Genomic DNA, 144,179 nt, shown 5'->3' with positions numbered 1-144,179 from the left:
AGATGGGGAAGGCTCATTTGTACATGGTTTTACTGAAATCTTTTGCATGCTCGTCTTTTGAAACCTTGCCATTCATTGAGGCAAATTCATTGCTATTCTTGGCTTTGCCGTGCACGGTAAATTGAAGTAATAAATCCATTTTCGACATTATTCAACACTATTTCAATAGATTATTAAATCAAAGCATGATTGGACCACAATGGGGGTTCAAATCAAATCGTCGTAAAACCAATGAACCGTCAGTATGTGGATTTGTTCAAGAATATCGTCGTTCCATTAACATTTATATTGGGATGAATTTCTTTACATAATGTCGAGACTGAAAATATTAAATTATTTAAAATTTAAATCAAGCTAAAAAAAATATTTTTCTAATAAATATATATGAAAAGGCATCTTACTATGTTTATAGAGAAAAGAGATAGACTGAGATCAGAATTAAGACGGAATTTAAGAAATTATGGAAATATTGAACATGGGTGTCACCAAAATCTGCCGCCGTCATGTTTAGCGTATTAAATTAGCATGTACGTTCCAATGACGCAGCGAGAGCTTTTAACGTCAAACAACCTTTCAAGTTGTCAGGTTTGCAGTCGCTGTATTTTAATTGATCGGATTTTGAATGTAAAACAAGACAGCTCGGGTAAAAATAGGCGGGTTTTTAAATCTGGACTCCTATGGTTATGAATTTATTCGATCAAAATGGGTAATAAATCATTACGAACTGCTACCAAATTTGGACTGGAGATAAAATTACATGGCTCATTTTCATGGCACGTCTGGCAACGCTCATGTATTGTACGAGATTGCCAAACTATTGCAAGTACTCGAACAATTCTGACTATTTGCTATTTATCACTTCCTCACGGGTTTATAAAATATAGAAATTTAAATAAAGATGTTAATGACTTTTAACTAAAGTGAAAGATTCTGTTGTATCAAAGTCTCAGAACAAAGCAGTGAACAAGCAGAATCGGAGGCGTACATAGTGAATAAAATATGAAAACTGGGTAAATACTTCATTCTGCGTGGATATTATTCGACTAGCATGAACCACCGCGATCAGTCAAAATGTAACTCGTTATTTTAACAGTGCCACGATTGAACATTGCCTTCGTTTTTCTGTTGTAATTACTTTTTGTTATCATTGACTTTATTTTCATTTTTTTAATGATTTTTCCTGGTTTACGATGTCGCACGAAGAGATTACACGTAAAGGTTAATCCCATTTCATCGTACCGACGTCAGAAAGACGTAATGAATTACGCCAAAGCAAGATCTCAATCATTGTTTTATACATTCGAATCAATATGTATGGCCATTTTAGGGCGTTTATGTGCTGCCTTCATACTCCATATCTGGACTTTTTATTAAATTTAGTGACATGTACAGTATAATTATGATATTAATAAAAGCATCGCAACAATGGTGGTCTATTTTACGAAAAGTTTATTTTTCAATTCAAAATAAAACCGGTTCCATCAGGGCCTGATCAGGGCGAACTTACCGGTACTTTCTTCTGAATTTAAGTGAATCTTACGCGTTGCTTATTAGTGTTATGTTGTTCATAAGTTGTAACCGGATGCGCTTAACACAAAACTTTATGTTTTGTTCAATACACGATAAACGCTCGTACATCATTGTACAAAACTTTTATAATTAAGTAAAAAAAATCCGTCATATTCAACAAAAATTTGCAAGTTGTCGCGAGTATTTCGAGAAATGTCTGACCTATCTGAATTAAAACCGATAAAAAGACCGATTAGCAAAGAGTATGAATGACTCGGCGAAGGCAATAAATACTATATTATGAAATCTTCACCTCCGCACGAGGCCCTGAACAAACTGACGCTGATAAAGTATTTACTTATGTGATATTTGTAATTTCCTATCCTGCATTAATTAAACAGTTTAGTGGGTACTCCCGTAGTGTGTTTACCAGGTTAGGGTTAGGCCATACTTTTATTCCGATTTTCTTTTTAATTTAGTTCTATTACGAGTTCGGGGACTGCCTGCGTTAGCCAAGTGAATATACCCCCAATAGGTGACAACTGGAAGCAGGCGAACAAAATTAAGTTACTTCCATATTGGTACATACCTTTCCGGAGCGCCGTTTATTGCGAAATTGAGAGGTTTCAAAATGGGTAGTAACTTGGTAGTGCAAATTAACACAAACACAAATTATTATCAAATCACATTTAGCAAATCGATATTTCATACAATTCAAGCAATTCGCCTTAGCGACCTTTCCCACGGATGTTTGCCCTGAACGCGAATCTTTACATCGATAGAAAAGCTTTTACATTCTCGGGTCAGACTGTGTTTTGATATGTCATCGATCATATTACAAATTGTTTTATGTTTCTACGGTTGAATAATCCTATTATTTCATCACTATCTAGTCTATCAAAAGGTTGTTTTGATTAGTTATTGAGGGATGGACATCCTTCCGCAATACAATTAGGAAATGAGACGAAAGAGATATATTGGACGAGAAAGATAAAATTTGTCAATGTTACAATTTGTTTAAAACAGTTTTGTAAGGTAGTATAGCTTATTTGAAGAAATTGATGGGCTAGGCTTTATTTAAGATGAAAAGCGGGTATTCCCGTAGTATATGTACCAGGTTAGGGTTAGGCCATAATTTTATTCCGATTTTCCTTATTTTAGTTCTAGTCTGTGTTAGCCAAGTGAAAATACACTCTGCCCAAATTGATTTAAAGTAGGCGGACAACATTAGTTACCTCCATATCGGTACATACACTTCTGGAGCGCCGAGAAGCGTATATATAAAACTATATTAAGTAGAAGATCGTGCACATGTACATTTAGAGAAGAAGTTTTTTACCGGATTTCCGGCAGTATAGAAAGTCTAGGGCTGACATGGACAAACTACGGCCCGCGGGACAAATTCGGCGTGTTGGGTAATTCAATCTGGCCCGCCTGATGCTGCCACCACAATTAAAACCAAATTTTGATGTTTCAGCTTTTGCTTTTGTAACACTGTGAATATTGTTCATAGAATGTAACTTTTTACGTCACACTCACATGGCCCCGCCAGTCTATGTGGGCAAAATTATTGGCCAGTGATCCAAAAACCTTGCCCACTCTTGGCTAGGGGTTCCACAAATTCCCAATCATATCCGAGAATCTATATTAGTACATGTATATTTTATTTTTAAATATTTATTAAGTACCTATTAGCTATTAGGCTTGCCACTATTATCAAATTTGCTTTAAAAGTCATTTTGTTTTGCCAGTATTAGGTTTGCTTTTATTATTTGTTTATAGTTACCGCGGTGTGGTCAGTCTCGTCACCGGTAATTGTCAACCATTCCAAGTTTCTCTGAATGCCTTTACGTTTGACGAACCGATAATCCTAAGAGGATACAGTCAGTCATTTTATTATCTAGAATACTTTCAATTTGTCAAAGCTCATTATCTTCATAGTGTTGCGTGGACGAATGCAATCTGGCATAGACTTTCTATTAACTGAATTATAGGGTTGGACGATGCAGCTATAGGTCAGAGAATAGGCAGGAGTTGGCAAGGTTTTTGAACCAGGGGCCAAAAATTGTGCCTACCTAGACAGGCGGGCCATGTAAGTGTGACGCAAAAACAATATTTACAGTGTTACCAAAGCAGCAGTGGAAAACAACAAACTTCGTGCCAAAACTAAATTTAACCGCAATCCCAACAAATTCCTTGTTTGGAATAGAGCCAATTGTCGCATGCTTAGAGAAGCAAATTGTTTACTAATTGGCAGTATTAAGTTGCAGAAATTACGTATATATAGCAGGACTAGTGTTTGCCTGATCGGTTTGCCATCGAAGTCATTTCCAGTTTTAACTCATCGAATGTCAGTATGTAACAGAAAAGTTAGAAATATATACACCAGGAAATTATACATCGCTGCCAGGTCCAATTCTGTTATTTGCATATAGCAAGATTTAAAAAATTCGAATTAGTCAGTTCTCTGTGTAGATTAGACTGTGCTGAATTATTAATTTAGTTATTGACTACGATTATTCAATTAGAATTACTGACTGAAATTTACTGTCGCAATAATATTCATGGCACAGAAATGGAATGGATAAAACACTTTTATTTTATCCAATTATCCTAAGAGTGTAACTAGAGTTTTGCATGATGACAATGACCCTAACCGCAAAATAACTTAATAAAAAGAGCAAATATTTTTTCGTGTGGATATTGAATTTTATTTGGTGAATAACAACGCTCTACATTGATTATTCAGTAAATATTGAAAAAAATTTGGAAATCCAGTCTCATTTATGGTTTAGGCCAAAACTTTCAAAGCATTTAATACCTTCAAGATATGACCAACAGCCAGAAATCTTTTTTTATCAACATCTTTGTTCACCTTAGTCACAGTGGTGCAAAATAGTCTTTCTTGAGTAAACATTCATAAGCTTTAAAGACACCCCGTTGATCCCTTCTATACATTAGTACAATGGACACAGCCTACGGCACATTTTTGTCATATTTTACGCCTAATTTGTTATCGCGTTGGCTTTATCCGAAATGTCAAAATATGATATCTCAGCCTAATGGAACATGAGACGAGCTTATTCCATAATGCAATACTCTTATGTAAAGAAACTCATCGTAAGGTCAATCTCATACATCGATGTCATTTCAAGTTTGTGGCCGAAAACTTGAAGAATATTTTACAATTTAATCGATTTTACTTCAAAATTCTGTGCTTTGAGTTGAATTTTACACCGAATATAGTAAAACTATTGACATTTTTTTAAGTTCTAGTGGAAAGAGTTTGATCCGCGCAATAATATAGATAGACACGGCGTCCAGTGAATGGAGGTGCATTTGAAAAAAACGCATTTATTTTCACCCAATTTATTATAAGTTTGTACAAAAATACTATGAATATAAAGTGATGTAAAATTATACGAATATGGCCAATATCTGAATACTACATTCAACAATTTTTCAAAATCTTTTCAGCAGAACTTGAGCTAGCGTACTTCCCATTTCAGCGTTTGTTTGATCTTTCTTTTAAAAAAAAAATGGTACTCCCGTAGTATGTGTACCAAGTCTGTGTTAGCCAAGTGAATATGTGCCCAGAGGTTTCCATTCCTTTACATAACTTGATGGAATGTAGGCAAACAAAATTAGTTACCTCCATATTGGTACACACGTTTCTGAAGCGTATTAATAGTAAAATAGTAATTTAAAATTGTCATTAGGCCAAACCCTTGAAAATTTTGACTGGATTCCAAGACGCCACAATGGCGAAATCGGCCAATTTTTCAACACCACACTCATTGAAGGTCATACTTAAATTGATACTCTCAGGGGACAGAGACTGAATCCAGATCTTACATTGATGTCAGCCAAATTACCGTCTGTCCGCATTGTATAATGTAAAGATGCGTTCCAAATATTTGTTACAATCAATGTCCTGCTAGGAATATATGGTATATATATAGGGCTGACATGTGCAAACTACGGCCCGCGGGCCAAATCAGGCCAAATCAGGCCCGTTGCATAAATCCCTCTGGCCCGCCTGATGCTACCACAACCAAACCTTGCTCACCTCTGATATAGGGTGTCCACAAAGTCATACAATTTTTAAAATTGCAAAAGGAATTTATCGATACTATATATCGTCACGCTAATAACCGAATTGCGTAAGTCATTTTCAGCAGTTTTGAGAAAAACGTAAAAAACTTCCTAATGATATTGTTATGCCATTGAGAATCAATAATTTGCCATGGCTCAATTTTTTGATCGTAGCCGGATTTAAATTAATTTGTATGACGCAGTTAAGTGACGTCATAATGGCGCACTGTGACTTAGGCAGAAATGCGTCTATGACTTGGGGACATACGCAATTTTGCAACTTTACTATATGCACCAGTCCTGAAAACTAAACATTCCAAAAACGAATGTAATTCTCAGTATCTACAATGTTTAATCCCCAAAATAACTAATCAGTTTCAATTACATTATTTTTTTATGTTTAAAAATATATATTTCATCAATATAACACGTTCTGCACACCCACCGAAATAAGACTAAGATTAAATATAAAGAATAAAACAGCAATGCACCCAATATAAAAGCCAACCAAGGTGAACTGGACTCGGACAGTGAATATCCCAAGTGCACGCCTTTCTATACTGTAGAATAAATTCAAATTAATACGCGCTAAGCTAGAATCCGAGATGCAAAAACTCGAAAATACTTCGCCGAGGTTATTTTGCATTTGTGACGTCACAATAGTCCTGCGGTAACAATGATAATTCATTATGACGAAACGATTGCACAAATGTGCATGTCATTCTAAATCTTCATTTTTATGGGTTTCGGAATTCTTAAAATAAAATCTGAGTTAACAGACAGGTGCGCAGCATTACATAAATACCTATTTCATAAAAATCTCAAACTCGCCAAAAATGACTTACGCAATTCGGTTATTAGCGTGACGATATTGTTTTGGACCTCACAGATGTTTTAAATGAAGTGAAAATATTTAAACAATTACTGATTAAAAAACAACAAACCTGTATAAGATATATCGAGAACTGACTTTATAACAAAACTGAAATTGTAAAGAGACTTTATAGACACCCTGTATACTTCATGTTTAGCGGGAAATAAAAATTTTTTTTGTGGAATTTTACATATAAAAATTGCGGTTACGACTTTGTTCATATTTAACATGCACGCCTCCCAACATCAGATAACTTCCTGCCCAAGAAGAAAATCAGTTGTTCTTGGATAGGAGATATAGAAATAAATTAAAGAAAATCGGAATAAAATTATGGCCTAACACTAAACTGGTACACATAACACACACTACGAAAGTACCACATTGTAAACAAGTAGAAAATAGGATTTATATGCAACGAACTGCGAATCGTAATTACTCCATTTGTTTGTTTGCATCTGCAGATTTTAAATCGATATAAAGTTAATTATTTCTCGAAGCTTCTGATTTGTACGGAGTATGACGTCATTATGGGTTATTTCAAGTCATCTCGTTCCAATTTGTTTATTTATCTTTCTCACAACGGCAGTTATCGGAAAAAGTAAGTAGCAATTTTATTTATTTTTTGGTACTCCCGTAGTATGTGAACCAAGATGGCGGACACCGAAACGTAGTATGTGTACCAGGTTAGAATTAAGATATAATTTCATTCCAATTTACCCTATTTTAGTTCTATTACGAGTTCGGGGACTAGCCAAGTGACTCCCGTAGTGTTTGTACCTGAAATTATGACCTAACCCTAACCTGGTACACATACTACGATCCGGTGTCCGCCATCTTGATTCACATACTTCGGGAGTACCCATTTTTTTAATTATTTATAAGCTTAATAATAATGATTTTCTTGCGCTCATGGTAACCATTATGTTCAATTCAATTATCTATTAAGAGGTAAATGATATCTATCATAAGTAATGAAATTACGATTTGAGTTTTGAATGTGAATGTGGAATTCACCAAAAAAAATATTTTAAAACATATCTTAAACTTTCGGAACATAATAATCAAATGGCCATAAAGTATCATAAAATTTAAGTGTTCTGGTACGTGTCTATTTCTAAAAATAACGAGAACTCAAAATTACTTACTATTTTTCATGACTAAATTCAATAAACACTATTTGTTTGAAAAGGGCCAACAAGAGACGAAGTTCCACCAACTGAAATAGACGGAAACGGTTGTGAATGTAAGAATTCTTTTACATAATTTGCACTAAACTTCGTGTTTCATAATTTTCATCTTTTCCTGTCTGGTCATATCGCAGGTTTCAAGTATCATGTTAACTGATATCTACCGGTATGTCCCATCATGGAACTGTTGTAGCTAATAATTGGACACGTTTAGTGGCCATAACGATCGTTTCAAAATGTTGTTATTGTTATTTTCTTTCGTCATTATCATTAAAAAATCGCTTTTCTCCTCGAATACTGAACCAATTGCTTTGAAATTTACAGTGGTTAAAGATAAAATTTTTCTCCAGAAGGCTATTACTCTTTTTTTCGCTATGACGTCATCAAAATTATTGCCAATGGGTGGCGCTACGTGTCCATATATTTGAGCATAGCTCTCTTGTTCTTTTAATATTGATTCTGTCAGTTTAAATGATTTTAGCGCTGGGGTGTGCAATCTTTAAATACAGGAGGACAAGATACAAATAACTAGATGAAACCGCGGGCGCACCTTTATTTAACACATTACTAACTTTTTAGTAGTTGCACGCACAAAACTTTTGGTTGGAAATCTTATTACATGTGTTGTTTGCTTTGCACAAGCTAGCTGTTAGGCCATTGTAACGTCAGGTATAGAAGAAAAAAATTGGACTCGGGTATAGGCTTTGTAACGCAAAAGGATTGGAAGTACCGGCACATACCAGATTAAACTATATTAAAAACTCGTTTCGCGGGTAGCACAATTTCTCCCTGTGGGCTGTATTTGGCCCGCGGTTCGCACACCCCTGTGTTAGCATACGAGACGTATGCTTGCAATTGAATTTTAAAATAATGATTGGTAAACTTTATGTCAAATTTCCTCTATTATAATAACAATGCACTTGTACAGGTGTTTGGACGCCATGGATGAATAACGACGATTATGACGCAAATGTTGGAGACAATACAACTTATGATAAATTACGTGGTTCATATGACTTCTGTGAAAAACCAAGGGACATAAAATGCAGGTAAAAAGGTGATTTTTTAAGTAAATTGGTAAAAATGTTTCAAAATAAACTTAATAAGAAATTTAACTCGTCAGTGTGATTGGGGCAAAACCTGTATTTGAAACTATTAGATGGCAACCTCTAAGGTAAAAAGTGCTATTGGGTTAGAAAGAGCATAGCATTTTCATAGAATCTTGTATTGGGATAGGACGGATCTCAATAAAAGCCTTGAATGTGCGAACATGCTTACGTGACACCAACTAGCGAACAAGCAAGGAATGAAGTACTGCAGTTGCATACCCTTATTGAGAACTATTATCTGTCCATCACAGTCGCCAAATATTATAAACTGTCTATATAAGTATTCGATTAGACAAATGTGTAATATTCACCATGCCGAGATAATATGATCAGATCAAGACATCATAACTCACCCATCTTAAGTATCTTAAGATGATATGGGTGGCCCAAAAGTAGGTATACAGTTATTAAACTATTTTATATGCTTTGAAGCTACTTGCAGTTCACTTTATGTTACTTGTTGAGTACCACCAAAATTGATTATTTTTTTAGATAATAAATCTAGTGTGAATTTTACATTAGTTTTCTAGCTGCTTGGAAGGTAATAAAAAAGAAATAAAATAACTGTATACCTACTTTTGGGCCACCCTGCCTCGATATTACCTTCTTGGTTTGTAATCCCGTCTAGGTTCAAAACACTTCTTCTTAAATGAATACCATATAGGTTATGACTTTAAACACACTATTATCTACGAAATACATTACTTTTTTGCAGAGCCTTGGTTAGAGTGCACATATTACATTTCATTGCCAGATTTTATTTACTAACAAAATCCATTTTCCAGCAATTTTATATTTGGTAAATATCACTGCGATATTTCAGCACTCTATTCTAATGCATCCCATTTTTAGGTGAAATCAATCACTGAAAAGCCTTTCAAGATATTTAATTTCAACTTAAAAGCCCATTTGAGTACACCTGATATATGTGATGCATTATTCAGGAATTCAATTGGAAATAGTAAATTTGATAAATTAGAGTAAATATGGCCGCAAAGCATATGGTATTATGGAAAGCCTTTTTTGGTCATATGATACTGTATAATAGGATAGATAAAAAAATAGATCACCGTCACCCCTTTATTCTGTTATGTTAATGTCGCTATTTGTGGTATGGTACAATGCAGAATAGATTCGCGGCCTTCTCCAAACCCCCAATCCAGCTGTTCTGAACCGGGGGCAACAGAGCAGTTGGGGGGAAGGGCACAATGCACAAAACTTACGGAAGGGGGTCACGAGTCATAAAGGTTGGGAACCACTGCCCCAATGTATCGTACTGTATATCTATCTACAACTAAACTATTTCCAATCTCAGTGTATGGGATTGTTGACAATATAGTTTGGTCATATATTTATGGTAATGCATTACAGTCGTGTTAGCTAACGTCACGTGTGGTTAAATGTGGGACTCGGAACACATTTGTGGTTTTGTTTTGGTCTACCCAATCTATTATACACAGCTCCAAGGCCGGATCATGTGCCCCATACCGGGTGTATAGAAAGTAATAATAATAATGAAACTTGTGTTTCACGTTATCTGAAATTGAGCAAATAAGGTTGTGATACAAAATCTGATTTTAGTTCTCACATTACCAAAATATTTTCCGTTCCTCCTGGTTTTATTGCTTTTATGCCTTGTTTATTTCAAGGGGCGTTTCACTTTTTTGTGCATGAATTCAAACATAATGGGATTCGGAATCTACCAATCAAAATGCCACTATAAATACCACTGTAATGGTGAAAAAGGGGGCAATGCGTAAAGCTAATTAAAAATAAAAATATTTGGCAGATTTGATCTTGTCCGTCTTATTTTGGACATTTATATTGCTCTATTTTGGATATAGTTACGTTCCATCCACGTATTTTCAACGTGTTTTTCGTCTTACCATATGTTATCTGTAGCTTATTGTTAGCTAGGTATTTTTAAGGTGGGGCGCGAAACGTGACAAATTTTAAATAGGGGCGCGGCATTAAAAAGTTCGAAAACCACTGTATTATACTATGCATCTCTCAATTTCTTCGAAGTTTGCCCGACTTGTAAAATATTCAATATCAGTGTGTGGTATAATTTGACCTCGAAACCACTAATCCAAGTTAATGGACCGGATTACAATTTTTATTGCTTTCGGAAAGACGTTGATCTCTGAAAAATAATTGACTAATGTGGTATGTCTCTGTGACATGATTGATAGTAAATCGAGTGAGAACCATTTCCCATTTGCGATAACTAATAATCAGATTTGATCAAAGCCTGCCAGTTAATATAGTACACTTTCCACAAGATGGTGCCACCAATCCCTACACAACCTGTAGTAAACTTAAGATATACAAAATCACGATTGTGTTTCCTCTGGATATTTGCAGATTTGAGTCGATGATATGGATCTTCATACCAACTGATCACTGTTCATGACAGTTCTGAGTGCATTCTCAAAAACAATACGTTTCTTATAAACTCAGATTTTTTGAAAATTTCCCCGGTTAATGCGCAGTTCCGCTTTAGTTGAATACGGTAGCGCCAGTGTTCTTTTATTCAATGGAATCGTTTTTTTTTATCTTATTTTATACACTTTTACGTTCTGTTTGCTATGGAATTACTTCATTGGAAACTTTTTAACCTCCAAGCCCAAAGGTGTGTTCGGAGTCTCAACTCGGAATTAGAATTGGGTATCTTGCGTTAGTGTTGGAGCAGGGATTCTATTTTCAAATTTCCCAAAAGCGGAGTCAGTTTTTGATTGTCCGCAATAGTAATCTACCAGAGCTATACCGCCACCACTATAGTGCATTACAATAAAGTTTAATTTAAATCTTGTTTCAGCGTTCTTGCGGAGGTGAAACACGTTTGCACACCTTCAAAAGTTTAAAAAACCTGTCCACGTATTTTATATAAAAATACAAATCCTCAACTTATAAACAAATACTAAATTAACAAAATAAAAATCATGTGTTTTCCTAATTTCAGAGACAGTTTACGATGGGAAGTACCGTATCACTTACTTCGATTGAAACACACAATATGTGACGTTGAGATCGGTTTAAGATGTGTTTCAATACCTCGCTATAAAGCTCGTGGAAGAAGAACGCACTTTTGCAGCGATTATGAAATCACAGTTCAATGCTGTCATTGCACTACGGTATGGATTTTGTATGTCCGTCCAGGGGCGGGCAAGATTTTGGACCAGGGGCATTATGATTTAGAATGAATTATGAACTAATTAGGATCATTCAGTTTGACAAAACTATCACAAAATTCTATCAAATTCACGCTAACATTTACCATTATATTAGTTCAATCAAACAAGTTTTGACTACATGAAGTTTGACAAAACTGAGTGATCATTGGAGAGCTAAAATCGGGCTAATTTTAATTCAAAGACAGAAGAGTGTACGTATTCGATAATTTTTTCAAATAAAGAATTAATAAAACAAACTTTTGCATTTTGTAGACAACTAAAGAACCGAAAACGACTGTTGCTATAACAACTGCATCGATGGAAAAACCAGAAAAAATAATTCTGGGGATTCACGATACCGGTCATGGGATTTTCGAAGGAGATACCAATTGGGCTGACTCAGAGTCAAATAAAACGATGCCGGAAAGTAAATGTGAGTGACAACAAGTTTTTGATGTAGGTAGCCTATGTCTTTCTGTAGAAGTGCATTTTTGTTTCTGATTTAAGAACAACCAACTGTTATGAATACATTTATTTTTAGTGTTATTCCTGGTAATTTTACCTGATACTTAAGTACAATAAAGTTCACGTTACTGATTGATCGATATTTAGCGTTATTAGGACGACACTTTGTGTAACTCCTTTTCGATTTTTGCTATTAGTCTGGTCTTAAATGCTTGCTAAAAGTCTAAAACCTATCCAAACCCAAAAATTATTTAATAAAATATAATTCCTCAGTACTCAGAGTACAATGAAGAAGACAAATGATATACCAAAACATGACATCCAGAATAACTTTATAGCAGTATCTTGATTATTAATTTCCAGATAGAATTATCCTATTTTTTATTACAGCAAGCTCGAATGAAAACGACGAAGTCGTTCCTCTGGCAGTGATATTGGTGATTGTATTCGGATGTATTGCTGTTATTGCTTTCAGTTTGATCATTTGGATGATAATGACAAAAGGTTTCTTCATGACAAACAGAAAAAGATTTTCACACGACGAGTATTATCAAGAGGTTAGTTGAGTATAAAAATAAATGAATAGTGAAATATTTATAAAAATACTCAAAGCCGCACGCATTAAACTGCATTTATCAGTACTGCTGGTTTTGAGCATATGAGGACGACTCGTGAGGATTATATCGAACATCGTCTCAAGACTGCGGTTAAACATGCCTAAACCACCGACACCCCTAAATATCGATTATTTTATTATTTGCTCAGTTTTGCTATTTTTCGGCCGACTTTTTAATCAACTTACTCGTTAAGATGTCTTCAATGGGACTCGAACCGATTTTTGTTTAACCACCCTCAATATCTCGAACCCAAATCGCCATTTGTTGATTGTTGCGAGACATGCATTTCAATTACATTAGTTGTTTTTGTATATCATCCAAGTGGGTATGAAATTATTGAATAAGGTAATATCCAATCCGACGTGTCTATTTTATATGCGATACCAGCGTAATAACCACCGGTGCGCCAACAAGGCTACAGAGCAGGGATGGGCAAGGCTTTTGAACCGAAGGCCGTAGTACGCACCTGTCAGCTTCAAATTTTCCTATGAAAACCAGAATTATAGCGCGTTCAGATTAAAATTTGAAAATATGTTTTCAAGATCGTAATTATTTCAGGCACCAATGGAAATAATTCGAACGCCGATCAAATTACCTGACACTCACCCAGAAAAACACAAAGTCGCCTTCGCTCGAACAAATTCAAGTTCGTACAGTGACTACATGACGTCATCATCTGATGACGAAGGTTATCGCAGTCGGCCTTCGAAAAATCGGAAACGAAAAAAGACCAAAAGACAAAGAGATCGAAATTTAAACAATGCTAATAATCGTTCGGATTACACAAGCGATAGTTTTGAATTTCCAACTTTGGACTCGAGGTCACCGCCAGAAGAGAATAGCGATGAAGGGAGACTAAGAAAATGGTTTCCAGACGAATATGAAAGATCTCAGCAACAAAAACGTCAACAACAACGAAGTACAAAAAGCAAACTAATGTTTAACACGAGTAATAAAAAAAGTATTCCATACATGGACAACGATTCATGATATTTTCTTAAAGAACATTATGGTGATATCTCTAGCACAGAAACTGATCAATTGAATGCCTGATGTTCACATCATATAAATAATACAACTCAGTTGATTGCGATGATACCTCGAAAATTTATCTTTATATATAAGTTCCACGATGCTCTTAATTAAAAGAGTCGTAAACATACTAACATCGTCATAAAAAAAAATAATTGAATACTCATGGGAGTAATGCAAAAGCAGTTAAAGCCCAAGGTACATTTCCACTGGCCATATCCAATGATGGTTATTCTCGTAGTATGTGTACCAGGTTAGGGTTAGGGCAAAATTTTATTCCGATTTTCCTTATTGTAGTTCAGTACGAGTCCTGGGACCGTCTGTCTTAGCCAATCAAATATACCCACTATCCATAGCCTTCCGTCGTTTTACACAACTTGATGTAAAGTAGGCAGAATTAGTTACCTCCGTATTGGTACACATACTTCTGGAGCGCCCAATGCAAACCCCAAATGTAAGGCCGGTTGCCAGGTGCGGTTCAAGTTATTCATTTGCTGTGGTCTTCTAACGTCACAGACACAAAACAATAACTGATACGATGATATTACAATTCTCCAAGAACTGGTTCGAGCGAACGCGTGGGAGGTAACCTGCTAAATCTCATTACTGGCTCATTTTTCTCGTTTTTACCGTATTGCCTCGAATTTTTATTTTTAACCTAAACACAAATGAACGTAGAAATTTGATATAATTTTGACCTAAATTCGTAGTTTAATTTTTCGTGAAAATACATTTTTTTTATTACTGCATGTAATATAATAAATGTTTTATCTGACAAACTTCTTATATCATTATTGCGTTGGCAAACTACATATTAATACACTCATTCACTGGCATAAAACTATGGTGTTATATTAATGAAAGAAGAAGACAAAATAACAACAAAAACAACAACATAATAGCAATAGGTCCTTTTCGTGTCCAATAACTTCATAATGTATTGATAGCGCTGTGGCTCTTTATACCAGTACCGCTTCGGGGTAGCGCCTTTCTGCTTTTCCTCCAGTTTGCATGAATTCTATATTTAACTACGATATCATGCTGGTGTATATAAGCAACCCCGTGTAACTCCCGATATTTGGTCCCGATGTTGGATTCGCCGTCACGCCCGACCAGGCGCAGACAGATTATTGCTTCCAAAATCATCGTGCGTTTTCCTGTGTTCTGACGGCGTTGTCTCACGACAAGATTAGGTGAGTGGCTTTATAAATATTCAAATTAGTTGTGCATCAACATTAATAAAGATTTTATTATAAAATGCAGATTACAAAACAAAATAGAAGAGCAATCATTTGAGAGGGAAGGCCCTAGAACCGGTCCTAGCACTTGGAAGCATGTTGACAAATGACAGTAAGATCTGTAGATTTTAAATTCACTTCAAGGCTCCAATGAGCTACAGGGGTGGATGTAGTAGAGAATCACTTTGTGCTACGATTGTTCAGCATAAAAAGAGTAATTTGTGTATGTCCTAGGCAGCCAATACAGTAATTTTTGTCAAGAAACGTAAATTTTGATAAGAGATCAAGATATTATGTAACCTAATATGTATATTTTCAAGAAGAAAAGGATCGTAAAAAAGTTGCAGTGTGAGAATTTATGCTGTGTAGCAGTAAGCAAGGATATAAATTGACTAATAGGTGATGATTTATCTCAAAAATCAGAATCAACTTACACCATACAGCCATATCAATGAAAATTTTTGATTGAGGAACTAAAACTTTTGGCAAAAAAGATATGTGGTGAACGATACCACCCTAAAATTGTAAGGTCGGTATGAAAACATAAATTGAACACACATATTTTACCTTCAAATAATGAGTGTTTTATGATGGATTTTTTTCCATTCATTTTGTCATTGTATACGAAGTCACCAGCTGCATATGACAACACAAGAGGGGCTTTACGTTTGCCATGTGAATTCATTTTGCTTGATTTCAGGCTGGTACTAATACCCTTATTCACATAAATTGGATACCTATCATTGCTATTATCTAAACATGGCATATATTCATAATTTTAGATATGCCAAAAAAAATTTGCATTGTTTTGCCGAGTGTTTTTAAATTATTGATTTGTAATAAATAGCAAGAACTCTTTTGCTACTTCAAAATCCACCACATTCATTAAATGCATGAATATTTCTCCTGGAACCGTTACATTTTATTAATTCCAATTTGTTATATGAGGTATTCACATTTTTGTTTCAAATAACACTTTGTTCAAATGGCTGTTATACTTATATATATATAACACACATGCTTAGATGGTAGACAAAGCCCAAGCTCCAATTGTTGTAGGCAACTTATTTCAAAATATCGTAACTAAAATATAAATTTTTGCAGACTGCTTGAAACTCACTTTTAAAAAATGATTTGCTGTCACCAGATGTGGTTTTGGTATGAAAACACATCTAGATGGAACTTATAAAGATATGTCTAAAAAAACATTTAAAACAGCCATGTGAACTAACAGACCAACATTTTTAACTCAATAGCTTGACAAAAATGTCTGCTAAATATTCAGCACAGGTATAGCACAAAGTATTGCTTTGGATATTAATTTATCTATCTCCTATTGAACATTTAAATACTTGGAGCATGATTATTATTTCTGAAATTACCAACATTATTCAGGTCATTAATAACAGATGAGCCATGGAAATATTTCTTTATAGGTTTTTCCTGCATCTGTTGCTGAGATTTTGGAAATGTCTGAATTTGAAGCAACTGCCAAGTATTGCAAACTGCAGAATACCTTTCTTGGTATATGCAGCAGAACTACAAAAGATAAAAGGCTGCAGTGGATCAGCCAAAATTTCATAAATTATTTTACAAACTGGAAGTCTACAACAAGTGATTAGCCCGAGGATTTTTTTAACAAAATAAATGCTATACAGCTACATGCAACTCATTTTGTACTCCAACATTTCATTGCTTCTCCAACGTATGAAGGGCTCCAAACATACCATATTAGACCAAACATCTGTCAGACCCCACCCAGATCATCTGAACTATTGAAAACCCACATTTGCTTCTAGAGGTTTTGGTCTAACTTTTCAACTACCCTCTTAGTTTGATTCAATTTCTTGAGCAGAGTCCTTGTGCTTCTGCCATCTGGGTTGCATTGTGAGCAGAAATTGCTGCTTTACCTATGGATTCCAGATTCCAGATTTCACGAAAGCTGCAGTGCGCAAAACACTGGCTATTTGTTTCGTTAATGTTGTTACGTTTACTCATTTTATATCTTACGAAGTTCCAGATCTAAACCAAATTCCAAGTTTAATTTACCGGTATATTCATTTATAAGGATACATGTCAAAATACTGACGTTTGTTAAAAATAAAGACTAAAATAATTTTTAAGACAAAGGTCTTCAAAATAAGCACAAATCTTAGAAATATCAGGTGCAAAGTATTCATTTTCGTCACCACTTTACCTACATCTGACTGACGTTTTTTGCAATTCATCGCATTTTTGATGCATTGCGTTCTTTCGACAAGAAAGTTGTCACATCATCCTGGCAATTTGCAAGATAGACTGTGTCTTTATTTTCACAATTATTTGTTCATTTTTATCAAATTCTCCACGTCCTTCAGCAAATATTTTGTTCAGTCATCAACGAACAGGGGAGTTTGCGAGCTCTGATGCAGAAGCTAGGAGCGTCGTCGTCGTTAAGCATCATGTCTGAACCTACCGACCGTGACGCCCTCCACTTGGAGGTGCAACGCCTTCGTTTGTTTATTATACGGAGAGCGGAGTTGGACATCTAGTAGTAGTATATATTTACGATATAAGGCTACAATACATATGCTGAAGAAAAATCTAACACAACAAGCTAAAAGCAGAAAAGCATGACGATTAATATATTCAGAATCTATTAAAGGACAAATGTAATCCAAACTATTAAAATATAGCATTAACAAATTTAACAGTTACTGATCACCAAGCTATCGTTTATCAAGATTTCAAAAAAGATGTAATATTTAGATATTCGATAATAGATAAGAGGAAAACTGACAGCTTCGAATGAATATGTTTTTAATGTATTGGCTGTGCATTTCATTATTTCAGTTTATAAAAATAACATGATATAGCGAGCAGTGTATTCAGAGTTATTTTAAATCCGCTTTTCTAACTTAAACGCAAAAAATACATTGCGCGACGGCCATTAATGGCAATAAGAGCAATACAGTATCCTAGAATCTAGCACCCGACATTCACCAACTGAGGGCGCTTGTCCTACAATTTAGATTTCAGAACATTGATCGTACGGTCGGACAGAGATCATTGGAAAAGATCGCCTAAACCGGAAGAACTTTATTGGTAGTCCCAGAAACATCTGCACATTATTTCTATTTAAAAAAAAGTATATTTCGTATTTATCCTATATCCCCTGGAGCGAGACAAAGTTTTTCCGTCATATGTCGTCAAGAGTATTCAGGCTTGCTATCCCCACCTGCAGGATATATGACATTACTCTAGAATTCACAAGATGGCATACCGCACCACTAGAGAGTGCACAAGAGCAGGTTTCTCTCGTTGCCATGCCTACGACTTTGCTACTGCTGCGGACCCTTCTGCAGAGAAACAATTGGGTTTGGCTAATGTTACATTTTGACGTATTTTGAGACCTCCCGCGTAAATTCTTTTTGTCAACAGGTGGCCTTGCAGTATTCCATCTTGTTCTAACAGGTATTTAATCGAAAGAGATCCCGACAAAGGAGGAACATTGCGGTAAAGAAAGATTTATAAAAGAAAAATGGTTTCTCATTTTAGTGCAAACCAGGTGAGCAAATCAGAAAATAATGGCGTATATCTATATTAGAATAGTCAGTACCGAGTGTCGCATTTTTATTAGACTAGCTACATATCGTGGAATGTGAGTTATGATAGGCTATTGCAACATTAAAATAAACTTGAGATTTCCTATAATTCTGTAACAAACAAACATACAACATACTGTAGGTAACAGGGTAACGATACCATACTAATTTAGTAAGGGTGTAATTCTACGGTAATAATCACATTTAGAGTTCTTTATTCCAGTTGTAAAAGCATTTTTTCATCAAGCTTAAGCTAATATTAGCTCATTTAATTTAGGACTTCATACTTTAAACCTCTTTTATTATTTGCCGACATCTTACTTTAATATATTTTGCACAATTCTCGAAGGTTCCTTTAAAATGTATCTCAATTATGTTATATACAGTACGAAGATGCCTTCAATCCAAAAAAGCTTCGTAATTGGACAATACCCAGGAAACACAAAGAGCATCCAAGCACTTTGGAAGGATTCACTCAAATAATTGCAAATGATCGAGGTCACTTGTATAATGAAGCTCCAAAATCAAAAGAGTCACCGTGGGGCACTTTCATGGGTAATTATGTAATATTATTCGTTCACAGCCTTATTCTGAGAAAGCATACATAAAACCATTGTAACTGGGCACTAAGTGCACAATATCTGCCCATATATCACGGTTATTTATGCATAATCATCTAAGTTATATAAAAAAAAGGGTCGTCCAGAAGTATGTGCACCAAAATGACAGACACCGGAACGTCATATGTGTACCAGGTTAGGGTTAAGCCATAATGTTAGGTACAAATACTACAAGAGTCACTTGGCTAGTCACCGAACACGTAATAGAACTAAAATAAGGAAAATGAAATAAAATTATGGCCTGACCCTAATCTGGTACACATACTACGTTCCGGTGTCCGCCATCTTAGTGTACTTCTGAAGCGCCAAAAAAAAAGATGTATAATATTCCATCATAAAATTTAATTTTATTGGGTAAATTATTTTAAACAGGTACCTGGGATATGCCATGCAAGATTCCACCTGCTCGACCATCATATACAGCGCGATCACGAGACGCAGCGAAGAATTTACATAATTTGAAACAAACTTCTCCTTTAAACAACGCTGTCAATGGATACAAAAAATTTGAAAAGACAAAAAAATCTCAGGTATGTGTTCATCATAGAATTAAAGCACAGAATACTTTGGTTGGCATGAGGTATTTTGAACTACTAATGAAAAAAAAACATACCAGTTACAAATTGGAGAACTATTTATTTGATTGACAAATTCTTTGTTTTTTTATACTATATAATATAGTTATATTACCAAAATAAATGGAACCCATTAATTCGATTAACAATTTATTTATTTTAAGACATCTCGTACTCTATAACTCTGATTTTTCAGGGATTCTGATTTCAATCATTTTAGGAACATAAAAATGGATACGTTTTGAATTTGAAATGATGATACTCTTTAATGAATAGTGAAAGTTGTCATGTTATTGGCCTATCCTGGTTTGTTAATTAATGTACTGTGTCTTTATTTATTTTTCTATTTATCTTCATATATTGGCGCTACAATTGTCTTGAATAAAGAAATGAATAAAAATGCTAAACTAAGTCTAACTTTGTGACTTACCATACTTGATTCGGCGCTCAGAAAGTATGTGTATTAACATGAAGGTAACTAATTTTGTTCGCCTATTTTACATCAAGTTGTGTGAAGGGACTGAAACCTATCAGCAGGGATTATATTCACTTGGCTAACACAGACAGTCCCTGAACTCATAACAGAACTAAAATAAAGAAATAAGATTATGGCCTAACCCTAACCTTGTACACACACTACTACTTAATTCTGCCTGTATTCTTATGATTCAATTTTGCATATATATTCCAGACATCTCCATTGGAAAGACCACATGCACCAACCCCACCAAGATCAAATGGAAACGTTATGGAACCATCTGCTGGCGCACCAATGAAAAAATCCCCTGAACCAGCATCAAAATCCCCAACTGGGAAATCCCCTATTCAGCAAGGTGAATGTGTGAAATCCCCAAAAGTAGAAAAGCCTTCCACTCCAGTGAGAAGTCCAACACCACAAGAAAAAGTACGATCGCCTACACCACGAAGCGTCAAATCAAGATCACCAAGACCAGCCAGCCACCTAGACGCCCCTGGTTAGTGTCTGGTGTATTACTATATTTATTAAAATACATCTAAGAAAATAATTTAATTCTTTTATACCAGGAGTCTATCAAATATACTGTATAATACAGTGGGGAAGTTGATTATGAAAATTCAAATAACTTAAAATACTACAGGATTTTATATTGTGAGACAGTTTGTTATTAGATTTATATTATTTCTCCAGGTTTTTATACCCATATCTATAAGGTTTGGAGAAATAATACATTGACATAGAACTAGGCTTTGGACATTTTTTCTATGTTCGTTTTTAACTCAAATCATGAAAAATTTCTATCGCCCCAAGACACGCTTCAACAATATTTTGATTGTTTCTTTTTACATTGCTTTAGTTGGATTTTTCGACTAGGATTTAACACAAATCTCAAATGATAGTTGATTGCTTTGTAAGCCAACTGGGGCCCTGGAATTGATGACCAATCCCAATTCTATATCCCAATGAGAAAATATTTTGTAAATAATTACTTTTACAGATAACAGAGTTGGAAGTGCATGCACAGTATAACAACATCAAATCAACAATATTCTCCAACAAGCAATATTTTTTTAATTTCATTTTGTTTATGAAGACTATCACGATAATAAAGCGTCTTTTTGCATTTTTTGTTGGTTACATTTATAAGTGTAAATTGACAATAAATCTAACAAAATGATACAATGCCAAGCTACTGTTAGTAGCTAAAACGTGACATTAATTATAGAATATCATGTTTCACCTCATCGAAAATTATTGCACCACATGTATATTTAGTACATACATGACTCACTTTTTTGCAATTTCATATTTGCCTTTGTTAAATAGTTATTAAAAGTAGTTTGCCAGATAAATGGATATCTTGCTAATTCTTCATCAATTTACCTAACCTTGTTTAGCAGGTTTTAGTCTTGTCATTGTTCTTTTGATAAGTAGAAAATATATATCATCAAATTAGCATACTTAATTTTATTTTTAGGAATTATGATTTGCACTTTAAGACGATCACGATTCACAAACTACTGCATTATTACATGTAGATTATGATGCGTGAAATCTTTACGTAACCCACCTGAGGAGTTTCTTAAAAGTATAAATTGCTATCTAACTGAGACTTATATTTGCTGACTGAAAAAAAAGTATCACACTATTTTCATTTTATGGAACTCACTAATACTGCAGGATTTTTATAATCATCTACCGGTAGCCTACTCTTTATTGACCGTATTATAGACATTTCGCCACTATATCAAGAACTGTTTTTATGTATCTAGCAAATATAAATCCTACAACAATTTTGTCCATTTATCCCGCAGTACTGTTTTCCACTGGCTGGAATCAAGCTCATGATTTGTTTTATGTGTCTAATTTTTTCGAGCATCAAGTCGGCCACCTTGCAAAAATAGGTTAATTTGGGGAAGAGTATTGAAAATTTCAGGTATTTTGATCAATTAGGTTATGAAATTACGCATTACATTACCGCAAATGTTATGTAACACAGTCATGGGAGTCTTGGAAAGGTAACCTATGTGTGCAAGTACGATTTCCTGACAACTTGCAGTCTAGCTGCTTTTCAACATTAGAGCAGCTCAATCTAATTGGAAGGTATCATAAAAGTTAATCCAAATTCAATCTCAGAGTCGATAATTTTAGATTATTTTAATTTAAAAAAAATTTTCTGGTTGAAGCTGCTTTCTTTGCTGGTTAAATATGCATAACTGCAGATTAGGTTGGGAAGAGTGCCAAACTTCAAACCTACTAATTTTCTGGCTCGGCGGCGTGGCGCATCATGCCAAGCGTTAGGAAACGCTCGCCACCGCATCTCTGATTACTCTGCGTGGGTTAGGGCTCGCATCCCATGCTGGGGTGATAATGTGGCGGAAGGATTGCTGTCGATACTACCATATTGCCTTCAATTTCCCCAGATTACTTCCATATTAAAACACTAGCGAACCTTAGGTTTTTAAAGTTGTATTATATTAGGAATAAACAAGTAGAGATAAAAACATTAGAAACAGGCAATAAAATTTTACTGCACATAATAAATTGTAAAACGGATGTGCCGTGACAAAAACAAAATCTGGTTGAAATTGAACAAGTAAATCATTCATAAGTAAACTGCAGATGTATAAATCTCAGTCTGGCAATTTAAAGTAGTTTCCGGGAGAGATTGGATAAGTATATCATCCCACTGGTCTTTTATTATTTGCCAAATGAAGACAGTACTATTAAAATAGATTCATTCTTGAGCAGTGGATTTTGGCAAGTTCTTACTGGATGAAGAGTCGTATTTTCAAACTGCACAGGTTTAAATTTTGAATTCCCTGGCGTATGGAATAGGGGGTACTCCTGAAGTATGCGCATCAAGATGTCGCACAACCTGAACCCTAACCTGGTACACAACCTGAGTTCAGGTTGTGCACCATCTTGGTACGCATACTCCAGGAGGTCCGAATAGGGATTTCACACTTCCGATAGTTATACGTGGTATTTCCTACCGAAGCTAATCAAAATTTCCTGAAGGAACTCAAAATGGTCTATCAACTGTTCTTAAATGTTTATTAAAAGGAGCAAGGCGATTCCCATGTCTGAGGATTTTGTTATCAAAGTTTGAAATTGTTAAGAGTTCAGAGCTGAAGTCAAATTTTATAATTAACCTGGAGTCGGGAGTCGATAATGAATGTTACAAGACCAAGTAGTGTCTCAAATTTAAGTGTTTTCCATCGTGAAAATAAGCATAGAGTAGAATGAAAAATATGACATTTCAAAATTAAGAGGTGCATGTTCCTTTCATCAGACTAGACTCGTTTTTCATTACAATTACAAAGTTTTCACAAGAAGGGGATCCAAAACAATCACAGAAAACTGGTAACAATTTGCAAGTCAATTTCAACCAGAAATATAGTTAGAACCACAAGTTATTTTAAAAAAAATCTTTCATCTCAGACACAATTAAAATTGTTTATATTACAGAAGTAATCTACCAATAATGGTAAATTTTACCATACAGAACAACTGATTGGGAAAAGACGGGACGTTCGGACCGAAAGATCCTTGTTATTTATGAAATGATCAATTAATAAAAATTAATACAATATTATTCAAATTCATGAAAACTTTTTCTTTTAGATAAAATTTTGCAGGTGTAAAAATTCATTACGTAATTTTGTCACGAAAGGTTATAAAATTTTTCAAAATTATTTAAATTAAAATTAGGAAACTGAATCAATACAAAAATTTGCAACATATTGTTTATATCTGACATTCCAAAACATAAGAAAACTTGTTGAGAATGCAGAATTTATCACATGAAAGCAATGTTTTATTTCAGTTTTTTTATGCTTTAATTTACAAAGGCCGTAGGTGAACCGAACCTAATTAAAGTTCTCCAATATCAGCTCGAATAAAATCGTTCACAGATAAATATTCTTAAACTAAATTTTTTTTTAAAAATGAGTATTTCAATCAAGAAAACCATTTCAAAGTTGAACCATAAAAATGTATACTTTAAAATTTATGACAGAATCGTGTTGAAATATCTAACACTAGCAAAAGAAATGTATTCTTTCTTCATTAATACATGAATAAGTTGGCAAGAAATTATAAAATTGATTTAGTCAACGGCAAGTTTTTGCACCAACAATAAGTTCGGAGACATTTTTTTGATTTTTGGTTCAAAAATTTCACCTTTTTTTTTATTCATCATTGTTTTTCAATTTTTTTTTTTCAGATTGAAACTATTTCATTGAGTAGAATGAGATAAAAGAACAGGTGAATCAGGTGCCAGACCATCGTAATATTAATTTGACAACGACAACGTGTCAATATATAATCGAATTAAAATGGCACAGTACGCAAAATTCGATTGTCTGGTAATTCTCAGTCGAGATGGAAGTTCTGCGGCCCCATCGTAACAATTGGCTGAGAATTACCAGGCAATTTTCACAAGAAAAAAAGTTGGGACAGAAAGACAGACAGCAAAATAGATATTTTTTGGAAGAAATGGTATAATCTCCGCAGCAAGAAAAATTCAGTCTCATTTCGGCTTCTGATCAGTATATTGCGACTTCAGACGTCCACTCAAAAGTTCTCCAAACTTTATAGGACAATCGTTACGATTTCCATAAACTTTCCAATCAATGTTTCTCAGTCTTCTGTCACAAATTCATCCCTGAAATTTTGAGTAAAGTAGTAAAATTGTGCAGCAGGTTATTTGTTTAGTAATAAACTACTAGTTTCGTGAAAACGAAATTAACATTATGGAGAACATACTTCTCTTATACAAGGATTTCTAAGAACATATCCATCAGGTATTTTGAAATTCACCTTCAACAAAAATTTAAAACGCATCTCTTTAGAGAGATTATGTTTTCCTTAAACCGAAGTCATCCTAGTCTATAGTACCTACACAATAGCATTACATTCTGCATGAGGGATAGTTGAAGAGCTCCCCTGCAGTACCAAAATACCTAGGTTCAGCAGGCACACAGTAATTTATCTTAAGAGACGAATGAAAATTTGGCCCCAAATTCAATACTTTTACGTCTTTTGAGGTCATTATGAGCCTGGGAGCTCCAAAATTTGAGTACCACCCGCCATTTTCAAAACTCTAAACCAATATTCGAAGCACAATGTTCATACCTGCTAGTAATTCTCTGCACAAATTTGTGTATTCAGCATTATCTCCTGCAAGTTTACGAATCTTCAAATCATTAGTTTGATGACCAGCACATACCTGACAAGAAATTAGAAAAATCTCAAAACAAATTCATGGCAAGCAATAAAAAATACCCCTGTTGGGTACACAGATTCAAATCAATAAAGGATATATATTTATGTGCAAAAGGTTTTCTGGGCTCTTCGCCATCACAGGGCAAGAGGCGCTCCAGAAGTATGTGTACCAATATGGAGGTAACTAATTTTGTTCGCCTATTTTACATCAAGTTGTATAGAGGGACTGAAACCTATGGGCTGGGGGTATATTCACTTAGCTAACACACACAGTCCCTGAACTTGTAATAGAACTAAAGTGAGGAAAATCGGAATAAAATTACGCCCTAAAATTACACCGGGCAAGAAGCCATGGTTTGCCACATGATCAGATTGTATAACAGCCATTTTTCTCTCAGAGAATAAATAAGAAAATCATTCCTGAACAAAGTACCTCCATTTCTAGTTGAACTGTGCTTTTTCTAAGTGCAAATTTTAAATCAGATTCCTTCTGATACATTATCGAACATGATCGAGCATCCAGGACTTTCTGAATCTCCATTGTGATGTCATGGATGTGTTTATTGGTTGGCATGGTGATAGAAACATTAAATCTCACGCTTTTTTGAATAACTTGGTTTATTTCTGGATCGAGTCCGTTAGTACCTGGATAAGAAAAGTAAATTTGAGTTTGCTGATTTTTAAAAAGGGAAAAATTTTTTTTTTTAAATAAGAAATCAATGGTCATTTTCTTAGGAGAATTTGCATAAAAGCATTCATGCACCAAGTGAAAGTAAGCCATCTCTGAGCGCAAAGCTACGAACAAATGCCACGAGCTTATTAAAACCATATAAGATAATGTTAACAAGCTCCAACAGAGCAAAAGATTTCTTATTTGTCAACCAGAAAAAAAGCAAGGAATAAAGTTTCTTCGGTGTGAACTGGAGAGAGCAATATGCCCATGCTGTCATCAGAGTCAGCTCCCACCGAATCTCAGGTAACTGGCTGTCCAGAGCCCTTTTCAGAGCAGTAGTGTGAAACACACCTTAAAAATTTCTTATTTAAGTGAATAGTAATAAAATAGGCTCAGTTTTGTCATGACATTACAATGAATTATAGAATATTTCTTATAAAAACAAAAGTAGAAAACTCTCATACCATCATTGTGAACGGGGGGCGTCTGTACTGATAATAAAGCTGGTATTGTTCCTGCTGACGATGATGACATCACTGTTACCATGGAAATCGGTGACATTCTTCGCGGGGAGGTAGGCGTCGCACTTCGTTTTTGGAGAGTGGGTGAATACTGATGCGTAACAGGACTGTGCAGAGACTCACGATGTGGTGAATTTAAACCCCTAGGGGGCGATATATGAATGTTTATTTGTTGGTTACTCCCATTTTCGTGATGTATATCCCCATTACATAGTCTTTCATTTGTTTTGGGGTGCGGTGAAATTGAAGGGGGCTCGGAATAGGGGTAAAGTTCCCCCTGTTCCAAACAAGTACCATTATTTGCATTACCCCCACTTTGAAACATAAATTCACCCGGCGAATTACTACCGTCTAAAGTTTTTTCGTTTGTAATACTGGGGCTGGTGGGGCCCTGCGTTGTGTCCTCTTCGCCCACAACAGGCAAGTACGTGGGTCTGTGTTGTGAAAACCAAGTATTAAATCCAAACTGTCCCATTGGGTTTGTGGCAAGGTTTCCAGGGTTCCCAGAAAAGTATGAATTCACTTGAAAACCTGAAATAAGATTGGAAACATTATTCTAAAAGTAGTGATTATGTGAAAAAATAGCAATCATTTATTTTGAAAGATTTAAAAGAGTCTTGCTACCAGAATTAGGAAGGCTGAAGTCGTGTCTCCCTTTATCGAAGACATCCAATTGGAGGGGTGAGACTCGACTTCAGAATCAGCCGCTGTTAGTATTTCGGCAGCCTCAACTATCTCCCAGTACTTAAAATAATCGACTCGCGGGCTTTTTCTCATAACAACAATTTTCCAAAACAATCCATCTATACCAAACATGGGCAAACTATGACCTGCGGGCCGAATCCGGCCCGTTGAGTAATTCAATTTGGCCCGCCTGATGCTGCCACAACCAAACTAAAACCAAATTTTTATGTTTAATAAAAAAAAATTTTGAAATAAATCAAGTAATTCATTGAGATTAAATTTAGCTTTGGCACGATGCTTATTGTTTTCCACTTCTGCTATTGTAACATAAAATGAAACTTTATATGTCAGAGTTACATGACCCACCGGGGTAGGCAGGCAAAATATTTGGCCCCTTGTCCAAAAACCACGCCCACCCCTGATTTATACACTTCTCGGCCAATATTCAAAATCACAAATCCAAATTATACATATAACACTTACTTCCTGATGCACCAGGCTGTCTTCCCGGTATAAATCTATGTTGTTGTCGATTATATTCTAATGCTTGCGGTGGCTGTGGAAATGGAGATGGTTGTTGCGCTGTATACACAGTGTGTTGTTGTTGTGGAAAACTGACGCTGCATGTCGATGCAATGTCTTGTACGTCTTCCTCCATGTCAAACTAAACAATAAAAATGCATATTACCAGAAAAAAATTCCTTATGAAAAATTGCAATAAATTTTTCAAAATTTCAATAAAACTGAGTCGCTAGAAAAACAGAAAATTCGAAAGTCAGATGAGATCACAAATAAAAACCGTATAGACGAATAAAATGTGTGTAGGCATAAATTGAATTGGAACGATATCCCTCAAGTTAAACTTCAAATCGCTACACGAGCTTACTGCTCTGAAGTTCACGAACAACATTCTGAGCATCTATGAGTGTGATATAATATATGCATTTAAAAGCTTATGAAAGTTATTTTTTGTAAAAATAAATAGCTGTTTGACAAATTTTCTGGTTTTCTAGCATCCACCCTGTCTTGTGTTATTCACATTTCTGGAACTTTCCATCTTTCCTATAAAACTCGAATAATGAGTAAAGGAAGTTCTTTAAAAATACTGTTGATATAAAAATATCCATTGAAACTCTTACTGAGTCCTGATTGGTTCTTCCTCCTTGTGGTGAAAAAGCATTCGTTACCATGGTTACGTTTGTGTTTCCTGTTGAATTGTTGCTGTTGTTACAATTATCGATTGGTTGTGAGATTTGTAGAAGCTAAAATATGGAAAAAAAATTAAAAAACGAAAATATTGAATGCTTCATGAAATCAATAAAATAAAATCCTTTTGTGGAGTTTACGACGTACTCCTGTAGTGTGTGTATCAGGTTAGAGTTATGCCATAATTTTGTTTAGATATCCTTATTTTAGTTCTATTACGAGTTCAGGGACTGTCTGTGTTAGCCAAGTGAATATCCCCCCTGCCTATAGGTTTCAGTCCCTTTATACAACTTGATGTAAAGTAGGTGAACAAAATTAGTACCGTAACCTCCATATCGGTACACATACTTCTGGAGCGCCTACAATTGGCCCATCACTACACAACTGATACACAATGAATCAATTCCAAAACATTGATACTATTTACAAAATCTAATCAATTTGAAAATTGAGAGCAATAAAGATATAGTCAAGTAATTAAGTTACCTGTTGCTGAACCATTGTATTATATTGGTCAGGCATCATTGGATGGTTTGCACCAGTGTCTGAAATAATGAAAAATAGAGTAGCATTGAAAAAAATGTATTGAATATTTTAGATCTTTTTGTAATGACGAATTTGGAGAGATTGATAAAGCACTTTAATAAAACACGCGAAAAAAGCACTTTCAAATATAGTACTGTATTATGTAAAAAGATGAAAAAAAAACAAAAAGGTCTTAAACTTTTCTGACATTTCAAAAAGTGCAAAAATTTTGCCTTTGCCATGCTGTTATTTAAAAATGAGTGCTGCTTCTCGGAAAAACAAATGTAAACTAACAAAAACACAAGGTAAAGCAACAAAATAAAACATACAAAATATAGGATTGCGAGTAAAATTGATGACCAAAGTAATAGAAGACAAAAACTAGATTTCAATTAAAAATATTCAAATGAAATGCAATGAACAATGGTTATAAAAATATTCAAATGAAATGCAATGAACAATGGTTGGAGTTCTAGAGTTTACATATAAAGAGGTATTCATGGTAAAATTGATAGGCCGAAAAATATGCACAAGACTTACAATTTGAAATATGCAGATGATCAGTTCCATCTCCAACTATGGTTTGTCTTTGTTGTTGCAACAAAACATGTTGTTGTGAGATAGCGTTGGGAGAAAATACTGGTGTGGGTTCCTATAACAGACAAATGATTAAAAAGTTTGCTCGAAGAAAAGACCCGGAAAGCCTAATTAAGAATGAAACAGTTCACTATTATGAAAGAAAACCAAACTTTTCATACGAAGTAAAATGTACCTTTAAATTCAAAACAAATGTAATTAAATATTTTATTTTAAATCAGATTTATTGCAAAAATTAGTTTAAAACCAAAATTTGAGATAGTTCAATACATCAAGGAATATATTTTTTTTTAAATGTTAACATTTCACCCAAACTAGGTTTGACGAAGAATGTAATCAACAAATTAGAGGAATATTGCAATTTAGTCCTAAAGTCGAAATGGATCAGACTGAGGAACTAAGAAACCCTTTATTTTCCGGGTTCAATGCTCGCATTAACTCTGAACAAGGCTTCAAACAAACAGGTATTTAATTTTACACTAGTTTCGATGACAATACCAAAAATCTAACCTCAAAATAACTTCCCCAAATCTCAATCAAATCTGACAACATTCCACTTTCTAAATCATACTCTGATAAATCCTCAAGTAATAACATCTCCTCACTCAAATCAAAGTAATCAAAATCCTTATCAATTTGAGTTTTAATCTCTTCTTCCTGACTCAAAATACACTCAGCATAAAGTATCTCTTCCTCACTCAAACAGTTCTGCGACTCCTCAGTGTTTGAACTACTCACTCCTTCACATATCTCAGATAACTGCCAAAAATGAGACATAGTTTTATTATACTAAAACACTCAATGCTCGTAACTGCTTGTGTTTAAATAACACTTAAATTGATTTTTTTTTTCCGAGTTCTTCAACCCATGTAGGGTTGACCCTTATTGTCTCACTGTCCACTTTGATAAAATCCGTATAAATATCCCTTATTGCTCATCACAGAAAGACTCAAAAAACAATTAAAAGGCGCGGCGCGGCGGTGTGGCTCAACGGGCTAAGCGTTAGGAATACGCTCGCCACCGCACCTCTAGTCACTCTGCATGGGTTCGCAGGTTCGAATCCCATGCAGGGATGGTTATGTGCGAGAGGATTGCTGGACTCCTCGCCGTCGTTGGGTGGTTCACGTAACCGCTGGTCGGTTACGGCTTCCTCCACCACCAAGTCCATGCTTCCGAAAACAAACAATACAGTAAAAACTAATCCCATACCAGACTTGGAATGGTAACCGGACGAGAGGCCGTGGTTCGCCATATGGATAAGCCGTCTTATCGGCTTTCCTCTCCCCCGGGATAAATATGTAAATCCTATCCTCCTATCCTAAAAGCAGGCACAATGGTACAGTGGGGTACAGCGTTAGACTGAACATGTTGGCATCGTTGGTTCGAATTCCATTCCTGTCCAAGTGAAATGCGGGAATACACACCGTATAACAATAAGAAAGCCCTGTCATACTAAACTTTTTGGTCCAAATTATGTAAAATTTGAAATTCAAATCAGAAGCAAATGAAAATCTAATAACAAATAGATTTTACGAAGACATCTTCATTTTACCATGTGATCATCTAAGACCAACTATTATAGTCTAATTAAATTTACAGTTTTCTATGAATATAAATATGAAAGATTCATACCATGCCATGTACAATTGGTGAAGGACTTCCGTTAGATAACCGAGGATGATGGTTGTTGAAAACAAACTGGTCTTCTGGTGGTGGAGTGTGCGAGTTCTCAACTGGACTTACAAACTGAACAAATGGAAAATAAAGTTTTATTACTCATAAAATAACCAGAAAAAAGGAAATCCTGAAAATCTAGATTGATACATATAATAAACGTAACACTCAAGTTGTAACCATGGCTTACATATACCAAAGTTTCTTGTATCAAAGTTTATTTTTTTCAAGTTTGGAACTGAAGTTCAAAATTTTTGAGATACTTAGACCGAGATATTCAAAATACTGAGTGAATTAATACAAACCTCATTTTGATTCGACTCAAAAACTTGTCTTTGTTGTGACTGTGTTGTGTCACTTGACTGACGAAATAATGGCTGGTGTCGCTGTAAGAAGAGATGTATGATTGGCAGTGAATACTTGATTAAGATAACAAGCGAGCTGTGCTCAAATATATTGACACGTCACAAGGTGTCGCTATTTTTTATTCTGACACATGAAAAACGAATCTCTTGAAATCCAAAGGAATTTTTGAAATAAGTAAAAGTAATAACCTTCTAGCAAAAAAATCAATCTTTAACCACTGAAAATTTCAAAGCAATTGGTCCAGTATTCAAAGAGAAAAGCGATTTCATCATGGCAAAGGAGAAGAAGAATAACAAGAACAACAACCTAATATTGAAACGATCGTTATGTACACTGACGTGTCCAAAAAAGCATTTGATCCCCAGGTTACTTGTGAACTATTTTCACATAGAAGAACCAAGACTGTTCTTCTACTTCTACTACAGAGTATGCAAATGTTATATCAAACAAAAACCCAAAGAATAAAACATCAAGAGCTGAATAACAGCATACCATGAAGGTTATAAGTGCGAAAATATTAGTCATTGAATATATTCTAAAATAAGCACAAAAGGAAAAATTTGAACAAAAATATGTCTACACATATTGAACAAGCAGATTCTTACTTGGGCACAAGCAAAAGATTTTTTTTATTTGCCTGCCTGATAATAATTTTGTTATCAAAACTTTTCAAGCATAGCCGCTGATAAAAGTGAGAATTCAACAAACATAATGGCATAAATCACTATTAAGCAATGAAACAAACTAAGAAGAGTATTAAATACATAACTCATGTACATAACAGCCTACATATAAACTAGTCAATAAAGATATTATCCAATGGATATACATAACCGAATTAAATCTTAATCTAATTGTTAAAACAAAACAACAAAGAGAAACATATTGAGGAAGGAAATCCATCAGATGATTATTTCCTCAGTCAGTTTTTATAAGTATTGTGATTCAACAATGAAAACATCATCTTTAAATTATCAAAATATTTTTCTTTTCTGAACTGGAATTTTTGTACTCAGAATAGATCGTACAAGAAAATAGAAAAAAATTTAAACATGGTTGACATTGTTGTGTACATTGAGTGTTAATTGTTTTGAGAAAATCTATTCTAGGATTGTTAAGTATGCCAAAGTGTCCTTTAAATTCGCATGTATCTATATATTATTATTTTTTAATCAAATCTCAAATGTGGAATTTTAATATTTATTTAGAGTAGAAGAGAGTCAATAGGACGTCCTAATCAAATCATTATATCTTCGCATCCAGTTTTCAGTCCATGTCGGGAATGGGATCAGCAAACCAGTTAATTTTATTCTTTGTTCATACTGATATATGCCATCATGTTTGTTAAGTCTCAAAAGCAGCTATGTTTGAAAACTTCTGATGACAAAATTGATACCAGGCAAGCAAAGCCTTTCCTTACGTTTATGCTTGTGCCCAAGTTCTGCCTGGACTTGCGGATAGAGGAAACCATAACCAATCAGCGGATACAAAAACATAGAATCCCCCAATATCTCTTAGTCAACAGAGGGTGATCTGAAGTGCAAAAGCAAGCAAGCAGGTTCCGGATGGTGCATATGCTATCTGCCGAGAAGTATATTACCTGTTTCAAGTATTGCGGTTACCTGTTTTAAGTATTGTGTGGGTGGGCTGTAGACTGGTCTTCCTCCTGTAGATTGCATCTGTGGTAAAGCATTGTGTGTGGTGGATTGGTTTCCATTCGTACCCTGAACCAAAGGACTATTGCGGTTGCGAACTACTAAAGGAGGAGAATTTCCACTTTGTTGCTGCTGTATCTGAAGCCTAAATTTAAAAATGAAAAATGAATAAAACAGAGAAATATATAGATAGAATAATGATTGAAATTAGCATCATATTGGACTCGGAATGTCTGAACTATTAGGAGTTCGAAATTGATGCTATTTATAAAATATACATTCAATTATCAAGGTAATTAAAATTACTCCTTTTCCTATTTTGTTATTTTCACAGTATAGATATTGCCTTAAAAAAATTGTTTCAGATAATTTCAAAGTATAGACAGTACAAAACAGAATCTTATCATACTAGACTATACTAATATAGACATTTCGGTATTCCCGTAGTATGTGAATCAAGATGGCGGACGCCAGAACGTAGTATGTGTACCAGGTAAGGGTTAGGTCATAATTTATTTTATTCCTATTTCTAATACGAGTTCGGGAATGAGACAAATGACCTTCGTAGTATTTGTACCTGAAATTATGGCATAACCCTAACCTTGTACACATAGTACGTTTCGGTGTCCGCCATCTTGGATCACATACTACGGGAGTACCGACATTTCAGTGTATGGCCACAGCACCGTTACCAGGCAGTAATGATGTCTAAATTGACTTAATCATATGAATTTTATCATAAATATGAACAATTTTACGTTACTGAAGAGAATTTACTCAGAGCACGATCGCTTGCAATTACTCGGAAGTAAAGGGAAATTATCTCTGAGCAAAGGTGTCTTCTGTTCCCGCAATTTTTATTAAAGCACATATTATACCTTTGTAAATGATTTAGTAAGGTCTGGTGTTGCACTTCAGGATTTTGTCTTGCAACAGGACTGGATGGAAGAGGTGGAGAAGCTTGAGGTGACAAACTGTGTTGTTGGAGTCGCTGAAATAAAAAAAAGATTGAATATAAATGAACGTCGCTGCTCATCTTTGATTTCGAGCAGCTTCTCTTCCCAAGTAAAACGTTTTGCGAGTTTTATGATATATGCACATTCAATCAATGCCTATAAGAAAGACTGTTTCCGTAATTATAATACAGCAGTATGTCTTTATAAAATAGTCATACTTCTCTCCCAGAATCGATCATTTTATATAAAGTTCTGAATGAAGTCAAATAAAACAAAAATGATTCGATTAACAACTTTTAATATTTTTCATACCTGTCTAATAGCATGTCTATCCCTCACAGGTCCTGTTTTATCTTGAACAGTCGTTCCTCTACCTTGTGGTATGACCGGTAAATACCTTTGTTGCAGTTGTAAATGTTCCTGAAATGCAATTAATATGTCTGAAACTCAAATCTAAATAAAAATTTGTGGGAATAAATATTTTCTGCTTTTAAAAATATTTTTTTTCCATGAGTGCAAAATTTACCATTAAATGCCAAAATATCGAGTATTAAAGTATAATAGCAATAGACAATCAAATATAAACCAAACTGAAAATGTACATTTTAATAAAATTCTATAGTTCATACGCTTATAAATATTAAACCGAGGCAAATCATTAAACTATGAATTCAAACATTTATTTTGCTAAAAACGTTAGCATGTCTAATTCAAAGTCAAGCAGTGTCTTTTCGATTTAGAGAAAAAAAACTCAGCGAGAAAGACGAATAACTGTATAGAAGACATCACAATGTACAACAAAAATACCACAACTCTTATAATATCAAATTTCAATCGTATTTTCGAAACTAAAAAAATTGGTTTCGATACCAGCTCATGTTATTACATAGTTTAATATGAATGCATTTTCACTGTGGTAACTATATCAGATTACATTAGGGCATATCTCAAAAAATGACATATAATTTTAGCAAGCCTGTTTAGAGTTTCGCCTACAACAGGGTCGTCCAACCCTTTTAATCGAAGGGTCACATGTAGTTTACTAATAATTGCGCGGGCCAATTAACATGGCCTTATGTTCTAGTTTTGCTACACTGACTACAGGTTAATGTAAAAACAAACAACCCCCGCACACCAAACTTTCATAATTATTAGACAAATGGCCATCAGTAGTTATTTCCGAAAGTTTCGTCAAAAACAAGCCAAGACACTTGATCTTTTTCGTCACAGTTCCCATCAGACCAATGCCCCTAGTCGTATCCTTAACAGAGACAATAACTGCCCGCCCTCATATATATAGAGTTCTCAAGGTCTTCGACATGTCGTGTTCTTAGCAGGCTATTTTTGCAGACACCTCTTTTATTTCAGGACGTAACATTGCCAACCCAAACAATACATAATACATTCCTTAACAAATTCTCAATTCAAGAATGGCTTCGATTGTTTTGCGATAACGTCATATAGAGTAGTAAAAGACTAAGTGTGTAAGTGGCTATTGCACGTTTATTTATCGATATCTCCTCTGAGTTGGTTTCAATTCAAAATGGCAATCATGGCTCGTTTGAAAGGGCGGGCAGAGCACATTCCAGGAAATTGAACAAATCGTTTGCGTCACATCTTTGTATATTAGATCACTCGGAAATAGTTTTACTCCAATTTTTGTATTCAATTCTGAAAAACACAGCGCGGGCCACATATGGCCCGCAAGCCATGGGTTGGATGACCTGGCCTACAACATAAAATGCTTCAAAAATGTAAATTGCCCCTCGACTGAGATAACATTAATTTCTTCAGTTTGAGGTCAGAGGTGAGTCCTTTTAGAAAGTCAGCAATATATTATATACCTCGTGTAATTGTTGCATGCTGTCAAATTGCAACTGTTTTCCCATCTCTAATTGCTGACGGAAAGTTTTCAAACTAGCTGCCCCATCTGATGCACGTCGTCTGTATGGTTGGACACTAGATGTCTCACTGTATAAAAAAGAAAAAATTGATTAATTGGAATACATATCCAATTCGTTCCAATTTGACATAAAGTGTGATTGACAATTGACATATTGTAATTAGGCTATATAGCAGTTAAATTAGTACAGTTCCAAACTGAAGAACCCACGTATTACATTAAGGAATACGAATATCAAGAACTGTTACGCTGCTTTTCCATCAAAATACTGACATAAAATATTGCTTTTCATAAAATGTGACTAATGAATATGGCTTGATTTTATTAAAAAGACGTCACAAAGTTACTTATCAAAATTGATAAAAATGTTCATTGGTGTTTCTATTCAGACTAATATTTCAACTAGAAATGGTCAGAACTTTTGAGAGACCAACAGATTCGAAGTACAGGGTTGTCCATGAACTCTTGAAATTTTTTAAAATTGGAAAGCAACGCCAAGATTTTACTGGGGGAGAGGAAAGCCGAAAGTTTAAATCGAATGGCGAACCACAGCCTCTCGTCCTGTCACCAGTCCATGTCAAGTATGGGGACTAGTAAGTCAGTTTTCAGAAGCATGGACTTGATGGTGGAGGAAGTCATAACCGACTAGCAGTTACGTAAACCATCCTACGGCGGCAAGAAGTTCAGCAATCCTCTCGCACATAACTATGGGCATGATGCGTCACACCGACGAGCCAATAAACAGCAGTAGAGCAAGATCCTTTACCTGTCTGGTGGAAGTAGCAATGATGGTCTCCTTCCTCCTCGCATGGGTTGCATTCTACTGTGTGCATTTGTTGCTGAGACATTAAACATCTGCTGCCCTCCTCCCCGAGGTGGCGGTAACAAACTACCCCCCTCGCCATCTGCAGGTATTGTTACAGGTAGCGTGTGCCTCTTCATGCCACCTCTATTTTCAAGATACCTAAAAAATGGAAATGGTAGCATGTAAAAATAACATCAGATATAAAAAATTAGTAGTATTAAATTAGTGCATTAGGTTTCACTACCCAAAAAATTTGCACAATTCTCAAATTTAAGTTTAAATAAAATGATTCCTAAACGCAAAGTGCAATGCATCAAGCACAAGTCTCAAGTATTTTAAAAATCTTAAAGTAATGAGGCAGAAGAAAACGAGATTGAATTCGTTTGGCAGCGACTAATATATATGACTGGTGATTAATTTATATGTCCACATAGGAATGGCCGACCATGGCCCACTAATGAATCTATCCACTGTCAATTTAATTGACATTGAAGGAAGCAAGCCTATTTATCTACGACTCTTCTACAATTCTTTGGAAAGTCATGTTAGGGTTAGAAGGAAACTGATAGAAGGAAATGATAAGTACAGGTCACAATTTTTGGACATAAAAATGGATTTTATTAAAAAATTCTTGCTCCAAATTTCCCCAGGGAAGTAAATTCTAGTTATATTCAAAGATGAGTGTGTGACATTGCCACGTTAAAAAATTGATGATGAGATTGTATTTTTGCTTTTATTAAACTTTTAAAAAGATTAGGAAATTTAAGATTAGTTTTAGAGGTTTTGGAGCTCAATTAAACTAGCTTCAGTGTTTCAAATCAAAACAAGACATTTCGAAAACTTTGAAAAAAGCCAAACAGTCAATAATACTTTATTCTACTAGTTGAGAGTGGGTTCGGATTTATGGACCCAATCATCATTTGCATAGTCACCTCCATCACATTATAGGCTTTTCGTGATGCCATATTATAGGCAGGAGGTATGGCTTTAGGGCAGTCACACAGTATACACAGAAAAGAAAAAGTAGCCATTTCAAAATAGAATACCTCATTCTTATAACCAACAAAAAGCCAGAAAGACAATAAATATAACAAAAGCAGCAATATAAAATTCTAGAGAAATAAATTTACCTTTGCACGGCGAGTGGATCTGGTTCTTCATCTGATTCATCATAATCTGCTGTGTCTACTGATGTACTTCCATACTGTTGGAATAATACATATAGATTTTGGAATTTTGAAATAACAAGAATAGCAGACATACAATGATTGCTGATGATTTGTGATCCCACAATCCAATCATAAAATAGTAACTGAGGTAAGTAAGGCGAAAGTATGTTTTATACAAAAGACACGTTGGAAATATGTGGATGGAACGTAAATAATGAAATGAATAAAAAGTTTTGAAATGTAAATATCAAAAGTAAGATCAAATTTAACAAATATTTTTATTTTTCGATAACAATGACAAAATGGATTTTACTTGTTAAACAATAAATTTATCCACATATTATTAGATAGCTCGAGAATAGGCTATGGGGACTTCATAACAAGATGACTCAAGTTTACTATACAACTGATAAACCTGATACAACTGATAAACTGGAGGAAACTTGCTTATTCTTGACATAACCAAAAAAGTTTTTTTAGACATGAGTAAGTGTGCATAACCTCGTCTTGCGTTAATTCTCCTAAAAATACTCATAATTGGCCAAATTAGTACAAAACAACAATATCAGACTGCAAAACAATATGTTACCTTGTATTTCAATAGAAACTCCTTCGTGGAAGCAAAAACAAACAAAAAATTTGCTCAGATTAGCATGAAAAAAATGAAATAAAAATTTAAATAATAATCATAATCATCAAAATACGCAAAACACACCTGTGAAGAAACACCTGAGTCATCGTTTAATGAATTTTGATGACTCATCTGTTGTAACTTGTCTGCCGTTGTACCAGCACATGCAAGCTGACTTTGCCCTTGCATCATTCTACGTTGTTGCAATTGCTGTAGCAAACAGAAATTTAGAAATATTTATGCAATAGTCATATTTTTCATTCAACAAAATAAAATACTAAAAATTATAAAAAGTGTCCAAGGGTTTCACTTTAGAAGCTTTAATATACAAAAGACAAATTTTATTAAAATTTTAAATTGTTACTTTCTTACTATCAAAGCAAATTAATAATCTGAGCAAATTAAAAAATTTCAAAAAATGTACCAAAATGGATAAACAATCGATTATGCTTTGATTAATATTCGATTAAAAACTTGAAGTTAAATCATGGCCGAAATGCATAATCTTAAAAATTCCACCCATAAATATTCATCAATCAAAATAAAAAAATGCAGCAACCTGCTTTCTATATGGCAGCTGAATAGCTCACTACAGAAGTTTATATATATACCCATCGCTAATTCTAATTCATTGAAGAAATGTTGATATTTGATTTATACCTGTGCAAACAATTGTATATTAGCTCCGCCATCTGATGCTCTTCTGCCCATTGGATTTTGTGAAATCATTTGGAAAGCTGGCGGCTTCAATAGATTCTGCTCCTAAATTAAGAAGTGAGATTGTATTTTTATCTTATCTTATTAGAAGGTATGCTTACCTGTTTTAATGAGACACAACGAACAAGCAGGCTAACAATAATAGGTCTAGAAATGGAAGTAATGAATTGTTCCATCATTTATTGAAGGATTTAGCGGAAGCACATAGCTTTTTGATGATGATTTTTCCATGAAAAATGTTTTCAATACAAAAAAAATATAGACAAAACTTGAAAAAAAAGAGATTACAAAAAAAAGATTTCTATATCATAAAAAATCTATAATAGTGCTCCAGACAATATTTTAGTGAAAAAAATCTGAGTTACCTTCCATAAAGAATCATTTGTTAATGAAGTAATTTAACCATTAATTCCAATATGATTTAAGAGTCTTGCTGCACACTAACACAAAAATATCTCTGTAACTTTTCCTCTGACCATGGTCAAACTTCCTCAGACATACATAGTCAAAAAAATCAATTTATTCAAGATTTGTCCAAAGAGTATCAAAACATTCATTCATGGCCAATTAGAACAGGCTCTGAAAGTTCTGATATAAAACCCAAGCATGGTCAAAATAGACACTAAACGCTTTCTTATTTTAAACGAGAATTAATAAATGAGATGAAAAATTTGTTACCTTATACTGTAATGTCATTGGCATTCTCATGAACGGCATGTTATCATTAGCTGATTGCTGCAAGTTTAGATTTGGTACAAAGAAAGGTGTTGGTTGGGGTGATAACCCCACATTTGGAGCCCCGTCTTCTGGTGAAGAACCTGATATAGATTAAAAATATTTATAAAAAGATGCAGAAAATTGTCATCTTAGAAGCTGGAGTTTTTAATACTAGTAATTTGATATTGAAAAAATGAATATATTTGAAATTTGCATACATCAGCATATATTTGAATGAATTGATTTTACAAATAAATAATAAGTTCGAATAAACATATTATTTGATGGTTTTTAATATTTTTATTTTCTACATTTCTACAAAAGTTACATGAAGCCATACTGGTCCAGCCCACCAGTCAATAAAATGACAATTTATTAAATTCAAATCAGTTTTCAATACTCGAAAATTTTATTTAAGAATATGTCTTGTCTTATTCAACATGTCTTGAACAAACTTGTTATAAACTCTAATACAACGGATTATAATTTTTTACGTTGTGCTGTTTCCATATTGGCTTCCATTTGATTAGCATTATGTCGTTGTCTTTGTTCCAGTCTTGCGCGCAGATCATCTGGAATCTCAGTTCTAAAAAAAATATCAAAATTTAATCTGGTAACGTATAGATTGGACGGATTGACTATTCTAAATTATGTTCAGTGACACCTATGTTGATTTAAGTATCGAGAGTCGAGACTTATCTATATTATCTTATTAGTAAACTTATTGATATCAGCTGAGATGATCGGGTGAACAATGTAAAGCGTATTGATTTTCCCTATGTTGTGATAGAACTTTTGTTATTTAAATTCAAGTAGCTGTATCTCTGTCAAAAATGTAAATTACCATGTGAGAGCGTGATTTGGTATAAATGATACATTTAGAACAATCAGTATGCTAGTATACCTATAATGCGGTCCATACCTTGGATCAGGCATTCCAACAGTATGCCTTCTCATTGTTAAATATCTTTGCAATGCTTCTGGGGATGGTTCATCAGTATCAGAGTCATCAGACATTTCCTCCTGAAATATAGGAAACAGAATGTTTCTTTTTATCATAACGGTACCATGGGTGAGATGGTGGGCATGGGATTTGAATAAATCCAGAATATGGAATAAAATTTTATTAATTAATCCAATATTTCAGAAAAAAAAAATAGAAAATCCAGAATATTAGATAAATTTTTGCTTCACTTTAAATAAACTTTTTAGACATCTTGAAACTTTTAAGAACAGAAACAACCAATTCAAACTTACTATTCATCAATAAAATAAAACTGTAATATTGAGCCATTCTTACTGAGCCAAATTTAAAGTAAAATCTGGCGCTCCAGAAGTGTGTGTACTAATATGGAAGTAACTAATTTTATTCGCCCACTTTACATCAGGGAAATCGGAATATAATTATGGCCTAACCCCAACCTGGTAAACACACTACGGAGTACCTAAAAACCAATTAACAAACCTGAATGACTTGATTATTTTCATTTATAAGTTGTAGATGTGGAACATGCAATCCAGAAGGCAATATAACAGAAGGAGGCAATGGAGTACTGATCCCACTTGATGATGGAGGAACGGTAGCTGTTGCGTGTAAAGCTGTTGAAGGCTTCAAAAAATGTGACAAAAAATTAGATTATAGATTTTGAATGATCTAAACATCTTGTTCTAATCATTCCAATTTAAATATTAGTTGTGACTTGAAATTCCTAGTAAGTCAAATTTGCAATTGAAAAAAAATAGGAGAATCAGAACATTGCTTTCAATAAAGTATATTGTGAGGAGACAAGGGTGTCTGTTGCTGTTTGATAACCAGTTTTTGTTTCTCCATGTCTGCCTACGCATTTGAATGCAATTCTCAATTAATTGTATAAATTAATATGTTATATTGTTAGTGTGCAATTTCAGTATAGTGAAAAAATATACTACTGATTACTGGAATCCAATAGAAACAGTGCTAAAATTTTAATTCTGCTGAGATCAAAATCATGAGATGAGAGCCAACAATAAATACAGACAAATTAATTACAAGCACTGACACTATCAAAAAAGGTGCAAGTAGATAATTATGATTTGATTTCGATTTATTTAGAAAAAAAATTCTCCACTGTAGCAAAAAATTAAAATGAAAAAAGCTCCAGGTTATAAGATAACAGACTAGGAAAAAAATATAAGAGATGATGTTCATACTCGTTTATTTAAAATCTAAACAAAGTTAGAACTTACAATTATGTTTCCTTGATTCACAATGGGAAGATTAGGAGCACCGAGTACCAGTCCACCAGAGTTTGGTACCCTCATGGTAAGAGTGGGTATGGTACCCATCACAATTCCAGGGTGAGGTGATGAGATGCCCGATGTCATGTGAGTTGTACCATGAGGCAAGTTGATCTAAGATAAGATGGAAAGATTATGATCATGTAGTACTCATACATAAGGAGTTGAATTTAATAATATACCATAATCGCCCCTCCAGAAGTATGCGCACCAAGATGGCGCACAACCTGTACATAGTATGTGTGTATCGGTTAGGTAAATTAATTCAAAGGATTTACCTGTGATTGAGCTTGTCTTGCCAGTCTATGTTTTCTCCATTTATCCAACAATAGATAATATATCGCTGCATGATTATCGAACTCTTCATTCAAAATAGACTGAAATAAAGAAAGAATGATTAGAAACCAAAGCTTCATTGCAAATTTCAATACATTGTATAAAATATGTTTTGGAAAACATTTGTCATTGGGAATGAAGTGAAAAATAAGATTTGTATATGACTAAATATTTGTCTAAATTAGATGATATTCAGAGGATTCAGACAAAATTCACAATCAAATAATGCCTTTAAAAAATATTTCATAGCGTTTTTCCCACCATCACCTCAAGACGGGTGTAGATACAAGCTAGTCAGCGATAAGTATTTTTGGAAGAACAGGAAACTTTCCAATTTTTCATCAATTCATATAATCAAAATCACCATTTTTAAAGAATTTATCATTATTATGATGAATCTTGAAAATCTAATCTTATTTATTTTGAAAATAAAAAATAAAATATAAGAAAACAGCAGCATAAATAATTGACAAAAATGCGGTGGTGTGGAACAATAAAAACATAACAAATTTGTGATATATATACTTCCTATATCAAAATAATTTTAGGATAATATATATTGAGAAAAGCACCATGAGCGTGATTCAACAACTCACATTTGTGGTGGTAAAAATACATAATCTTCAGAACGTGTATAAACACATTCTAATAATCTCCCTTTTTTTGTGACCATGCATGAATTGTACAAATATTACAATAATAAGCAGACAAATTGTCTGGATAAAAATAGTACAGCTATTTTTGACAACTGTATTTTGATGACGATAGGAAACATGATAACACATAGAGCTTCAATTTCAAGCTAATTTGAAAATTTTTGATCTGGTCAAAAAAATTTTTGCAAAAATAACAGACGGTAGCTTTGTACCAGAAGAATGATTTGTAGAATGATAATTAAATACAAAAGTCATGCTTTTTATTATTGTTTCAAAATTATTTCAACTTAAAACTTGATATATATTTAGCATGATGCCAAATTATCTTATAGTAACAAGATAGAGAACGGTACTTATTCATAAACAATCATTTTACTCTTTATTATGATAAACTAAAAATGGACGAGATGCCTTTCAGATGACATAAGTCATAAACAAATCTCACCTTACTGATAATATCAGATTCAACAAGTTAAATAACATTACAAAGCTAAAATGTAATTACATGTTACTCTCCTTTTCTCATCAATTCGATGATCTATCAGAAATTGGATTACATTAACCATAATCCAATCAGACATATTGGCATTATGTTTACAAGCGATCTGATCACAATCTGTTGCATAGGTAGATGAATAAAACATTAGAATATACGTCTGAATAAATAGACGAGGGATGGGTGACGCAACGGGAAGATTGAAAAACAACAGGCTTGAGGTAAAATGGGTTGGAAACAACCTTTTGGAAAAAATATAAAGAATGACATATAATCAACAAATGGGCGCTCCAGAAGTACGAGTACCAAAATGGCGGTAACTAATTTTGTTTGCCTATTTTACATCAATATGTGTAAAGGGACTGAAACCTATGGACAGTGGGATGGATATTCACTTGGCTAACACTGACAGTCCGCGAGCTCGTAATATACCTAAAACAAGGAAAATCAGAATAAATTCATGGCCTAACCTTAACCTGGTATGCATATTTCAGGAGTACTAACAAATGTACAGACTACTCCTAGAAATCATATTGCATTGCTGATAGCATAAAAAGATAGGAAACGTTTAAAATCGGGAATATGAAATACAAAGAACTCTACCAGATAAGATATTGGATTGTACTCAAAGAATAAAATAAACATTGTGTCCAAATTTATTCAATAGAATGGTGATAATGATAACATTCAAGATTTTTTTATTCATGAGTAAAATCGAGGTACCATTTTATTATAAGATGAGCAATGCTTCACTGAAAACACGAGCAAAAAATTGAAATAAACCCTTCCAACTTCTTGATTTACTATTCTTTAGTTATCAGAGGTTAAATGAGTTTATTATATATTTCACAGGCTGTGAAATTGTGAAATGCACAAAAAATGACAATTATTGGTATTGGAATCAATTTTTATATAAGATGTTTTAAATAGTCTATTCATTTAAACATCCCTGCTTAAAGGGGCTGAAAACTACTTAAGAAATTGTTCTCCTAAGTTAGATGATGAAGATTATTACTTTTAATATAACAGAAAAAAGTGGACAATATTTCTTATAAAAAAAAAATATTTCAGGCAAGATAAAAATTATCAAACAATTTCCTGCCAACTAGTCATCAACTCATTGAAGCTGACAATTTCCTAAAATTTATTCGTAAAAATACGACTGCAAATAATGCCCGAGGCAAAGATGAAATATCTAAAACAACAGCCGCGGTTAGTTGATGACGTACAAGCCAGATAAAGAATTTTTCCCGATGGCATGAGTTTACGAGAATAAATTGATAAAGAATTGATATCTCAAATTTGTTTCACTTTAACTTTTTCACAATTTTTTTAACCACAATCCTATAATATGAATCGTGATGGAGTGGTCTGACAATTTTGAAAAAAAAATGAACTAAATGCAAAATAGGTGGAATTCAAGAATGTTTTAATATAAACAAATATAAAAATGTGTTTGTTGATGACACTAAAATGACCTTAAATATATTGAGAAGAATAGCCTATTCAACAACAAAATGACTTAATCGTAATCTGTCACATTATCTTCAACAAATTCGCTTGAAGCAACAATTTAAGCATCTATTATGTAGAAACATTTACTGTTAATTAGGAGATTTTCTCAAAGCAATGTCATCTGCAATCCCACAGATTTAAAGACTAATCTCTGAGGAAAGGTATGGGCAACCACTGAAATGTCAAAAGCTGAAACTATAGGCGGCGAATTGTGTGCTAGCAAATGTCAATTGACGATACTTGAAATAATTTTTATCGATCATAATCAGGAAAACAAATTGAGGGAATGAATTGCACATAGGAAAATTTTGTGAAAAAATATTAAACTAAAGCTCATATTTTCATATTAATCAATAGACAACGAGATCAGGTGTGAATTAAGGAAAACAACAACCTTTCAGCAGAATATAAGATGGGTTTATCATCCCGGAACAACGGACGAAAATTCAATATTGAAGAATTGTTGAAACAATTACAAGATTCAGAATCAGATTAAAGTGATTCAGCCTTAGATATGTTGTCGGTAAAATAAAATTTCTACTCACATTTTTAACTCGTTCCTTATCAACGCCAGCTTCGCCCATTTCATTTAAAATCATTTCATTCAATGGTTCTCGCTTGTTCATTTCCTGAAAATTAAAGATTAATTGTTAACATTTAAAAAAATTGAAATCAAAATACATGAATAAAAGTGGTAACAACTAACAAAGATTTAATGAAATATTCTGGCTTAGAAAAGATCACAAATTTCTAAAAATTAGAGTGTATATATGAACTACCGGTAATCATTTAACCTATAAAAACGGATTCTTCATGCCTATCAAATTTGTAATATAAAGTTTGTTTTTACCTCTGTATTCTTGCATTCGTTGATTAGATTTTCAAAAGTTTCATCTCTTCCTGCTTTCTTGATCCACGCATGATCGCACACCTGCTGAAGAGAGAATCTTCTGTTGGGGTTAACAAGAAGCATTCCACGAATCAACTGTTCACATTCTAGAAGAAAAAAAACATAGAGTTATGATTGTGACGCTCTGAGATTATATAATGATAAAATGTAAAAGAAAGATTTAAGATGGTTCGTCGATCAAACCCTTCTAATAAAATATGAAAATAAAATATATCAGCAACTCATCTGCTCATCCTCAGTGAACACTCTCAACCAATATTTTTTGTCCTATAAATTTTGATCAAAAAAACTTTAGTCACAGTTTAAGTTTAAGAGAATTTACTTAAAAAAATAAGTGATGGTATATTATCAAAAATAGAGCATGATAAGCAGATGTCATTCATTGCCATCTTCTGGCTACTGACAGCACTAACTTAAGATGAAAAATTCATACAATTTTGCACTATTAATACATCATCGTTTCTCCTTAACAAAGTAGACTAACCTTGAGACATGAAGAAAGGAATCCGAAACTTTCCATTGATGACACGAGACCGTAATGCTTGTAATGTATTGTCATCAAATGGTAATGATCCACAGACAAGAACATACAGCACAACTCCCAAACTCTGAAATATAAAAAAGATAATATTGTAAGAACTAAGGATTAAGGAATTTAGGAAGGAACTCAAGACCGCACACGAGGCGAAAGAAAGAGGTGTGAAAAGCACGTCAAATTAAGTGAGCAAGAAAACATGAAGTTTTGATAGAATAAGATTTACATGTTTATCAAGGGTAGAGGAAAGCCGATAGATAATATAGCAAACCACGGCCTCTTGTCCAGTTACCAGTCCATGTCGAGTATGGGATTAGTTAGTCAGTTATTTGTTTCAAATGCATAAGCTTTCGGTTAGATTACAAATCATCATATCAAGTATAGTATGTATATAATTTCACGAAGAAACTGAGATCAATTTAATTTGAAGAATTGTCATTTTTTAAGTATCAGTCATCTGATGGTCAGACAAATGATATGCATGCAAAAAAAAATTCTATAAATTTACGATGATCCCTGGTTGGAGCGTTATGTGGAGCTGGGCCGCAGCTTGCCCATATCAGGTTTAGAGTGAACATTTGAAAGCATTACAAAGATTCCTTTCAATTCAAAAACTCAAATTCCCATCTAAGATGACCCAGATTTGAGTTCATCAAAGTACCATTTCTTTCCCATGTGAAGTCATAAAAACAAATCATGGTCTCCCTAGAGAGGGTGTCATTCTAGCTTGTAAATGATACCACCACTACACACAATACGCTCAAGTTAGTCATTTCTGCATTTCATACTTGGTAAGGTATAAAAGAGAGAGTTAATTTGTGTGAGGTTTAAATGGAGAAATGCAATTGGAAGCATCATAACAATTAAATAATGAAATCACAAAACAAAGATAAATTATGGAAGATGACTAAATTGTCTGGTGGTCACTTTCTAAATGATGGTACCGGAGATAGTACTTGAATAAAGATACAAAAATAAGTACTGCCAGGCGTGATCAGGTAATAAATAGTATCATTAATTCAGGAAACCAAATAGAGGAAAATAACAATTACTGCAAGTATAGACAGATAAATAATAATAGGAATATTAATTTATTCTACTGGCATTTTACTGTAATTTGCAGAAATAGGATATAAATAGGATAGGATGTAAACCCTAATATCTGGAATGGGAATCTAATATGCAAAGGTATAAAATAAAATTCAGATTATTATTAGCAATATGCCAATTTGAAGTTTAAATATAACTCCAACCAAAGGCATATAAGAGAGCATGAAAGCATATCCATCCTGGCTACAAAATCATCTTGCATTTGTAAATAACATCTCGATGTCTCAGTGTCGAATAGATGAAAGATATGTGTCTGATCTGACTAGACCATTAACACCAGTGGATGAGAAAATTCCTTTAATTTATGTCATCGAGTGCAATAATCTTGTTAGAAGTCAGACTCATTTGTTATGTCACTCTTAACAAGCATTTTGTGGTTAGAAGTGACAGAATGATGAAGAGATTGAAAATGTGTGGCGGTTTAAATGCAACTGTCGTGTGACAAGTATACTGTGATAAAAATAGATAACCCAAACGTTTTTCTTTTTAAAACTGAACGAAAAGTTAAGTATTATACATAACTTTGTCAAACTCTCATCACAAGTGAAGTTTTCTCTTTCAAACCCATGTAAAAACCGTATGTAACAATTATGTATGCTCCATTTTTGGAAACTGTCAAATCATTACATAATTAATATGACTGCTGGCCTGAAGTCAAGTTCGAAGCGAAGGTGCAAACCTTACTTAGCTGTTAGTACAAAGTATAACCTATTTGTAACTTTCAATATATAGTTTGAAGCTTTGGAAACAACAGAGCAATGCCCAAATATATTGACACGAAGATCTTAAAGGTCATACAAGTGTTCCTATGTGCTATAAAAATGTTCCCATGAATAATAAGAAAGCATCAAAACTTAGAAAACATCGGGTCCCATATTAGGATTAAAAGAAAATTTAAAAAAAGCTTGCTTGTCACTTCTTCCATTTTAATTACTAAAAATTTGAAATCAGTTGATCCATTTGGTAAGGAGAAAGCAATTTTCCCAACAATAACAATTTGGGGATTGCAAAATAATTCAAGTATTCTTAAATGAAGTGAAACATTCAAAAACTTCATATTACATCATACATATTCATATATATAAGTACGCTTGGAGGAAAATATCATCTACTGCTGTCAACACATCTGAAGACAACATCACTAATTAATAATATTCAAGGGAAGCCAACAAATGTCACATATGAAAGTAGCAGTGTTATGACATTCTAACCCTGCTGGACATGGTTTAAATATAAAGGTTGTGCACTCTTTCATGTAGGATTAACGAAAGTGGAACAGATTTTGCTCAACATTACAGAAAAAGTATCCTTCATTCAGTGATACATCAGTATCACTCAGAACAAAGTAAATTCAAAATAATTATGGAATTCAGTAATTTCACGTATTTTGCATCCTCATATATCTTAACTAGAATTCAAAATAAAACTAATGTTATAAGCCGAATGAATTGATCTTCAATGATAAATTACTGTGAGAAGATGGTAAATTAACAATTTTTTATAACAGCATTCATAGAATCCTCAAATGTGAACCGGAATAAAGCAGGGTATCTTGACATTGGCAATGACATTTGAAACGACAAATATTTTAATTTACCGCTAATGTCAATTTCATAGAACACAGGGATTCCACATAGAACATGGCCACGGATATCAAAAGAATATTTCCCGAGCTACAAAGCACCTTGAAGAGTAAATTTAATACAAAGTTTTGGAAATGTCACTAAGGGTCAGAAGATGCAAGCAGATGTCAATCAGTAAAAATGTAATACATTCAACGCATAATGTTTCATTGATGATACAAATTCAGTTGTCGGTAAGCTTACAATGGAGTCATATCACGAAAATAGGAATCATGTAACCACATTGTCAATTTAACAAGGTCAAGGAAGAGAATGATCAAAATCATGACTCTTTCAACTGAAAGTAGTGACTGATGGACGGTTAAATTTGATTTTAATTTTTTTATGATAACATAATGAACTTTTGTTTAAGCTCAGAACTTTCATTTGAAAGTTTTCATCATTATTCAGTAAATTTACAAGTAAACACCTGATGACTAATTACAAAAACACAGCTGACATTCAAATCGAGTTTCATGTACAAATTATTTGAATTCTATAATGCTATGTTCCAATTCAATTCTGAATACAAGTAGATTTATGGTAATTCACAATAAAGAACACAATATGCAAAATTACAATACCAAACAGTGATCAAGATTATTTTCTTCTGAAAAAAAAGCGCGAATTTTATTCTGAATAAATTGGAATTATGCTGAATTTCATTTATTTGGACATTTATTTGATAATTCAATAAAATGATATCTAGTATTTAAATGGCAAATTATTAATATCTAAGCTTTCATCAGTCGTGATGCTGTTTTAGTCTGGGTGATTGATAAAATGTTATGTCGAATGTTACAATACAACACAAGAATGAAATTTGAAACAAATCCTAGAATGCTTTTAATCCCAAGTGGCGAATGAATTCTCCCATGTATGCAAGCATCAAGGTTTATGACATCATTGTGACATCACAAAATATTTTCAAAAGCCACATTGAATCCACATAGTTCCGCTAGTAAATCCTTTAAAACAGTTGAAAACCGCGAGGTACGTCAATATAAACCATAAAAATTTAACTAGTATGTATTGTTGGCAATAATTTTGATTCAAATCACATGAGACCACTGTCTTTATATAGGGAGTATCATTTTGCGATTTGCTTCAAGTTAAAATTGAAAGATGACTTCTTCTTGGGATCTAGTATATAGACATGTGTAAAGAGGAAAGAGGTTGTTACCAAAATCTAAAATTAATCGAAGTGATTCACGAGTCTTGCTGCACACTGACACAAATATATTTGTTTGACAAGAGGTCAGATGAAGCTTCCAGGAATACATTTTAGTTAGTGTGTGTGTTAGATAATACCGGTAGATAATGGACATGTTTAAATGCTGTAATAGATTGCTTTTCCTAATTTTTTTTACAAATAATGTAATACTACAACCACATTATCATCGAATTTTAACATCAAAGACACAATAACATATTGATCTTGAAAAATTAAAAAAAAAAGTTGAATAAAGGTCACAGCGTATGAAAAGTAAAAATCAATATGTCTGCACAACTATATAAACAACTGAATATTACAAGCCAAAACATAACACCATGGTTCTCAAAAAATATATTAAAAAATTAACCCTTCATACTCCAACGATTTGTGTCAAAATAGAGATAACTATATCGTAATATTATTAAATAAGTTTTCTTTGAATATTGAATACATTTTTGTTTTGGACATTTAAATTGATTTTTCATGTAGCAAAATCTCTGTAAAACCTTGCAGTGTTATCAAACAATTTAGTCATTTATTTTTTGTATGCCAGTGGTTTTAAACCTTTTTTCTTTCGTGACTCACTTTCGTTGCACAAAAATTTTATGGCCTATTAACTTTCTCATGCAAGAGAAAAACTACAAGAAAAGCAAAAAAAGTTTTCCACAAATATAATATACCCTTCTACTTTAATAGAAAAACAACCTCATTATTCTTTGATACTCCAAATTCTTCAATTAATAACTTTAGCTAATTATAATAGGTTTGTTGCCCACATGAGAATATTTCTGTGGGCCATGGCCCACTGGTTACACTGTTTGGTGAGTATCAACAAATCTCTATTCCGAATACATTAATATTTTTCGAATATATTCTGAACTGGGTCATGTTCTTCAAAAATCAATGTATATCCAACGAGTTTGAATTGAAAACATAGGAAAGTTGAAACAAACAATGATTTGAATGGCTCTCCATTTCTTTCAGTTTTCAGAAATGGAATGAAAGCCTCTTTGATCGGATTTTAATTGCCTGGCCCTGGTACAATAATTTTTTGAATGAAACTACTTCGCAATATTGGTAAACGCAAGAATTTAAAAAATCAAGAATGGTTAATTTTAATAGTCTCAAAAATTTGGTTAGTTTTGCCGGTGGCTTGAGAACAGGTGAAACACAAGATGTCTGACCTGTGATACCAATTATCAGATTAAGCTGATGAAATTGTAAACAAAATTGTTCAAATATTTATAATAAGTATCTAATTTCATTCAAATAAATTAAATGTGGAAAGTACATATTCACAGAGATACTGTTATACAAAATATCATGCTTACAAGCTTTTCAAGAATAATAGAACAATCAACAAAATAAACTATACTGTATAGTTCTTCAAATCAGATTAAGTTTCTTGTAGGCGTATATGACGTCAAACTTAAATATTACGTTCTTAGGTTACAGCCAATAAGAGAAATCGAATCGCCATATAACAATGTGCATAATGATAGAATCAATTTCCATCTCGATTCAAATAGGATTACAGCTTTCATATGATTGCTCAACAAATGTGTTAAATACTTATTGACGTCAATGGTGATTGGTCATTAATATGCAAAAGGTAATGGATTTTACACCTGGTTGCGTAGTCATTGATATAAATTTCAAGCTACAGACAAATGCTTTAGTGTAACAAATATTAAATTCTCAGAGGTATAAATATTTTACAATCTTCAAATCAATCTTACTAATATTTTCTGTAAAATGTTTAAAAAAATAACTTTTTTTCAAATTTTTCATCTAAAAGTAAGTCATTATCATGAACATCATACTGAATAAAAGCGAATTTGAAAATGACACAGACAATAGCAATTAAAGTCATGGAAAAACATCCCATATTAAAATTTCAAATTATGGTAAGTTTCAAGAATGCAACCAAATAATTACACCATAAACACAGATATCAGTGTGCGCAATTTATCTTGATATTGAAATAAGTATTTTGCGGAGTTTACAAATTACTGGTGCACCACCATAGAGAATAATGCCATTAGACAAAAGCTGTTTACGACAGGTTTATGATTGGCAGATAAATTTGCAAGTTTTCTTGAAATGACAATACATTATTGCTTGTTTGTCAAAGATACTGGTTCTGCTACCACAAGAAAAAAAGGCAAGTTAATTGAGCTCAATTTTATTATTCATGTCAGTTTTTTTTCGAACATAAGATTATTTATTTTCTTTCAAAAAGAGCGGTACGTTTGTTGCAGATAATTGCCACTTTCTCTCCTTTGGGACCAGACGCATGACGTCAAACGATGGCCAATTTGCCGGCATGACTGGATTATACAGATCAATTTCTGAAACCACATTAACACTTTCACCACCTCAACACCTATTTCATTCGAATACCATGGTTGGTACAACTAAACAACAATAATTATGGCCCACATAAAATGAATTCATTAACGAGAAATATTATCTACGATCCATGCATGATAGAACAATTATATTTTAAATACTATTTATAAGGAAATGTGACCAAAAGTTAATGAAGTGAATTAAAAGCGATTGCACAATAGAAAAAATGCAAGCTCCTGTGTTTACCTAGAAACCACATAAATAAATTTGCAAAATAATAATTCTGCATTAATTTTGCACTATCACAATAATGACTGACATTTCATGATATAGTAACCAAATAGATAAATGCACAGAGTGCAATCCTATAGAAGAATGGAAATATTGAATTACAATTCGATGGAATTAATAAAGTATAAAAAGCATAGGCCATAACAGGAAACCTTGGCGTATACCATCCACCTGAAAAACTCAATTTAACTACCTTTTTACTGAACTTAATTCAAAATATTTTACTTTGAATAGGTTATAAAGCACAGAATGCAATTATCTAAAAGAATAAAAAACTGAATTGGAAATCAATAGGATTTATAGATTACTCAAAGTATGAATGATAGCAGGAAATAGTATCTATCTGATAATCTTGAACACAACTACTCTTTGCTAACTTATTTCAAAATATCTCACTTCAAACATTTTATTAAATTAAGAAGAATCGTATTAATGAATTAGAAAAACCATGAATGATAACCAGGATCCTTGCAGTATACCGATTTATAGGAAAAACTAAACATGGATAGGCTACCTATTACTTGAGCTACAAAAAATTTGAAACGCAATTATTACTTTGTTAACTATGTAGAAACAAACATATCATTCATCATTATAACACTTGGAGAACAAAACAACACAAATTAACCCTCGTTTGAGAGCAGAATTACTTTCATACTTCTGACTGCGAAAGGAATGCCAAAGAAATGTGCAAGATAAAATAATATATTTTTTGATAACCCCAATTATAATATTATTCATTACTCGAAGGTTAGCTGAGATACTGATTTAAGAAAAACATGTTTGAGGGCATACGGGTTCAATGTATTAACATGCTAATGATAGTGCGCGAATTTTTGGTCATAATTATAGCATAGGTGCAGGGCATGATGAAACACAAGACAATTATTTGACAGACATGATTTTTCAAACACGAAAAGAACCAGGTTTCAAATATTCTAAAATCTAGTATCTAATTTAGTCGTATTCACTGCAGTAAAATTTTTATTCGCAAACTTGGATACTTTACATTTGATAGTCAAAAGTAGGCCTCGGTGATCTAATGGAAAATGTTGAAAATGGATATGGAATAAAACGATGTTCATCTTTCTATTCAACACAATTCAGGCGCTAGTTGGTCAAATTTTCCAGTAAATATTCGATGATCTTTTTTTAAAGTGTATTACTGTATTTAAAATAGCATAATATTCAGTTTTGGTCATCTTTGTTTCCGTAGTCACACAATTCCACAATTTTTTCCACAATAATTTTGTTGTTTTGTCACATTAAGGCGTGATAGAGCAGAAAAATATTGTGTTACTCGATAATGACCATTATTATTCAACTTATTTATCAATCGTTTGCTAAACTATATAATGAAATATCATTACCTTAGATAACTCATCCTTATTTATTTATGTTACAGAACATAAAAATTAACCCTCTTAAAATGACATTTCAAAAATGAATAATACACACCTTATAAACGCCCATCATAAAAGTATATTTCAGAGTACAATGAATTATCAAACTATTACAAACACCCATAATCATACCACATCAAATTGATTTTCAAATTATTACACCAATCTTATTCTTCAATTGATTAAGTTAACCAGTCTAGAATGTGAACTTGCCCATGATGCCTGGCAGTGTGGGATTGGAAATAAAAAAACTCTTTTTAGAATTTACAAAACTACAAAACCGATAGCCTATAGAAAATATTATGGAAATCGTTCTTAACAAAAAATGTAAATGAACAAAGACGAGGAAGGCGATACTCAAACACATGGATATGAAGGACTAATGACTGACCACAGTGCCAATTGAAAAAGAAAAATTTTGGATGAAATATCAGACTTTGGGACACACAGAAAATCTTTAAAAAAAAGTATTCAGCCAACTTAATTTTAAGTTCCTAAATTAACTCAAAGTTCTAAAAATTTGAAATTGATTGACCCAACAATCATGGAGAAAAACAACAAAAAGAATTTAGCGGAACAATCCATATTATGTCACTACATAACTAAAACATTCACAATGTTTTGTAGTAAAGTTAGGATTTACGTCAAATTTAGGAATAAATGAATTTTGTAATCTCAGACTATGAAGTCAAATGATTCCTGATTTCATATTATTTCTATCATTTTATAACAGTGTGATTACAGTAGGTAGAACCATAGTTTGGAAGAAAGTTATTTCTTGCACGTCTGTTATCTGTAGACTGTAGTAGCCTATGGAAAATATACCCACTTTGGTGAAATACTAGTGGGTAGGTAAGTATAAGTGAAATACTCAAACTTGTGGGTGAGTGGAATCCGAAAAAGCACTACGTTCCAATTCCTCTCGACCATAAGCACCTAGGAATAATAATTATGATATTTCATCACCACCAAGGGCAAAATTCGAATTACTCAAACTTGTGGGTGAGTGGAATCCGAAAAAGCACTACGTTCCAATTCCTCTCGACCATAAGCACCTAGGAATATTGATTATAATATTTCATCACCACCAAGGGCAAAATTCGAAAGCCAACCGCCTCGAAAATAATTTAAACTATGATATTTTTCAATAGATACAACCCATTTACTACCCACAATTATCATAAGAATTTAGAGCATGATAAGGACTATCAAATATTTTTAAAAAGGTTCAAAGTACAACAAGCAAACTATAATTACCCAATGTGACAGACAAGAGAGGATAAATCAGACGAATTAACAATGAAATATACTCAATACAGACATATTTATAATCAGATGTATACTTGAAACAATATAGGAATTCAATTGATATAGTCTGATCACTTGGACTATGAACTGCTTGAAAGTTGAAGAGAGATTAAGTACCCAAAGGTCATCATCTAAAACAAGTAACTGGTTGACTGTTCCGATATCAGACATAGACGAAGGCCGCGGTTTGCAATATGATTGATCCATTTTATCAAATAAATATTAAAATTTTATCCTTGAATGCAGAATACAATATAAATTGGATCCTGTTCAACAAAGTCAAGTTTGTTTTTTCCAACCAGTAAAAAATATCACAAGAGCTCGATTTATGAGAAAATAACAATTACAGTTTTACTGGGGAAGGAAAGTCGCGGGGAATCGAAGCAGGTTAACGAGCAGCGACACTCGAGGTTCTAATATTCAATTCAAAAAATAGGAAATTCTAGGTTTATAACTACTGATATTGACAGTGAGTAGTGTATGAATTATCCAACTAACACCGCTTATTAATAGAGATTATATATATTGATTAAAAAGCACACTGAAAGAAATATATATTTATAGGATTTGAGTTCGGAAATGAAAGAAAGTTTAAAAACAATGATTTGGATAGTTTTTAATTTTTTTTGCAATTTTCATAAATTTGTTGGATGTCACTTAGTCATACTGTGAGATATCAAATAAACGAAGCAAGTGTTTATCAAATGAAACTACTTTAAGTTCTTCCACAAATTAAAGCATTTGGAATAGGGAATACAATTAATTTCAAATCAATTTGAATATTTGATTATTTTGGTCCTCCTCATATGCCATTTACATACCATTGAAGCATATTTTATATGCATATTTATGGTACTCCCCTAGTGTGTGTACAAGGTTAACACTGTCTGTGTTAGCCAAGTGAATATACGTCCTTCCCATACGTTTCAGTCCCTTCACACAACTTGATGTAAAGTAGGCGAACAAAATTAGTTACCTCCATATTGATACACACACTTCTGAAACGTCCATATTATTATGTACCATGGCTCAGCAAACACTTTGCAAATATTGCAAATTACAATCTATACAAAATATCTGCAAAAATTACGAATCAGATGCAGAATAAACAATTATTTCCAAGAAACAAGCTGGTGAGATCGTTATGTAACATGGAATTACATGTCAGATGAGTGTATGTATACAGATTATGTAAACATTCCCGATAACAGACATGAACTGCATGACAGTTTGTTTCAATGTTTAAATAAATCGAAATTCTAACGTACAAAATAAGCGTTCTTGATCAAATAAAATCATTAATGCAGGAATTACATCCGATGAACTCTTGAAAAAATGGAAATTCATAAACCCCACAACTTTCACTAGGCAATTAGAGTCATAACGAATTGACACACAGACTATAAAATTGTGATATCAAGTGATCTCTTAGACTGGCTATCTTCAAAGCGAAACATCTTATTCGTAATCTAAAAATTTCAAAAGTTTGAAAAATTTATATGTTCACAATCACATCATTCAGGACAAAAAAAATATTACTAAATTTTAAAATGATTTAAAGTACCCAAAGTACCTTGCCTTCATTCACACTATTTAGGATAAATGGATTTCAACTTTGAAAATGGCAGTGTAAAAATTACCTTCAATGATTTATTATCATTACTATATAGTAGCCTACACAGGTGATAAGACAGACTACCACAATTTCCTCACAGCAACCTTCACCCACTTATCCTGAAATAGCTTTTGTTTATTATAAAAATAAAAACGCTATTTATAAAGAAGAATATGTTGATTGAGAAAACACAACCATGTGCATACTATAGCGGATATAGGCTATACATATTTAATAATATCAACAGAAATATTATTATTATTATGCATTACCCATAACAGATTATCAGAAAATTAAATAGGCATTTCTGAAATTTTCGATTTCAATTATACATTATGTAAATTTTCCTAGTTTCATTCAGAAAAAAAAAATGATTTAAAACATGAACTCTAGTCAGTACTCATGATTGGTTAAACGTTCAGGAAATGAGTAGTGTCATTCCTTTAGTTAAAAAGGTTAAAAGCATAGCATTTGCAGCAAACAATGAATGCTCTTGTAAAACGATTTTGTAGAACAACGAAATAAAACAGCTCTAAAAATTTTTACAATAACAAAATACTTTTTGGAGTTTGGTTCTAGTTGGAAATTATCAAAGTGAGTCAATTAAAAATCGATTTGTTGCAATCGTTTGGCAAAACCAAATAGAAAATGCCCATATTGTGCAAGATGCAGTATAAGATATAAACAAAAGATAACATGACTTGTTGAACATTAGTATTTTGGCATCACAAGAACTAGGATCTAGTCCAACAGGTTCTGATAATGGTATATAAAAAACTGCTATTATTTTATAGACGTGCATCTACTACATTCGCATTCGTCTTCCCAACTTTTTGTACTCCTGGGTGAGGTGGTAGGATTGCGATTTGTGTCAATAATCTTTAACCTGTGACCTTGACAACCTCGACACTAATAAGTCCAACGCTCTTTTAACTAATCATCACATCTTCACAGTCATACACAAATGGATTTTATACCACATTCAAAATAGTTTATCATTAGGAGAAGAGGACATAAACAAAATGATGCAATTTGAGTATTTGATTATTCGTGACCTCAATGAATATTCACTCCTGTTCACAGACAGTAAAGTATAACATGTATAAGCAAAAAGCCAGAAACACACAGGTAATACTAATTAAGAGGACATAATTACAAAAGCCATCTCACCCAGACATCTACTTTTGGTCCAACATATTCTTTTCCTTCAAATAATTCAGGAGCAGCATAAGGAGGACTTCCACACCATGTTGTTAGAAGTTCTTCTTTCGTGTAATAGTTTGCAAAACCAAAATCTAAACATGAATATTTTTTTGTATTAAAAATTGAAAGTAACAGATGATTTATTCTGTACCTGCAGATGTATGAATTTGAAATCTGGTGAGAACACCAAGATGAAACATGAGAGAAATTATGATCTGCTGTTGAAGTTGGGTGGTGCAAAGGGTGAAAGGTCAGTAGGATCTGGGCACCATTGAAGAGGATCTGAGAAATGACGGGAAGCCAGCAAAAAGCTCAGACCATACATAATGCTGGGAATAAATTAAGCAAAAAGTTTCATCGCACCATATACCGGAGTCTACACTTGCATTTGAAGGACTATGCTTTATAACCTTCAAGGCCCTTCCCTTTTTTTAATTTATATTATTCAACAACAGAAAAATTGCAAGATAAAATGAGAATTACCAGCAATCTTAATATTTTTCCCTGCATCCAGGAGCAAATTTTCAGCTTTCAGATCTCTGTGAACCACATGACGTGTATGACAGTAATAAACTGCAGCGACAATTTGTTTGAATTTTCCTCGAGCTTCCTCTTCTGTCATTCTACCATGCGCAACCAAGTGATCTGAAAGAAGAGAAACTTTTCCATCTCGAGTCACTCATAAAATCTGGGAACGTTCATGTCAAAAATTTAGTACAGTGTACTAAAAAAAACAGAACCTGGGTAAGAACATAGGCCTATTCTAGCAAGAACATAACTTTGTGTGAAGCCTCCTAAATTACTGAAACCTTTGGGTACAATCACACATGAACAACAGTTCAAATGTTTCAGTTTTCTCCATTTCTATTCGGTTTTCAAAAAATTTATGGGTTCAGATTTTTGAGTTGAATTCTAACTTTTAAATAGTTTCGATTATGAATAATAAGATATAACTGTAAAATTATGTTATGACTTATGAGCCCAATTTTTCCAAAATAAATCAGCAGTAATCATGATTTCGAAAAGAAAAAAATCAAAAATTTCACAATAATTTATTTTATCTGAAATATTGATTTTTCAATATTGTCTAAACACTACAAAAAGTCTCAATTACTAGTCACAAATGAGAAATGAGCCATGAGCCTCACAAAGCAAATGAGGTTAAATTTTTTCCCAGAGGAAATGGCCATAGTTTGCTTAATAACCAGAGTTAAATCTGAAATCCCTCAACTTGATACAACAACAGTCATTAGCAAAGCTAAGAATTCCACAACACCTCAAACATTAAATATTTGAAACCAACAAAGACAGTCATTTATCAATCTTGACAACACATTAGTGTTTATAATGAAACCACCGACTATCTTGATAAGTGGAATATAATTTCAATAGATATTATCACCAACAACTTTTGAAACTTGAAAAACCCACAAATCACAAATTATGCGAAAAAAACGCTAGTCTGTCTCACCATATTCAAATTTTTTTTATCTAATATGAAATATGAACTTATAGACCAGGTCACCAGTTTAAAATTCTCAGAACCGCAAACTAATAGATACATGGAGACAAATAGACTGTGTGGAATTTGTGAAACAGAACTTAATGCTTTTACATAGAATGATCACGAAGCTCAGACGAACCAATATGGGATATATGATGAATCGATAAACTCCGTAAAAACAGCTCCCAATATTAGTAACTTTGCAGTTGGAAGGGCTAATAATCATGGACACGACTTAGACATATGGATCGTTTTTGTAATCGTTTTTGTTGCATTGCTGAGACAAAATGTTTCTTGGAATGTTTATTGAAATAGTTTTACAGTAAATCAAAGAATGCACTCCAATTTTTTTGTTAAAACCCCTTTGGGCCCCTTTTCAATTTTGCTTATTCTAAAATATTGCATCAAAACATGAATTAATAACTCGACCCCCATGCCCATGATGAACACTGTGAATGATCTCTCGTTCGATGCCCAATTCAAAATAAAATTAATAAGTAAAACTGATAAAATAAAGAGTTTTCACAACAGAAAAAGTTAGAAAAATATATACAATTGGAAACTGGTCATTTTAAAAGTATGATGCTAAACTAAAGAAACCTTGCAGTTGCAGTATGCATAATAATGCAAAGCTGGAAATTGCAATAAATACTCACCGAATATCTCTCCATTACTTGCGTACTCAGTTACAAGGTAAAGCATCTTCTCTGATTCCATGACCTGAAAAGAAAAAAAAAATTAAATTAATAAATACTTCCATATATACAAATAAAATAAGTAGCCTACTTTACGAACAGGCGCATTTAATTTTAAAATAGTGTAAAATAAAGAGGAATAGACCAAGTTAGATTAAGAGATAGGTGAGGTTTTAGGGGGGCCTTTTCGCAGTGCGCAAATTTTCAATAATTAAAGAGAAGTACATAGAACACTCAACTATCAGAAAGATTGGGTTGACCTTTAACTGATGTACACCTGGTCTAGACAATAAAAATTGATTTTGCAACTTTATACAGATTGTTGATAGTTGACTGCTTCATTTCCTGTGTTAACCTGACTAATCAGAGCTGACTTCAAACTTCATACAGGTTAGGCCTATAATTATCTAGCATATTAGCATCTTTATATTCATGCTATGTGTGGAATGCTCAATTGAATTGTAGTAGCACATAACAAAAAAACACATTTATGAAACTGATACCACAATAACAAGCCAAACAATTAATCTGTAGTACAAAAGGTGAATTGATTACTAAGGGACATAAACTGTTATAGTATTTGTATCGCTTTAACACATCATAAACAAGTTACGTTACCCCTTATGGCCCTTAGATTAAATAAATTAACAAAATAATCCTTTTAGAAAATTAACTACCATAATTTAAGAATTTAGATTGCTGTAAAAACTGAAGGGAAAAAATAATATTTGTCTTGTGTAACATTTTTTTTATTTCTCATCATATTTGAGATTAAATTCAGTGTATAATTTGAGAATAATAGACAATTCAGCTATGGACTTTTCTAGATGATTTTCCCTAACATTATTTGAGAAATGATATATCGAATCATAAGTTCATTGGGAAAATTACACAAATTACAGAAGAACAGCAGAAGATACCAAATGATTGACTTTCCGAGTACAATGTAAATACGGTAAGTGAAAAATGTTTCCGAAAATGGGATATATAAATATATTGCAAATTGGACCACGTTCAAAATAGAACATGGTTCTCAATTTTTACAGTTACAGAAATTGAACGAAGATGTGTTTTGTCATACTGGCAGACTTCAACGGCTCAGAATGATAAATTTCCTCTAGAACTATCGAGAATTGAGAAAGTCAGATACACGGTAAATAATTTCGAATCGATTGAATTATTCATTATATTTGAGATACCCCTGATAAAACATATTCAAATGAATAAGGTATTGGAAGCGGGTAATACAATCAGGGAGTGATATCTCTCATCAGACTTTAGAAATGAGAAAAATATGAATCATAACATTCTTCTCATTAACATGTGTGACCTATCAGGAAGTGTCTGTTGCGACTCTCATTTCCTCTCACTGTGACATTTGCATTGTAGAGAAACAAAAGCTAAAGGGAATAGTCGGTATTTTACCGGTACATAAGGAAAAAGCTCAGATGTCAATCTATTTCATCCAGATTGTTAATAACAATAACACTTATAACACATCTAGATGATGTTACGATGTTCAAACCAATGTACGAGCGAACATTCAAATATATGTAAATTGATCATATTCTATACAGAGTAAATTTTTTATATTAAGAATGATTCAGAATATTTTTATGTCAAAAATGAAATTCCACAAACTGGTAATTGAAATATTATGCTGTTCAAATCATAACCACGCTTATTTACGGTAACTACTGCTAACCGCAAGAAAGCATAAAAATCAATTCGATATCCTAACTCTTCTATAAATACACTGATTTCTAGGTTGAATATATATTAAATAACCAGATCCTAATCCGAGAGAATACATAAAAAATTCTTAATCCAAAAATATTATTTAGATAGCATTCGAAAAAATATATCATTCGTTTTTAATAAAAGCAATTTATATTTATTACGACACAATGTGAATATGTGATATATAGCCTACAATACACATCAAATCAAAGAATATTATTTTTACATCTTCATTCCTTGAAATAGCATACGAATGATAAACATAATCAAGTGGTTGGTTTTATTTAGAATTAATGATATGTTTAATATTCTGTTTGTAGAAGGAAGAACAGAAAGGTCAAAATTCAAAAATAGTTTCAAAACCAGTTATCATGTAATGAATTGTATACTTCCTTGTTTGATATGTGACAGCAGCTAACAGTTTGCCTGAAAAACTAGTGAAAACACCAGGAGTTCTATTACAAATATCAGGAAGCATATGATTTACATATGATTCTATCTTCTATGTAAAAAAAGTGTTTTCTTTCAAATTGCAAAAAAATTAGATGAAATTTTTTGAATTGAGAAATTATGTAAAATGGAATAAAATATCATGTTTAAACTTGAACCATGGATGAATTTTATGGCAAAGACTGATACCATCCATAAACTTTTTCTCCAAGATACCAAGTGAGTTGTATTTTAATAGGTTGTGAAATTTGCGATTTGATTTTTTATGATAATGTCGCAGTATCAAATAATATAATATTTCCTAATCAAAACTAATGTAATGCAAAACAAAATTTTAAAGGCCACCTATTCCATTGAGAGTACCCCCTACTCAGGAATTTTATTTGTGCTGTGACTAACACTTGTTTATGGCAGCTCTTTCAGCTTCAGTTAAAGCAAAGGAATGTTTTATAGAAACCATATTAAAGACAAGTATTATAACAATCATATTTTAATAAAGGAGACATAGCCATCTATGACGTTTGAAGCAAAATTCCCAAGAGGAAATTTTTCAAATTTCAATTGTATTTTTGCCTATAGCAGGCCGGAGATGGCCCCTGATTGTTTTATTCATTTATAGCTTGATTAAAGTAAGAAAAGTATGTATGTTTATAGCTATGCGGTTTGAGTGTGGGTAGTGGGATTGGTGACTGGTGCACATAGCTATTCTCAATGGGTTCTTTACAAGGTAAAATTAATCTTTGCAAGGTTGCGTGCATACGTCACTGGTGCGCGTCAGAGTCATCGGGGATTTGGTGAACGGGATTAACGTGGTATTACGTTTAATTCAATTATTTAATTGACAGCTCTTAATTGAGTTATTACTAATGAGAGGACGCATGTGTAGGTAAAGGTATTCAGACCCATGTACCAAACAAACAACATGTTCGTAAAACCCCGTAATAATACCAAAATGAAAAGATGAATCTATTCTGAAGCAAGCGAGCTTCAACCAAACATACAATCAATGCACGCCGTGGTTGGAACACATTTTCTCCTGAAGGCAAAGCCATCAGAGGGCTATAATAATATTTGCGGGAATCCTGGCGTGTAGTTTGCTGACCATTGGTAATGGAGTAACAACCATCCATTGTGAGAATTGAGGACAACCTTGGTTACATTGTCTAGTTCTAAGTGAAGCAACGCTTTCTCGTGTAACTATTATCAACAAAATGTAACACGCAGCGAAATGCGCTAAAGTTACAGACTTGCCAGACCCAACCATCGGAGTTTGATAAAATCAAATTGTATACATGTATGCTATTACAATGACATCACGCTACCCTTATCTGATGGGCAGAGAGACGAGACAATGTTAGGTGTAGGGGTTGTTATATGGTCCCAATCGAAATTTGAATATACCCCCACGTAGCAGGCCGTCATATTTTACAGTAGGTCGGCGGCTAAAAAAATGCGCCCGATTTGGCGTCGGCACGATGCAAACTGTAGGAACGTTTCGGTGCGATTGCGGTCGCTCTGTATCAACATTTTATTCCGATTGATATCATGTGTGTGGCGAGTTACGATTATTATCAACATCAAATATTGGACGTTATCACTTTTCAATATTAATGAAGTTTAATGTCAAGATTCGATACGGCGGCGTAGTAGTCCATTCTCCTTTAAAACCTGTAATTTTTGGCGCGTGGATTAATGCTTATGCTTTGATTAAAAGATGTTTTCATGAAAAATATGCATTTTTTCCTCCGTCAATTCCTTTCTCATTTATTTTATCTATTGCGTGTTTTTATCGATATTCATTACTTGGAAAACCTTGGATGTTTGTTTGCATTCGCGGCTTGAACGATTCTTCGAAGCTCAAGTTTTAGGGTAAAGTTCGTGTTTTGAAAAATGAAGTACGGACTTCGTCGTTAGTTGAATAACACGATTTCATACGAAACGATAAGCGCGGTCCACGGGTCTCGATATTCATTATTTGGAAAACTTGGATAATTATTTGTTTTCATCGCTGAACGGCACTAATTATTTTATGTTTTAGCTCGTGGGAAAGTTCGTCTTCTGAAAAATGGAGCAACGGTTTTTCGCTGAATAACAAGATGTAAGAAGAGACAAGCGCCGTCTACGACTGAGAAAACAGCCAAAGAAATTGAGCAGATTTTAGGTCCTATATATTCTAACGTGAGTTGATCAATTCCAATTATAAAATGAAAATTTCCGAAATATTTCTTTGCTTGCATCGGATAACATACTCAAGTCGTTATGATGATTGATTAAATATTGTTAAATAACAAACATAAAAATAATTTTCGTGCGTATTCTGGACTTCAACTCATTATGCTCCGGACTGGCTTGGAGTAGGACCAAAGAAATGTACACTAATGTAACCGATCGTAACGGACACCATATCATACAAGCGAACGAAGTAAAGCAAAACCCACTATCTGAAGGTCATCGGAGTGCATGTCTCGAGACCTTTTCAAAATGATATCCACTATATCACTTAATTTAATAACAACAAACTTTACACGACGAATCATTATTGTCAGGCATGCCTTTTCTATGTTATTTGTTTTAACGTGTGTTGTTAGAATAGCACGAAAAAATAGGACAGTACGATTGCGTATCCGTATCAATAAGGTGGCAATGGTAACAGAAACTATAACTACAGTTCTTATTCGCTTAATATTGCCGAGTGGGTGTACGTCTGTACGATGAAGTCTAATTAATGAAAGCAGATACCCAAGCTCTTACAATAAATCACTTTACATTGTGCGGTGCTTTCCCACCCAGTACGTCACTAAAAATCGAAAGTTCACATTTATTGACTAAGTTTCATTGATCGATCGTTGAGAAAATTACGATAACGTATCAGATGGGGTACCTATTCGTTGTTCAATAACGCACCCAACTCTTGCCCATCACGATCGTTTACCGAATAGTATATCGTCTGCGGTCATGTCGGAGTTGATCGAATTTGTGTTTTGACAACAAGATAATCTTATAATCCATATAACATGGCGGTCTGGTATTCGGTACCTTGTCGCATATTAATCAAAATAACGTGGATGACTAAATGTCAAAATAAGGCAGTTCCATCAGAATATCGGATAAACATGCTTTTATCACAAATACCTGTATTGAATGCAACCATATACCAAATTCATATTTTAGCTAGCGGCGTTAACAAGGAAGCATGGAACTCAGCCGCGAGGTTGGCACAAATAGTTACCTAGTTCATAGTTCCTACATTCGGGTTCTAAGAAATACAAAATTTGAACCTATCAGACAGTTCAAACCGCTTACACAATTAATACATGTAATATATATGGATTAACAAAATGCCAAAAAGATGCGCCAATAAAAAAATATGACGTAAAAGCATGTGTAGTACAAGAATGACAAGAGCAATGAATGGCGGGTAAAAGAAAATGATTGAAATAGGGTACTTCCGTTGTCTATGTACCAGGGTAGGGTTAGGCCATAATTTCATTCTGATTTATGTGACATATAAAACAATCTTAATCGTGCAAAAAATGAAAAATTTGTTTTTGTTGACGATATATGGGGTTTTGAATTAGTTGTCCGTCAACAGAGCGATACGTTTGCATTTGCATAAAAGTCGACAACAAGAGTAAATCAGGCCCCTGGGGTGGTTACGGCATTAGGTGCCCAATTAGTCATTTATTAGGTTTCAGCCAATAGACGTTACGTGTGAACAACCCTGGGCGAAAGAAAATAAGCAACCCCCTTTCATTTGTTATTATATTTATATTTACTATTACGTCCTTCGTTCTAGAACTTGGCATTGTACTTAATGTCCCAAGTAAATGTACGCAAAACCAACCACAATATCTCGGAGAAAATCGCTATTGGAAAGACCACGATTCACAAATCATGTTTTCTATCAAAACGGATTAAAGGGAAATCAAAATAAACAATCAACAAAATAATAACAAACTTTCAAATGTCGTTTACTTGAGGTGATAATTGGCGTCTGGGGAGAATTTACGTGTGGAATTTACGCGTGGAAACTTAAACGCAGATATTCTAGTTGCAGCAATATTTTCGATAAATTGGTTTCGAGCACATTATCTTCTTTCCCAGATATTCTGCATTTAAATTATAAAAATTTCTAAATCGTCCATTTTGAATCAATGTTTATTCCACGCGGTAAAATTACATCTTTCAAACAAAAACCGATAAAACATTCCTTCCAGAAAAAAAGTGAAACTTCAGACACAGCTTGGGCCGTTCGCCCTATATGAAAATCGTTTTCCTCATACGTGAATTTCTTATCAAAAGACGCATCTAATCGTAAATGTCAGATCGTAACTTATCTAATCGTATCTTAATTCAATTTGAAATGCAATAAACAAGTATACAGATCATATTATACTCGCTATGAATTTTGACAGTTATATGGCAGAACATAGTCGGATTTGCACAAGTCTACTGATATTTGTTTGAATAATACGCATGTGACTTGCAACAAATGTGAAACAAATAATTACGAATTTTTATTATTTAAATTTTTCGCTCGTCAGTAAAACCAAGTTTCGAAACTCAATTATTAACAATATGATAATTAAAATAGATCTCTAATTTTTCATGTTATTCTATGATTTTTTTCTTTTCCGATACACATGTACTCTTATAACCTGGTTATTTTAAACATTTCAATGATGCACTAAAATCGTACAGTCCTCGGGGGCTGCTTATTCAAATGATATTTTGTATTACCTAATTATGATTTAATTGCCACTAGACAATGTTATCTGATAAGTAACGATATATCTTGAATAAAAAAGTGATCATTTCCACGTAGTAATGTATATACAGCATACAATGTATTACCGAAGCCAATAAAAAGATCATTAAGCTACGCTAAGATAGAAACACGCTTGCGAATAGGTATTTGGGAGTTTTGATTAGGAATGACTACTACACTTTGAAGGATGAACTTAATGGAAGAGATATGATACACATAATGAACTGACAGGGAGGCATTACTGAGCATACGTCATTTCCACAATACTAATTCTAATGCGTAACAAGTTTTCCAAAATGACATTCGTCCCCGAAATATGTGAAAACGTCATTACAGAAAATGTTTACACAAAACGTGATTGGCAAATGTAAAACTATCATTGCAACTATCGGCTTGTGATGTAAACGCGTCTAAATATTGATTAAAACAAACGCAAATTGGATTGAAACTCGACCAGTTGAAGTAAATGACGAAAGCTACAACGTAAGATCGCGTCATTTATCGCCTTATCACTTATAGAAGTAAATGCATTACTCAGTAATTTTAAACACAATAAACAATATTTATATGGTAAACACGTCCTTCATAATTTGAATCCTGAATTTGCTGACGATGTATGACACTGAAAAACCATGTGTTGCGAGGTCACTAACATACCGGTATATATATATTCAAATTTAGACAACACTTTCACTAAGTTAATTTGACATATAGTAGAAATCTGCTTACAAAATCATTAAGTTACACATTGTTATATTCTAGTGAAACTTCCGCTTCTTTTGACAGTATATTTAGTTATATTGTATGCATGCAAATTAAAATAAGACAATTGACGTTGGTTCGAAACGAAAAAGCACCTTGGAAAGGGACAGGAAGTATATATGGCGATATTCGTGCAGTAACTTAAAACTTTCAAAAAGCGAATTATTATTATATTTGACACAAGCTTGAGTGCATGTTTCTTTCATATCAAATCTCTGTAGCTGACGAAAAAAGACCAAAATTACACATTGCATGAGTCTACTATATAAAGTAGAAAATACAAAATTAACGATGGGGTTTTAAATTCGCAAATATATATTCGCCATTTTAACGTGCTGTGAACTGAAATATAATTTTTCAAAGAGTGAGTTGGTCTGACATAATGGCCAAATAAAAAATGAATAATAATTCATTTTTGGTTCGACAAAACGTAAGAATTATCCTCGGATGTCAGTTTTTGAACAATGTAATAATAAAATGGAAACATGACAACACAATTCCTTGAATGTCAAACACACACGGATTTTCGAATAAATATCCTATCAAACACAAAAATACTAATTTTACATATAATTAATTTCCATATTTGTTCATATTCGAAAATGCCCTTATTGAAACAACAGCTGATCGATAGAGTTTTGGCGGGTTGACTGGAAATGCATTTACTATGACGTCATACGAGCGATAATTGAACACAGGTCTAACCAGGTGCAACGGACCCGAAACAAACGACAAAACAGCCGTTCTGTAGACTTTGACACAAGTTTATTTACACTCATCTAAACACAATTAAACTTTCATGTTTAATAAAACAGAAAGTGGTTATTACGTGATTCAAAGAGTTATTGTGGTTGAACTGGGCAATGTTTGTTTGTGTTTTGAAAATGAATATAATGCTAATATAAAAATGTATTTTCATATAACAATAAAATGATTATTGTGGATTCTGTTATTGCTAACGCTTCGATCAATAGAGATTTGACGTCATCATTGGCCCCTGGGCATAATCTCTTGGGAGGGTCAACGATGACTCATTTATGAAGAGCGAAGTCGTTTCAAGAGTTTGAGATAAACAACAATCTGAAAGAACTTGCAGTGGCGGCGATTCACAATATTCAATTGAAGTCCGGTGATCAAAAAAAAAATTGGAACAGCATTGTCGCGCCTTTGAACATAGTAAACTCACTACAGGTCGCAAATGTGGTTTAAGAAATATCGGTTGTTCCGCATCGAAGCAATGGTAAAATAATAACGAAACCGTAGCTGCCAGCCACGCTAACATGACGTCAAACCGACGTGACAATTGTGCTCGAAAATGATGTGTTGTGATAAGAGATGTGGGACGACGGACGTATCTTTTGTTGGGATTAAGTATATGGGCCGGTGGATTAACAAACGCCAACAGAGTCTCATCGTGAAGATTTTCATATTTAAATATATATATTTACTTACTAACAATGAAATAAGCAGATATGAAAGCTCGACTGTGACCTGTATACACACTAAGAAGAGTACTCCCGTAGTATATGTACCAGGTTAGGGTTAGGCCATAATTTTATTCCGATTTTCCTTATTTTAGTTCTATTACAAGTTCGAGTACTGTTTGTGTTAGCCAAGTGAATGGCCCCCCTGCCCAAAGGATTCCATCCCTTTACACAACTTGATGTAAAATAGGTGAACAAAATTAGTTACCTCCATATTGGTACACATACTTCTGCAGAGCCCAAAGAAGAGTTTCAACTGTGCCGAACGATCCTCACAACAACACAATATATGGATATATTGTCAAGATGGCTTACATAATATCATATTATGGCTTTGTCGAATTCAAACATGTTTAGCTGTGTAATAGTTTCGAACAGCAGTACAAAAAAATCACTTTCTTGAAAGCGAATGTATTCCTTCTTTGCGGAATTTACCTCGACTAAACTGTCAACTTGGGGCTTTACAATATTTTGGGTTATTACAAGTTTACAACCATACATTTCGCGCGTTTATTTGCTTATGAACAGGTGTTTTGTGTGATTAGAAACAAGTGAACGGTTCATCTGCAGTTGATGTGAATATATCCTGCTTAATTAATGAACAGACAATCTAGCAGAAAGATAATGGCTAATTGAAGAGAAAATGTGTGAAATATTAATGGGTGTTAGTCTGTTAGACCATGGCTAACGTAGCCCTCAAGTATCTATTTAAACCTGGTGGACATTAACCCACAGTACAATACAATGAGCCTGTGTGGGTCATTATATTGACATTTTTGACATAACGTAACGAATTTACAGTAATATCAGCTCATCAAAATCGATTTTGTGACATAAAAACGTCCGATTTCTGGTCGTTTTATAAGGCGTGTATTGTCTCTTACAGGAATTCATAATACACGAAAATGTCATTGGCGTGGTGATTTATTTGACAGTTTAATGGAAATGAGAAATAAATAATGAAATGCGCTGATAAATATTTAGTAGATTCACTGGCAGGTTCAATAACAATAGTCTTGAAAAGTGCAGACATTATTTCTGGAGATATAACTTCTTGAAGAAAGGTTAAATCGAATCGAAGGCGAAAATTGAATCAAGCATTAATCTACCGTAATCCAGGCTGGCAATCGCGACAAAACTTGGTCCCATCTGATAATATCGGAGGGAACATAGAAAAAAAAACATGAGATCATGAAATACTCGGCGTGTAAACTCTTAATAAAGAATCATTGAAAGTTGTGGCGTGTTTTTGCAACACAAAAATTTCTGAGCCGGTACATAAAACAAAATGAAAGCATTGCTTGTCTTCAAGTGGTAGGATTAGAGTGGGTCAGTCATTTAAATGCTTAGTCATGGCATGGGTGATGCAGACTGCAAATTACAGAGAACGTGACCGAAATGACATTTCAAATCAATGTGGTGTTATCGGTACAATCTGTGTAACGGCCAGGCGGACGGTTCATACCGATTTAATATTCATGTACTTTCATTTTCAACAATTCACAAGATTCGCGATGCGCCGTCACCCCTAATTAATGGAAGTCAAGTAGACTAAAAAATAAAGTTCAGACGGAATGAAAAAAAATGCGATTACGTGTATGACCTGACAATGGAGGGGAACGCCGGTGCGGCCAGTTACAAAAACGAATTGCCAATAGCGATTCATGAATACTTAAGAAAAATTTCGAAAGCCGATAGATAAGGTTCCTGTTTTGAAGACTTGATAGCATAGCTTTATTCTAAAAAATGGCCTCCCTAACGTTTTAATGGAATACTTTGGTGAACATCTTTTTAAACTTTGACTGGTAAGCCAACCTAAAAAAGTTTATTTTAAAAAAAAAAAAAACTCGAATTATACACATAACTTTAAAAGCTTTCAGTAAAACTGAAGAATCGATATGGTTTCTGCTGAGCAGTTAATGTTTGCAGTTCTCTTCTCACTCGCGAAAAAATTTTGCAGTGACAAATTCCCGCCATATATCTGTTGGAAAGGCAATCATAACGAGTAGAAAATAGATATTTAGGTCCCAATGGCTTACTCAAATGTAAGAATTCGTTCTCGATATGAAAAAATAAACGATTTCCAGATAAGCAATTTGGCACAATGTCCTTTTATCACCATATAACTCAAGCGATTTACTTAAGTAGTAATCTAAATCAAATTTGAATACATTAAAACATCAAGAAAATATCCGACGACGACGATATGGCATTTGACAGTTCAAACACACAGTAGAACATGTTGTCAATATCACTGTACTTTGAAACATAAATCATTTGATTGGTCAACACGCATTGACGTCATAAGCACTCGTTTCTCTTGATTTAAGATTCGATCGATAAGGTGCTATGACTCGAACAAAGAATCACAAAATCGTGCAGAATGCCGACTGGCGGTAAACTGTGGCAGAAGTCCATGATAAATTATCAACGCGACCTATTCGGGTTCATTTTTCAATGTACAATACGCAATGTTTATTGGTTGTAAAGATGATAGAAACTACAAAAAACTTGAACAGACACACCGTTGAAGCAAACAAACATTTTTCTAATTCTGTTACAAACGAGGTAATAATGCCAGGCGTCGTAACAACACTACTTCAATGCAATAATCTTCAAAAACGCATTAAAACATACAAAAAAAATATTTTTAGTAGACGAAGAAGGAATTAATCATTTTCAAATTGTTTATTTTACTAAACAAAAGTCGCTGCTATAGAAGATAGTAGCAAAAAACGATTACATAGGATTTCTTACAACGATACAATTTCGCTATGTCATCGTCGTCTATTCCAGAACGAATCATTTATGCGTTTCGCGTGTTGAAATAGGTAGATGAACATGGAAAATATAAACCACTGTTTATCGTTTACCTCAACCTGACCTACATAGGTACAAAATGTATCATTTATTAATTCGTCTATATTAAACGATCATGTGACATTTCGTATATCACGTGTAACAGGAATAATAACTGGTTTTGTTCTGTTAAATTGGACTTGTACTTCGAGCAGGTTTATTTCGACGAAGAAGACGATTGATTGGTTGTAAGCTGTAGTAGTGCAGTAAATTTTACGATGAGAGATTTTTGTTGTGAAATTCTCTCCCCGTTGGTCAATTGGTTAAATTTAAACGAATTTTGAGGTCAAAAAGTTCGTGCTATCTTAACAGTTGAGGTGTATCAAGCTGTTGCTCTGAAGATTAGGACTGACACTTCTTATGGTAGGTAAAGTATCAAGAAAGTATAGAGAAAGCCTTTATAAAAATATAGAGAGATGGGCCGTTCTTATTTCGCAAATGACGAGTCTTTTGACTTGGTTTAGATATGTTTCAAAATGGTACAGCATTGAGAACACCTTCATAAATATAAAACAAGAATGGCCTTCAAAAATAGAAATTGACGAGAGAGATGAGATGTGTTTAGCATACAGCTGACGAGCATCCAAAATTCTTTGCAGATATTTAATCCAGGGTTCGCTTTCTCGTGTGGCAGTGTGGCAGTTTTACAAACACTAAATCCCCATACTCAGAGAAAAAAACGGCGGTCGATGAAGCAGAACTCTTTGTTAGGGTATCACCATTGCCTTTTCACCTACTTTCGTTACTCGTAGGTTATAATAACGTAATTATAGTTTGCTTAGAAAATATTTGATCATATCGAAGTAAATATTGATGTATGAATACCGACCGCCAATCAAAAAGTCACCGGCAAATGACGACAATACATCTTAGAAAAATTGAAGAGTACGTTTTATCTGTCTGAATGTCGAACTTCCCGACATGAAAATATGGCATGGTAATGTCAATTTAAAACGCCATTTCTATCTTATTTCGGAATGTATCATAAAAAAAAACATCGCAATATTAGCCTAGAGCTCGTCCTAAGACAAATCTACGTATTCAAACATGTTGCTTAATTAGGAGATTTTCGTGGTGGGTAATGATGGGTCGTAAATCGTTTCTTACGTCACAGGTAGGTTAATGTAGGTTGTTTGTTCAAGCGTAACCTTGGCAACCAAGTAAACAGCTATTACGATATTTAATGTCAAAAAGATACTTTATGCAATAAATTTTGAAAGTGCCGTTAAAATGAACGTCTAGTCAAACTATTAAATAAAAGAAGTGTACTTGTTTTTATCCGTCGTCAGGGGGCATAACGGTTTACGAGTTGTAACAGTTCAATAAAATGGGACAAGAAATATGTGCATACGCCCTCTGACACGCAACCGTAACTAAGTAGGACGAGTGTTGAAAATTTAGTTTGCGTCTCGAAATTTATAACTCGTCTTTGCATTAAACGAACGTTTGGTCTTGTGGTAATTTTCATCAAGTTGTGGCTACGTCGTAACTTTCCAGAATGAGCTAGCAGAAAAAGTGCCAGCAAATGCTATTACGGTATCTTATTCGCCACAAAGCTATTTTCTTGTCACGAGTCATAACTGCAGAGCTATGAAAGCATCAACCACCGAACGTGGTGTCACGAATTTTTATAAATAAATTTGAATAAAACAATCCGTATTGTCCCATGTGCAGCTCACATAACCGACTTCGAATAAATTATCAAGATATTTTGACCAGGGAAATTTAGCTGCGGTAACACTGTCGCTGTATTTTCATGACTGTCTGTTATTTCACCACAATCCGATAATCGTTATGAAGATTTTTTGCAATTATTTGGCATGCAGCATTTAATTATACCAATTATTCATTCATCAAAATACGACAAACAGATAAAAATATCTCAATATTACTATCAAGTACATAGAGCCTACAAAACAATTAAGATCAATTCAACGACCATTTTATGGATGTACGTTTATGGAAACGAAACTAGCACAGACAACAAGCGATCAGCATCATAAGCTTGACGAGTGAGATATATCCTGAGGGGACATTTATCATTTTTACTAAAACAATCCTTGTCACCCACTTAGTTTGAAAACCATCATTGACAACTCCGTTTACACTAACGCAATATCTAAGCCCTTACCCGTGATTATAGTCAAATAAAAATCCGTGGGATCATTGTTACTAATTCTGAGTTATTTGAAACTTGCATTTAACGTCAAAGGCTGCCAATACTGCAAATTAATAACGCTTGACCCCATTTTCAAGTCTTAGTGTCGCTATTTAACTCGGTTATCTCGGAATTATTTTAGGTTATGATCTACGGCTTAGGGTGGTGACAGGCTAAATCTATTAACATATCATTTGCCCATTGCACTCTGTGTGAACCGCTGAGGAAAAACGACAAATCCAGGTGTAACTCCCCATTGTGTGTAGAACGCGATCTTTACCATTGCTATAGGTGCCGAATACACGATCTTGTCATTTCATTCAATATATATATTCAGTAACAGTGACAACTTCCAAGTACATGGGGACAAGTAAAAAAAAACAAGTCCAAGTATTGACTGGGTCATCGATCGTAAATACTACGTACTGAAACGCCACAAATGTGGGGGCGGTTGCATGTAAAGACCCCGTGAATTAATGGATTATCCTCGATCGCTATTTCATTTGTGTACTATTGAACCTAACGCTGGCGAAGTAGTAAAATATAGCGTTATTTTGTTCGCGCGCCGGCCCACGCCACTACGATTAGAATAAGATCGTTTGACTAGCACGCCATTTTGTGAATATACCCAATGATCGTAACCCCATTATTTTCAAATTAGTGAGAGCTATTTACGAATCGGATGCTCTTTGTGAACAAAACTAAGCTTACAAATATATTATAACCGAGAGAGCACTCATTTGACCGAGTAAAATCGTTCATATCTTTATTGTTGAAAATTTTCCTTCGGCTTCACTAGTGAGATTTAATTTTTTCGCTTCTTTTGTCAAATTCGCCTCAACTCAGTGGGATGTCGTGTATGAGAAAAGATACAATTGTTATTATTCACGGTAGAAACTAAAAATATAAAATAGTCGGCATCGTACCAGTAGACGAGGATTCTAATCATCCAAGTATATTTGCAACTGGTGAAATATCAACACTAAACACCATGCAAAACCATATTCGCCACAGAATCCATGGAAAAGAGGACACTTAAATAAATACATTTCTGATAATACTATTTTAACAAAATGTGACATACGTATTGAAGAAGATGTTTAAACGTCTGGCAAAAATAATCAACAAATTGTCAATAATTCTTTTTCATATATTTTAATCAAATGCCACAAATTTAGAAAAATTTTCGCACGAAAATTTTTCTTTTGGCAAAACAATTTCGGTGTTTTTGAACCTGATTGAATGCTGCATTAGATGATGGTTGTTAACATACCAGATATAAAACGCCAATTTAAAGATTCCATTGTCCTGTTTCGAAATTACGAGCTTGCACGAAATGGAATTTAATTATGAGTGATGGGATGATGATTAACACATGTTCGACATTTCGATTCTCCGTTTTTTGAGGGCGAATAGGCCCGCGAGGAATGAAGTTGGTCCTTGTAATAATGAAATTTGTTACAGTTGAAAGAATAATTATACGCTCTAAACGGTAGATTAGATTTATACTAATCTACTTCTGCAGTTGAACTTGAAGTTAATATTGTATATAGTACAAAACACGGCGTTAAAATGATTACATCTCGCGAGAAAAAATGGTAAAAATGCCACATAATATCTCTATCCCTTAACTCTGCATAGAATAAATGTTTCGGCAAATAATAACTGCAAAATTGCTTTGAAACGCTGCTTAATTCACAGTTGGTAATGATATGAGTAACTCCTTGTGCACTTCATTAATCGTCTGAAGCTCAAGGACGTCTAAGTGGCGTAATTTAGATCATGTGCAGTAAACAAGTTATTGACAAATTTTCACTAAAAAGATTTTGAAATTATAAATCAGATTTTCAATCCGAGTTCAATTGGGATATTCGAATCTATAAAATACTTGCAAACATGTTTAAAAATAATTACCAAGTCTTATTTTGGCAAGTTCAATATGCCAAACCGTTTCACTATAGCCTAAATATTAATTCGGAACCTTTCGCATTTTTAGCGTGTTAGACAATGGGGCAGTTGACCATCTATAACAGCAGAAGGACACTTCCAATACAGAAAACAAATTTGCCAGTAATTTACTCCAAATGTAATTTTGTCAAAATTCGTCGCTTATTAATCAATTTTTGTTCTAAGATTTTTCGAGGAACAACTTTAGAGTCCGCTTCTCCGTCAAATTTAAACTCGAGAATTCTCTTATTGTTATTTACTTGTGCTTCTGCTGACACTGATTGACACAATTACATGTAGATTGTGGATTTGTGGCCTCAATGGTTGAAGATAAGTATTATAGGCCTACCAGTGTTTTTCACTCTCGGTTGAGAGCTTAAGGCTTTGGTTTGAGTATAAAGTCATTTATGTATAAGTGTCTTAATTTTAATAATTAAATATGTGTCAATCGTTGTTGCGTCACAAACACTAAAACATAAACCCAAGATATAAATCGGTCATTCTTAGTTTAATATTATTAGAAAAGGCTGAACAACTTCGATTCCTATATTTTACATAGCAAATTATCAATAGTCTTAATTTCATTCTTCTTGTATCTTCTGTATAATTCAAAAAATTTCCGCTTATTTTCATAATTTTATCTCGTTTGAAGGCTGGTAAGGTAGTGTGTGTAATAATCAATGCGCAGACACATTATCTCTACCGTTATCCGACAGTTTGGGGCAATTGACGTCACTGCATAAATAATTAATAGAAACATGAATGATGCGAAATTTCTTGTGTATATCATCTTGTATTAAAAATTCACAAAGCCGCAAGTGGATGAAGTATTACAAGTGGTATGGGAAGTAAGATTGTTGCTTCAAACTAGTTTTTAAAAGTTCTGGGTCATTACCCCCAGGCCCTAGGACATCTTACATACGAAATAAATCATGTTGTACCGGTACATTTTTCGGCGCTCCAGAATGTGTGTCCCAATATGGAGGTAACTAAGTTTGTTCGCCTGTTTTACATCAAGTTGTGTAAAGGGACTGAAACCTATGGGCAGGGGATATATTCACTTGGCTAACACAGACAGTCACCGAATTCGTATTAAAAGTAAATTAGGGAAAATCGGAATAATATTATGGCCTAAACCTAACCTAGTACACACAATACGGGAGTACACATTTTTCAAGTATGTTCCTCACCAGGGCAATGACGTACCAAAAATGTTTGGCAAAAAACTCCTTATTACCATATTTCGTATATAATTAGGCTACATATCATTTGCACAGGTGATAATCCAGATTAATTAGTACAAATCACACCACTATTCGATTAATATCAACCCCGAACATAACTCCTACATAACCGGTGGTCGATAAAATATTTCAATTCAAAAATTACAATCCTAACGCAAACACATCATCTGAGCAAGAGGAAGTGTTTTATTATAAAGCAAATATTTGAAAACTTGAGGATAGACTTGCGATAGCAACGTGCGTCAAAAAGACCAATAATATTAATTGGATGATAAAGATTTTATACTCGAAATAAAATCGGGTAAATTTTAACGATGTTTCCAGGTATTGCGATCATAATTATATCACACATAAACTATAACAAACATGAACTGATCCTAATGATAATGCTTAGATAGATCCCATGCTTATACCAAAACAACGTGAAGGAGTTGAAAAACAATGGGTTCCCTACTACTAGAATTTGTCGGCAATGCGAAGATTCTTGATAGTTAGGTAACGATTTTTATTTACAATCTGGTCGCTCATTGACGTAAATGAAGTAAATAATATATTCAAAGTCGACGAATAGGCGTACTCAAATATTTGCCCAATAAGAGGAGGAATAAACTGGCCGAGGCATTGGGTATTCCTTGAGGAGCCGATTGCTAATAACGGCCAGAGAAATAAGTTCTGACATTATAACCATGCTTGATATGTACAGTAATAATTGGTTTAGAATGCAAAATTACAATTCATCTATAAAATTTAGCATTTTTGCAGCTAAATCACGGTTTTGTTATTCATTGTTTGTTTATTTGCAAAGCCTGCATCGAATCGCACAGTGCGTGGGTGAGTCGGCATTGCTAATAGAGCAGCCGACATGATTATGGTTGTATGTTTTCTGCTGATGGGATGGTAAAGTTATTGTTCTCCATCATTTTGATATAGCCGTTATAACTCATAACTAAACAAAATTTACATGTGTTGCAAAAAGATTCTAACATGTGCATGTGTTTGCGTAAATAGAAACATAACACAAAAAGCTGAGTTGTAAAAACAATTTTGTGCAAATTTTATGACAAGTCAAAATGAATTCTTTCAAACAATATTATCACTGATATTAATATACAATCGACTTTCACGACCATATATTTTGTCTGGACGCAACGTCATTACCAACAATATGGCACAGCTTCCGTTCAAAAATAATTGTTCAATTTTGTCGCGCAACTTCCTGTCTTTCCAAAACAGGATATGCTAGGCAGAAAATTTAGTTCCCACAGCCGAACTGTAGGAAATTAACTAGAATTTCAAGGAAAATGATTTATTCAAGGTACACTTTATTGGGTGATGACCGGTAATTTGTGTTATTAATAAAATATCTATTTTATGCTGCTGAATTTATGTTCTGTTATACTGATCAACATTTTGTAAATGTCAAAAAGTCAACTGCAATTTTGTGAATGTAAACTAAAATAGTCAATGCCGGCGTCGATAAACTCAGACTGACCCAAAAATGCTTCAAACAATTCGCTAGTACCGGAAATGAATTCACACGCGTTGAATTTTCGTGTTGAAGAACTCACCAAAACAGATTTTCTGTGATTTTATATCAGCAGGGTCGGGTAGGTTCAACCTATGACGTCAAAGCGACATTTGGCTGTGTATCGTCAGTGAGAAATATATTCATTTTATCAACGATCGAGCAGATGGTAGGCGTGAGGACAATCTGAAAGAGCTTTTTACTGCGATTACGCTTTCCGAAATCAGTACAAAAACCACTGAAAACCAAGGGTGTATAAAACAACTGTATATTCGAAGCAATATCGAAATTTTGACGAGATCGCCGGATGACCGATGACGTAATTATAACATACCATCTAAGCATCTGTGAATACTATTTACTCAATACACAAAAGAGGGCAGGTGGTGAAATAAAATCCGTTTAATTACGAAAGGCGTGCGATCTTAATCCCATTAATTCTGCGATAACTAGATTAATTTCGGTCGTCCATCGAGTTGGTGACGCCTAAAGGCCCATCAAGACGTCGCACTAATGGATTGTTGACGTCACAACGCCAGGTAGAAGCAATTGTCCCCGATGTAATTCATATAATAAATAAACAACAAGATAATCTGTTGATTGACGCACCGCGCCAAGACGGTTGACACTTTTAAAAGGTAGAATGATTAACGGTTTTCCAGCAAACGTCCAATTGATGAATGCAAATTTGGACAAGTTTCTAGCGCAGGCATTAATCACTATCAAAATGTCAGGTACGCTAATGGAAAAATGAAGGTATGGAAAATATGTTGCTATTTTCAAACAACTCGCGACTAGCCTGACACCGATGGCACACTTCATGGTACATCCAACTCGCTTGTCACCAACAGAATAACAACAGATATGTGACAGAAGGTCCGCTTTTAAAAAAAAGTAGTTGGTAAAGACCGATTGCGCATAAAAATATTCCTCAAACGATAATGATAACCATAAAGTTTAATAAAATGTTGTCAATAAAAAGTTTGTAGACTAAACCAAACCAATCTCAACGTTTATAGATTACCTTTCACAGAAGTTAAATACAAAAGCGCTGAGAATTTCCCAAATACGTACAACAATATGTAGCCGTTGAAGCAACAATGAGAATTCGAATGCACAAGGGTCCAAATACAATAATGACTAACTTTGGTTATCGGGCGAGCGACATTTACTATGTTTTTTGATTGACATAAACCATCATCGGACTCCTTGGGCTTGCTGTGCGTTTTATAAAACAATCAATACCGCGCCTGGCTATGTTAGTGCGGTAAAATTCAACAAGACCACCAGTCAGATGCTCATTTCTCGTATCCTATCACCAAATCTGTCACCGGATGTCGGGGATTTAATGGTTTAAATTAGACAGCGAACGCGCGGATTAGGGACTCTAACTAAACAGTAAAATCAGTCGAAACAAGACTATGGCCTCAAAGTTCAAAACCTGGATTTGCTCGGCGTTATCCCAATGCGGAACTTCAATGATTTCTTTGCAAAAGAATATCATAAAATTTATATCGTCCTAATTCGTGGAGTTTAATAAACAATTTGAAAACTTCTGATAGGGTCTTGCCATTAGCAACGGTACATTGTCCTGGAAACGCATACGAGGGAAATTTTGTTGAGTTATATTCTCAAAAATCCCTATTTTCTAGTCTGTGAAGTTTCCATGGATAAATTGAAAACGCTACCAAAGGGCCTCGCGGTTAGCAATAGAACATTGTCTTTGAGCCACAAACGAAAAATTTTTGTACATGTATATAGGTTAGGAAAAAATATTGGTATTAACTAAAACATGTTGTTCTCCACGGCAATTTCAACTACTATTCATTACGCTAGTGAAATTTGTCAAAAAGACATACGAAAACTTGGCTAAGTCATATCGTTTGTTTCTCACCATTTGTACATGTTTCATTATTATTACATGTTTCCCACGTCAGTAGTTGTGAGTATGAAATGAAATATGCGGCACTTTGATTTTTCAATCAGATAACAAACTATAAACAAAAATAAGCGGGAATGAAAATGAAAGAATGTCACTGTCCTGTTGGTTAATTTTGAATGATAACCAAATATTATATTATACAATTCCTAAAACAAGATTGTTTCATTGCTCATTGGAAATCAATTAATGTGAGAAATAGCGGAGTAATAGATGAAACTCACGCTGAGGGAACAAATTGAAGATTTACCGAACAACAAACATGACTAACGGTTCAAATAAACCAATGTTTATGTTACTGGGTCGTTTATCGATAGTATGACGCACGTACGCTTCAAGTCGTTGACAGAAAGAATGATTAGAAGGACGAAAACCTTTTTCATTTCCTTATCGGAATCTAATTTCAACGAAACGCGAAAATGACCAATTAATTTGCCGCATTTTCAGATGAATATATTATTCGTTCACCCACAAAACGTTTGAGATTTTGAGCAAAACAACAATTGCAGTCACTGAGTAAATAAGTAAAACCCTAAAAATCATATTTATGCGACAATACAATTCTTTCGCCCTATGCTCACCAGAACAAAACAACATATTTTCTATCTAACCACTAGCAATTACAGAAACACATGCAACCACACTTCCTCACCTAAATACCAGAGAAAAACAATCATGGATATGGAATTTCCGCGAATTTGGCATTTATTAATATTACAAACAAAGAATTTGCAAACCGTGGGCATATAAAATTTGCGCTGTATTGGGCATCGCACACAATGGATTCCTCCTAACCAGGCACATGTCAATAAGAAATTAAGAGAATCGAGGCAATATAATTATGAGAAAAAAAACATTGTTTATATAAGAGCGAATATAACGACCTTTTAGTCATCTCAGATAAGACAATTGAGGGCGACAGAATCGATATTTCAGCATTTCTTAGAAAAATTTTGTTGACAACTGTATTCGTTTAGGGCAAATTAGCGAATTTAAAAAGGAAAGCCGCACTTTGAGATTTATCACACAGCAAAGGAATGTTGCAATAACACGCTCTATGACGTCAATCGCAAATGGCGTGTGGCATTGTGAAGTATGAATCGTTGTGAAAGCATCCAGCCATAACGAAGACAACAAAACTCAAAAGGGAGACAAAAACGAATCAATCCACAAATTGGCAATTCTTGTGAAACCAATTTTGCAGGCTACACTAAGTTAATTATCAAGTAAACAAAGACCTTTCAAGACCCGTCAGTCATCCTAATATTCAGAATTCCATCATTAGTAAAAGTCACTAGACCATTACTATAAAAAGGGTTTCACTACAAATGTACAGCCAGCTTTCAATAAACAAATAGTTGTAAAATGTTAGTTACTGCTGCTGTTAGCATGCGATATATATTTCAGCTTGAAAGATTAGATCCAAAATGACAGAGAAAAACAATTCAAATCATCGAAAATTAATAAATTCTGTCTGGAATGTATAATATTGTTATGTGCGGAAAACAGAAGCGTGAAATTTGTTAATCTGGTTAAACCTAAACATAACCTTCGAATAGTGGGATAAGTCTGTTAAAAATTATGACACACAGAGCACTGACACCAAATGAGTCAAAGTTTGAGCGCAAGTTCAAGTCAAAATTCAGTCTAATGTGTCTAATTTCATATTTATAAACTTTGGAGAGAAATTTCAATGTTTTAACAAAGTGTGTACGTGACTTCCCCAGAGTAACAATTATCCTAAAAATATGACAAAATTATTTGAATTGAGTTTGAATGATACCCAAAATCTGTTGACTAGTGCAGGCAATTTATATAAAATTTATGAAATAATATAGTATAGATAACTACTCTATAAGTTCTATAAAAATACAAATTGAAAACTGCAAGTTAGATATTGAATGACATAGGCCTACATAATAGCAATGATATGTATAAACTTCAGAAAATTGTATATATTTTAACAAACTGGGCTCGCCGTACAAGCCATCACCCTCAGCTTCCCCCAGTAACAGTTACTTTAATTAATTGATGGAATCAGAACCTTAATTAATTATTGCAATCAGAAGATATAAGGAGTATTTGACTACAGAAGTAAAATTCTTTAATTAATATTTATACAGTAACTATGCTAATCTCGATGCAAAACTTTCAAGGTGTCAAAAATGTAAAAAAAATGAGTGAGAACTCGACTGATATACATAATAGCAAAATATACCTTGCGGTGAGACAAATAACCAAATGTTGACATTCATTAAAGGTAATGTACCGAATCATACAAGAGTAAACACAGGAGAGTACAGAGCGTTCTCCATAAGATCAAAGTATTTCAAGAGCTGAGTCATTGCGACAAATCCACATAAAACAGTTCTAACCTAACATCCCTTCCACCTCAAAACCTCAATGTATTACATGCAACTAATATAGCTCTGTGGTTGCAGCAGTTATTACGATTATTATTAAAAAAATGGACGGAATAAGAAGTATTGCTCATTAGTACAACACATAGCGCTGTCATCAACTTAGTACTATCGAAAAGAAAACGTCAATACAATGCACCTTCTGGAACTCCCTCATTTCTCACCTCATTATTCTAAACTGCTGAACAATCTAATAGTGAAACTCAAGATTTATCTTATGCTAATAACTTTGCTAGAGTCAGAAATTAAAACAGTTTTTTTTTAATTCATCAGATTTCAAAACACAATGATTTGCTAACCTGATACAGTTTAACAATATTAGGATGATTCAATTTCTTCATAATTTTAATCTCCCGATATATTTTATCCAGATTATCTTTGTCCAGCTGTGTCTTGTCCACAATTTTTATGGCAACCTGAAACAAAAATCACAGCAAATTTTAAAAAATTTTGTATGAATATGTTTAACAGACATTTAGAGACGCCGAAAGCCAAATAATTTAATATTCCAAATACATTATAAAATAATATTTTCGAATGGAAAATGTTGAATATATATTTTACATTCCGTCATGTTTAATAAAGAACACTAAAGAATTTAATGTATATCTAATATTAATTTGAACATACAGAAAAGATAATGTAAACTGTGTGTTTAATTAGTCTATATTATATGTGAGACTGCAATTGCTCAATATTAAAATTTATCAAATGAAAGTATTTAAAATATTTCTTGAGTTCAAAATATAGAATAATTAACTTTTATTTGTTTCTAATATTCCACTCGTTATGGACATCCCTGTGTTTATTCATAGTTATTCAAAAGATTTATATTTCAACGGAAATAAATGCCACATTTCAAAAATTCAGGGAAATTGGTAAAATTAAAAGTCATGTTCTCAAAATGTTGAGAAATGATTTCCATCTATTTTTAGAACTTGCCACCTGCATTTTAAGCGCAGGATTTAAACTTGTTGTCTTTAAATCCAACTTGCATACAAACTTTGCAACGACCCTTGAAACATTTGATGCGGAAGGGCAAAGGCGAAGCCACAACATAACACGAAAAAATACTAAAGTATTCAAATATGCATCAAAACAAGTTCAAAATCAAGACCATTAAAATTTATTTCTTTTTAGTTTAACAAGGATTTAAACAGTGGTTTTCAACCTTTTTCCTTTATCAATCAATAACTATAGCAATTGTTGATAGCTTTGAGGCCCAAATGAAAATGTTTCTATGGCTCACTGGTTTAGAACCGGTAGATTAGAAAGGGAAAATAAATTTTGAAACTTTCAAGTCAAACTCACTTTAAAGTACAGTCATAAATACAGGCCTTCAAAGAAACCAACCAATATTATATGTAGAAGCGCAGCATATAAGCATGCACCAAAAAAATGTGCTGGCAGTTAAAACTTCGAGTCCGTTGTATTGACTCAAAACAGTCAAGAAAACAGTCAATGATATAAAATCCAGCATAACTGGTAACTCTGGCTGAAACCTTGTTTTACTAGAAGGTAAGTTGACAGTAAACTGACAGAAGCTTGAAACTAACTGCCTAGAGAGTACAAGAAATGAAAACGTTTTTCCCTCCAAGAAAGTCGAAATGTTTCATAGGTTATCTTAGGACAAAAGTAACCCAAATTTAAAAATGATACTGCAATTATACAACTATTTAAAAATACAAATTCTTTCAATCAGTTGGGACATTTAGCAGAATTGACGTATTTAGAATTTTTTTAACAAACCCTTGGCAGACTGCTTGAACTGGCTATTTACGAACAATCAATATCTATTTTGGGGGTTTTATATGACCCATTGTACTTCGGTGACTGATATAGACCCCTACACTTAAATGTGGAAATGAATTCTTTTCACAATTTTTGGCCTTATCTCCAACCGCATACCCAAGAACTTAGTAGTAGGCTTGAGTTGAGGCTCATATTACATTTGCACCTGTGTGAGCCAGTTCATCTTCAATTCTGTTCTGTCATTCCCAGAGAGAAACAGCAATAATTCCTGCTTAATGACGCAGATAATTTGAAATGAAAAGTCGATATATAACTAACTACTCATGTTATTGACTGTATACTTGGAAGTTTCTAAACACCACAGACAGTCTTGAATACGAAATTATATTTTGAATAAAAGAGTGACTGTAGTAAAAACTTAAAAGTGACCATTTCTATACCAGTTGCGTTTTCAAATGTTTAAATATGTATCTGTGCAAATGGATTTCTGTATCAAGCAATAAATTAGGCGCAAGAAAATCTGGTATGAAAAAATTATTTTTTTCCAGCACGAATTAACATCTGTTATGGTGCAGGCTAGCATAAAAAAAGAATTCAGTATGTTCAATGGCATTAATATATGCATCAAAAAAATTTATGCAAATCATAAAAATATGATTCCTTATTAGTTGTGAAATAAGAGTTATCACAAACAAATTCTAATAAAAATAAATCCCATGAAACAAATACAACAGCAATTAGACTAAAAATTCCTTACAGTGTAATAGCTTACCAAAAAAATATATACAAATGCCAAAATGTTTTACTTACTTTAGTCCTTGTAACAACATGCATAGCAAGTTTGACAACGGCAAAATTTCCTTTCCCAATTGTTCGTTCGATTTCATAGCAACCGACTCTGTTTAATCCAGAAGACCGATTTGAGCTGAAAGGGCGACCAGTGGTCCCCGTGACTGCCCCTCGTCTCGACGCCATGTTCGAGTTTTTACACTTCGTAGTTGAAGTATAGAAAATTATAACAATTTTTATGAAAGTTGCAGGTAATGATCATGTTTTAAGTTCATCACTTCCAACCTGCTACTTCCAAATAGTACAGAAATATATTTGAGATCATTTAATATATATATATAATAGGATTCTGTGAAATAGAATATACATTAGTTAGCATTGTCATTAAGTAATAAGTGGCACAGTCACACAGAATAATTCTAAATATTAATACAATACTCAAATACGCACATGTTAGGACAATATAGGTTTTGGAGAGATAGCAAAATGAAAAATTGTCGAAACTTTCACTTTTACAGGTGTTTTTACATATTCAATCATAATAACCATCTGGAAGCAGCCAACATCATTAGGTCTACTCTACCTACCAGAAAATTTCACTTCCTATCTGTAATACTTTAATCCTATTTGGTAATACTAATAATACATAAGCTATTGATTAAAGAACATGAATAAACAAAACGATTGATCACATTAACGCTAACGGTAACAAGTGGAACGCAAATTACACGAAAATTAATTCTTTCGATATAATTCACAATGGAAACAATATAAGGAAGTAATTAGTAAGAATATTATTTTCTGAGATATTCTTATCCTGTTATTAAAATTACAGAGATTGTCTTACGGCTAATTACAGTATAAATAAGATAATAATACTAATCTATACACTGCTTTCTGGGTAGTTAAATAAAATTCGTCTATAATTTGATCAAGTAATTGTCCAATAAAGTACCATTGTGGGAAATATAAATGAGGAAATCTGTATACCTGGCAAATGTACGGTAAGTCATATAATTAGGATTTTAATTTGAATATATATTGCAGAAAAAAATGTAACTGGCCTGGTCATCACAAAGAAACATCCAAGGAATTATACTGATAGTTGTATTGTAGTTTAGAATCAAACTTATATTTGTGCAAGCGAGAAAGAGCAATACATAATATTCATATCAAGTTTTCCACTGATGTTTTTACTTAACACGATTCAAAAATGTTTACTTTCGAACACTTCTGAATAACATTTAATCAATGATTGAATTGAATCTGATTTATTAATTTAGTCAAAATCAATGCAACAACACTGTTTTCAAAACTTTTCAACAGACCATTTGTATTTAATTCAACCACCTACTAAACTAAATCGATCAATCACATAGCATTCAGCATTCCATTAGCGACAATATGTACTGCTCAATGTACTCTGAAGCAGATAGATTACACAAAAAAGGTGATTATTCATCTATAAAGTAGGTAGGTAAATAAATTGTTATGCAGTTCAGTTGAGGGCAACTCACTCACGTCTGTTGGAGAGTAACTTAGAGTAAGTCCCCAATGTCATTAAGGAGGGAAAGCGCAATATTAACTTGCAAACAAAACCGGATACAGAAATATATTGGCAAACAAATTCGGTCACCTCAATGCAAATAACTTTTCACCTATATTATACCTATCAAGTTATCTATTTCAGCAAGTAAAGTCTGACAGTGCAAGTTTTTAAATAGGACAAGATCAAAAAACAATTTCAACAAACAATGAGCAACAGTCTGCAAAGCCAACTCACAAACATACTTTCAAAATAAGCATCAAAGACTTCCCATGGTAAGATATAGTAACAATTTTTCTGAGAGTGAAGGGTCACAAAAACATCTACTAACACATAAAATGAACAAAATTATCCAGCGTAATCAAGCCTATTCTGTTTACAAAATTATTATGCAATTGACCAAAAAAGTAATTTTACAATATCTTATAACAATAATTTGGTTTCTGCGAGACTAACTACTTATCATTCTTCTCTGCTTTTATGCCGGTGGATGCATATTGGAATAATATATTAGTATATTGTAATCCTGATATGCAGGACAGCCGCAACCGTTCATCAATACTATTGTTATAATTTAAACAAAGCTTTTGTGTCTGAGTAAAGTACTTATTAACAAAGAGTGAAACAGAAAACAAATTATTCGATCGCATAACATAATGGTGATCTGAAAATTGCAGAATATAAAAAAGCAGACAGGAAGTCATTGCTCAGTATGAAACTCGACCTGCCGCATATAAACGTGAAATTTAACAACCAAGCAAATCGACGTTTGTTGAATCATAAAAGACAGAGTACTGACTACTGGCCATGTAGAAATCTTTCAATATAAAATAGATAAGAGTGTATGTAGAATGAAATTTTACTAATATACTTAAAAATAACAAAATCGAATTTTTTAAATTAAAAAATAGATTAGAGAAAAGTGTCTCATATTGATTTTTTTGTCTTATACCTAGAAATGCCACATTTTCCAAACCTACAATTTTCAAAGAATCTATATCTTTGGAAAATAATTTCGCAATATATATATATGAGAATAAGAAAACGGATACCACTATTAATTGAAGTAGTTTGCTACCAATCTAAACTTTAATACATCACTAGAACAAATCTTAATCACAATTCACAACATTAGAATGATTGAAACTAAAACAGCAATTCAAGCATGATGAAGAGTGTTTGCTCAATGCAAAACTAAAACTTTAAACATGTAATCTAAAATAATGTCTCTAACTCTCAATCAAAGAATAAACTCAACCCAGAAGCTAATATTTCTTATTATATAATCTGTCTACATTCATGAACTATAACTATATTGCCAATTTAGCATCACAAATAAAATTTGAAAAAAAGTATATATATTTCAAAATATCAAGCCAACTTTTTTCCTGCTTCCCCAACAACTTAACCAGCTTGAAATTTCAAAGCACCTCCCGTATATCCAAGTCAGTTGGAGTGACGTTAGAACAGCAGTCTAATAATCTATGCAAACACTATTAAACATGCAATTTATTAGATCCAAATGCCTTCACTCCTCGCTGACATCTGTGCGTAATCCAACTCACATGCATATAATAAACCTGATCAATACTGATAATGAGCTCCAGGTAATTGGTTAACTCATTAGAGAAATATAATGAGGTGGGGTGGCAATGCTCAACCTCTCTCTTGTGGCAAAGCGAGAGCGAAGACAAAACAGAAATTAAGCAAAAGCGAAACTATCAAAAATTCATATCTTATTAAGAAAAACATAATTGATTAACAAAATATATACCTAAATATAATCTTGTTATTACTACAATATAGTATATTTCCTCCTTTTTACAGTGATTCAAATTCAAGCATAAATATTAGTGGTTTACCTTATAAGCAGAAAAACATTTTCAACAAATTATATTTTTTATTAAATTCCCTTTTCAAGACTATAAATTTGATAAAGTCTAATATGGTTATTTCAGTAGTAATCAGATTCATCCTGTGACTAGATTCAGCAGGGTTTCACAAGCTACATCAGTAAAAAATTGGGCGCTCCTGGAGTATGCATACCAAGATGGCAGACACTGGGATGTAGTATGTGTACCAGGATAGGGTTAGGCCATAATTTTAGGTACAAGTACTACGGGTGTCACTTGGCTAGTCCATAAAACTCATAAAAGAACTGAAATAAGGAAAATTGGAAAAAAAATTATGGCCTAACCCTAACCTGGTACACATACTATTTTCCGGCGTCCGCCATCTTGGTACACATACTTTAGCAGTACCAAAAATTGAGGTATAATGTATTCACTTATTTACAGGCAACTTCACATCTTGATTCAAGCGATAGTACCATTATCGAAGACTCAAGCACATATTGTTTCATAATACAGCATTATGCTATTGTTAGTATAAGTATAGAAATATAGCTTCAATCCCGGTTCACATAACCACTGATAACACATCACTGCAGCTGCCCCATCCCGATATACAGACTAAATGAATGAATCCATATTTCCTGTGTATGTTGGAACGGGTAGTTCTGTCATATCCCTGAACCAAATGAATTATGAGCCTTGGGGACAAAATATAATTTTCATCCAATGTCTCACACTGAACGTCTTCCATAATCTCTTATGTTTTATGAGACAATCATCCTAGCAAAATTTAATATAAAAGAATAATTTACAAAAACCTCGGCTGTGTATATTCGCGTTCAACTGATATTTCCAACAACTAAAACCGCGAAATAAACCAGGCAATAACAGCCTGAACTGGAAAGCACAGCGACTAATCGCCTTTTTGTGAAATTGTCAAGTCTTTAAATGAAAATCCTATGACTCACTATCTCCACTAGTGATGAAGGCGATAATGCTTACTTACCGTAATTATCATATTCATATTTTTATTTGTTGTTGTTAATAAATGTTATAAATTTCGGGATAGTAGTGAATTTTCGAAATCAAATGTAACCGTCCACGTAACCGTTGGCCGGTTACGGCTTCCTCCGCCATCAAGTTCATACATCTGAAAAATAAAAAATAACTGGCTAACTCGTCCCATACTAGAGATGGTCTGGTAACCGGACGAGAGGCGTGGTTCGCCATATTATTAAGCCGTTTTATCGACTTTCCACTCCCCCCGAATAAATATGTAAATTCCATTCTATAATACAACTTAAGCATAATTGTCCTTGATTTTTCATATTTCAATACCCGAAATACTTTTTGCATTTATATATCCTTTTCTTTGGATCCTTTCCATGTATTTTCATTATGCATTTTGTTTTTGTATCAATCAATGCATAATATAGACATTTACATAAAACATAAAAAGCAAGTTTATTTACATAACATTAAAGGAGTCAATAAATACTGGTTACCGAGTAGGGCTGGACATATATTCGAATATTCAACTATTAAAACAGCAATTTGGGAACAGGTGACGTGACAGATCACATGGTAGTCGCTTTATTAAACGATTGAATTTCACAACCTACTTGCGATTTTCCGACGACAACACGAGTCTATACACGCGTCGGTAAATACCTAAGTGGTATTTCTCGCGAGTTCGAACAACGAAGAATAATTTTTTTTTCTGGTAGATGTCAATGGTGACAACCCAAATTTTCTAAATTGAAAAGCGGCAATACAAAATACAAAAAATAAAACGAATAACACCATAAGTTTTGTTTTATGATGTTCCGCGACCAATTAAAAACGCTTTTTTAGAAATTGCAAATTTCAAAATTTCGGATTCTACCGTAGTAAACGAATCAGGGCATTTTCCCTTAGGATTCATTGCTTAACTGCCTCCACATTGGTAAGTACAGTACTGGATCGCCGTAAGTGTTGTTCGAACAGCTCAGATTTGTCGAATTCACAAAAATAGGAATCAAAACAAAATATACCGGGCACCTTACTACGCATTTTTGTGTCCACGGATAGTCATGATATTGATCATGATATATAGTAGTACAGTATTGCTTTTATTTCGCAGCCGCAGATTAGAATGATCGCAATTAAATTAATTATAAAGCAAGGCGATGAATATGTATTTTTGATTTACTAATATACTTTGAATATATTTTTAATAATAAGTACTAATGAAGTTGTACTTTCTGGAAATTTAGAGCAGATAGTAGGATATTTCTAACGGCGATAACAAATTCGCAAGAAAATAGGAAGACATTTTGAATTCTCATCGTTGAAATTCTTTAAAATTTTGTTGTGTTTGGTTTTATTGCTTCTTCACACATAGTACGGTTGCAATAAACGCACATTGAGTCCTCGAAGGTTTTCACCGGTGAGAAAATAGTCCGCGATCAAAAAAGATTGGGAAACGCTGCTCTAGAACAAAGGTCTGCAACCTTCATTACAGAAGGGCCAGATAGGAGTAACTGGGTGAAGCCGCGGGCCGCACCTTTATTTGAGATAACCTTTCTAGTAGTTTCAGGCACAAATAGATTGTTTCTTTTTGTTATTAATCGTACGGAATTATTAGCGTTCCTTACAGAAAGGGTGAGTTAAAGCGCATAAATGCCTAAAGAAAACTGTTATTCAAATTTATTGTTACTTTAAACGAATTCAGTGAGAAACACGCACGTAACAGATCAACTAAACTAAAAACTCGTTTCGCGGGCACTCCATTCAAAATTGGCACTTCTCCGCGGGCCGTACAATTTCTCCGTGCTGCAATTTGTACTCTCCTGTTCTGGCAGATCAACGGTTCTATGATTAACTGCAGCTACGTTCTAAGAAAAACGGATGGGTGCAATTTGGCAAATCAGATGTCACTGTGAAGGTAATGGCAACGCACCCCATGTTTTCTGCAAAGTTCAAATCATGAGATGTCTTCAAAATAGAATCAGATGATCAATTATGTTCCACGGCATGAACATGCCACGACACTAGAAAAAGTGATGTCTACAAAACGATGAAAAAGAAATACAAACGCAACTGTAAGCGAAATAGATTCTCATTTACCTAACTCTCAGGAAGGAATGAAATATGCAACTCAGTATAATAAATTATATTTCATGGCAAATTATACAACGGTAACATAATGCAAACTTATTGCAAACATTGCAGAATGATAGAAAATGAAAATTTATACTTTCTATAACAGAAGCATATAATTCTAACATGTACTCGAATTGGATACATTTCCCAACATCAGTCTACACACCTGGGAAAGCTCTGAGCTGTCGACGTAAATCAAGCAGACAAATATCACCCTGAATATGGTGTAATCGAAGTATATTTTTTAGAAAAATCTCGTTTTAGTTGGTAATACCGCGTTAAATACTTTTCAGCCAACTTCTAATACCCTAAATTCACTCTTTTTATCGATGGAAACTTACATGCTAATATCAGAAACTTCATGACAAATGGTTCGAATTGAGATACAAAATGAAAGACTCCAGTTTCGTTTGTTCGAGCTCAAACATTAAAGCAAAGATCGCTAAAATGAAAATGACGTTTGCGCAAATTACAAGCTTCGGTTTGATCACAGAAAAAAGTTCGAAAAACTAATTTGTCAATGGTCCAAGATATTCTATTTTGACTATTCCAGGTCCAATGTTATTTACGCCAACACTGAGGCTACGTCCCTGTTGGGCATTAGCAAATGATCCTCCTCCGCCAGAATATCCTTCGTCAGGTCCGCCCCCACCTCCAGAATATCCTCCTGCTCCTCCTGATGCATAAGAGGCAGCTGATCCTCCTCCTCCAAATCCACCGTCTAATGTATTTCCTTTGCTGTCTTCAAATGTACCGCCGACTCCAGGGGCTTCTACACCTGATCCATGGCTTGTAAATGCCTTGGATGGTTCAACTACACCCCATCTCGAATCTCCAGATTCCGTACCGTCGTGCATGAAGCCTGCTCCTCCACCTAAAAAATTATACATTGCGAGTTAAAAGCCTGATTTTTGTGGTTATTTCGTGATTCGTTTGCATTCGTATAAGATAGATTTTTTCATATTTGATATTTATCACGATGAATGGAAAAACCGGTTACTAGTCCATGTTGAGTATATATGGGATAGTTAGTCAGATATTTGATCCAGATGCATATATATACTGACTGACATCTGTGCGTGATAATTTAGATGATTTTAATGCCCAAATCCAACTAATCCGACGGAACAAAACAAAAGTTCATTCAATAAGAGAATATTATTAATATTATTTCATATTATGCCGAAGGTTTATTAAACGGAAGTGCGGACTTTCGCTGGCAACCATAGTACATGGGCCAAAACGAAGGTTTTACACTAGTGAAACACGGTCCTATATTCTTAAACAGCAAAAAAAATACATAAACTATAAACAAAACTATAAAAAGATGCCCATGAAATACAACAACAATATTTTAAATTTGTACTACCAGGGGTGTTTCTCCCAACTGCTTTTCCTCCCCTCTCCCCTCCTTGTCCGTCTTTACCACCATGTCCGTAGTTAATTCCAACTTCAGATCCATCTTTTCCATCTGTGCTGGCACTGGCATCAGTGATCTTAATAAAGCAAGGATGATAATTAGTGACGTGTAGTAAGTTCAGAGTTCACCAATTCAGGAATATAGAAAAGTGTTTCTAATTAAAATCGCTATAACAAGTAACAGTTTAGGTAACAATCACTGTAATTGTAACGAAGTTTAGCAAGTTTTCTTCGGAATTCTGAATTTTCGGGGTTGAATTTGAAAATGCAGACTCACAATGATGATGAAAAAAAGTCAAAATACCCTGCCGCAACTTAATAAGCATTAAGCTCACTAACCGATTTTAACAGTTTAGCTTACATTGTTATTATTAACATTTTTCTTCGATCTCAAAAATCGGGCCAAAATTTTTTTGTTTCAACTTGGGTCGTAAATCGGGCTCGATTGTTCCTTTTTTTCGGCTGCACAACAGTGATGAAATTCGTATAAGCAATTTTTAGAAGTTATTAAATTGAGCAAAAGTTACAAACCTTTAATCTTGCAGGAGCAGTTCTTGTAGCTGAACATCCCCCACCTCCTGCCACAACTAGGGGTTGATCAACCCAGTCAACAAATTTAACGACAAAAGTTGCTCCCGAACCACCATAATATGGCAGATCTGGTATTCTTGAACCTTTCTGTCCTACAAGAACCTATAAATGAAAAGAGCGAAAGTAATATATTGTGTTATTGATAAAAATGTAAAATTTTGTCAAAACACAACATGGAGCGGTTCGGACTTTATGCTTTATTAGACATGATGCCAATCTGGTGCTACAAAATCGGAGTTGCGACATCGCTCTTTTTCGTAATAAATTAGTCAATCGATTTCAAGTTGTTAATGATAAAAATGGTTCACACTTCACACTTTATATTTTTAAATTTTCTCCGAGTTCTATTAGATCCGATATTCACTGAAAATTTCGCTGTTTTATTTCAATTTATGGGAACATTGTATTTATTCCGACAAGTGTTTCCGCTCCCGTCACTGCTATCCTTCGTTTTGTTCTGCGGACTCGGCGGGCTTGCAGTACAGTACTAGTTATTGATACCGATTAGCATGCGGCTTGCGCTAATCAAGCTATCTGACGTAGTCATTGACCCTCGTCTTCAAATATATATTTGAGCATTGCTTTATTGAAATATAAAATGCCGTCACGATGTTTCGCATTTAGTAATGTATACTATGAAGCTAATAGAATTATATTCTCTAAATGTGAAGTACCAACCTTTACGACATTGTCCTGTTTCAAATCAAATTCTCCACTAACAGTAGCACCACGTCCCGCAGTATGTTGCAAATGTTGTTGTCCTGCAGGTCCTTTAGCTTCAATTTTATATCTACCGCTCTTAGGAACAATCCAAAATTGAGTGCCGTCTTTTACTGTCACTTTCAAGTTAGTATTTTTATAAGTGTGATTACACATTTGCTCCGTCGGGCCAAACCTTCCGTGCGTTTGGCCACAGTCTGTGAAAATATATAAGTTCATGTTGCCGTGTGGTTGAAGAGCGACTGCGGTTCCTCTTTGTTCTGCACGTGTATCATTCTTAGCTTTGTTGTCTAGTATTATATTATTATTAACACCCCCAGCTATAGCAGTTGTCATTTGGCATCTCATCTCTATCGGATCTTTTCCCTCGTCTTGCAAAATCTAAAACAGTTGAATAATTGCTATTACTACACCAAATCAGTTCAGCTCGAAATGATAATTAGAAGTGTCCTTGGCACTCCCGAAGAATGTGAACCAAGATGGCGGACACCGAAACGTAGTGTGTGTACCAGGTTAGGGTTAAGCCATAATTTCAGGTACAAATATTACGGGAGTCACTTGGCTAGTCCCCGAACTCGTAACAGAACTAAAATAAAAAAAAATTGGGATAAAATTATGGCCTAACCCTAATCTGGTACATATACTACGTTCCAGTGTCCGCCATCTTGGTTCACATACTTCGGGAGTACCGAGTTCTTTATATTTTTGATTATATAAACAATATTTTATTTACGCCCTTGATCAGGTCTACTAAGAGTCGAGTGAGAAAGGTGGTAGCTTGTACTCAAACTAACAACACCTATATACAACAAGTAATTGCGATTGTATATACTTTCAAATCAGGTATCGTTTAGATGTATTGATAGCCCTCATTAATATGATACGCTTGCGTGTTTTTCCGCATATGGTGGTCAATAACGTAAAATAACAAAATAAACTCGGCAAAAAAATCTGATTATTATATATATTGGATTGAAGAGTCTTGCATAACGCTAACACATAAGTATTTCTGCAAAATTTCGTCTGATCGAGGCCTGACTTCTTCAGACTAGCATAATTCAACTTAGCTGTTCAACTTAAATTCGTGTTAGTCTGTAGCAAGACTCTTTTATTAAATACAGTAGCCATATTCATTCTAGTCACAGCCTCTTTCCAATATACGCGTACGGATATACTCGCGCAAAAGCATATGGCAAGGAAAGGTAGTAAGCCTCTCGTAACCCCAGCGGATAGGTATTCTATATGTGTCTTTTAATATTCATACCATGTAATTTCCAGACTTCGTAACACCGGATTTTTGTAGTGCTTCACACGATGGTACCGGATAACCGACGTCCCATTTGCAATACAATGGTCCGACTGTAGACTTTCCTCTTTCTCCATTATCTTCGGAAACGTCTCCAAAATTAATTTGAGAAACAGGTAGTACGTTTTTGTCCTTGAGAAAACCTGAATTAAAAATATTACATGAGGAAATGCTGGCCAGGATTTGTCATTCGATATATTGAGAACAACATTATTTTACAGGGTATTTCCGATTCCATTTATTTCAGATAATATCAAAATGGAATACTTTCAGTATTCCAAGATTTGTGCGTTGGCTGAATGTTTCGAAGTGTCTAATTGTTAAAAAAAAGAAATAAAAAAAAAAAAATTTATGATATCAATGCTTTACAGTCAATAAAAAATAGACGAACAGTGCTCTCTAAATATTGTCAAATAACATATTAATAGCGTTCACATATTAAAAGTTATCAGATTTCAAGCACCATTGAATACATTCAATTCTGTACGGCGTTTAGAAGGATGAAATTCCTAAATTGACTACGTGGTAGTTTCTATATTTCCGACAATAACAAAAAAATTCAAATGATATTTTCAACAGAAGAACATATAATTGATCGCTATACCACAAACCTTGATCATACAGCCAGGCTTCGGAATCTGCATCACAATTACAAACTTCATTTTTATCTGCACAACTTCCAGTTTCACCACAAGCACACATGTTGCTACCCGGTGTTGCTCCGCCCCAGTAGTACATTCTCTTGCCTTGTCTTGACACCCACCAACCAGTTCCTAAAATGTGTACAATTACTTTAATGGTAAGTGTATCTCGACAAACAATTTTAATTGCAGGCGGAGGGTTTTAAAGTAGGGGCCGTTCAATTGGTGATTGGAATGACATATCTATCCTTCTGACTATTCCTAACTATCAATGACACTAATTTTGATTATTTGAGTCTGTGATGAGGTGGAATCAACATTGTAGTTGTATCATTTTAAAAAATTCATAAAATGCGTAAAATGGATGTTCAAAAAACAAAAACAAATAAATAAACTTTGAAGAAATAGAAAGGACGTGTTGCGTAAGTTATTCATTTGAAATTATATAATCAGAATAAAATTCGAACAATTATATATTGGTTGAAATTTAGGGGCCGCTGTTTAAAATCGAGGAAAAAACTTTCTGTTTGGTGAATAGTTTTTTGATTGAGATTGTGTTCAGAATTGCATTACATCGAGTCTACTTTTTGCCTAAAATATGACTCCGCTCACACCCGTGCGGCCCGTAATTTGCGTTTATAGATAAGGCTATATGTTTATTTCTATTACCATCTTTCAGAAGTTTTGAGTCGTAACAATCGTATCTGAGAAATTGTTCACACGCTGTAGATATTTCGATGAGTTTTGCAATTTGATCCATACTGACACCTTTGTAATCGATTGGTTGTGAAAGACATCCGGGCTTCTCACATCCAACGACTGCTGTGTTTGGCTAAAAAAGTCCAAATTTTCAAATTAATTCCAACTTTGTTAAAAAATTTATTATAGATGTGGTGCGAAAACGATATTATTTATGTTTTATTCATCACATCTTGTGTATTATAAAACGTTTCATATCTGTTTCCGGTCACAGCTCATCAGGGAAACGAAATAATTGCTGGAATAATTTTAATGAATCGGTTCAGTTGAATATTCCCTTTCATTTATCATTGGCAATTGCTTTCAATTCTCCCATCAACCTCCAGTAAAGATTCGGTAGAAAAGTGCAATACTTACTGTATGTGTGTGCTGTACAACCGATATTCCTGTAGTTGGATCTGAATCCATGTCACAATAAACAAGGAAAGGTTCAACTCCGCCTTCGCCGTCTGGATCGATCATAGAGTAACCGGACTTCTTGTATCCCATTCTCTTGATGGCCGCACATGATGGCAAATGCTTGCTGATGGCCGAGCAGTTTTTAGCGCTCTGCAAAATATAGAAAATGAATTTATTCCACTTTAACCAAAATATAATATAGGCATTATGGTTTTATATCAGCTACTTCGATGATGGCTAATTTCATCAATGAAAACAAATGTTTATTATCGCAGTAGTGCATTAACATACAAAATAAATTTATTTTCCCACAGCTGGAAAGTAAATGTTTTAAATTTGGTCGTGTGTACCATACCCAAAAAGCCAGATTCTAATAATCAAGTAAGAAAAAGCGATGTCAATTCAAGAGAAAGTCAAATTTTTCAACTCAACAAATACTACAATAAATACAAATGAGATATCATCATTGACGTTTGGGTATATATATGCATACCCAAAAATGCCAGATGTGATATTGTTATGAAATAAAGCGATGTAAATTCGAAAGGAAATCCGAACTAATGGAATGTGACTAAGGAAATGAATACTCAAATATCACTAAAACTTGATACATTGTGTCGATTATAATCTTTCTACGTATTTGTTAGTCGCCTCCAAGTACCATAATGTGTAATTTCAGACTTTGGTCTCATATTTCCAGACAAACATATCGTTAACCTTTTATTTATTGATTGTGTTTATCTTTAGGCGAGGTCTTGTGACCTTGTTTGACAAAACTTTTACTTTTTTTACAAGATATAGGGATTGAATGATTTATGAAACAATTGAATACTTTTCAAATCGACTGAGCTATTTGAAGGCAAGTTCTATTTGAGAGGAAAATAAGTTCTTGGTCGATGTTGTCTCTACCGTATGTCATTCTACTAAATCATACCAAACTGGGTACTTCCGTAGTGTGTGTACCAGGTTGGGGTTAGGCCATATTTTGATTCCTATTTTCCCATTTTTAGTTCTCTTCAAGTTGAGTGACTGTCTGTGTTAGCCAAGCGAATATACCCCCTGCCCATACGTTTCAGTCCCTTCACACAACTTGATGTAAAGTAGGCGAACAGAATTATTTACCTCCATATTGGTACAACACTTCTGAAGCATCCCAAACTGTTTTGATATTATTAACTTACTCGCAATGTCTTGACTCCGCTTTGTAATTTGTCGTAATCTGTTTGTAATTTCTCCATTTCTTCCCGAACTCTGTTAAAATCGTCCAGAAGTTTTGTGTAATTTCCTTGCAATGGCACATACTTGGCTTGAATACCTTGAAGCTGGCTTCTTGCGTCTTCTAATTCAACAGTCAGTTGCAATCGCCTTCATAAAATAGATCAATGTTAGTTATGAGATAATATTTTTATTCTGTGTTATTATCACGCGAGTCAATTGCGATGCATGGTTTCATATAAAACAAAAAGACATCTTCGTATAATCAGGTTACGGATTAGTTGAACTGAACTGTCTGTTTTATTTGAATTGTAGGAGGTAATACAATTCCAACGCCGACAAATGTGAGCAAGCCTGAATTATACACCAAATTCTATTTGCTTTTAAACCAGTGGTTCTCAAGCGGTGGGGCGCGCCCAACAATGGGGTCGTAGACAATTTTTTAAAATGGCGGGAAGCTAATTAAAAATAAAAATATTTATTAGATTTGATCTTGACCGCGTCATTTTGATTATATATATTTCAAAATTTTACAATTATTTCCTAATTCTTGTTTCATCCACGTGTTTTCAGCATGTTTGTTTTTGAATAAAACATATTTTCGCTAGTTATTTTCGAGGTGGGCCCAAGACTTGACAAATTCTAAAAATGGGCGAAGCTTAAAATTTTGTGAGCCACTGTTTTAAACTACAGTATACACCCAAAGCGAGAGATTGCACCGGTAGTATATATATTCCACATCAGCCTGTCATTGACCTGATTACTAAGTGGTCAATAAATGTGGCTGATGTAAGTTTGACAAAATAGATTAACTAAAACGACCCGTGTATAAGAACTGTTTGGAAGTTAAAAAAAGAGAACCATTTTGACTCTCGAGAGCGTAACCAGGTAAAGTAGTAGATGGCTATAAATGCGTGATAATTACGTAGGTACTATCAAGTCAATTTTATTTTGTCCAACCAGTAAAAAAACAATCACATACATTATTCAAAAAAGAGGTATTCGAACAATTTTACTGTGGAAGTGAAGGCGTGGGGAACAAAATATGGTTATCGAGCAGCGACACCCAAGGTTCTTATATCTAGTTAAAAAATCGGGTAATTTAATTATATACTGTCATTGAAAATCATCAAATGAATTGAAAACAGGACAGTTTCAACACTTGCAACAACATCATATATATATACGTGGGGATAATTCTTACTTATTCTCCTCTGCGTCTTTTTCGGCTTGTAATCGTTGAGCGTCTGCAACCAATGTCGTTCTCTCTTGTTCGAGCTGTCGTACATGAGCTTCTAATTCGCCGATTTTGTGCCAACTTTGTTTGTTTTCTTGTAAAACGCTTAATACTGCGGTCATCTCTGTTTGTCGTCTTTCCAAATCTTTAAAACAAATTATTCATTTATTTATATTCTGCGGTCTGTGATAGCGAAAATTGGATTTGGCGACAACACACTGAACTGATAATGTTAACTTTGATGAAATGAACATGTCAATTAACGAGGTAGTTCTTATTCCCAGATCACAAATCATGAAGCCCAAATGCTATATACACATGACTTGCCGCTTGTGTATGGACTTTGTCGGCGATGGCATGGGTGCAATCATTTTATGAAGGACATTTTTGACGATAATCCATGTAATACGTAATATCAAACTTGAATTATTCAAATAATGAATACATAAAAAATACGGTCTTTCGGAATTTGACTCGTCAGAAAGATTGCATTCGTCAACATTTTTCTGTTGATACATCATGACAATTGTAGTTGGAGTAAGTCACTGAGCTTTCTAGGAATTCACGCAGATTAGAACATGACTAATTATCTATTTAAAATATAGAACAGCATACCTTTTATTTTATCTGACATTGCCTCGACTGTCGATTTTAATCCCGGACATTGATCTCTGTCTTTCTTTGGGACAACGAAACTAAAAACATAAATCAGTATTATCTTTCGAGTTTTAGAGTTCTGCGTCGTAGAAATTCTTTTATACATAAAGGCTTTGATAAAAAAAATTGCGTGTCCGTACAATTGGAATTGGGTAAATTTGAACAAATACGACTTGAAGTTACAAAATAACTATATTTACTTCGATGTTTCGTCATATTAAACATAGGTAATAAACATAGGCGTTTTTTAATGATGTATATCAAGCGAATTCAACAAGTGCTAGGTCATCTTGTATGCATCATATTATTTTCGATGCTCCCGAAGTATTCGTACCAAGATGGCGCACAACCTGAACATAGTATGTGTACCAGGATAGGGTTGTCCATGTTGTGCGTTATTTTGGTACGAATACTTCGGGAGTGTTCCATTACATTTTAATCTTGTTGCACCATGACAATTGCACCTGCATACTATTACATCTATGAAAATTATTTTTGTTTTACGGATATTTTAACCCATACTAACCCTAACCCATGGGTTTTGGCACCCGCATAGAGATTGAACCCGCGGATATACACATGGGTTAAAATGTACATGGGTTCAAATGTACGGTCACCCTTCGGGAGCACTTTATTTTCAATATTGTTATCTTCTGAATACATGTCGTAGCATTTTCATATAGATATACCTCAGTTTCTGAGATCTTCTTCCAGTCAATTTGCTTCTATTTTTTGGTATTTTTGTTTATTCAAGTTAAAATTTGCGGTTGACTTATCCTTATTACTTACCGCGATATTTTACAGTTTACACTTTGCTGTAATCCCTCAGAGAATGTAAGTTTTGTTCATTGTGAATTTATGAAATCGAATTGTTTTACTAAATTTAACCGCATTGAAACTTACTCTATTAGAGTTTACATTTCTTCAAAAAACAACATGTTGTTACAGTTAATTTATGAATATGTTATAGCCACGCGAAAGTAATTCAAGTTCTTGAGAATTGCGGTTTCACGTACTTCGCGTCAACACGGCATTATAAATTTATTATCGGCTTATTAATGGCTTTCAATTTCTCAGTGCTTAATTTTTCTTACAATAGAGAAAATTAGTATTAGGTAGTTTACAACAATACGTCATGGTCATAAATGTCCATCAAAAATCGTTTGTTACAATTCAAGTTTTCCTCCGACGGGAAATAGTACTCGAGGTAGTAATATTATCATTATCACTCATTGTACCGCCATATAATTTTCCTCGTGAGCCCGGAGGGCATTGGTATAATAACCAGCCCTACTGGTTTTAAGTTATGGAACTAATTGCGACCATTAAAAATTCCCATTCCGATAACTTTTAACGGGGGTGCAATACGATATTTACAACCGGACACGTCTGAAATTAGTAGATGTTAATTGTTCCGGAATACACACGTTACGGCATGTGAAAGTCGCACTAAGTTTGCTCCGGATATGGATTCTAACAACAAAAACTTAATCCGTGTTTTGATGATTGTGTGAAAATGGATTATGTGGCTACGACGCCAATAACTACCGTTTTTATGACATATTTTTGCTTGAAGTGGACAACGCATTATATGGATTTTGAAGAAAATGTTTTCCAATCAAAACTAATCATTTGCCGAGGAGATGTAAGATATCATTGAATGTTAAAAAATCTGGCCTCGCACTCAGATAATGATTATCATATTTTATTATTTGGACTGTTTTAAATCGGAGCTTCATATCTATCGTCTTTTATGTTCAACATGATTCATTTATATACAAATATTTAGACCAGAAAAACAATTTAAAGTGTATTTCAAATTGTTCTACTTTTCCTATTATTGTGTCTAATAATATACATTGTCTAGTCATTGAATTACCAATAATCAATGTGGAATACAGATATTTCATTTATGATATTTCATGTATGATATTTCACCAATCTTTACCAAACCCTGAAAATGAAGGCCGTTTTTTGCAATACGTGTACTTTAAATAAAAATAATAAAATGTATTTAGATGCTTATCAAACAACAATCTTTATACAGAACCTAAAACTTTGGCATCGTGATTCAATTTGTGTCAGAATTGTGAATTGCATAATTTATCATTTTACATACAAAATTCAATCAGGTAGTGATCATTTCACTTTACTTATTATTCGTTTAAAAATATTTGCTTGTAAGATAGTGTCTAATATTAAGATGGACAAATCAAAAGTACGCGCATACATCAAAAATAAAATAACATGCATACCAATAAGATATATTCATGATATACAATTCGTTTCTCTATAGCGCATTCGTCATGAATTTTCGAATGATACATCGGAATGGTACGCATAAGTAGTACATCACAGTATCATCTAATCAATGATTAAACTTTTCAACGTCCCTCTGTATTTTAATACTTATTGCCTTTACTTTAAATGATTGTTTTAGCATTCGCATACCTGTAAACACATTGGTCTTCTTTTGTATATCGATTCAAATAGCCAGCATAGTATCCGGGAGGTTGCGTTGAAGTACTTTGTCCATGATTCCCGCTCACAAACAGCAAGATACACCCGACCACTGCCGTGAAGGCAAAACCCCTCATGTTTGAGTTATGATTAAAATAATACTATGACCTCATATGCTCTATGAAAAATAAGGAATAAGTCCATCATATTTGGAGCCTTCAGTTTATATTCTATTATTGTGGAGTATGTGGATTTCAACCAATGTTTGATGTTTCTGACTGCAGTCCTAGCCATGCTTTGGATTCGAGTTCGATGTTTTAATCAGTATCAACCAATACGACAAAATGTTTTTCACTTATGCTCCGTCCCATTGATTCAATTGATAGTTGAGATGTTCCAACGAAAGTGAAGTTTTTTTGATTATGTCATTGCTACCTCATAGTCTATATAGCGCAAAAAAACTTAACATTATGTTTTGGTATTGTAGAATTTGAAACTAATTTTAAAAGCATGACATGATATGGAAAATGCCCTCCAGTCTCTATTCAGTATAGATAGATTCAATCTATTCATGATAGGTTGTTCTGTTACTTAGTATCTTAGACTCGTCATTTCCCGTAGGCTATATAATTTATGATGCCACTATATCACAATCTCAAAATGTGTAAATACAATGAAAGTACCTTGGTAAAATATGGAAACTCTACTCGAGCAAATGGTATCCTAATTCTGCCATGGTTTTGCCCAAGAAAAACTTCATTGGGGTTCACCTTTAGAATATTCCTATTCCAGAAAGCGATAAGTTGTGTTAAAGTGCCAGAATTAATGCTATTCTATATATACACTAACATCACTGGCGCAATAGCACGAGGAAACAAATTATTACTTCTCTTCAGACGATTGGGCTCCAACTTCATATGTAAATTTCAGAAAAGTTGAATAAATTGTGTTGAAGTTAAAATACTCAACATACGTTCCTTCCCTTCGACTTGACATTCTTCTAATTCACTTCAGCTTTACTTATAGTTTCATTTACTTGGGTATCCCGACGTAACATATATATATATATATGTAACCGTAACTTGCCAAGCTAACATGTAGCGAAATATGTCAGGTGAAAGTCTACCGCATGCACTCTCCGATGTCCCGGTTGGTTTAAACGCAAAGTTCAACCAGCTCAGCCTAATTATGTAACTGTACTTCAATCTGTCACAACTATTGTGAAAAGTTTGTTAGAAATTCTTGAATGAAAGCGGATTTACTTGTAATTTGCCTGAGGGACTTGAGGAGGCGGCAGTGTATGACGATGTTGTGCGAACGGTGCCCTCGGGGCATTAAGTGAACATTGTTGTATTTACCAGACGCAATCATTCGTTTAACACGATTGTAACACGAATCGTTTCGCCAGTTATAAAAGTTTATGAAAACCAGTTTTTCAACCTGACTTACCAATATTACAGATTTTATGACAATGACGCCACATGATATTTCATGTGATATTGAAACCGCAAAAGCAGTGCGTTGGCTCTTATTTCTATTCTTTTTTATCAAACCTGAAATTAAAATACTGATATAAATATACTAAAATACCCTTCATGTACCTATTGCATCTTACTTTATTAAATGAAATTGAAATTTTCAAATCAATGTCCAAAGGTTGTGGTGAGTTGATTCTGTCACAACCACTGTGAGTAATCTGCAATGTGTTTACATTCATTGTAACAAGTATATACTGCGGTGGAAGTATTAAGTATTTCACATACCAAATCGGCATAACCAACTACTTGTTTTGAATGGTCATAAGGTGATTTGAACTTCATAATGTACCGACAGCAAGCACTATGCAGTTCCACATATTCCGAATGTACGAACCTTGAATGATATTTTCACTTTGAGGAAAATGCCAATTTGACCAGGGAGGGCCGAATCATTAAAATGCTGATGATCTTCTATATCCCTGCAGTTTCCGAAAATATTGTAGACTCAAAGTTGATTATAAATTCTATTTTCATTTATTATATATATATACGGAGTGACTTTGCGTGAAAATCAAAGATACCAGTCTATTATCTGGTTCAGATGTTCCGGAATACGTGAGATGGCCCTTTATTCTTTAATAATTAATTTTAGGTGAGTGAACACGTACCACTTCTTTTTGGTAAAACCTTCCCTTTTGTATTCTGAACGTTTTAAACCCTATCTAATGTTTTGTTTGCTCTCCTGATTTCATGGTCAGTTTTTATTTGTTTGTTTTTAAGAACAATCTTATCGCCTTTTATGTGTGGCTGGACTGGAGTTGGTCTATTTTTTATTGTTTTATATTTTATTTATATCTCTTGTCTAGTTATTGCATATGCATTGGTGTGTGGAGTCTGATCCCTAATTCACCCGATAGTCAGATAATGTTGCTTGACTCCAACCACCACTGCATATGTGAACTGTGCTGCGGTTCGCAGCGTCTGCTCTTCTTGCTTTTGCCGAGTGAGCATCTTCTTGCTGTCGCTCTGATATTTTATCTGCTGTAATCGATGTGTTTTACGTTGTGGTTTAATAAAGTCTCTTCGTTGCATTGTGAGTTTCGAATCTATTTGTGTGAATTTGCAGCACATGGGATCTTCTAAACTAATTATTTGTGGCGAGCACATATTCCGGTGAAGGCGCATCGCTGCATATGCTGATTATGGAGTCGAAATAAACTTATCTATCTTATCTAGTGCGAAAGCCCATGCGTACGACTATTATTTCATTTTTGCTCAGAAACGAGGCAGTGTTTCGAATTGCAAACCTGCTAAGCATCTGAAAACATTTCAAAAAATAAGACAGGCGGAAGAATTTCATTTCAACGTAATATAAAGTGTAACCGGGAGACTTTTCAAGCCCTCTAATTCTAGGTCGCAACCCTTCATTACATAGATTCAGCTTAATGCGACTTCAAATGTCTAGTTACATATTAGCAAGTTTGCACAGCGTATGCAAATACCTACCATTTGTATTTCATTATTCAAAACTGAAGTATAAACGCGAGACACCGGAAAAAACCGTGCATGTTCTAACATGAACCGTTGCAGGAAGCTATCACAGAAACCAACACCATTGACCAGTCCAAAACTGAACCTACACGAGCGTAAAGGCGGGAGAAAACCCATTGACTTTGAAAAGGCAAAAATTACAAAGAGCAAAGCAGCAGACGATGTAGCTGGAGAAAAACACGGTTTGGCGGTGATGACAGCCAGATCTTCCCGCCGGCAATATCGATTTGAAACGATAAAGGTACATTCATCAATTTCCACACCTGCGTACTCTCTCAATATAACCCCTAAATTGTGATTACACCTTTTTTACCTTCAAAGGTGAACTATATGGACCTTTCCCCGAGCATCGACTTCCTTGTTTACTTCGTGACATTGGCCAATCGACAAGATGCAAAAAGTGACTTAACAATGCTCCGTTTTCGCATCCGCTCAGACACTTTTCTCACTCAGACAGATTTTCAAGCGTCGTCGTAAACATCACCTCGTTTTTGAAATATATTTGTTAGTTTACTGTTGTGTTTTGGAGTCAGATAATTCAATGATCACTCTGTCTTCCTAGAAGTTTTAATTTAATTGCAGTAATAAAAAATTAGTGTAGAAATAGCTGTGATAGACTAGGCTAAAATTCTTCACCGGTACTTTTAAAAAACAGATTGCTGTATGCGATAAATAATGATGGTTTGAAACACATACCCCATTTCACAGGCGCCAACTCGCAAAAGCACTTTTAAAATAGCCCCGAAAAATGTGCAATGGTAAAGTATAGACAGAATTTTTTGGCGGTCAAAGGTCTATTGTTTCAGCGTGGTCATTTCCGTTATATAAGCTGAGAGTTGGTCATTTTCAAATTCACAATAATTCAAAGTTTGAAGTAGGACGGCATTACCCATGAAGGTTTGGGTGCCTTGTGATGACCATGGATGGATGTGTCCCCGAGCATCGATTTCCTCACTTATTTTCGGAACAATAACGTAACAAATGCAATTTGTACATCCACACAAACACTTCTTTCGGCGATACAGATATTTGAGCACAGTTGTGAAAATTGCATCGTTCTCGTGGTTTTGCGTGTTGTTTGTCAGTTTTCTGTTGTGTTTCCATACATTAGTTGTAAATCAAATACTTTAATTGTCATTATGTCACCCGATAGATAAGCTTTTGTTTAAATGCAATAGTCAATATTTGACCCCATAAAATCTGCGACAGACTAGACTAAAATTATCTATCAGTATCTGTAAGCGACACGTGGTTGAATATTTATATAAAAAAAAAATGATGATTTTGAACATGTAAACCAGTTTGTAAGCGAGAATTTTACTGAGGTCAAAGTTCAGGGAAAAATTCATTAGAAACGTTGTTGAACTTTATCATGAACACATAAATGATTGTCATCGAATTTTCTATCCGCTGGTTGTATCTTGGTTGTTATATGTATGCCTGTCATTGTCAATATATGGTTCCATTACATTTGAACCCATGATAATTGCACATATGAATTTTTGTTTTACGGATATTTGAACCCATACTAACCCTAACCCATGGGTTTTAGCACCCGCATATAGATTGAACCCGCGGATATACACATGGGTTCAAATGTACGGTCACCTCAATATATATTAAATCCCGGGCCATAGCCTACTAGTTGAAGCGATGTTCCAAGCTCCATTTCTAAGGAAGAAAATTTTCTGTTCCATTGCTCCAACCAGTTTATCATCGATTTCGTTTTTTTCTCAGTTTGAGATTTCGTGGGTTCCGACAGCTAGGCTAAACCTTGCGCAGCTGCGTTTAATTGTTCGATTTTTTTTTTATGCCTTTACATATTACTTTTAGGCTTTATCACGGGCGTTCCTGATCGATTATCAGTGGTGGTTTCCCGTGCCTCCTTTCACCCTGAAATACCATTTTTACTTCTTTTTTGCATTCTTCACCCATAAAGTCTATTCATGTATGATCGAAAAATAAAGTAATGATTACGTTCTATTCACAACGGTTTCGGCATATGTGGCACCACCGGTTTTGCAAGCTAGACTCTCCTTCCCGCGTATTTTTGTTTGTAGTTTTTCACACGATACGTCAACCACATCTGACGTTGATAATCCTCAGCCTCAAATGCGCGTTGGCCAGATGTCGGTTGATGGCCGATGAATCTACTCATTTTCTATCTCAGAATTCATTAGGAGGACTGGACTCACTGGAATAGACATTTCTTTTTATGCCTATGGGAATTCATCCTTCATATATACACGTTAAATTCATCATCTTTTATCTTCATCAATCTTTTAAAGGCTACTTCTAATTTGTACATTTAATTCATATATACTGGGTACGGTATAGTATACTACCGCAAGTACTTTTAGATGGCGTGGCTCAACAATTTTTGAATATGCCATTCCTGACACCCATCTGACTACGCCATCTAAAAATTGCGTCAATACGACATCACAATAACGTAAATACGACCAGACAAAATCATAAAGTCTTGTTCTAATTCCTAATGAGCACCAGATTTCAAATCAGGATAAATTAAATACTGTCATTCACATAACAAAGTGGATAATTAAACTGCGCGACTATCTGTTGTATTTTTCACAAAGATTCGTTAATATAGTTTCTTGCGTAGTTTCACTGCCCTATTGTTTAGTGGCCTTGGCCCATGGAATAACCCTTTTTTTCATAGGTATCATATTCTATACGATTTCATTTGTTAAAATCAGCAGTTGACTCGGGCAATACGACATAGGAAAGAAGTTTCTAACTGTCCCTAAGCTGATATGTTTGACTAAGACAACTGAGTTATATCACAATGCAAAACGCGATACATGGTTTTTGTAGTCTGCTGCATATTTTTAAATACTCGGAAAAAAAATCTCTAAATTTGTTCTGATAATATTTCTGTCCGTTTAATTTAAGAGGAGAATAGTCACTCAAAAGGCAGCAGTTTATTGGAAGAGGAAATATCATGAAATATATATTATACTATGAGGTAAGTATGACTGACAAATTAGAATATTCAGAGACGAAGCTATATTATTAGTCTACTGATACAATTAACATTAGTTTAAAATTTATCATTACAAATTTACTATTGATATTTAATTATTCAAAAAATAATAAACTTTGTATAAACAACATGTAAAAAAACTTGAGGAAGGAAGGCTTGAAAAACGAATGACGCTTTATATATAATGAGTGTCCATAAAGTCCCTTTACAATTTTAATTTTGTTATGAAGTCAGTTTTCAAAATATCTTAACCATTTTTTTTCAAAATCAGTAATTATTTAAGTATTTTTACTTCATTCAATATCTCTGTTATAGGCAAAACAATATATGGTGTCGATAAATTTCATTTGCAATTTTTAAGACTTCATGGACACCCTATATATAATGCTGATAAATATATTTAGATAAGGGAAAAGTTCTTTACTGGAATACCGGCATCATCTGTTACCGAGGATAAGGTGTCAATGGGGTCGAGTAGACCGAACTGGAAGGTTCGTAATATTGAACGTTGGTCTCAAATATCATTTCTTCAAAACATGTCGTATAATAGACATTTCATGCTAATATTCGATAAATGAAGCAATAGAGGAAATCCAAGGTGTGTCTTTTTGCTTCGAGCTGAATGCAATGTTTTATGCACTTAAAATGTACGGCATGACTCCTAGAATCTCATTCATCGAGCCACACATTCTCAAATGAATACCAATAAACTAAAATACTCGTAAATAAAAAATGACAAATATTAAGTAAATAAACTCACACTTTTTGACTTTACTTTCAATAGGAACTACCATTTTGGAACCCTGCTTTGGCGGGTAACACAATCTCGCAGCCATTTCAATCTCCAAAAGTAATTTTATCCAGCTTATAGGACCAGAAGCAGAGACAATTTAATACGTACTCGTATTTATAGCGTTTAACGCTTTGTAAATGTGTGTATGTTTTCCACAGAGATTGAAAACTTTGTTATGGGAGCAATAGACTAATATATACATGGATACAAAGAAACCTGTGTTACGTCGGTTTTTGATCTCCAATACAGAAATGGGGTCAGCGCATATATGGCATAGAGCGGACCGTTTTCAAAATGAGCAAAATTTGAATACAGGACAAAAAAGTAATAGCTTTCCAGCTGGCTATTCCATTTTTATTTAAATAAAAGCAATTGGGCTAGCAGTTGGAGTGAATAGCTTATTTTTTATCAACAACAATTTAGTAACTAATAATAGGATTGATTTATGCCCAAAAACTTGCTGCTTATTCTAAATCAGTGCTCTTCAACAGGGGTCCCGCAACACATGCAGTGGGGTTCCGTGAGTTTATAAAATTCCTTAGAGGTTCCGCGTACAGGAAATATTGACTGGTGGGTCAGTAAAGTTGCAAAAAATAATTATTATTCTTTTCCGTTTTTGGATACATTTCTAAGTGAGTACTCCGAAATTGAGGAGACAGCTAAAGAAGAATTTTCAGATCGCTGAAGTGGGTTGTTAATCCTTTCATTTTCACTTCGCAACAGCAAGAAGGACTCCTAGATATCCGTAATGATATTAATTTGGAGGAAACCTTCGAAAACATGGAAAGGAATATTTTTGGATTTCTCTTTACAAAGAGGGTACAGCAATTGCCATAGAAGCAATAAAACTTCTGTGTCAATTTCCCAATACCTATTTGTGTAAATCAGCGTTTTCTGCTTTAACAACTATTAAAAACAAAAAAAGAAGTTGTTTAAAAAGTGAGCATTGAGCGCCATGGAGCCACGATTCAAAAAGATTGCAAAGGAAATGCAAGATGAACATAGTCGTTGAATTTCACGCTTGTTACCTTCTTTCTGTTTCGTTGTTGAAATAGAAATATTTGAATTACAAATATTGCGTGTTACGAGTATTTCATTTTTATTTTTGTTAATTGGGGTTCCATAAAAAACGAAAAATTATATCAGGGATTTCGGAAGAAAAAAAAAGGTTGAAGAGCGCTGTTCTAAATCTAAGACGGTAATATAAGCCGGTCCTAGCCGGTCTTACTTTGTCATTATTTCTTGGTATATGTCAAAAGATTTCCCCAAATCCATAATTAGATACGAGTTCCACATTACACGTTCAAAGTATTGCGTAATGAACTGCGAAATCCCTGCTTTGTCTGGGTAAAAGGCTTACAGTTCATTACAGCATGTCTTAGGATACGCCATTTTATCATATCTGCTCTGCATATCTTGTTTATTGCTCATATCTAATTATAGATTCTGTTAATCCCAGAATGGATGAAATAAAAAGCAAGCAAGAAAAATGGATTCGAATATTACCCAAGGATTTTGGGTGAAAAAAATACCTGATTTTATTTCTTTTGAAAAAATTAAGCTAATAAGCAAGCTGGATATCGATTATTTATGGGATCAAGTCCACGCTTCCGGAAAACCAATAACTGGCTAGCTAATACCATACCCGACATGGACTGGTAACCGGACGAGAGGCCACGGTTCGCCATATGATTAGGCCGTCACATCGGCTTCCCTCTCCCCTGGGATAAATATGTGAATCGTATCCTATCCTATTAAAAGCAAGCAAGGAAAATGGAATCGATGACTACTCAATGCTTTCGGGTGAAAGTTCGATTCAAATTTAACCGGAAACAAAGGATCTGGTACTACTGCTTTATAAAATTCATTAATTTCAGTATTCGGAGTTAATCAAAAGCTCATGGAACATAAAATTCCTGATTTAAGCTAAATTAAGCTAATAGGCAAGCTGGATATCGATTATTTAAATTTATTATTCGTGATCATCAAATTTTCGGTTCGCTGGAGTTGTAAACAAACTGGTATATCAAACAAGATTATACGGTTTCTGTTGCCAAAATTACCTTAAATTATTTATATATATACACAATATTAATGATATATATTTATATCTCAGAAAAACGTCCGGATTTAACCCCCGATTACTCGATCTCTATACAGAGAAAAACTCGGTCTGGTGAACATTAAATTGCACCGTAATGAAGTTTCGATATGCTCGAAGTATGTGAACCAAGATGGCGGACACCGGAACGTAGTATGTGTACCAGGTTAGGGTCAGGCCATAATTTCAGGTATAAATACTACGGGAGTCACTTGGCTAGTCCCCGAACTCGTAATAGAACTAAAATAAGAAAAATTGAAATAAAATTATGGCCTAACCCTAACCTGACTATGTTCTGGTGTCCGCCATATTGGTTTACATACTTCCGGAAACCGAAGTGTCAAATCCTTGACGTTTTGTTGATGATAGTTCGACTGCTTATGTCCTGAGGATCTAAATCGTGATTGAATTGATCGACAGAGGAATGAAGTTGAACGATATTAACGTCACGTTTTAGGGTCTCAGGGACACTAGCAGCAGCAATAGACGCCAAACATCTATATTTAACCACAAACTGTGGTTTAACATCACGTTTACATCAATCTTTGTTACGTTAATTCATCATTATACTCCCTCAGTTTTTCATTTTAGGCAAGGGGGGTTAGGCATTGGGGGTTAGAGAGTGGTAGATATTTTGCTATTACTGATTGAACTATTTGTAACATTTGCGTTATGGCCACTGGTGGTTTCTTTAATAGCAACAAAACTGAGGATTGGTCATCAACTCCTAACACGAATCAAGCCGGGGATTGGGATTCCAGTTATGTATTTCACTGACAGGTATATACGCCACTTCCTGGATATTCAGATACAATTATATTAATTAACTCAGGAATTAAAGTTTGGTGCCACGCCTCAAAATCATGGGAGTTTGTGAATTTTTTATGGGATGGGGAATATATAGGTATATTTCTCTTTTTATATGTAGGGAAATAAATCTGCCTCTATCTTGCGATGTCACATTGTGTTTAGAGATGCCAGTAGACGAGCAGTGTCAAGCTAGAGGGTTGCATAGTTATCTTCTCTCACAGTAACTTAGTAAACTATACAACCTACTACCTCAGCAGCGCAACGACTAGAATTTATGAGACACGCAAAAAATTTTGTTGAGTATTTGGTTTAACGGAAGAATTTGCGGCTGGGCATCATCGAATGCCTGATGATTTCAGAATCGAATCTCTGATTATTTGGCTCCGCTCGAACAAAAAGTTTGGGAACCGCTGCAATGGAAAGAAAGAAAGGAGTCATATGTCAAACAAATAACAATATGGTTTTGATAATGATAAAAAATGAGCAATTCACATGGACCTTTGGCGGCTAAATGAAAACAAAGATGGCGGCGATTCGAAATTTTTGTCTGAACCGATTCGAATAATTTACTATTCGATTCCAAATGCCCATCTCTACTAAAGATGTTACGGAACATTATGCATTCAACTAAAATGCTATTGATATATTATTTGAACCTGATGTTATCGGAACTCACGATTCTGGTTGTGAGATTCCTATTTAAAGGTTTCCATACTTACTTAATAGTGTTTTCAATAATTTGTCGTCTCATAAAAGTATTAGGTATCACAATTGGTAATAATTTTCGAAAAAATACGAAGAATTTAAAATTTGCTTAATTAATAACGTTACATCCTGTATTCGTTCAGGCGGGGAAATAAGTAAAGTACCTTGAATCAGCATTTTTGCGCGTTATTGTAATCAGTAGTTTAAATCATCACCATACCGAAGGGCACACATATCTTCCAAAACATAGTTATACCGGTAAGTCATCTGTTTCGTTGGGTTTTGAGTCGCTTATCCCAAAAGTCTCACCCGTGAACAAATTTGTGGGCTTTTTGTATCGTGATCTTTGTTTGAGTAAAACTGCATAAAATACTAAATTATGATAAATTAATTTTTTGTTTTAGCTCTGTAAAATTTAAATATAGGGTGATCCAATAAAAACAAGAACCGATTAATTTTCCTAAATACTTCTGCGAAAATGATAAAAATTACTTTTTTGGCGCTTGAACTTCTGTTTGTGCATGATTGTATCCAAAAGTTGTAGTAATCTAGAACTCTTTACACAAATGTTTTTTATAGAATATGTTCCAAATGGCCTGGGTTTTGTTTTTTATTAGTCACCCTGTAACTATGTTTTGTATGGAACACTAACCAATAAATAATGAATCATAAAGATAATTTTGTGTTAAATGAAATCAGGAGAAAATCAAGAAGAAACGGAGGTGTTCGTCAAAAATATTGTGAGTCAGAATGAAACTCACGAAAAAGTTAATAATTAGAATTACGAAGACGTGGAAATCTTGAAATCGCAATGTCAACATATGAAAAAAATGGCGGCGAAACTCTAGAAACTCTGTCTATGCGTTCACGTTAAAATATTTTGAGTAAAATTCGCCACGTCAAATGTGAGCGTCAATAACTTTACTCACCTAAGCTCCAGAAGTGTAAAGGGACTGAAGTCTATGGGCAGGGGGTATATTCACTTGGCTAACACAGATAGTCCCCGAACTCGTAATAGAACTGAAATAAGGAAATCGGAATAACATTATTTTCTAACCCTCACCTGGTACTGGTACACACACTACGGCACACCTAATTGAAATAATTGCAGAAATATTTTCTGATAGATTTAAACCAGCGCATTCGAATCTTTTTATAAAGATCATTAAGGGTTTCAGGTTTTTAAGGATCGTATATTCTAATTAGACAAATCGTGGCATTATATATTTGTAAATTAAATTTATATGTGGTTATATAGCTCCAACGATTCCAACAAAAAAAACTTTTACAAACTCCATGAATAATAGTAAACGATAGTCTTTTCATTATTAGGACCGCCCTAGAAGCCTTCAATGAATTGAGACGTGGATCTGTTAGTTAGATTTCTCTCAAATGTGGTGAATTACGTGCGATATATATGACCATGCGATGTGCATAGTATTATTCAAAACTAATTAACTGATAGTGATCAGTAAAGGAAACTTAAATGAGTATGAATTGAACAAAAAAATATTATTTAAATAATCCTGTATACAAACGGGAGAATTTTTCTGCTCGTGATCATCCGTTGAATATAAAGTCCCCGACAAAAAAAAGTGAATATCGCACACCCATAAGCACGAGCTCGAGATCGGAACCACATGTTCAGATTCACAGTTTGACGACATCCGGATAAAACCGACAAGATGAATATTGATTCTCCTTCTTACGTTTGACTGAGCATTTTACCACCGTGTTCTAAAAACAAGAGAGCGATACTCAATTATATTGACACAAAGACCAAAACGAAATAGTACGGGTTTTCATTCAATCTATTACAGTAGACAACCGGTACCGGTCTTAATGACTTCGCCTGATAGCGAACGCGGAACCGTAACTTTTAGTTTTGATGACGCCATCGCAACAAAACAAAAAACTAATCCTATAAAGCTCGCAGAAATTTCCGAAATAAAAATAAAATAAAAGTAGTAGCCTTCAAGCAAAAAATACAATCTATCACTGAAAATTTCAAAGCCATTGGTCCAGTAAATAATGAAGAACAAGAATACAAAATGATGAAACGTTCCATAAGTCCATTTCGTGTCCAACAAGAACCAATTCATATCAACTTGTATCAAAACTGCCGGCGTATCAATAAGGCGTATTTCATGCCTATGTTCATTTTTTTAAGGATTATATTTTATATAACACATTTTTCAATGTTGTTGTTTGCACGCATACAGTTATAACCAAAGAAGCTTACAGCGAAGTTTTGTAAGACAACTTGCAAGCTAACGTTGGGGTGAACAGCCAGCGACAATACCAAGCGAATCAACAAGCTTTCAATATACCTATAAAGGCACTTTTGTTCTATAGTGAGTAGTACCAGTTATAGATAGGAATTTCAATATATGCTTTGTTCATTTTTTATTGTTCGATATTTGGCGTAACACTCACTTATCTCCTGGTGATTGACAGTTTTACTTCGAGTTGATTTCATTTCATTTTTCAAGTATTAAATATCTTCGTTATGAACTTGTAGAGGTCTGGTCTTCTCCGACGATTGTTTATAAAATTTTAAATTTCGCCAGATGTCAGTGCGGAGCAAGTTTATTTGCGATTCTGCAAAAAAAATTAAATGATTTGTAACAGTTAGAAAATTAATGGTCAAATATATGAACGTGGGTTGTCTTACGCTGTGGGTAAGGCATACGGAGGCAGCCGAGAAATATGGAAAATGGAGTAATTTTGGAGTGATCCATCCATCCATCGTGGCAAACAGGAACAAAATTTTTCTCGCAACACTGTACGTTAAAAGTACGTTGCTTGTTTATTTATTCATCAGTATATTCTGGAGTTTACTTTCAATGACATCTTACAAACCAAGATAAAAGAAAATACAAGTTACACAAGGTTGCAAAAACCGGCTTGAAGCTTGGGTGCGAACTTTTATGGAACTACTTAACGAAAACAAAACATCATAATTACAGAAGTAGGATTTTCAGAATCTAATTTATTTTTTTGATTTACTGTTTACGATTTAAAAGAGGACACAAAAATACCAGTTAACTAGTGATTAGTTTTTGATCGCGATGTATCCAAACAGCGATAGAAATTTCCTACTTGGGTTAAGGATGCGAAAGAACTAAATAAAATCAAAAAGGTTTATGCTTATATTAACGTGTGCGTTTCCAAAAAAGTAGGTGACGGAGACTAAATAACTAAAATTACGCGATAACTTAAATTCGTTATATTTCATAAATAGAAATTCACTAAAACATGTATACTTAGATTCAAGTCTGTATGAATTCTTACCCTAACAAGTCTCGATAAAAGTATGAAATATAAGATCGCAGAAAAATTCCAATAAATGGGACTAAACTCTCGATTACGTTTTTGCATTTTTTGAAAATATTTGCACATACTACGAATGTCTGAAACACTATTGTGCTAAATCTTTGTGAATAACAGACTCCCTACAGAATAGCACAGGTTTTACTGTATTTAGAGTATTATACGTTTTGGTATTTTCAATTCATGGTTTAGATTATTCGTGTCACAATTATTGGTCTGATAGAAATACTGTCAAACTAATAAATATCGCTGATTTTCAGAATTTATTTCTTTCAGAGAAAAATCTACTTGTTATTCTACTCTACTAACCTCAACCGTCCATGGCTAGTTGAGTTTGTAGTTTGATAATCACTGAGAAATATTCTATGAAACTTGGGAATTATTTCGCAAGAGGTAATTTAGCTCAAATATGAGTGAAAAATGTAACAAAAAAAATTACACATTTCAATCAAATCAGTGTCGAATCACTTTTATTGTCAAAATTTGATGGATTTTAGTAGCGCTGTGATATCTCCTGAAAATACCGATTTCATAAAGTCATTTGTCAACCTAGGTGGTATTGAACTAAATATATATGATTTGCAAAATGAAGGAAAAAAATTTCAACTTGCGTGAATGAGTACTTTTCAAATAGATTTGATTTGAAAAAAAAGACCCACCTACAAGAGAAATAAGTGAAACAATATATTATCCTCTTATTAACAAAGTGGTTCCATTAGACATTTATGGCCATAAGACTTGAAAAAACTGTTAAGGGGAAAATGGTCATTGCATAAATAAAAAGATCTTGGCAAAAAAAAACTATGACAAAAAGTTTGGCATTTTTTTTCTGGGAATTTATACGAAATTTTACTGAATCTTTACTGAAATTGAATGCTGAAGGTTACGTCTGGCGTCTGGCTTTTGTTTTTGGACACGTAGTGGACATAACGATCGTTTCAATATTATGTTGTTGTTGTTCTTGTTCTTTGACACGTTTTTAAAAAGTCACTTTTCTCTTCGAATACTGGACCAATTGCTTTGAAATTTTCAGTGGTTAAAGATAAAAATGTTTTCCAGAAGGCTATTACTTTTTTTTTCGCTATGACGTCATCAAAATCATGTGACTCTACGTGTCCATATATTTGAGCATAGCTCTCTTGTTTAATATATTAACATAATGGCAATGTAGACCTTGACTACAAAAGTGAATAGGTTGTTTTTTCTTTTGTTATTCATGGCGCTTAATATCGCGAGGGACTGTTTTTATAGTGACCAATAGCCGGTCGCTCGATACAAAGAAGTTTACTAAAAATGTATATGATGATGGGATTGAATTTTTATATTAATTCAAGGGAAGAGAAAATCTGGAGTGACGGCTTAATCATATTCTTAACGGTCTTAGGTTTTGATTGAAATCAGTTAATAAACCTTTTAGATGCATGAACGTGTTGTAAAAATATTAATTTCTAATTTATATTTTGGGCAAAGAAGATGAAAAACTAAATGGTCATCCATATTCATTTCGGTCTATTTTGAGTGCGCTGTTTCATTTCAATTTTCAAATTTATTTTTTCGTAATAAGTAAGTTCTGGTTACCTAGCAGATGCTTTAGAAATACGTTTGTACACCTCGATACTGGATATTCCTCAAAAATATATTGTCGAATAGATGAGTTCTAAGACTTTGACATAATATACATTTATGCTTGAATTTTTCCATAACTTTAACTTGACCTCAGCTAAAATATATATATAACTAACTTTGGGTAATTTATTCATACTCTGTTCTCAAACTTTTTTTTTCTAAATAAACGAATACCATCCCACTATCAAGTACAATTTGTAGGTAATTTCTTAAAGTGCAGGATTCCGATAGCATAGCTGCCCTGGAGAGATTTTCGAAGCAATATAACGTCAAACTTAATACATATACAACAACCTTTTACTAGATCAGTTTATTCGTCTACATACAAAGGCTAAGTCCACTGAAGACCATAAACCCATGAGGAAACTTAGGCGCTTGAAGCAAAAATCGACCGTAGCCGGCTGCCGATCGAGCGCGTGCACACTCACGATTCTTACGTCATCGATTCGTCTAGCCGCCCGACGCCAAATGAACGTGAGGGATACCTGCAGCCAAGCGACACGTGGTTCGCGGCTGGATCAGGTTCCGAAAGAGCGGCCGGCACTTCGGAGAATTTGTCCTTAAAAAAGTGAGTTCTCTAATCATTTTTTTGAGGTGACTGACAACGCCCTATAGTGGGATATGAACATGGAATGAATTGCGCTGTTTAAATACTAATGCAAAAATGGCATTTATATATAATAGCTCTCGCATGCCAGCTTGTTGTTTTAGAGCAGTGGTTCCCAACTCTTTCATTTATTTCCTCCATTCGCCTATTTTCGAACTCGCTATTTTCCCATCACTATACATAAAGTGCTTTATCTTATTCAATCTTTAATGAATCTATAGCTAGTGCTATGTACAAGTCGCACTCCCACCTTCGTACAGTTTGAGGCTACTCTACAGTACAGTATTATAATAATAATATAGAACTAACGAATATTAGTATTACTGTACTACATCGAAATTCTTCCTCAAGAACAACAAAAGTCCTTACTGGGGAGAAATTTCTAGGCGATCGACTGGGAGGTCCCCGCCCAACATAGGTTTTCAAATTATGTAAATACTGTAGATCGGTGGGATCAGATTATTGAGTTGCATAACTGCCTAAAGGTAAATAGTCGTTTGTCTGGTACTCCCGTTTATGTGTACCAGGTTAGCGTCAGGCCATAATTTTATTCCGATTTTTCTTATTTTAGTTCTTTTACGAGTTCGGGGACTTTTTCTGTTGGCCAAGTGATAACCCCTGATCATAGACTTCCGTCCCTTTACACAACTTGATGTAAAGTAGGTGAACAAAATTAGTTACCACCATATTGGTACAATCACTTCTGGAGCGCCGTTTTTCTTTATGAAATCGACTTATCTCTCTTGCAGCCCTTATTTTATCTAATTCTAAATTATGTTCCCATGTAACTCTTTCAAGTTTATTTCCACCAATCATCGACATGAATTTCTATCTGACTTGTCTTTTGGTGAATGGAGTAACGCAATATTTATAAGCCGGCGCGAGCGCTCAGAACGCCGGGCACAACCAAATTCTCTTCGCACCTGGTAGATCTAGGTATCAAATCCTATGCAAAGTTGAGTGTCCTTCAAATATTATTGATATTAGTTTAGCATCACACACGTTTTTGGTGTCTAGACTCTAGACATCACAAAAACTTTTTTTGCGAAGCAGTACTATAACGCATTGAGAACTATACTTATTTTTCCAGAAGACTGTATCATAAAGGTAATTTGCTTTAGTAAGTTAATATTGTTGAATCGGAAATATAAAAAAGAAACTAATATTATTTCAACAGTTCATAGTTTAGATATTTTAAATGAACTTTAAAAGGAATAAGTTTTGTAGGTAGTTTGAAATTTTCACATATTTTTGTAAGAGAAAGGGGGCCGCACATAATGCTTCGAAAGGCCGTGCCTACTCTAGAGTTCATGATTGTTTTAAAACAACATTGCCTCTTAGCAGATTTAACATTACGTATTCTCACGGTGATTCTTGACGTCTTTTGTAGGATTCGAAAAAGATTGGAAGGTTTTAAATATAAGAGGGAGGCCTTTTTTAATTTCAATTATTTAAATAAAAATGTTTAAATTTATCTATTTTCGCATTAAAGCAAATCTATCAAACACAAAAAGGCGCTCCCGAAGTGTACCAATATAGAGGTAACTAATTTTGTTCGCCTACTTTACATCAAATTGTGTAAAGGGACGGAAGCCTATGGTGGAGGGGTTATATTCATTTGGCTAACGAAAACAGTCCCCGAACTCGTAATAGAATTAAAATAATGCACTAGATTTAACCAAATGTTTCCAAACAACATTGCCTCCTAGCAGATTTAATATTACGGATTCTTGAGGTGAATTTTGACGTCTTTTGTAGGATTCGAAAAAGATTGAAAAATTTTAAATATAAGAGAAAAGACTTTTTTAATCTCGGATATATATTTAAAAAAAATGTTCAAACTTATGTATTTTTGCATTAAAGCTAATCTATCAGATAGAAAATATCCGCGATTCAGTCTACTGTAACAAATAAAAAAGTCTATTCACACAGTATGTATGCAATGATAAAATATTAACAACCCCATTTGAAAATTGTTTTGTTTTTGTACAAATCAAAATAGACCAGCTTTGCAAAACAATTTTCTTATAAAACCTTACTTCGAAATCGTTCGATTCGACGAATTCCAAAATATGCTACAGAGGAAAGACTGACACAGGATGTGGTGAAGACAGACAATATCATTTTTTTCCCCACTAAATAATAAATAATTCAGTCGTTTGACTGGAATAAGTCGAACGCAGAAAGTAACTTCCGATGATTTACAAAAATAAATATTCCGCATGCGCTCGTGTCAATAGCTCAAGAAAATGCTAGTTTAATTTGAGTGTATTCATTCTTGGGTACTCCCGTAGTGTGTGTACCAGGTTAGGATTAGGCCATAACCTTATTCCGATTTTCTATATTTCAGTTATATTACGAGTTCGGGGACTGTCTGTGTTAGCCAAGTGAATATACCCCCTACCCATAGGTTTCAGTCTCTTTACACAACTTGATGTAAAGAAGGCGAACAAAATTAATTACCACCATATTGGTACACCCACTTCTGGGCCCATTCCTGAGTATTAAATTGTAAAAAAACAATTTCAAAAATGAGGAATCGATATATTGACAAGGTTTCAATATTAGCCATCGGGAAAAAATTAATTAAAGGATTCAAGACCTTGTTATGTAACAATCCCTTTGAGAAAATCTCCATGACGTCCTCAAATGTGTTACAAATTAAATAAGTATGGAAACATAATGCCATAATGTGACGCACGTTGTGAAGATATTTTTATAATGCGTAGGATGTAGCTTCGTTAGGATGGCCTAAAGCGTCATCTGATCTACGTCGGAAGCGTGTAGCGAAAGAATCTCGAAATGTTGGCCAAAAGAAAAGGTTGCCAGTAAAAAGGTCAACTGTGACGTCATTTATTCCGTCAAAAGAACCAATCCGAGAAAACGACGATTGTTCAAGGAAACAATACGAGAATACAACTACAAACATGGTATTTACATCATATACAAGCTAAATCATTACTCAAGATGCCGCGCAGGAATCACAAAATGTATTTCAATATATATTATGCATGACCGGTCTTAACTATTGCGCGGTTCTACTATAACGGATTGCGTTGAATCAGTCTGTGAAGAGATAAGGATAATACCTGAAAATTTTAGTGACAGAAAATGAAATTATTTTTGCGTTTTGTATCCTTTCAACTAAGCACAAGGTCAGGCCTGTGCGTGTAGTAAAGTCATGAATTATACAATCAAATTTCTATTGATTTACTCTTAGCGCGGGGCCAATACGACCGCACAGTTTGGGGCCGGCCCCGTGAGTATATCATGCCATGTTTTTGAAATATTCTAATCAAACAATCAATGCATCGATTCGTTTGTTCACTTCCGTAACAATGACCAATCAGCAAAAAGTCAACGATGATGTACCAACTGCAATTTGTGCAGTCGCTCACACAGATATAATGACAATTAAGTTATAGGATTCACAACTAATTTTTAGGAACGAAACTAAAAATGGACAATTAGACGCAAAACTACGAAATCATAACAATGTTTACATCCACGATTGAATATCCTTTTGAGAAGCTTTAGTTTAGTTGCAATATTCAAAAATCTGTCCAGGAAAAGCTGCGAAAAACTAAAAATTGCTATCAGTATCTATCTGTAAGTGGCACGTGGAAGAACACGGTTATGAAAAATAAAGGTTTAAAATAAAAGGTAAACCAGTTGTAAGCCCGAACTCTCCAAAACGCTCTCAAAATAGGCGTCACAAATTGTGCAATAGTAAAGTATAGGTAGAATTTGCAGGGGTCGGGGAAACATCCATTTCCACAATTATAACCATATTGAGGTCGAAAATAAACAAAAATGAAATGCCGGAGTAATTATGATGTCATCCATTTATCAGGTTTCTAGGATCGATTCAGCGATTTTTATCTCGAGATATGAAACACACACAAGCTCCGACGTCAGGCATTAGGTTTTTAACCATGAAGCTAGTTGGATTATAAAATAACTACTAAAACGAAATGCATTTATTTCCTTTCTTCGATATTTCGAAAATCAATTCTCGAGACTTTATCAACAAAGCAAGTGTGCTTAACCGTTTACACAACTGCTTTAGTTGAGTCATGCGTCATCGCTGCAAAAAGGCGGGAATTTCAAATTAAAGTATTGACATCACGTGTAAGTCACGGTTCAAATCAGGTCACGCGATCGGATTATTAAATCATCATTATATGGATTGATTTCCCAATAAAGGTTGCTGATAAATCATAGAACATGTAACAATAAAATAAAATGTTCGCAAGATCCAAGATTTGAGATCAGAAGAGATTTTTCTCCGTACAATATACAAATAGAAAATACTGTGTATAAACACCACTGACATTTCCAGAGGTCAACACAAGACTCCAAACAATTCGCGCCAATGACACTGTTTATGTCATTTCCATTTATATCGATCAGTCAGTGATATCTGTGGATTCTCTTGAAGTTATCATGGCTAAAGTAAATTAAATGTCACGTGAATCAGAATACATTCTCAGACTCACTTTCCATTAGTTGAAATTCCATTTTTAAAATCGCATTGTAAACTTCGAGGTCAACAACAGGAATATATCCTAAATGGTTTTATAGGGGTTACCAAAACAGACATTTGGACACTTGGCCTGCTAAATAGTTAACATGAGCGATGACTGAAACAAATTAAATATTCACATTAATATTTTAGATTCAATTTCGAAATGTGCACCGAGTAAGTGAGCTAACGACTGATGATTTCAAATTCAAGGCAAGCTCTGATCTAATCACGCTTACTTCATGGTATAAAAGACTACTTGTTTGCGGAGTATTGAAAGACAGTATAATAAACGCAGCAACCATTTTTTTAAAGGAAGCTAGGAGCCATGGTGATATGATATTTGTAATAATTTGGGCATCGTGCCCAGCGTTCCACTTCCAAGAGATTGAAATTCCTGGCTAAATTTTTCTTATTTTAGTTCTATTACGAGTTCGGAACTGTCTGTGTTAGCCAAGTGAATATACCCCCTGCCCATATGCTTCAGTCCCTTTACACAACTTGATGTAAAGTGACCTCCATATTGGTACACATACTTCTGAAGCGCACAAATTTTAGCGCAAATGAACGAAATCAATGAATTATTTTGTTAACAGTCCCAATTTCTTTGTGCCAGATTTGGTCAAACTTCATTGAGATATGTTTTGTATGGACAATGGTCAGAGGTGCAAAATGGAAATTTTCCCAGCGCTTAGAACAAAAGAAGTCCACTATCAGAATTGAAGTGTCCAGTAAGGAAGGATGTGGCTTCATTGACGTTGCGGAAAGGTTCGAATATCAAAATACAAAAGCACCCTGAAACGTTAAAAGAAGACATTAGCTAACAGGAATGCACTTTTGTGTTGAATTGACTATTCGAACTTAGGCAGCACCATTGGCACGTGATGGCTATCTCGGCCCCTTCAAACAAATTAATTCAAGCGTAACCGTTCCCGTCTGGTAATGTTGGAACTCAGTCACGTACGAAAGTTCCGTTGCCTCACGCGGGGCCAATCGACTGTTGATAAATTAAGAGTTTGGTGAATGGATATACCACACGTCCAGACTGATGCAACGTTCGTGTGTTGTAATGAATATTCCTGTTACATTTTCAAGGTTGGTATAACGATAAACAGATATAACTGCGACCCATTTCGCTGTGTAATTAGACTACGCGGGGTGTGTTTCCTTACCGTCTGTGTCACTAAGATTTCGTTCAGTATGAGTCAGCAAATTTTGATTGACTTCTTGACTCAACTATTTGAAAGTTATAACTCGATAAACTTATTCGAGGCCAACAATGTTCACACAAAGGTTGACAAAGTTCAACTACCGGTAGGCTGGTTCAAAAGACCTACCAGAGTGCGGTTCATCAATTACAGAACGCTGTAATTCCTGCAGTATTCAAAGCACCAACTGCAAGTTATTAATTCCGCCAGAGCTTGATTTATTTTTAATAATTACTACACTCCGCGGAATTTATGAGCATGGGATATATTCGCTTGGCTAACACAGAAAGTCCCCGAACTCGTAATAGAACTAAAATAAGGAAAACGGAATAAGATTATGGCCTAACCTGGTACACACACTACGGGATTACCTAAACATGTACACAATTCAGACGTGCTTCTATACTGTAGCCTATCCAATATATATCATGAAAATATACAGCATAATTAGATATACCCATAGCCGGGGTTTTAAATGAAGATGTTTCGTTTTCCTTAAATAATTTCTTTTCGGCTCGTTAACGCCTAATAATGTCGTTTCAATGAGCTTGATTTAAAAACCACCAGACTGGAAACCTAATGAAACGTGATACATCGATGGAAACTATTTTCTGTTTTCCCTAAGTCTAAGTAGCTTTGAGATTTGCAGCTTAACTAAAATCTTGAATAATACAACGTTTAATTTTCATCCACAGCATCATCGGTATCCAAAAGTATGTTAACCAAGATGGCGGACACCGGAACGTGTGTGTACTAGATTAGGGTTAGGCGATAATTTTATTCCAATTTTCCTTATTTTAGTCCTATTGCACGTTCAAGTACTAGCCAAGTGATTCCCGTAGTATTTGTAGCTGAAATTATGGCCTAACCCTAACCTGGTACACATACTACGTTCCGGTGTCCGCCATCTTGGTTCACATACTTCGGTAGTATCGCATCGCCAATGGTCACTCAATGAATGCTTGGTGATTAATTATTTTCATATATCTGTCGGGATAGTCTACAATTCAACAAAACTGCATAATGCTTAATTTACAAAGACTATTTGTCCGCTATTCCATGTTTTACCTTTTATTTACTTTACCTATATATACTTGTATAAAGCATGTTAAATTCGACTTGCACATTGAAGGTTTCCGATAGATGATGTAGGTTGAGCCATCGAGTTGTCTACCCTAACTCGCAGCAAATGATTCCTCATGCATATCTTACCAGCATAGTACCCTATTAAGGTAGAAGTACATCTGCGCAGTTCACAAATTAGTAGTTGCTTTTATGCGGTTCTACATCTTTTTATATGCTAAATTATATTGTGCAATAAACCACAAAATACGATTGATCAAGGAAGTCCTAGTCATGTTTATTCACCATGATAAATTGATAACATTACACATGATGATTTCATCAGAATGACCTTCGCGTTGAATACCCTTTACGGTACAATTATGAGGTGGCCGGAAGAGAAAACCCACCGGAAACGTTACAGAAAAACATTTGGTTAATATCGCTCTTATATGGGGAAAAACCATCGCTAAATCTCCCTATTTTTAGAATGCCATTGACTTGAAGAAAAATGTCAACTAAGACCACATATGGGAATACTGGTATCTGATATAAACAAAACACCAGTGGAGTTAGTAAGTGACATATGCGAAAGGGAGATTTGAGAAGCATTTCTGATTCCCTATTAAGAATTAGCATATGATAATGTAAAATTATGAGAAAATTTCAGCTTTCTGGGGTTTCCCGTTGATCCTAAATCTATTTATTTAGTACTGTGATATCCGCGTTTACAATTTCCAAGATGTGAAAATTAGAGACTCTAATAATGTGAAATGTAATCAGGTTTACAATATACAAAACATTTTTGAGATCATAAACGCTCATCTACTTACTTTCCTAAAGTCTCACAGAATATTAAAGACCCAATCGATTGGCCAACTGACAGATAGGAGTCATGGATTTAATTAATATTCTTTTATTTGAAAGTAGCGATGAATAAAATCTTAATCTGTATGCTTCACAAACTCTGGATGTAACGGAAGAATAGGGAGTTGCAAAATAGGCAGACAGTGATTATTTTCTGATGAATAATAAGTGAGGTAAATAATGCTATCATACAGGTTAATGGGATACGATTGAGTCAAAACTTTTTTTAATGGGAATAATTGCCTGAAGTTAAAATACAAAATATAAAACAAAATGTTTCGGTGTAATTATATCGAGTCAATAACAGAACTTCAGCGCGGCACGGAGTAGCCGCCTGCATGGTTTTTTATTAATATTCAAAATGTGGACAGTTATTATTTGTAAAGAAAAGAGTGGTGATGGCCGTCTATTCAAAATCTACGTAAACAGTTCATATCTAGATTAGCAAAATTAGAAGCTCCGATTTTAAATGGAATTTACGAAATCAGTAATCCGGGTACACGTTAAAAATTAACTGAGCGTAAGTTAAACGAACTAACCAGACTACGACCGCCGCCCTACGTGACATCCGTTTGATAATTCATATAACAGGGAAAGCAGACGAGATGTTGCGAAACGCTTATAGCAGTCAAACAAAACCTAATAACCGAAATTAACATTCAGAACCTATAATACTGTATATACAGTGACGAGCTTCAAAGTTTTAGCAACGGGTTCTATTTTGTGACTAGTTTTGTCACTAACAACAGGTTCCCTCATATGTCATATCAGAAAACCATGCCGAAGTTATTCTTCTCTGATATTCAAAGGAAAGGGTTCCTCCTGAATCTCACCATTAGTTAAATACAAAATGAATGAATCAATGGTCCTAGCTCGTTGGTTCGCAATCTTTTTTTGTGGCCCATTTTCGTTGCATAAAAATGGTATGGCCCATCAACTTTTTCATGCAAAACAAAAACCCTTCCTATTTCACCGCAAAAATAGGAACTTTCTAATAATTAGAATAAAAGTTACCACCATGCGTAGCAAAAAATTAGCATTATCATTCATTGCTACTGAAATAAAAATTTAAATATTATGACATAAGTAAAACTTCTACTCAATTTTCAACAGATTTGTGGCTCAGCTAAAAATGTTCCTGTGGGCCATGAACCACTGGTTGAGAACCGGCGTCCTAGCTGTTCACTGCTTTGATAATTCTTAGTTTATAAAGCGAGGCAATGCGTTATTAGGATGTAAATACCATAAGAAGTTAGGCTGGACGCGGTTCAATTACTAGAGGAAGATGCCGAGAGTTTGGAAGCAATCAGCATCTGCGACATGTAATTTTATTTCAAAGCAAATTCCCAAATAAATCAAGGTGATCTTGATGTTGCTATACCGTTAAAACCTCGCTTTTTTGAGAGAATCGATGTAGGTATTTTAAGGCCGACGCTACATGTATCAATTGCACAGAATTCCATGAAAATAAAGTATTACCCCATACCCAGGCTTAGAAACAAATCGTGTTGAGTCAAATCAACCCCCCCAAAAAGCATATATCTATAAGTAACCTAAGTGATACAATAGTCTTGCTGCACCCTACACATATATATTTCTGTGACGCTTCGTCTGACCAAGGTCAGATTCTTTAGGCCAGGGTGGTCCAAGATTGGCAGCTCCGCGGGCCACAAAATTCTTCTGCATTGTTCGCGGGCCACAATAGTGCCGAGAACTTCGCTCGTTTGACTTCGCTAGTTGCCTCAGCAAGCCATAACACTAGTCAATCCAGTGACATTAGTGATGCAACAATATGTCAAAAGATTTTTTGATTAACATTATGACGAAACAACACGGAATGCGATTTTTTTATTCCTCTCCGAATAGGACGCGGGCCACAGATAATGAAGCGGCGGGCCACATGTGGCCCGCGGGCCTGGGTTTGGACCACCCTGCTTTAGACATACATAGTTCAACATGCAATCCTTGCATTTTACGATACGGATCCACCGGCGGAGGAGTAGTTAGTATCGTAGAAACCGAACCGATAGCGTATATCTATAATTATGTTTCCAAGTGTGACGAATTGGTGTGTGTGTGTGATTCCTAAAACCCGAATAACTCTAAAGAAAGTCGTTATCTTAGGAACATTTCCAGGTGAGGCTGGAGTTATTGATATAATTTGATTGAAAAAAAATGATGTTGCTGTTTTTTGGAAACTGAGTGGCAATTTTCATATTGGTTAAACAAAATTGTAAGTGTCTATTTTTGCGGAAAATTGTTTTCGTTTTTCTTGCAGTTTTTCACACGCGTGAGAAAGTTAATGAATTACGTGACTTTTGTGCAATGAAAATGGGCCGGAGAAGAAATATGGTTGGAAACCACTGGGCTAGATATATTAAATACGAAAAAGTTTGGTTCTGACAGTTGCTTGATAAAAAGCCTCATTCGGAGCGAATGTATGTGAGTCAAATCTACTTTGCATTGTAAAAGCAATATACAATCCAACCAGGACACATGGAGAAATATATTTAGAATTTTTTTTATCAGGAAGATTATTTAAGACCTCGCCAGTTTGCGAACATTTTTGTTCAAGGCAATTACTTAAAACTAAATCTTGTCCACCAATTTGCCTTTGAAACGATCAATTTAAGCACAATTATTCAGCAGCATAAAAATCTTTTAGTGGTATATATGTATAGGATATATACCTTTTCATTAATGCGCAAGCAAAAAGTCCACTGAGCGCTATGAAAAACTTATCCAGTCAATGTATTAAATTACATAATAAAGTAAAGGATTTATTCTACGAAAACAGTTACCCATGCCAATGTTATAGTATTACGAAACCCCACTGGAATGTCGGAGCTAAAATAATTATGAATGCTAATCTATTTAAGTAAAAGCTGTAGTGAATCCTGAAAATATCCGTTGACATGTTTTTTGAGCAGTTTAGTCAGAACAAAGGTAAATACCCGCAGTATATTAAAAAAATCCGAAACGCTCTCTGATTGTCTAAAATGGCTCACCCAGTCTTGAAATTAGCATATAGACAACTCTCTAACAATCGAAACCGCAAAAATGTTCCAACTGTTTAAAACCGTTTTTAGTTTCAAAACATATTTTCGTGATAACGCTTGGTTCACATAACTTACAGAGCAATCGTTTTTCGAAGATTGATATCTGACTTGATTCAGTAATTTCATGTCTGCGGTTTTTCTTATACGTGGATCATTTGTGGGAAAGGTGGAATGATTTGAATCTTTCAACGCACCAGTCTAGGATCGGATCTTTTCTCCGTTCAAATTCTTGTGTATTTGGCGAAATTTTCCTTTATTAAACAAAGTTTGTGTCATTTATAGATGGTTGTACAATGTTTATCCAATTTTGATATTATATATTAACAAAATGTCCTGATGGTAGAAAGTTTTGAACCGAAATACGGGGATTTTATTAATAAATTGAAGAGCTAGTTTTCTGAGACCGACTATGCCAACACATGATGTTCTTCCACGAGATTATGGTATTATAAATTTTCGTCCAGAGAAGTTGAATTTTTCTTTGGCTTTCTAAAGTTGTCAGCTGCGTTCCTCCAAATTTTGGGGTCCTGAATACGGTTTTTTTTTCAGTCATATTTGAAAATTAGCGAGTCAGAAGAACGTATCAAAAATCTATAACAAGTTTTGGTTTTGCAAAATGGGATCTACGACAGAGAATACGCAAATTTCTAAATTTTTAGACGTTGCTGTGTTATTTTATTGTCATTTTACCTAAATTCAATATGGAATATTTCGAAATAATGATCTACAAAATTATCAAGGATAACATTCTCGGCCAGCCATGAACTTTGTTGTTATGAATTGCAATAATACGGATTAAACGACGCGATAAAAGAAAACCAGCCCGACAAGGTACGATGTGTTGTACTTGGCATTATACAGGATTTCTATTACAAAACTTGAAAGTAAACCTTTTGAACCCGTTTGCCAAATATAGCAACTAAATCCAGACTACCCTGAGGCTAATGGAAAGCAAGTCAAATAAGGTCACAAGGAGCCTTCATGATGTGGACTTCGTAGTCTATCGGAAACAGCTAATGTCAGTAATTTGGTAAATTGTAAACTGGGTAAATATTCATGAAAAATCAATAATATATATATATTCCGCGCGCCAGAAGTGTGTGTACCAAAATGAAGATAACTTATTTTGCTCGCCTATTTTACATCAAGTTGCGTAAAGGGACTGATACCCATGGGCAGGGGTATATTCACATGGCTAACACAGACATTTCCTGAACTCGTACTAGAACTGAAATAAGGAAAATCAGGGGGAAATTTGGCCTAACCAGGTACATACACTACGGGAGTAACATATATTCAGCATTACGTTTGTCAGTGTAAAACGCATGAACTTTTCGTTATCACTTTATGAACATGACTATATGGGTTTCTATCAGTTCTTGAGTTGGTAGGCTTCACTTTTCGCTGGAAGCGACAAGCGCAGAACCGCAAACCAGAACCATTCCTAAAGCTAAGGCTATATTACACAAAATTTCAAACGTTTGCGGACACGTGTAACTATATTCATAAAAAGCAGTTATACACGTATTTTATTTTCAAGTCTTACCGACTCCTCATCTACATGGGCTGGCGAAAATAAAATAGAGGCAGTTAGTAATATAGCGAGAATTAATATATTTAATAAATATAGCATATGCAATTATTGTACTTAAATTACTTGCGATAAATGGTAAAATAGTGTTTAAGATTCACAATCTATAAAGAACAAAATTTATAACACTTTCTCTCACCGACCTATATTTTTCTTTTGATTTTTGGTACCGAGTTTGTGTGTTACGGATATGCTTGATTTGATTCGACATTGCAGTTATATACACTGAAGCAGGGGTGCGCAAGTAACTGGGTGAAACCACGGGCAGCACCTTTTTTAACATAGTCTTTCTAGAAGTTGCAGGCACAAAAATTTTGGTTATTAATCTTATGACATGCGCTGCCCACTTCGTACAAGCTAGCTTAGGTCATCGCAACGTCATATGCATAAATTGGACTCAGGTATTGGCTTTGCAACGCGAAGGGATTGGGATTACTCGCACGTTCCATATTGAACAAAAGTAAAATCACGTTTCGCGAGCCGCACACCATTCCAAATTGACACTTTTCCGCGGATCGCACAAATTTTTCTTGCGCGCCGCAGGTTGCACACCCCTGCACTAAATATTCATTCTGTTTATTTTTTCAAGAAAATTATACTCTAAAGATAACACTACTAATTTCACATAATTTAGCTGACTAAATAAAATCAAACTCCTTTTCAGATGAACAGGTCTGCTCTGTTTGACACTTTATTTATAACTACAAGGTATATATTCTCACCTAACACATAAAAACTATGATGCTGGAGAGTCGAAATGTGCTAGAATCAGATAGGATCAGTTTCCCTGATTAAGAATTGGAAAATAAAATAAAAAACGTTCACTATCTTTACCCAAATAAAATATATATATACTTCTGCCTGACTACAGTGGCTTTTCCAATTGTAACACATGCTTTATCGCAACTAGTTTTCTGGAATACCAAACGGTACAGGAAAACCAACATATAACTGGATGACTGTGTTCAGCCTTTTATACTAAAACCCAGACACATAGAGCCTTAACCTATTTTCAGTAATATTTAACATTTTGCTCAATCTCGAAACGAATTATATGAAAAATCGTTGAAAAATGACTTTTTACAATAAAGTTGCCAAAATAGCGCACTTATCAGTGTACAGCAAACATCCGTTACCATGTTTGTTTAAACGATTTAAAAAGGGAATTTTGGTAATAAAACGGTGATTTGGTAATTTATTGAAGATAATGCGAAATCGACAACAGTCATGTCCGAGAGAAAGCCCCAGTTTTTGGTATATGACCTCTTCAATAAATTAAAAATATATTGGAATTTCCGAAGGAACTGTAGTTATGGTAACACGTTTCATTTTTTCGTAATTACAACAGACATAATTCGAAATAAAGAAATAGGTAATTAAGTAATTCATTTTATATACAAAACGTCAGAAGATATAGTTCTAGCGATTAATTAACACATTTACCATAGTCAGCATTCTACATAATAAAAAGTGGAATTTCATGTGAATATGATGTGTAGTTTCAGTTTTGCTTGTCTTGTATTTTATTTTTATTTAAAAAATAATAGCCAGCATTGTTTTTTAGTAACGTTTTTCACCCACTGACAAAGTTTATAGCATAACATTAGCAAATATACAGCCAAGAATTGTTAGTTCTGATTATCTGTTTTGTTCTTGAATATAAACTACTTAACACAAAATAGTGTAGTGCAGTTGATCATATTTCATTTTAAAAAATCTTACCTCACTGTATTGCTAATTTAATACTCGGTACAATACTTGTTGTCTCGAAATGAGTCAAAATAAAGAGAGGAAATATAAAAATGAATATACATTAATACCAGATTGACATAACAGACGGGACAATTTTTGTGTTATAAATGGCAATTTCCTAAAGTCAGTTAAACAAAAGAACGCTCTTCTATACAAGTATTGAATTTTAATAGTTTTATAAATTTCAAAACAAAATGTCTTACCTCGAAGCGTTGCAATGCTCGTTTCAATTTTAGGCGGGAAATTTGACACGTGACACTTCGTTAGTCAAGTATGACTCGACAATTTAGTCATTTTAGTCCAAAATTTGGCGCGAAAATTGTCAGTCCACAAACAAGTATGAATTTCGAAAAGATCTTATCATAAACTATTCTGAATGCTCTGTAAAGTGAAAACAACATGTTGAATAAATAAATCGATAATAAGATTATTACTTATCCGATTTGCGACTTTTTATTACTTTTATTTCAACCAAAATGGCGGTTCCAAGCTCCGATTAGTCATCAAGATAGGGAGGGACACGTTGCCATTATTCATAACAAATAAAATATTTTAAATAAAAAAGAGCTAAATCATCATTACAAAATTTTTTCAATAACTTCCTGATAGCGATGTATTTTAATTAGATACTCAACCAGTAAAATCGAAAAGAGATTTCGAATCTCTATTCTCTTTGTATATTGACATATTTTTATAAATGCTCAACTTCTGATAATAGGGACAAAGAGGCATTTAACCATCAAAATTAGTCGATTTTCAGAGTTAATGCAGACGGTTGCATGCACGGTTGATTATAGTCGTTCAAGATTTTTAACCTTCATTGATTTGGACTAAATGTACACTTGTCTATGTCCGAAGTAGTAAAACGAATAGTTGTTTGATTTACATTTTCTTGAAACGAAAGTGTCTGCATCATATCATGTGTTTATTGCACCATGTCTTTAATCTTCATGGGCATATGAACTGCACGCAGATTTATTTATGTAGGTGTCATCACATATTAGGGTACCTATGGGACCGATATGCCCTGAACCAAACAGCAAGAAATTGTGTATTGGCTGTCAAGGACATTGGGTTACCTTAAAATGCAATATGCTAAGTAAAAACTCACTGACGCAAGAAGGAACTGTTGTATTGCAAACTTCCTATCTTTAAACTTGATATTTTACTATGTCTGAGTGACTGCATACACAAAACCTTGTTTAAAGCGAAGTCAAAGAACTTGGTAAGCCAACTCAGACGCAACTGAAAATATGTAATTTCGCATTTATATTCATTTTATATTTACACGTTTCGTATTTGTTTATAACACTGTTATCTCGCGTGTGAATGCATTATATAATTGATTTATTTAGTGGCCTATTTGTAGGTTGATGTGTAAACAGATATAATTATTGTTAGAATCCGCCATTCATCAACAAAACACTCAATTGTTTTAAAAACTACTTACATTTTCATCTGCTCATTGTTACTTTACTTTAATTCGTCATAATAGTATAAAATTACGAGTTCACCCAAAGGACAGTTCATTCATTAAAAATAACTTTTGTTCGGTATTGAAACACTGGTTTAGTATGTATGGCACAACGAAGCATTTATAAAGAAAACTGACATCTGATCCAATAACATATGCAACAAAAGAATAGATAGCAATATGGCCGATATTTAGTCGCTGCCTCATTATGATCGTTTTTCTAAGTTCTCCTAGCTTATTATACATTTGTAGTCACAGAACACATTTAAATAAGTTTGAAGATGGTTTAAAAATTGAGATGTAACCAGGCGACCATAATAATTTATTATTCATTTAATATTAATAAGTTTAGGTTGTTTTTAAAAAAAAGGTTAAAGCTACCAAAAAATAAAATTTATTAAAAGTTAGAAGTTATTTTGTAAGTAAAAAATAGAAATAAAATGTGCCAATTACATTTGTCAAACTATTAAAGTCGAAAATCGTAAAGATACTACTGAAATATCACAGAATTCGGATTGCGAGTAACATATATTCCAGCACCCTAACCTATGAACCTAAAACTGAGCGTGAAAAAAAATTCAACTTTACGAAATATATTATGAGGATTAAAGGAAATTTTTTTCAAATTTATTTCGTGACTAATTTCCTTTGTCGTGAAAATATCATTTATGGTACGTTTGAAACAGAAAAACCGCCCATAGTTGTCGCCATGAGGCATGGAATTAATGGAACGCGGTTTTGAGTCACCATGTGCTGATGTTGCGAAATAAACAGTTCTGACTGGTCGGCCATTTTGATTTAGTAATTCCTCATTAGAAAGTAATTTACATGAGAAGCACTCACTCAAATAAATCACTAGATTTTTTGAGTGATAGCACCTTCTACATTTAAAATTTACGACCACCAATACCTAAAACAAATAATATTTAGTTGGCTGCTAACAATATCAGCTTCAAAATTGGTAGCAGATACGAGAAAAATAATAAAATTTCTCGGTTTAACTTCAGCACGCAAAGCGCTATTTTAACAAGAGCACCGGATATTTTATTCAATTGTAAAACAAGGTTTATATTATTGGTATCGAACTTCCAACTATATTCCCTGAGCTTAAGTCTTGATTAAAATATGATTGCGTTATATATGTCATATTTATTTGATACATCACCACGTTTTAGGTTAGTGTCATGACTAATTTTGTACGCCTACCACACTTTTCAAATGCATGAGTTCTACAAATAATAAGTTACATTGTGCAAAAATGTTGGTACTCCCGTAGAATGTGTACCAGGTTAGGGTTAGGCCATAACTTTATTCCGATTTTCCTTATTTTAGTTCTATCACGAGTTCGGGGGCTGTTTGTGTTAGCCAAGTGAATATATCCTCTGCGCATAGTAATCAGTCCCTTTACACAACTTGATGTAAAATAGGCGAACAAAATTAGTTACCTCCATATTGGTACACATACTTCTGGAGTGCCAAAATTTTATTAGGGAATTTTTTAATAGTTGTGGTATTGATATTTCGATCTTTTCATTTAAATTTTAGGGGATTAATAATCGTTATCCAAATCATTTCACTCATTTCATCATATAAAGTAATTTCTATAAAAATATACCATTGTGGTTTATCGGTGGATCAGTGCAAAATAGGTGAGTAATGTCACATACCGGCAATTCCCGACATGGTAGAATTCCATTCAATGGAAATGACTTTAGTTGTTTTTAAAGCAAATGTTTAGTTCGTTTATTGACATGAATTCTATGATTTAAAACTGCATTGGCATGATCGTATTGTTTTAATAATCTAATGGCGCCAAATCGTGACATGTAATAATTGCAAAGGAACAAAATGGCCGACGGTTATGTTGTCTTAGTTTATAATATACAAAAGAAAGTCTTTGAACGAAAAATAATGCCCTAATTTTTTTCACCTCTTCATGAAATTTAGTCACTATAAAATATTACCTATTTCCAAAAGCAAAATGCTCAATCTGAATTACTTGCGAGACGCAGCTGGCGCCATTTATATGGGTATTGCACGGGTATTCTGCATCTTCTCAATAAACTGACTTGTATTAGTCTTGTGTCTGGTAGTGTGAATTCTGATTATCTCAAAATTAGAAATCAATACATTATGCCTCAACGATAGACGAATTACTATCTAATATCAACGGAGTAGCTTTAAATCCTGCTAGTGATATAAGGAATAAATCTGCCATTTTGATTTCTAAGAACTTTGAGTCTAGCTTTTTGCGAGGATTGCAATTATGGAACGCTATATTTATGGATTGCAATTTTCACTGTATTGTCATATTTCCTATCAATTTAAAAAATAATTTTACAACTTGATAGCATTTTCGTTCATTTTCTTCTTCTAAGTCTCATACCTGCATGGTAGACATGCGCCGTGCGGTATCTAGACTGTTCTGCAAATTTCAAATCCGCGTGGTCTTGCTCCACAACGACACGCTTGATTGATTCCAAGTCCTACGCTGTATAATTTTGAAATTAACATAGTTCTCGCAGTTATGTTGCTCAGATTATATATAACAAATCACTTATCAACTCAGGTATTAGTACCACTAACTGCATACTTAACTTAACAGTCACAGAGGCGACGACCACACCCTGTACCGACGCGTCGACTCATCCTTCTAATGAAGCAGAGGACCGCAAAACTCCGCCGAATCGAAAAATGGCTGACTATCGCGACTAACGAGTATAACGAGGGAGAATTACACTGTTGCTCCGCTGCGGAGACTTTTCCGAAATTTCGTTTCAAAAAAATAATGCATACCTATGAGATGTGCATAGTTATCGCATACATACATTCGGCTACAACAATCGTTCTGCAAATATTTTCCTTCTTGTTGATTTACGAAAAATCTACACATTACACAAACAACAACATAGCTTTGAATAACTTACGAAAAATTTCGCAAACCGGTAGCGCCATATACTACTATACTACTAGCGCCATATAAAATTGAAATCTAATGCTTTTGAAGCATATTCCTTTTATTGTATCTAACAACAGCATTTGAGTAAATTTTATGGTTTATTTGGTATTGAAGTATTTCCCAATAGTAGTCTAATTGTGTACGTGGGGAGTATTACATTGTAAAAACATGGAAACATATATTTTTCTCATGTATAGAAAGAAGCGCTACATGCCGTTTATTATTTGAATATATCTTCCTGCATCGCGAAAGGTTACGAATTTATGTTTCCCAAAATTTGGGTTGTTTGGAAGCCACTATCCTCCAGTCATGGTAGTTCTCAACAGCTGAAGACCTCATGCTCTAGCAGCACTCGTTTCTGTTTGTTCGAAAGTTTTCTAAAAAGACATGACACTCGATAAAAAATTTCATCATTTTCAAATTGTTTTCATCAAACATTACCAACGCATCGCTTTAGGAAATTTGATGATGGATATATCTTTCTAAGTTTAATATGTAACATAATAAATATATATATTAATGCAACGAAAGGGATGCAAACTGCGATTATCAACCATTAGAACATGGGTGTGTAACCTGCGGCCCGCGGGCCAAATGCGACCAACGAGGAAAAATTGTGCGGCCCCGCGGAAAATTGCCAATTTTAAATGGTAAAAGCAATAACTAAAATTTTCGTTCGCGCAACTACTATAAAGCAAAAGCATATGTTACATTGAGATGCGACCCGCGATTTCACCCAGTTATACGTATCTGGCCCTCGTGTAATAAAGGTTACACACCCCTGCATTAGAAATATTCATATATTTGTCTAGTATAGTCGAAAATGTTGTTGCAAAATAGGGAATCCACCAGTATTCAGCCATCAATACAACACCTATACGATCCATGCTTTTATTATTCACTTATCACGTTATATCTTTGATTTTTGAACCAAAAAAGTTCTGCTTGTATATAAATCATTACCAGTCTATTTTGTCGATCTTTTATTTTATTCATTTTGCAGTTTTGAACTTTTTGAATTCGAATGACTTTAATTAGATAGTATTCCTAATGTAATGAATCGAATCGTTAGAGAGGAATAATTTTAACCGATATTCATTCAAAATTGTAACTTGCGAGGGATTATTAAAATAATAAGAAACATGAAGCAATTACAATAATAAAAAATTACAAATTATAAAATATTTCACAAAGATAACGCAAAATATTATTCAGGAAATTTAAAAGTTTTTTCATCTACGAGAGGCGTAGGAATTAGATGGCAAACCATCATTAAAACATCGATATTTTACTTCCGTACCTGATTTTGCCCTGTTGCTATTCAACACATATAGGTAGCAAAATAATAGCAATCCTTTTAAAGCTAATCGCTTCGCATATACAGTGAGGTAATTGACACTTACTGTACTATACGCCGTAAAATGAATAATTTAGATGCCGCGAGTTCAGAACGGCAATCAATGAGTTGATTGTTTCTTACGGAGTTTTAGAAATATTTTCAAAATGTTATGTGCAAACGCGCAGTATGTTTAGGCCATCATAAATTTAAATGTGCCTAGTGGTGAGATTCAGGGCGGTCGCGCGAACCGGTTCTCGAAATATCTTGATTATTATCGAACCCGTTATAGATTTCTGTTTTAGATGTTAAAAGACTACGGCAAAAGCGTAACGTGCATCGCAGCTAACGACTAGTGTTATATTTTGCGGCACTTTATAATGCAGCTTATGTAGTGACATATATACATACATACATTTTCTGAAATAAAGGAACCAGCCGTTGGGTTGAATTCGATATAAAAGGGAACCCGTTATCAAAATGTTGAATCTCTCCACCAAATGTTCCCATCCCGTGCAAATTACAAATATATTTCGCTATGCGTGCTATTATTTCCTCATGTTTTAGCATAACTCTAATTTTCCCTTTCTCTAAAAATGATGGCTAAATTGGCCTAGTAGTGCGATTCAGGGCGCGTGATATTAGCAAGCGAACCGTTCCTGATTTATGTTTTAGACGGTAAAAGACCACGGCAAAAGGGTAATGCTAGCGTTATATATTGCAACACCTTAGCTCACGTAGTGACACAGTTGAGTTCGATATAAAAAGGAAACCGTTCTTAAAATTTTGAATCTTTCAACTAGATGTTCCCATCCCGTGCAAAGTACAAATATTTTTCGCTATGCGTTATATAATTTCCGCACGTTTTGGCATAACTTTGATTTTCCGCTAACGACGAGAAAAATGATGGCTAAACTTGGATAGTGTTCCATGACGTTGCCTATTTGTTTGTCTATTTTTTGATCGGAATCGGAAGCTTGCAACGTATAAATTATGCAAAATTTACAGCAACAAATGAGACGTGATCATTACCATTATTGTCAATGTTAAAAGCAGAGGTATAAATATATATACTTGAGCTATGGGGGTAACCCCTAATTAATTTCAAACATTAAATAAAAGTATTTATCCCTCTCACTTTGGATTTTATAATTTATTGTTTAATTTATTTCTAATAAATCGGGGCATTTATGAAGCATTCTTGTGTTTGCTGTGAATACGAAGTACAAAATATAACAAATTTTGTCGTTTCGTAAAATATACAAATTAAGTTTAAGTAAACATGACAACCACTTGCAAAGAAAGATTTCTAAAAAATTATTACTTGTCTGTTTTCCGGCTCAAATCAACCGAATTTTGAATCGCTGATGGGTAAAAGCTTATTTAACAAGTCGTTTGTTTCAAATAAACAAATGTATAGATTTTTTCTTCCAGGACGCAAATGATAAACTAAAATGAACTTTTATATAATAAAAAAAAAATTGGCACCAACCACAGAAAAAAGTAAAGGGTCTACAACATACTTAACACAAGTAACAAGCGTAAAAATTATTCTTTAAAATTGACCTCATAATACAAATTCTGACGACATAATACGAAGACGACAAAACACAGTATTATTATTACACTTCGAAAACGTTATTATGGAGATGGGTGGTCATAAACTATCGTCAAGGATAAATTTATATTTACTAATGGTTGCAAGTTTCCGGGAACATTTTTTCATCGAAATGTGGGTTGTCTCTCTAATTTTTTGCATTATTAGCAAATCATTATTGTTATTGTATTGATTTTCATTCAATGAGTGAAGTTTCTGCTAAGTTTCCATTTACGTTGTATCTTTGTTTTTAAATAAAATTCATTTGAAATCTTACCGCTGGCAAGATGCCAAGCTCAAAACCGGTTTTTGGGTTTGTTCCATAACATACTGAAGAAACTCATTTATGAAGAATTTTACTTAACAAAATCAAGAAAAATTATCTTTCGTTTTGGAGTATTGAAGATCTAATAACGCGTCTTAAAATAACAGTCCAAGGCGATTTGCCACTTCGTAACATAATATTGGAAAGTGCATATATCTTAATCTTCTTGCTATTTCGAATCAGTTGTGTATATACGACATTTGCTGAGAGATTTAAGTTCATGAGACTAATTTTATAACAGTGTGAAGTCATACTACCTATGACCCATGAAGGAAACCGATTTGCAATGACTTTCTATATAGGTTGGTAAACACCATGCTAATTGATTAGAGATGTGGACTGTCCAAACACGGGCCCCATTTTTTGTTAGGACTACTTTTCAAACATGGCCAGATCGAAATAGATGGTCTTTTTTGTTTCCGTTTTACCCCACGTCCTCATCGTTATGTAGCTGTCATAAAAATCGTAATAAGGTTATAAAAATGATGGATTTCGACGATAAAAAAAAATTTAGATGCTTTAAAATGGGAGCCCTATAATAAATGTAAATTTATTATCTTTTTCCCCCAAGTAAGTAGAAAAATTGAAGGGGATTTTTTTTTTTATTTCTAACACAAAAGGTCACAACTGACGTTTTCAAAAACAAAGCTTCAGGAAACATTCAATGAATTAATAACTCGATCTCAACATATTCTTTACCTGAAACGCCTGACAAAATACTAAATGTGATAAAATCTTCTTCCCTTAACGTTTCTTCTGATTTTTAAAGCAGAACCCTTGAAAAGTGCGGGGTGTATAAAAACTTTGATGTATTTTACAATTGAGTAAAAAAGTGGATCTTGATTTGCTAATTCATTTCTAAAGTTTTCTATAACTTGTTAATGATATCAATTTTTCAGTGATATTGAAGTTCAAGCGAGTCTAACCCTGACGCCTACGAAGCAACACCACTCTTATTAAATTAACTCAACCGACATCTATTTATTGCATAGTATTTTGTGCAA

The 144,179-nt window shown here is 34.1% G+C and overlaps 4 protein-coding genes across 4 annotated transcripts; 2 read left to right on the top strand and 2 right to left on the bottom strand.

The window, feature by feature from the left end:
- The first annotated feature begins 6,943 nt into the window (after window positions 1-6,943).
- LOC120326254 (uncharacterized) lies at window positions 6,944-14,919 on the top strand. The gene is made up of 7 exons (XM_039392513.2): window positions 6,944-7,076; window positions 7,668-7,721; window positions 8,594-8,714; window positions 11,737-11,908; window positions 12,221-12,380; window positions 12,803-12,969; window positions 13,588-14,919. Exons 1-7 carry the CDS (start codon window positions 6,995-6,997, stop codon window positions 14,017-14,019), a joined length of 1,188 nt encoding a protein of 395 aa, XP_039248447.2. The 5' UTR covers window positions 6,944-6,994; the 3' UTR covers window positions 14,020-14,919.
- A 3,683-nt stretch (window positions 14,920-18,602) lies between these two features.
- LOC120326127 (protein Flattop-like) lies at window positions 18,603-21,807 on the top strand. The gene is made up of 5 exons (XM_039392361.2): window positions 18,603-18,846; window positions 19,270-19,438; window positions 19,876-20,033; window positions 20,770-21,052; window positions 21,554-21,807. Exons 1-5 carry the CDS (start codon window positions 18,820-18,822, stop codon window positions 21,583-21,585), a joined length of 669 nt encoding a protein of 222 aa, XP_039248295.2. The 5' UTR covers window positions 18,603-18,819; the 3' UTR covers window positions 21,586-21,807.
- Window positions 21,808-23,009: 1,202 nt separating this feature from the next.
- On the bottom strand, window positions 23,010-87,816 carry LOC120326923 (uncharacterized). Its single transcript, XM_078111482.1, has 32 exons — window positions 87,487-87,816; window positions 85,224-85,340; window positions 61,590-61,653; window positions 59,913-60,074; window positions 59,397-59,521; window positions 47,259-47,382; window positions 46,715-46,860; window positions 46,410-46,493; window positions 43,140-43,238; window positions 42,811-42,975; window positions 42,050-42,193; window positions 41,507-41,607; window positions 41,079-41,170; window positions 40,546-40,685; window positions 39,811-39,912; window positions 39,235-39,360; window positions 38,481-38,554; window positions 37,312-37,509; window positions 36,487-36,613; window positions 34,955-35,062; window positions 34,565-34,677; window positions 33,654-33,831; window positions 31,971-32,051; window positions 31,624-31,737; window positions 29,935-30,046; window positions 29,356-29,414; window positions 28,803-28,925; window positions 28,147-28,327; window positions 26,923-27,510; window positions 26,219-26,430; window positions 25,696-25,789; window positions 23,010-25,225 (listed from the first exon to the last, which is right to left on the bottom strand). The coding sequence occupies exons 1-32, from the start codon at window positions 87,649-87,651 to the stop codon at window positions 25,212-25,214; spliced, it is 4,332 nt and encodes a 1,443-aa protein (XP_077967608.1). The 5' UTR covers window positions 87,652-87,816; the 3' UTR covers window positions 23,010-25,211.
- A 6,187-nt stretch (window positions 87,817-94,003) lies between these two features.
- On the bottom strand, window positions 94,004-105,600 carry LOC120326310 (uncharacterized). Its single transcript, XM_039392570.2, has 12 exons — window positions 105,404-105,600; window positions 102,911-102,990; window positions 102,263-102,440; window positions 101,025-101,208; window positions 99,802-99,993; window positions 99,355-99,517; window positions 98,656-98,817; window positions 98,003-98,187; window positions 96,697-97,119; window positions 95,959-96,120; window positions 95,378-95,504; window positions 94,004-94,882 (listed from the first exon to the last, which is right to left on the bottom strand). Exons 1-12 carry the CDS (start codon window positions 105,547-105,549, stop codon window positions 94,518-94,520), a joined length of 2,367 nt encoding a protein of 788 aa, XP_039248504.2. The 5' UTR covers window positions 105,550-105,600; the 3' UTR covers window positions 94,004-94,517.
- Window positions 105,601-144,179: the final 38,579 nt, after the last annotated feature.

Source organism: Styela clava, chromosome 4, assembly GCF_964204865.1.
Source record: "Styela clava chromosome 4, kaStyClav1.hap1.2, whole genome shotgun sequence".
Taxonomy (NCBI): Eukaryota; Metazoa; Chordata; class Ascidiacea; order Stolidobranchia; family Styelidae; genus Styela; species Styela clava.
Note: the sequence above shows the minus strand (reverse complement) of the source record. Positions and strands in the feature narration are given on the sequence as shown.

What these genes read in the sequence shown, in the direction of transcription:
- LOC120326254 (XM_039392513.2), top strand. Translation starts at nt 6,995, where the DNA reads ATGACGTCATTATGGGTTATTTCAAGTCATCTCGTTCCAATTTGTTTA. An exon ending in AGACGGAAACGGTTGTGAAT is followed by an intron (nt 7,722 to 8,593) that starts GTAAGAATTCTT and finishes GCACTTGTACAG; the next exon opens with GTGTTTGGACGCCATGGATG. An exon ending in CCAAGGGACATAAAATGCAG is followed by an intron (nt 8,715 to 11,736) that starts GTAAAAAGGTGA and finishes TCCTAATTTCAG; the next exon opens with AGACAGTTTACGATGGGAAG.
- LOC120326127 (XM_039392361.2), top strand. Translation starts at nt 18,820, where the DNA reads ATGGTTTCTCATTTTAGTGCAAACCAG. An exon ending in ACCGTGGGGCACTTTCATGG is followed by an intron (nt 19,439 to 19,875) that starts GTAATTATGTAA and finishes TATTTTAAACAG; the next exon opens with GTACCTGGGATATGCCATGC. An exon ending in CAGCCACCTAGACGCCCCTG is followed by an intron (nt 21,053 to 21,553) that starts GTTAGTGTCTGG and finishes TTACTTTTACAG; the next exon opens with ATAACAGAGTTGGAAGTGCA.
- LOC120326923 (XM_078111482.1), bottom strand. Translation starts at nt 87,651, where the DNA reads ATGGCGTCGAGACGAGGGGCAGTCACGGGGACCACTGGTCGCCCTTTC. An exon ending in ATGTTGTTACAAGGACTAAA is followed by an intron (nt 85,341 to 87,486) that starts GTAAGTAAAACA and finishes TTTTTGTTTCAG; the next exon opens with GTTGCCATAAAAATTGTGGA. An exon ending in ACAGCCTGGTGCATCAGGAA is followed by an intron (nt 27,511 to 28,146) that starts GTAAGTGTTATA and finishes ATCTTATTTCAG; the next exon opens with GTTTTCAAGTGAATTCATAC.
- LOC120326310 (XM_039392570.2), bottom strand. Translation starts at nt 105,549, where the DNA reads ATGAGGGGTTTTGCCTTCACGGCAGTGGTCGGGTGTATCTTGCTGTTT. An exon ending in TTGTACAGCACACACATACA is followed by an intron (nt 99,518 to 99,801) that starts GTAAGTATTGCA and finishes GGACTTTTTTAG; the next exon opens with CCAAACACAGCAGTCGTTGG. An exon ending in CGAAGTCTGGAAATTACATG is followed by an intron (nt 97,120 to 98,002) that starts GTATGAATATTA and finishes CAACTGTTTTAG; the next exon opens with ATTTTGCAAGACGAGGGAAA.